The sequence below is a fragment of the Paroedura picta genome, chromosome 6 (genome assembly GCF_049243985.1).
Source record: "Paroedura picta isolate Pp20150507F chromosome 6, Ppicta_v3.0, whole genome shotgun sequence".
Taxonomy (NCBI): Eukaryota; Metazoa; Chordata; class Lepidosauria; order Squamata; family Gekkonidae; genus Paroedura; species Paroedura picta.
The window spans coordinates 55,666,725-55,810,903 of NC_135374.1; the positions used below are offsets into that span (position 1 = coordinate 55,666,725).

At 42.8% G+C, this 144,179-nt stretch overlaps 1 protein-coding gene and 1 long non-coding RNA gene across 2 annotated transcripts; one reads left to right on the forward strand and one right to left on the reverse strand.

The window, feature by feature from the left end:
• Positions 1-19,587: 19,587 nt before the first annotated feature.
• Positions 19,588-93,225, reverse strand: ADAMTS5 (ADAM metallopeptidase with thrombospondin type 1 motif 5). Its single transcript, XM_077342477.1, has 8 exons — positions 91,556-93,225; positions 71,326-71,458; positions 50,707-50,874; positions 40,772-41,055; positions 37,604-37,787; positions 36,291-36,466; positions 33,466-33,641; positions 19,588-28,847 (listed from the first exon to the last, which is right to left on the reverse strand). Exons 1-8 carry the CDS (start codon positions 92,630-92,632, stop codon positions 28,277-28,279), a joined length of 2,769 nt encoding a protein of 922 aa, XP_077198592.1. The 5' UTR covers positions 92,633-93,225; the 3' UTR covers positions 19,588-28,276.
• On the forward strand, positions 31,548-55,448 carry LOC143839859 (uncharacterized). Its single transcript, XR_013231914.1, has 4 exons — positions 31,548-31,608; positions 38,957-39,087; positions 41,815-41,919; positions 54,982-55,448. It is a non-coding gene; the product is annotated as an uncharacterized LOC143839859 (long non-coding RNA).
• Positions 93,226-144,179: the final 50,954 nt, after the last annotated feature.

Below are 144,179 nucleotides of genomic sequence, written 5' to 3' on the forward strand. Positions count from 1 at the left end.
ATTCTGAGTATATTTTGATCTAGATATATTTATTTTCCCTTACTATTTGGTTAAAGACAAACAGAAGGTCTTGTGGAACACTAGAACCAACAGGATGATTAAAAGGTCTCTAGTTACAGGAAGGGCGCCTTCTGGACGTCTTTAAGAATGTGGTTTTGTTTTAAGAACAAGCTTCTGTATAGCCTGCACCCTCTTTCACAATTCACATTTGTACTACAATCTGTTGTGCATATGTATTTCTGGGAAGTTATATTCCTTTTAAATCACTTAAACAGGCACATTTGTGTAGGTGGTGCCAATCAGACCCTTTTAAAACCCCAAGTAAACTTCAGCAGTACAGCTAATCCACTTAATTCTTTCTATGCAGCACTTTTGAGATGTGCATTATTTCAACTGTCTGTTCCACACATTTCCTGTCTTTCCCACCCCATTTAATATAGGCCTCTTATAGAGAGACCCAGGGCAAAGAACAAATATGCACGTGCCCTGGATAAACAGCTACTGTGCTTATTGGTGGGTCTCCAATAATGTTACTGAATCCAAAATCTATTGCGTCATGTACACATAAGGTTAAACTTCAGAAGGCCAAATGAAAGCAACAGTAAGACAAGTTCTTTCTTGGTATTTGGCTTTTTCTCAATGACAATATTTCAGCCCTGTCATCTGGTGCCTTGTGCCTTAGATTCAAGGGTCACACTAGCCTACAGCATTTTTTTAAAATTCATGCATCTACATGTGGGCACGTGCTACATATACAGGAAGTGTTTCATATGTCTGCCACACATACTGTCAGTTTTGTCCAATATTGTGTATAGTCATAAGATGTGATGAGTTCTTTTCCACCTGTTACATTTTTGCACAGGTATCTTACCACTTCAGTATCTTAGAATGGCCCTGTGTAACACTTTTCAGCATGGGCAAGATAAGTTTCCCTCCATTGAAGTAAGCAACACTACTATGGGCTAAGAAGAAATAGAGTTATTTCACAGTCTTGATGGATGTATGTCAGAGCAGATTCTTAGAAGCTTTTCCAAAACAAAAGCTATAATGAACACTATTGCAGTGCAGTTAGCAAATATAGTTTTTTATTCCCTGGAAATCAAATTTTATTACATCAATTGCTATCCATAACAAAAACCTATAAAAGAGTAAACTTAGAATAAAAATTAATGGTTAATAAAACTGATTAACCAAGAGATAAAATCACTAATATAGTAAATTCACAACAGACACGAAAACTATGTCTAGGGAAAATGAAAGGGCAAGCTTATTTCAAACAGGTATGGCTTTTGTTTCTGTTGAAACCATCAATAAAACTGTTTTGGTTTGGCATGTATGCACTTCATTAATTAATCTGTTTTCCTTATAGTAGCGTGACCAAATATTTTGACTGCACCTCACTTCTGTGTAAGCTTACTTTTATATCTGCACATTGTATTGGTTTATGTTGCTAAACAATATTGTTTTAATACTATGTACCTTCATACTATCTCTGATGTTTAGTTTTGAAAGATACAGACCACCTTAATTTTTTTTCCAACATGAAAAGCCTAATCATTGCTCCGCTAGATGGCACTCTCTTATTAAAAATAAAGATTCCCTCCCTCCAACTGCAGGACCTGTGCAATACATGAATCTTCAGAACTTTTCTATTGGCAGCATTAACATTTTAGTATACTCAGTATTTTATTTCCAGAACAACTTGCTTGTCATAGTAATGTTGTTTTGATTGGTATCTGACAAATTGTTTTCACAAACTAGATATAATTCAGTAGTATTTTTCTTCTGGATACAATCTTTGCTCTTATAAATGGGGCAAAAATAGAGCACAGTCAGATTTTATAATCACTTGGCATACATTACACTTTGATTACATTACTTGTATCAGAGTAACATGACAAGATTATTTTTCTACATATATGGTGAAGGGAAAAGTCACAGTGTGGCAACTTTTCCACTGCAAAAACAGTCTATAAATTGCCTATCCATGGTAAACTAATTGTTGCTATTGTTTGGAATCCATTCCATTGGCTTAGAGATGGAACTGTGGTTCAGTGGCAGAATATCTGCTTTGTTATGCAGAAGGTCCCATGTTGAGTCCACAGCATCTTCAATCAAAAGGTGACGCAAAAGACAAAAAAATCCATTCAAGCCCTAGAGACCTGCTGCCAGTCAGAATAAACACATCTCATGACCTTGATAGGTTAATGGTCTGACTCACTGTAGTGACATATGGCTTAGTGCTACATGAACAAGCCTTGAGGTTGTACACTGAAATAACAAACACTGGTTTGCACATGCTCTGCCATCCAAGAATAAACCAATCTGCAGTCCACATAAACACAAATCCTAACCAGGTCTGTGAATGAGTCTGACCTCCCATATAGCATCAAACCGCAGAAATAAATGTTGAAATGATTATTCAAGTGTAATCGAATGTCTCTCACTGATTTGTCTATTTGCTAATTTGTTGTATTGAGGATCTTAAAATTGCAAATGATATTTTAGAATGTGTAGGGAAAGAAAGAAAATCTGAAATGAGTGAGAATGAAAAGTGTTGTACCAACCAGCAGATGGCCCACTTATATCAAGCAAATGCTAGTCTTGGTGAAGACCTACTTAAAAATGGTTATCTGGATTTGCAACTTACTCAAATGTGAGCTTCTTTGTATCAGCATGGAGAATTATTTGCTGAATGCTACATAATTAATTGAATAATGAAGCAGAGTGAAATGTTATCACTGAACCATAAGGCAGCATTGATAATACAACTAAGTAAATAACCTTCAGTGCTAGCCATAATACTTAGAGCAGCCTGAATGTGTGCAGCTATGTTTAAAGGCAAATACATAAACCAGTAAACACATAGGCCCATTATGCACGGCCGCCGAAACGGCGATTTCGGGTCACATGGAAAACGCGGAGGGGGAAGACGCGACGCATACCAGTTATACACGGGGCGGGGCGCGACGGCAGCAAAACCCAGAGTAACCGATTATGCACGCGCCGATCCGGGCGCCGCTTCTGGTTGCGCCCCGCTCACCCGGAAGCTGCGCTTTCTTCCGCGTTTCACTGACGCAGCTTTTTCGGCGGCATGCACCGAAGCTGCAGCCGGTTGCAGCCGGCTCCGTGCGTTATCCGTGATTTTAGTCGCCGCCATTCCACCCCGAATGTGCGCTAAAACCCCCGTGCATAATGGGTCATAGTCAATGCTATCTAAGCAATCACCATCCAGGGAACTGGAGGTGCCTACATTCCCTCTCTCTTCCCCGATAATGGGTATCAGTCTTGGGGACGGGGCTTGTTTTATTTATCAAAACCAAGAAAGGAACACAACCCAACCTTAACAGGTAGGAACTCAGAAGTTGAGCTGTACAATAAAATAATATAAAAATGTTGATTATTTATTATAGTGCACAATTTAAAACAGAATAAAATCTACATAAAACTATACAGAACTAACAACACATAAGACCAAACGCATTTCGACCCTACTGGGTCTTCCTCAGTGGTCAGAACTGTGACAATCCACTCTATAAAATATTTATTCTAAACTCATAAAGTGTAGCTGAATGGTTGAATGGGATCCTGGAAAATAATGAAAAATATCAGAATGAGCATGATTAAAAAGGAGAGTCTAATATGTAATTCATTCAAACATGAGTGGTGACTTACTGTAAATTATGGCTCCAACCAATATATGTAAATTTTAGACTTTTGGGAGACCACCTCCTATGACATATGCCTAGGGTCACCACTCTGTAAAAATAATAAAAATAAAAGACTATTTTTGAAAAATTAAAGAGTAAAATTGCCCGTATTACCAACAGGATATCCCCATACATAACTTCGCTATTATATAATTCTGTGCTGAGAGTGTATCTCATGTGCGCTATATCATTGTATTGGGGAGGAAACTATTTATGCCCATCTGTAAAGCTGATGTAATTCTGCTACTGATGCATCAGCAAGTGCCTGTGGACTGGCCTTGAAGTCCAGCAAAAAGATGTTTGTGTGTAGGGGAGGAAAAGGGGGGGGGGATCGAAACACGTTTTGTTTTATGTGCTGTTAGTCCTGTATAGTTTTTATGTAGTTTTTATTCTGTTTTTAATTGAGTAGTATAATAAATAATCAACATTTTTACAGTGTTTTATTTATTGCCTGTTGCTGTGTATTTTATATTATATCAGTATGTCCTTTTAATGGTGGTTTTAATGGGATTTTTAATGAGGACCTTGTGACCCACCACGAGCCATTGTATGGGAGTGGCAGGATATCAATCTAATAATAATAATATTAATAATGATGATGATGATTATAATAAAATTCAGCCTCCAATGCTAAACATAATATTAGAAGAACTGTTTTTATACTACACTTTTTACTACCTGATGAGTCCTGAAGCAGCTTACAAACACCTTTCCCTTCTTCTTTCCACAACAGATACCCTGTGAGATAAATGGGGCTGAGAGAGCTCTAAGAGAACAGTTCTATCATGAGTATGGTTAAGCCCAATGTCACCCAGCTGGCTGCATGTGTAGGAGTGGGAACTCAAACATGGTTTTCCAAATAAAGGCTGCCACTCTTAACCACTACACCAAGAGAACTGAGACTCGCCCAAAGTCTCCCAGGTTTCTTATTTAGAGAGTAAGCCCTATTGAACAAGCCTGGCTAGTCTTCTGAGTAGACCTTGTTATGATAGTACTATAACAATGATATCTTATGCCCTTCTAAGCCTATTGACTTCGAAAGCTACAGCTGTGGTTATGATGGCACTGCTCATTTCTAAGGTGACATGTCAGAGTGTTCATATGTTTGGAAGCATTTTATAGTCCCATGCTCATACAAGTCATATCTTGGGTATAGCATCCTGTTCAGAAAGATGATTGTATGTGGAAATCTACATACAGAAACAGATTACTGTTGTTCAGTTGGATCAATATCTTTTTTTTTACAGCGTTAGTCGTTGGAAATTATCAAAGTACGTCAGGAATTAAAATGTAGTCACTTCATTGTCCAAGCAGTCATCACTACTACTGTCCATAACTAAATAATTTCTGAGGGATAATATAGAATTAATTTACAGTATTACTTTAATAAGCATTACTGTATCACAACAATAATAATAAAAATAATATGACAAAATCCCGTAAAGAGAAAAATTATCCTGAAGATTTTTTTTAAAAAAATAAAAACATATACTCAGCATCCCAGCAATACAACTATGGGAATCATCATCAAAAGATCTTATTTCTGCACTAAAATACTAAAAGTTTGTGGCCCTGGGCTGGTAGTATATATCTTTGCAAGCTATTACAACAGTGAATTCCTTTATTAGACTTAATTTTTCATGTGTGCTTCACAAGATACAGAGGAAACACCAACAATGGCCAACATCAGCAAAATCAATTTCTTTTTTGCTGAAGAAACAGTTTCAGTGTGTCGATAGTCGATAATTGATAGCCCTTCACATACATACATACATTCATTCATTCATTCATTCATTCATTCATTCATTCATTCATTCATTCATTCATTCATTCATTCACACCCTCCCCGAAGGCTTAGGGCAGTTTACATAGAACTGAGAACTGTACAAAGAACTATACATATAAATAACTGTAACATTAATAATACTAACTGATAACAGGGTAATAAAACAACATTAACAGTAGTAATACAACAGGTCCAGCGGCAGAATGCCTTGATGGATTTCTGGGGGTGGGGAGAGGGAGGGGGCCAGGGGCAGAATTAGGCCTGAACTAGTATCTAGGGACATAAAAATGTATCCTAACATGCTGAAGTCTGTCTTGTGAACCAAATTTAGCAGAGAGCACTGATATGGGAAAGCAGACAAAAAACTTGTTGCACAATATCACATATAAGAAGTCCATTAAAGGCCACTTTTGAACCTTACTGGTGTGAGAGATTGTGTGAAGCTCATATGAAAGCAGGAAAATATTGTTGGATTTAGTTTCAATTTTCTTGCCTAGCATTCCAGCATGATATGTAAAACAGCTCTTCTGAGAGTCAATGACACTTTCCTCATATGGAAACTGGCTACTTTCCTGAGAAAGATTTGATCAACTAGTGTTATATTTTCAACTAGTAGTGAAACCTATTGCATTCTCTAATGCAACAGGGGCTAGCTCATAGTTTAGTGTGGGTGCCTCACTTTGAAGCTGGCAGCTCTAAGAGGAGGTCTCTCTGTGCGCAACAGTCTTGACCCTAGTCAGCTTCAAGCACACCTAAGAAGTGTGGAATTCCAGAACGTAAACCTACACCTATCTGGCAACCTTCCCTCCTCTTTGCAATGTTTTCTTGACCTGAGGTACGCCAGGGGTGCTGTGTGGCTAGCTAGGTGCCTGTGGAGGCATTATACCCTTTTGAGGCCCTACTTTCAAACCTCAAGTAATATTTCCAACCTGAGGTAGCCAACCTCTAGGTAGGGCCTGGATACCTCCTGCAATTACTGCTAATTCCTGTTGTTGCCCGCAAAGCCAAATCATGTAACCATTAGTGCCTCTTATGCTGAACATGAGTCAGCAGTGGCTAAAAAGGCAAATGGGATTTTGGGCTGTATCAAATGGAGTATCATATCCAGATCACAGGAGGTGATGGTACCGCTTTACTCTACTCTGGGTCGGCCTCACTTGGAGTACTGTGTTCAGTTTTGGGCACCCCAATTGAAGAGGGATGTTGACAAACTGGAACGTGTCAGGAGGAGGGCAACAAAGATGGTGAGGGATTTGGAGACCAAGACATATGAGGAAAGGTTGGGGGACCTTGGTCTGTTTAGTCTGGAGAGGGGATGACTGAGAGGTGATCTGATAACCCTCTTCAAGTATTTAAAAGGGTGCCATATGGAGGATGGAGCAGAATTGTTCTCTCTTGTCCCACCAGCCCAGATGCCTGCCAGCAACCTTGCCTACACCGACTCCATGCCATGCAGGTAGGGTGATGCCGTGGCCAGTGTGTCCTCCCCCTATTAGCAGCCGTTGCATCCCTGGGTGCAGTGGGCTTTAAGGCTAGTTGCCTAATAAAACTGGAAAATCTAGTTTCCCCCAAAGTCTTACTTTCCTGTAAACCCTTTGTATGGTAACTCTGATTTTGATGCTAATACTGATTTTTATTTATCAGGCCAGGCTTGAGAAAAGTCACTTCAGCCCCTATGTCTCTCCAGCCAGCTGCTTTTTCACCATTTACAGTTACAGGGTGTAAATATTCCTTATTTAGATCTTCCTGCACATTACAGACTTGCAAGGACCCTTGCTGATCTGTCTGTCTGCACCCTAAATTTCAAAGTGTTGCTGGCCAGAGCCCACAGCCCAGGTGGGACACACCTGCGCCACTCTACCCCAACAGCCTGCAAGCCTCTACCATCTTCTCTACTTTCCAGTTGGTCTATTTGTGCCCAAAAATACAAGCTGTTGTTGGTAAGGGACACCTCTACCATTGTCTCTTCTATCACTGCTCGTCTCTAGACTATAAAGATCAACTATGCAGGCAAAAATTGCTGCTTTGGGGGATGGACTCTGAGATATTGTACCATTTTGAGGCTCCACCTCCAAATCTCAAGGGATATTTCCAACCCAGGGGTTGTCAACCTCCAGGTTGGGCCTGGAGATCTTCTGGGATTACAGCTTGCCTCCAGACTGTAAAGATCAGCTCGCCAGGCAGAAATGGCTGCTTTGGAGGGTAGACAGGGCTGTTGTATATAAGAAACACTTGAGCCTCCCAGACAGGTTGTTGTGGAGATGAAACAGCCTACTGTACAGGGCTGTTGTGCAGATGAAACAGGAGGCAAAAGAACTCCTGCATCCAGTTTCATCTGCACAATGACCCTGCATGATAGGCCTCAAAGGTTCAGAGAGTGGAGAAGAGACATGCAAACTCTCAAGTTATGTGATCAGTGATGCTGGTTTTGTAACATTCAAAGACACAGATAACTCATCCAGCCACGTCCTCTGTACCGTTGCCTCTGCAGAAGAAGAGTTGCTTTTTATACTGCACTTCTCTCTACCTGAAGGAATCTCAAGGCAGCTTACAATCACTTTCCCTTCCCTGTGGAGTAGAGTGGGGCTGAGAGAGTTCTCAGAACTGTGACAAGCCCAAGCTCACCCAGCTGGCTGCATGTGGAGGAGTGGGTAATCAAACCCAGTACTCCAGATTCGAAGCTGCTGTTCTTAATCACTGCACCACACTGGCTTTCTACTGGTGACCAGGCAAATGCACAAAGGCAGGAGTCAGTGCCAATAAACTCCTGCTCACCCTCATTGCATATATAATGAACGTGTCATGGCTTCTGCAATGTTACTTTGGTTGGTCAGCTAGAAGGTGGGATATAAATAAATTAGAAAGATTAATAAAGGGCATTACATACATGGCTTTCGTTCTGGGTTTCTTGATATGTAGGACTGCCATGTATGTATTTGGAGCTAATTAATAAAGCAATTGAAAATTATAAGCTACAATCATGCTTAGTGTAAACATATCTCATTTCAAATAGGCCATAAAACATGAAGACTAATGAAAGTGAGGTCTATAAATGAAATTCTATGATAAAAATCCAAGCCCTAATCCACAGATAAATGGTATAGCTAAGTATACAGTATAAGTTGCTATAATGAAAGCTCCGTGAGGGAGAAACTCATCTATTTCTTCCTATCTGTAAAAAGAATCTCTCATCACAGATTTGAGCCCATATATAAATAGATAATGAACAGCTGATTGGGACCCAACTGTTAATGCAAATTTTACAGTAAGGCTTTCTGAATATCAGGAATCTGATAAAAGAAGAAAGAATGGTAGAGGGTTGTAGAAATACATACAAATAAATAATATTCATACAACAAACTAAAAAAAGCTTTTGCAGTAGAATACAAAAATTATTTTAAATTTTCAACCAATGCATTAAGATTACAATGCAGTGTATCCTGAATAGCTATTATCTTTAACCGCTCCTGCAGAGCGGATTAAATAATTGATTAAGGGCACCCAAGGCGGGCCCTGTCCATGATGAGGAAGGACGCCGATAGGCCCCTTCCCCCAGACTGACAATCGGAGGGCCCAATCGGCAGGCACTTTGCGGAGCTTTGCCCTCCAATTGTCAGTCCGGCGGCAAGGGACCAATTGCGAGCCATGCACAGCGTGGCTCACGATTCATCTCTTGCCGCCAGACTGACGAATCGAGAGGCACAAAGCACCTCCTGATCCGCCTCCCCAACTCGGAACCATGCGGCCGCCCGCCATTACTTCCTGAGCCCCCGAGACCGACGGTCTACCACTGCCCCCGTGCCCAGGAGCGCCCGCCGCCAGCCCCAGCTGCAAACATGCCTCCGCCCGACCACCCAAACGGCTCCCGCGACCCCGCAGCTGCCCCACCAACAACGCCCGAGCCGCTCCGGCCTTCCTCCGCCAAGAACGCCGCCACCAAGAACACCTGCCGACGCCCTGCCTTCCAGAATGCGACCTCCCTGCCGGCCCGCCCACCACAGAGCACCTGACGCCTGCTTCCCCCCCAGTAACGGCACCGGGACACCCTCCAGCGGCGCCCGCAGCCACCCCGGCCACAGAGAATGCTCGCAGCAGATGCGGCCCCAGCAGCGCCGCCGCCACCTGGAACAATGATCTCCTCTCCTTGCCGACATTTACAGCCTGCTGATGCCCTGTTATGCCTCCGGTACATCCCACACCTCTCCCTCACATGCAGGAGCCAGCACACACCGCGGGAGCTACACAAGCTGCCCCATCCCCAGCTTCCGGTGCACGCCCTTACCACCCCCAGTTCGCACAGCCACCCCACCCAACTTGATAGGCTCCCTAACGCCCACTGCATTTAAACAGCAGCGGGCTTAGTTTTTAGTCAGTATATATAATTGTCATTATGGCCTCATCTATGTATATTTAATTCTGGAGAATTACGCCATGTATAGATAATACAGAACTTTCTACAAATTTGATAATTTGAAATCTGCAGACAAATCTGAATACCCATAATTAGATACTTATGACATAGCCACTCCCCCAACCTGAACCATATGCTAGCTAACCCTAAGCCTAATGTTAACCCTAATGTGTATAAAATAAATGAAGAAAAAAAATATGGATTCTTAAATGTAACCTAATGGGGAGGAATCTTTGTACATCCCTTAGCCTTTCATAACCATGACTCACACTCTTCTTTAACCTGAATAGACACTCATAGCATCACCACTCCTCAACCTGAATTATAACTTAGCTAACCCTAATGTATTTAAAATAAATGAGGAAAAATACGTATTTTACATGTAATCTACTGTGGAGAAATATTTGTATATCCTGTGGTCTTTTGTCACTATATTTTTCACTCTTCCTTACCTGTAATAGACATTCTTAACGTAGCCACTCCCCAACCAGAACCATACCTTAGCTAACCCTAACTCCGTTAACAGGAATGAGTGTAAGATGAATGCAGAAAAAATATGTATTTTCATATGCTGCCTAAAGGAAAGGAAACTTTGTACATCCCATAGCCTTTCCTGACCATGATTCTCATTATTGCTTGCCCCTAAAATAGATACTCTTAACGTAAAAGCTTCCCAATCCAAACTGTACAATAGCTTACCCTAACATATCTGTACACCGCCCGTGGCGCCGCGGGCGCCATGGACTAAATAAAACTGTAAGCCCTCCTGGGGCGGGATGTGTCCGGGATGAGGAAGGGTCCGGATTGGACCCTTCCTCATGACAGACAATCGGAGGGACCAATCGGCAGGCGCGAAGCGCCTGCCGATTGGTCCCTCTGATTCCCAGCAACTGTGAGCCGCACGCAGCGCGGCTCGCAGTTGCTCCCGTCCTTCGAAGCAACTGCGAGCCGCGTGCAGCGCGGCTCGCAGTTGCTCCCGGCCTGACGCCCGAGGGAGCCCCCGGCAGTCGCGTGGAGCGCGGCTGCCGGGGGCTCCCTGCCCGGCGGCCTGATGCGGCGAGAGGCGCGAAGCGCCTCTCGCCGCGTCAGGCCGCCGCCCGAGGGAACTCCCGGCAGTCGCGCAGAGCGCGGCTGCCGGGGGCTCCCTGCTTCCTCCATTGATGTCGCCGCTGCCGCCGCCGCCGTCGATGTGGGACCTTCCGGGAGCTCCCTGCTTCCTCCGTTGATGGCGGCTCTTCTGGCGGAAACAGTCATGGCGCCATTGTCGATCGCGTCGTCGTCGCCGCCGCCCGCATCTGATGTGGGACCTCGCGTCAGGCCGCCGGGCAGGGAGTCCCCGGCAGTCGCGCGGAGCGCGGCTGCCAGGGGCCTGCCGGGGGCTCCCTGCCCCGCGGCCTGACGTGGCGAGAGGCGCTTTGTGCCTCTCGCCACGTCAGACCACTGCCCGAGGGAGCCCCCGGCAGTCGCGCGGAGCACGGCTGCCGGGGGCTCCCTGCCTGGCGGCCTGACGCGGCGAGAGGCGCTTTGTGCCTCTCACCGCGTCAGGCTGCTGCCACACAAAGACCCCGGTAGTCGCGCGGAGCGCGGCTGCCGGGCCCTCCCTGCCTCTCCCGCCGCCGCTCACAGGAGGGAGCCGCCACGGAGAGCCGTCGCCGTGGGACACAACAAACTGTAAGTGCCTAGAGCCCGCTGTATCCCTTCTACAGCGGGCTATATTTCTAGTATGTAACATAAAGGGGGGGGGGAGAATCTTTGTACATCCCATAGCCTTTCCTAACCATGACTCTCACTCTTCTTTACCTCAGATAGACACTCATATTGTAACTGCTCCCCAACCATACCTTGGCTAACCCAAATCCTAAAGTTAACCTTAAAGTGTATAAAATAAATGCAAACAAAAACATATTTTTACATTTAACCTAATCTTTGCATATCCCATAGCCTTTCCTAACCACTCTTTTTTACTTTTATTTTATTTATTTTTTATTTTATTTATTTAGATTTATATACCGCCCTCCCCAAAGGCTCATCTTTACTCCTAAAACACACTCTAAACCTAACTACTCCCCAATCTGAACCATAGCTAATCTTAAACCTAACTTTAATAACAATGTGTGTAAAATAAATGCAGAAAAAATAAGTATTTGTAAATGGAACTTAAATGGAAGGAATCTTTGTAATCCCATAGCCTTTCCTAACCATGACTCTCACTCTTCCTTGCCACTAATAAACACTCATATTGTAACCACTCCCCAACCTGAACTATAACTTAGCTAACCCTAACCCTAGTATTAACCCTAATGTGTCTAAACAAAATGCACAAAACTATACAAATTTCTACACGTAATCTAATGGGAAGAAATCTTTGTACATGTAAAAATATGGGGGGGGGGGTTGCATTTATTTTATAGACATTAGGGTTAAAATTAGGGTTAACTTTAGCTAAGGTATGGTTTGGATTGGAATGTACAAAGATCCTTATCCCTAACTTTAATCCTAATGGATAGGCTGAACTTGAACCAAGAATATAGAACCGGGAGTATAGCAACTGAAACCACTAACTGTAGAGGAAAGGACCTTGAGGGCTCTTTTACAAGATGTGCTACATTTGGTGGATACTTCCCTACATGTGGTGAATGAAATGGATTATCTATCATCGTTACCTACCATCATAGAGTAATGTTCTTACAGAAACACCAGCTTCCTCAAGGTTGTACTATGACATATTTTCATCCATGTTCAGCAAATAGGCTGGATAGAATATGGACAGGATGTACTTTGACTCCCTCCACATGTCAGATTATACTTTAATCCATGGTCAGACCATGTATTGATGGAGATGAAGTTGAAAACAGAAAAGTATCCAGAAACTCAACTGAGACCGAGATGGATCTTAAGAGATGTAGATATAGAACTTACCAAATCAAAAGAGAGGTGATCATGATGATAGAGACTTTTAAATGATGTAAAGTTAAAATGGATAAACTTGAATGGTGGGAAAAACTAAAAAAGGTCATAAAGCATTCCTGTATTACAGCTAAATGAACTAATGGGTTTAGAGAACTCTCAGAATACCACTGTAAAATTCAAAATGTCTTAGCCACCCATTGGAAGATGGCACAGAATTGCTAATTGTTGCTGTGGGATGGTAGATGAATTTCCTCCAGGCCAGGCTGGATTCTTGAGATTTTTGTTGGAGGGATCACTTGAACATGAAACTGGGGTCACTGTACGTGGGCAGGTAGTTGTGAGTTTCTGCATTGTGCAGTGGGTTGACTAGATGACCCTGGAGGCATTTTCCAACTCTATGATTCTATGGTTTTAAGTGACATTACCACCTGTGTTTACGTGGGGGAAAGAGACAGCAGATGGTTTAAGGCAGCATGCAGGCTGTACTCCCTCCCAAGCACAGAAACCACACTTAGGAGGGGGGAGTGGAGAAATAGAAGCTCCAGACCTTTGGTTGTGGCCAAATAAATTAAGGCAAAGGGGAAAGCCTGAAAACCCCTTCTGGAACTCCCATTGACTCCTGGAGGTCCATGGACCCGTGGTTTGGAATCCCTTATTTATACTTTGCTCCCAATTTGTGTTGAGGCCCAATTTAAGGTGCTTTTATTGATCTTTTTCAGGGCAGGGACTGGGGGGGGGGAGAGGGAGGGCCGGCTGCTGGCGTAATGGCGCCTGCTCCTGCGCCTCCCTCCCCCCCCCGCAGCCCAGTACCAAGGGTCCACAGACCGGTACCAGGCCGCAGCCCGGGAGTTGGGGAACACTGCCTTAAGGAATTCATTGTTTTTTGAGGCCCTGCTTCAGATGCCCCTTCTACATGGGAGTAGGCAGGGTAGAGTCCAAGAAAGGGCCTACTCAGCTATGGGGCCAAAATTTTGCAATTCCCTCCCCAACGTGATTTGTCTGTCTCCATTTATAATTGTCTTCTGCCCATTGGTGCTCTTAGCTTCTTCCTAGTAACTGCTCTTGGCCAACCTTACTGTTTTGGGTGTTATGTGTGTTTATATGTTGTTACTGGATTATTTTATATTTACTTTGTTTATAATGTTGCTTTAATATTCACCACCTTAGAGTGGAAAGGCAGCATAGAAATGTTTAAAATACATAAATTATCTTCATCCTATGTGTTTCCAGCTGGATTCCCCCCTCCCCCCCACACACAGACATTGTGTTTCCACTACAGGCGTCCAAATGTGTACTGAGCATCACAAACACATTTGGAACCCTGGGATGGGGGAAAACACAGTTTTCATGTATGTGCTATGTGGTATGAAGAAGAAGCACATATTTTTCCTCCACTCTAACTTTTTCCCTCCCAAACAATTTTTTTATGTTAGAAGAAAAAATGCTGCTGAATTTTCTTACATGCATTTGTGTGTAATGTTTAGCTATGTGTTAGAGCAATATTGACATACAAGAGATTAACTAATGACCAAAATATTTTGTTGAGGTTTTAAAACACACACACACACACACATTGATGTTTAACCCATGATTTCTTGCATGCATGAAGAGATTGAGGTTTGCAAAGAAAACACCCACAATTTCACCTCCTTTTTTATTTTTTAAGAAGAGGCTAAATCTACATCTCTATGTTTTGGAATGTGACTGTTCGTCCTGTTGGTATTTCCTTTCAAAATCTTTTCATAGTTTAGATTCCTATCAAAGGAATCTGTATTCAGTGGTATAGACAATATATGGAGATTGAAACAAGACTCTCAACAGCTGTTCTTGTCTACATTTTCTTCACAGTAAGTATGGCATGAAAAAGGCTGAAACTAAAAAGGCTAATATACACTGCAAATGAAATGTTGGCTGGGAAGCAACTGGATGGGTGGTAGACCTTATTTTGCCACATAAATAGAACTGGGAATTGGGAAAGCATTCCATTCAGCCCACATTGCAAAGGTGTAGTCCTATTATTTCTGGACAAAATATGAAAGTGCTTTGAACTGTGCACACCAGGGAAATAAGAGAACAGTCTTCCAAAGTTTTTAGTGCTATATGCAACAAAATAATTGTGTGGTAGACCCTAGTCTCTGTTACCATGCATAGCTGAAAGTAGTTAAGCATGACATATTGTACTATTCAAATAACCCCTCAGTAGGTATGTCAGAAAATCTGTGATTTTGTTCTCTCCCCTTTCTAACACAAAATAAATTGTGGGGAATAGAGAATGGGGGTAAGCAACAGGTAAGATATGGTGCAGTTGTAGTAATTCACCTTTAGATCTTCCTGCCCAGACTAATGTGTGAATCTCCTGGTGGAAAGTGCTATCATGTTGCAGCTGACTTATGGCAATAGAGCAAGGTTTTCAAGGCAAGAAATAGAGATGGTTGCCATTGTCTGATTCTGCATAGCAACCCCAGACTTCCTTTATGGCTTCCTACCAATTACTAATGGGGGTTAACCTTGCTTAGTTCCAAGATCTATCGAGGTCAGTGCAAGTCTCCCCTTAGCTGATTGAAATGCAAGTATTCCTAAACAGTTAGTTATTATTTACATCTCACACTTCTTACATTACATACCTCAAAGTGGCATGTACAGGATTTCTGGATCACACATTCAGTGGCCAGATTCAGATTCCAGACACTTTTCCAAGTCCCCCAACCTATCTTCATAGGGCTTGGTCCCTTGGCCCCAGATCATCCTCATCACTCTCCTCTGTACCTTTTCAATTTTATCTAAGTCCTTCTTGAAGTGAGGCCTCCAGAACTGCACACAGTACTCCAGGTATGGTCTGACCAATGCCGTATACAATGGGACTATGACATCTTGTGATTTTGATGTGATTCCTCTGTTGATACAGCCCAAAATGGCATTTGCCTTTTTTACCGCTGCATCACACTGCCTGCTCATGTTTAGTTTACAATCCACAAGTACCCCAAGGTCTCGTTCACACACAATGTTACCTAGAAGTGTATCCCCCATCCAGTAGGCATGCTTTTCATTTTTCTGACCCAGATGCAGAACTTTACGCTTATCTTTATTAAATTGGATCTTGTTCTCATTTGCCCATTTTTCCATTGTGTTCAGATCTCGTTGAACTCTGTCTCTATCTTCTAGAGTATTTGCCAGTCCTCCCAATTTGGTGTCATCTGCAAACTTGATGAGTAGTCCTTCCACTCCCTCATCTAGATCATTAATAAATATGTTAAAAAGTACTGGACCGAGTACCGAGCCCTGAGGTACCCCACTACTCACTTCCCTCCAGTCTAATGAAACACCATTGACAACAACTCTTTGAGTGCGGTTCTCTAAACAATTCCCTATTCACCTAACTATCTGAAAATCCAGATTGCAGTCCTTCAATTTATCAATCAGAACATCATGGGGAACCTTATCAAAAGCTTTACTAAACTCCATGCTGACTTCCTTGGATCACCAAATTATCCTCCAGATGTTTGCAGATCGCTCCCTTTAATATCTGCTCAATTATCTTACCTATAACAGAGGTCAGACTCACTGGTCTGTAGTTTCCTGGGTCATCCTTCCTCCCTTTTTTTGAAGATCGGAATAACGTTTGCTCTCTTCCAGTCCTCCGGGACATCTCCAATCCTTAAAGAGGTCCCAAAGATGATGGACAAGGGTTGTGCAAGTTCTCTGGAAAGTTCTTTGAGCACTCTCGGGTGTGTTTAATCTGGACCAGGGGATTTGAACTCATCCAGTGCAGCTAAATGCCTCTCAACAACCTCTCTGTCCATGTCAACCTGCCACCCAGACACTATCTCTTGGCTACTGCCATCTCTAGATGTACCTAAACCATTTGACCTGTGGGAAAAAAACAGATGTAAAATAGGCGCTGAGCCTTTCTGCTTTCTCTGCATCCTCCGTTAGAGTTTGTCCATCCGCACCCAACAGTGGGCCTATTGCCTCCTTTACTTTTTGTTTGCTCCTCACATAACTGAAAAATCTTTTCTTGTTACAGTGGGCTTTCCTGGCCACTCTTAGCTCACTCTCAGCTTTGGCCTTTCTGATGATTGATCTACAGTGCCTAGTAACCTGTAGGTACTCTTCTTTAGAGCTCTGTCCTTCCCTCCATTTCCTGAACATCTCCCTTTTCTTTCTTAGTTCCTCTTGATGTTCTCTGTTCATCCAAATAGGCTTCTTAGAGCTCCTGCAGTGTTTGATTGAGCATGCAATAGCTCTTGTTTGAGTAGCGCCCACCCTTCACATGCTCCCTTTCCTTCCAGCATTCTCGTCCATGGTATGACACTCATTATGTCTCTGAGTTTATTAAAGTTTACCCTACAAAAATCCAACATCCGCATCTGGCTACAAGCTTCCTTTCCTCTCCATCTCAAAAGGAATTCTATGAGGACATGGTCACTTCCCCCTAGGGTTCCCACCTCCTTCACCTCATCCACCAACTCTTGCCTATTGGTCAGTATTAAGTCCAGTATGGCTGAACCTCTTGTGGGTTCATCTACCATTTGATAAATGAAATTGTCAGCCAGGCAGGTCAGAAAGTTGCATGACTGAGGACGCTTTGCAGAGTTTGTTTCCCAGCACACATCTGGGAAATTGAAGTCACCCATGATGACAAGGTCCTGATGCTTGGATATTTTCTCAAGCTAATCACAAAGTGCAGCATCCACATCCTCTCATTGGTCAGGCAGTCGGTAGCAGACACCAACCACCACACTGTTTGTTTTCCCTTCGCTTATTTTCACCCAGATGCTTTCCACTGTAGATATACTCTCCCTCACTAGAATTTCCTGACAGGTAAGCCCTTTCCTCACATACAGTGCCACTCCTCCACCTCTTCGATCTATTAGAATACATAATGATAAAATGTATTCTTATAATCCATCCTTCCCATGAGACTGGGCAGGTAACATCAGAATGATAAAATACAAACATAGCATAAATAACATTAAAATGACATATTAACCAAAAAACCTATTACAATTGTGGTCCCGCAGGGCCCTAATATTATCTGGCAGAGCATCCCAACAGGCTGGGACCGTCAAGGATCATCTCACCTCTATGGGGCTAGGGACTCTGAGCAGATTTTGGTCTGCTGACCATAATGCTCTTGGGGGACATAGCATGAGAGGAGCTACTGCAGAAATGCTGGTCTCAAACCACTTAGGGCTTTGAAGATCAACGGCATAACCTTGAATCTAATCTGGTCTCCCATCTGGAGCCAATGCAGTTGGGCAAGTACCTGTGTCATATTATATTGAATTGATAAAGGATGGATCTTTATAAATGTTGTTGCTTTAGTTTATTTAGTTTATTTAGTTTATTTCTGTTTTGCCTCAAAATATTTACATTTTAAAACTGAATATATAAGTACTCTTGTAAATGGTTTAAAACAGTGGTCCCCAACCTTTTTATCACCGGGGATCGGGCAACGGTTGACAATTTTATTGAGGCTTGGGGGGGGGGGTAGTATTTTGCCGAAGGCCTTCACTGCCGCCTGAGCCCCTGCTCCACTTGCTTTCCCGCCAGTGCCCTGTCTTCTCACTGCCTGCTGGGGGCGCTGCCAGCAGCAGCTGCACAGTATCATGCCAAGGGGAGCCCCAGCCATGGCGGCCACTGGAGAGCAACAAAGGTGAGCCGGCGGCAGAGTGGCAGGGGAGGAGGACGAGGAGGAGCCGTGGCCCGGTAGTGACTGATCAACGGACTGGTACTGGCCTCCGGACCAGGGGTTGGGGACCACTGGTTTAAAACATTAAGCCATATCTATAAAAGTAGGATGTATATTCCAAAGTGTTGGCAAATCCAAGTTTTCTTCCATTTTAATATTTACTAAATCATTACATCTACCCTTCTGAAACCATATTCTGAAACTTCAGGTGGCTGAGTGGAGAAGTAAGCAGTCTGGGATTTCATTTAGTCCAGTGCTTCTATGGCAGAAATTTCAGGAGTTAAAATTACATGGATCTTCTTTGAGCTGTCAGTCTCCTAAGGACTCCTAGAATGGTGTGGCATAACTTCTGGGGGGGGGGGAGGGCTCCCAGATGTAATGTCACACTATCACTGACCACCACCACCCAAGACCCTGCTTCCCATCTTCCACTGGATGCTAGAGCAGGGCTGAATCTGCATGGAGCTTTTATTCCAATCCGGGTCAATTAAATCCCTGCCATCTACACTGAATGCTATTTCCATTTTGATTTTGGGTTACTTAAATTTTCCATCTGTAACCAATCTGATTGAGCTGTGGTGACCCTACCTTTCCCCCGTGATATCCAGGAGTGGAGAAAACTCAGTATAATTGATCAAGCTGCTTTGCGGGCTCCCAGTATTAAAGTTTAGATCTGTGTTTTGCTGGAAGACCTCAGTCTTCCCCACTGAGGTCAAGAAGCAGTGTGTCCCTGATTGGCTGTGCGCCACTTCAAAGACTTCCTAGTTCCTGGTTGCATGATTTTCCTCCCAAGTTTTATTTTTAAAAGGTTTAAGGTGACTGTGCTCCAGAATCCCAGACTTCTCTCATCAGAAATTTGCCTCATTCTATAAGAGGCTGCTACTGGCTCAGCTTGTCTCTCCCCCTCCCCCACCTGCTCGCTTGCTGGCTCGCCTGCTTGCTCTTTTAGGAAGAGCTCTTTTAGGAAGAGTTTTTGTTTCAAGTTGGGGGGGGGACAAAGCACAAAGACTTGGGTTCAAATTGATCTGAATTCATCAGGATTGACAGCAGAAAAAAAGTACATACACAGAGGTCATAATAATTTTACAGAGCAAGGCATTGGTCTTTTGTGTATTGTGGTACAGTACAAATCTCATACAATGAATTTCAAATACAATTTTTGTAAACTGGCTGACACAGTAGCATTCTCCAGTACTAATTCTGTATGATAAGTCATTTTCCTAAATAAAAATAAAAGTTAGTAATACACACTTCAGTTTTCCAAGATAACATATAACACTATAGTGCAAAGTATTACAGAGTACAATGGCTGCACAAATATTTGATAAATGCTTCATATAAGAGCAGGTAATGCAAAAATCTATCTTAGGTGGTATCAACAGCAACTTTGCATGGAAGACACTGGGGGACATAGCACCATAATATTTAGCATAGTTGTGTTTCATAGCTGGAGTACAGTTCATCTTTGCTAACTGCATTGACAGAATAATGAAGGACCTCACAGGAGGACCTTGAGTTATGTCCAGGTCAAACAAAGGGCTTATGCATTCAAAAATTTCCCTCTGGAAATTAAATGTTCAAATCCATTGGGACTCCAGTACATATTAAAACTTCAGCACACAGAGAGAGAGGGCTTATGCTTTTCCCCTGTATGGTTTTCTCAACTTGAAACTACTCCATTTGTCTCCTGGGGAATTGGGGATATACATGCACTGACAGTTTATACAAAGGTTTTCCCATTGGGAACTGCCAGCCCATCAGGAAAATAGCTTGGCCAAGCATAAGCCTTCTCTCTTCATGTGTTTCATAGTCCTGATTTGAATCAGATCCCCACATGACTAAAAACTTAAGTTTCCAGTGGAGAACCTGCAAAAGTCCTTATCGTAGACCTGGACTCAGAATAAAGAAACAAAGAAAGTGAAGATATATGACCTGACTGAAATAATTCCCCGTGTTCACTCTATGGGCACTATTGTGCATGTGCATATGAATGTGTGTGTATAGTTTGGGGAAAGTAAATCAGCTATGATTTAGATTCCAGTTGGTATCAGAAGTTCTACTATGGAATGGTTGACCAGTAGAAAACATTGCTGAGAGCATTAAGGGAATTTCCTTTGCCAGAGATAGTAAAGAAAGAGTCATGAAGCTGCTGCACAGAACTGGCTGGTCCTGTGGTGCATGTGTCAGACCTCAAGTGCAAAGTATGAGCCAGTACCACTCCAGTGTACCAACAGCAGAGCAAACCTGATTTCATGTCACAGCATGTGAGCACATTTACCCTTCTGCTTCTGTCTAGAACAGCCACAAACTACTGCAGCTCATAGAGTGTATGGGGCACGTAATACAGGCCAGCCATTCATGTTTTAATTCAACAACTCCTACCAGGGTAGCAGAATTGAACCTACTGGCTTTAAAGATGCTTCCCAAAGTTATATATATATATATATATATATATATATATATATATATATATATATATATATATATATATATATATATATATATATATATTTGAATCTACAGACATCTAGAAAATGTGTCTTTCTGTCTTTTGTCATTCATCATCCTTGGTATCAGGGTTAAAATATTTCTCATACATTAAATTTAGCTGAACACTGACATTTGATATAATATTTAATAAGACAATTGCTCTGTCTTTAAAAAATGAGTTTTGTTGTTTGGTGCTGTTTTGTTTACAGTACAAAATATAACATTGTATATGATGAACTGTATAACACATTTTGCATTATAGTGTATACTTCACATGCAATTATAAGGATACACTTGCTCACCCATATATAAAGCATGTGTTTTTAGAAATACAAAGTAAATAATTATATACATTTATGCATATATCTAATTATTCAGTTGTGGATAAATCTCTTCAGCTGCTGGTAGGTGGAAACTGCCCTCAAGTCACAGCTGACTTATGGTGACCCCATAAGGTTTTCAAGGATAATACAGGCTCATAGGTGGAATGCCATTGCCTGCATCAGGGTAACAATCCTAGACTTCCCTGGTGGTCTCCCATCCAAGTACTAATCAGGGTTGACCTTGCTTCACTTCTGAGATCTGACAAGCCCAGACTAGCCTGGGCCATCCCCATCTGGTTATTTCACACAAATATTCAGTGTTCCAATAGTATAAACACATAAAATAGATTTTAAGATTAATACATTTTCTTTTCACTGTCTCAGCTGCAATTCAGAGTTATAAATTGGGAAAATGAAGGTTAAGTGATTCTACAAAATTAGCAAAAGTTTGGTTTTATATTTCAGGGTTTCCATATACAAAACTGCAGCTTTAGTTTCAATAGTGCAGGGGGTTGGACTAGATGACCCAGGAAGTCCCTTCCAACTCTATGATTCTAATGGTCAACATCAAAATTACTCTACTTTATATTTGGTTCCCCTGACTCCAGTGTAATAGACATGAGGATTTATTTTTAATTACAGATAATGGACTTAATAGAACTGATGTACTCCATTTCAGTACCTATCATTGCATGTTTTTTACATTCTGGAAGAATGAAGTATACAGATCTATATATAAAGCACTTAGGAAAGGTAAAGGTAAAGGTATCCCCTGTGCAAGCACTGAGTCATGTCTGACCCTTGGGGTGACGCCCTCTAGCGTTTTCATGGCAGACTCAATACGGGGTGGTTTGCCAGTGCCTTCCCCAGTCATTACTGTTTACCCCCCAGCAAGCTGGGTACTTATTTTACCAACCTCGGAAGGATGGAAGGCTGAGTCAACCTTGAGCCAGTTGCTGGGATTGAACTCCCAGCCTCATGGGCAGAGCTTCAGACAGCATGTCAGCTGCCTTACCACCCTGCGCCACAAGAGGCTCTACTTAGGAAAACCAAAATTATCTGTGAATGCTAGAACTCTGATCATTTGCAATAGCAAATAGACAAAACAAACTGAAATTTGAACCTGAAAGGCTCATCAAACCTTTTTTTTTTGACAATGCAATGTACTGGGGGGGGGGACATTTAAATAATTGCAGTCCTTGGCCTTTACATTTCTCAATTTTTGAATGCATCTTGATCCTCAATAATGGAGGGCTTTTTGTACTTTTTCTTGGTATTATTAATATAGGGAAAATGAGATGCTTGTTTTGTGGAAAGCTGTAGATTTCAATGCAGAAATCTTCACGGCATTAAATCAGTGACTGAGCTTTCCTGATATGCTCACTGCTATTTAATGCCCAATCTTGCTGCCAGTGAAGCCACGTTCATCCACTTTTTCACAATCTATATGTACAATAGCTTTGGTGCAGAGGTGGCTGTTTTCATGTCTCATGGCCATTTCTAAAAAAACGTTGAACATTTCAAATGTCTGAAGCCATTAGCGGTTAGTTGGAACAAACAGAATGGTACAACAGGATATGGTTCTCAGATTGATTTTGTCAGATTTGAACCATTGACACAGTATTTAAATCAGTGTTCCCAGATTACTGCAGAGGAAATGGAACAGACAGTGGAGAATTTGCAAACTGACACATGGGAGCTCACTTCCTAAGTGTCTTGCAAATGTTTTATGTTGTTCCACTACTTGGAGTTCAGTGGCAGTTGCCTGGCAGGATGGCAGTATAGGCAGCAAGGAAGATGTGACACCATTTTCTTTTGGAATGAATAAAAGGCCACAGCTTTTATTAACACAACTCCAGCAGGAGCGTTGGCCTGGCATGAGGAGGAAACCTCAAAACACGGTCAGTAGACTGTGCTTTGTTAACGATCCCAGATGGCGCCCTGGAGTCCCTGCCATGGCATCAGCCCGAAGCAGAGATACCCCTTGCCAACTGGGAACACCATGGGAAGATGGTTTTAGTGGGACCCACTGGGCGTAAGCCTCTGTCTGAGTCCCCAAACCATCCGGGAATGTGAACGTGCCATCCCAGCTGGGTGGCACGCCCGCTCACATACGCGCCATCTCTTATGGAGATCCCAATGACAGGAGAGAACTGGTACACAGACCTGTCTCCCCCAAAAGGAATCCTCCCATGCCAACCGCCAGCTGTGACAATAACAATAAAACACATATCAAAGATTAAACAGCATAAACTAGGGAGGGAGGGAAGCTTCACGCGGCACCGCCAGGAAGGAAAGAGGCAGAACGTGCCTGCTCTGCCCCTTAAGAAGGTGTTGGACATGCCCTCCTCCTCCCCTGCCCACCCGAACGCGATGCGCTCAGGCGAGCCTCATCAAAAGGCTCGCTGAGCGGCGCCCGGGGAAGTGCTTGGAGCAGCTCAGAGCCGCGGCGCATCTTCCCGTTGCTGCCCATCCTCCGCGGCGGCAACCAGGAGCCGGGGTAAGTCGCCCCACTCCAACATTTGATACAGAATTCCATGTTTTTCTACATTTATATGTCTATAATTACTTTCAAAATAATTGTGCAAGAGTTTTCTCTGGGGGAATTAGCAGAACGTTTTCCTAATTTCAATGTCACCTTAAGTTCTACTGAGGCAAGTAGAACATATTGGATGTAATGAATACATGAATTTATGAAGGAAATCTGGTAGTTCTCATCTTGGAACTGCAGAGTAATCCAGAAATCACAGCAATGAAGATGTATAGTTATATCCTTGCCAACTGAAGATAATAAAATTAATCACCTAGTTGTGGTGCCATACCCAATGGTAGCTTTTCTGCCCATGGAAATGGTTTGTCTTAACACCACGACAAATGGCTTCAGCGTGAGCAGGCTGTATTAGAGAATGCTACTTTTGCTGATGCAAATAAACCAAAAGTTGACTTAGATATGATTTTAGTTTTTTCATTTTAAAAACAGCTGGTAAATTGCCAGCAGTTAACATCTGCGTGGAACATAATGGAAATACATCACCCAGAGAGCAATCCTAATCAGCTCCACTCAGAATCCTACTCACTACTATACAATAGAGCTTACTACTGGGACAGTGTTTCTAGGATGGGATTGACAGTGTCCTATGGTATCCATTCCAGCAATAACTATGCTGGCTAAATGAGCATCCAAAGATAGCATGGGCAGAGTAATGAAGTTACTTTTATAAGAGTACTCCTAGAATTGCTTAAAATATTATCTGATTGCTCCCTCTAAATACAGGTAGAAGTTTTGTGTTGCAAAGTAGGCTTGTTTTATAGAAAGGGGGGGGATATGTGTAACTATGCAGATACGTATGCATGTGCTTCCTATATTTTTATAGATGTGACACAGCCACACTTCCATACAACCAAATATCTTTATTCATTCTACATTTCATACTCACACGTGCATGCACCACATTCACATACACACACATTCCATAACAAAAATCAAATGAAAAACAATATAAAAGCAACCAGTGCTGTGCGTTGGTAAGTTCACATAGTACTTTTCATTCATATATATATAAGGCATAAATTAAGAGAGACAGAGACAAGGAGAAGAAGAAAGAGAAAGAAATTATAGCAAAACATTTTAAATATAGAAGAATTTCCACAATTGGCATTCCACGTTAAATAAGAATAAATTAATTACATCCATTAACATACCAATTTGTAAAAACAATAAATTATTTATTTTTCAGTGCTAAGTTGCTCTTTTAACTTTTTATGTTTTAAAAATTTATTATATATTTTGTTACATCTATGATCATTCCCTCCCCCCCCCCCCCCCGGGATAAACAGTTTCCACAGGAAGATAATTATATCAGACCATATTGAATAGATCTTGGTCATAATTGTCAAACCACTTATTCTCAGTGTGCCTTCTTGATTACAAGGACAGTAAGCAGTTTTGAGATTACAGATTAGTTTTCCTATTAAAAACTATGTCATAAAGCTAGTTTTCATTACTAAGGCTAATGGGAATGGCTCCACCCCAAATCCAGAGATCCTCAGAACCATACTTCCATTTGCTGACTTGCACATTCAATTCAGTTAGTAGAATATTTTGAGAATTTATATGTAACCCAGCAGAGAATTATATGACCAGGAAGTAAATCCGTAGGACTAGCCTGTCTCAAAAATAGACAGAAATTATAAAGTGCCATATTTGGCACTAATGTCACTTTAGGTGAGTGTACAAACCCATATGGCCAGAACTAGAAAAGTAACATAAAAGATAAGTACTAGATGGAGGCTACAGAAACAGCCAGAACACAGAGGCCACCTTCTTTTTTACTCGTGTTTGGGTCTTACCAAAATTACTGTTGACTAGTACATGTGTCATACCAGTTCTACAATTATGCTACAATTATGAAACCACAATTTTTTTTTCATGCTTGTATCTGAGTTTTGGCTAATATACACCTGAAATGTTATTTAGACTTTTACGTTTGCAATCCCAGTATCTAGCCTTGGATTCAGCTGCTTCTCCTTTTTGAGTTCTACTTCTCTTTTATCATGTTCTGTCTATATATCCTTCCCCCCTTCCTAGTCATGTCTTGTCAAAAACTTTTCAAACTGCTGTGGGAGGGAAACTGATTCACTGCTAACCCCATTTATTTTAAGCACCTTATCATCCTGTTCACAGGGAACTCGCAGAGACAAATTTAAATGAGGAAATTAAGCATAAAGATTGTGCCAAAAAAGGATCATTCTGGTAAAGTGTAAAAATAGTAAAATGGCGATCATTTTGGAATCAAGTCCCACCTATTGTTTAAACCTCAATGCTCTCCTTCCCCTTTTTGTTGAGAGGTAAAGAAAGGCCTTCACCATTTTTCCACAGGTACATAAAATCTCTTTTTTATGCACGTAAAATGATGTTTGTTTGTTTTGGAATTGCTGCAGAGATACAAGACAGCTGCTACTTAGTCTGCAAGCAAGAAATATTTCTAAGCAATATATTAATTTTAAAAGGTGTCCTGGTAAGCATAGCTTCTTCCTGAAGTTATGCATAACTTCACTCCCAAACGTTTTGAAGTTGGCTCCTATGGCAGCCATTTTATGGTTGGCACTGCCTTCTGTGACAGCCATTTTGTGGTTGTTTCTGCCTCCTGCATCAGTCATTTTTGTGGTTGTGCACACTACCTGCAAGCTAAAAAAGTTTGGTGATCCTTGATAGACGCCACCAAAATATGTAACTAAAATAAAATGGAAATTCAAGAAGGTATATAATGCAGCTTCATTATTTCTGTAAGGCACTAAGAAGAGGTACAACTTATTTTCATTTATATTATATACCCATTTATAATATTTTACCAGTATTACAAAAAACATGATCCATAAGTTAATTTCACTAGACTTCCTGTGAGGTATTTATCAGAAATTTTGCCAAAATGGAAAGTTCCTTTGCCTGTCATCTAAGGGAAAATCCTTTTGGTCTATGGCAGTACTAGCTATAAATCTCAGTGTAGTTTAATTTTTTTTGTGCCTATATGTGTGTGTGCGCGCTCAAAATCTCCAAATTTGTTTTATTTTGCTTTAAAGAATTAGTCAACAACGAGAACATTAAATTGTGCATGGATGCCTCCCTCCATTCAGTCATGGAACTTTTGATATATATTCCATTCATTTCAATGTAAGGTTCCAATCCACTTGTAATGCATATTCAAATTGTTTCCTGCTACTGAAATAATGGACAGCTTGTAAACACAAGCAACGGTGTATAAATCTGAGCATCTGCAGATCTCTGGATTAGGGTGTTCTGCTTCGTGAATAGCATACCAGAATTATAAGTATCACCAAATACATTAACAATGCAATACTAAGCAGAATTCAATTCAATGAACACGAAAAGGGTGCAACTCTACTTAAAATTATGGAGTAAATTACTTAACTGTTTTTCACTTTTAGCTTCTCTGTTAAATAATGGATACATTATCTGCAGAGAAAGCCACAGTGAAAGAATAGAGAAGATCTGAGCAGGTTTCAAACTATGTGTATTATTGACCAGTTAGGGCATGAGCCACTCACATCTTCCTCATATCACCCCTCTCCTGTGAATAGTGGGATTTCCAAGTGTGACTTTTTTTTTCATCAATCCTTTTTTCATTGGCCTCCATACCATACAGAAAAGCTGCACATGTCCCAAAATTCATGAGGGTCATTCTTGTCCTCTACATTGCTAACAGAGAATATAGTATGCCCTTTTTATTTGTTTTTTTTTAAAGAAGCCTACTAACAGCTATTTTTCTTGCTGCAGAAGTGCCCACTAATGAAAAATTATTGTAAGAAAGGCATTATTATATAAATTTATTAACTGTCAGGAAATTGCTTGAATTGAAATGTATCTCCTGTTGTCAAAAATGTGTTTTTTTTAAGCAGCAAACTTAATTTTCCAGTAAAAGACAAAAGCGTCCCCCATGGCTGCAGACAAACTTTGGTCAATCACTTGTGTCATTAAAAAGGCTGTTGGTCTTTTGAAAGGTCAAGAGATATAAAGTGACATACCAAAGGATAAGTATTTACAAATAGTATAAAATAAGCTGTTATGTTATCATGGGCAAGTATGACAAATTGTCTGAAGACATACTGTGTTAGAGGTAGGTGAGAAAAGGGAGATGATTCTGTAACTTTTAGATTATCCATGATCACCATTCACTGGTTTATCCTCTTCTTAATTGCAGATACAGAGGGCTTTTGACAATGAACGCTTAGTTTCTTCAACATATTAATACCACCTTGCAATCACTCAGAGCAGTACATATTTTCATTTGGTCCAAACAGGCAGATTCTGCCCATAACTTCACATGATATGAAATTATACTGGTGTTGGGCTTTCTCTTTGCCTGGGCAGACCTTGTGTCAGTCTACTGACTACAACTTCATGTGATTCCTTCTTAAGAAGCACACAACCACAGGTTAACATTTTGTAAGCAAGCACTGCTTGAATGCCGAAGGTCTCTGAGACAGAGGACATCCTTTTGCTAATTTTCCATTTCCATCCTTGCACTGGACAATTCTTGTGTGCCAGCCGGTGTCACATGTTCGAGAACAAGAAAGCCATGGTCCAGTCACCCACTGGGGCTGGATGAGTGATGGCATCAGTTTGTTACTGCTGCTGTTGCTTGGGACAGAGTTTGTGATTTGATCTTGTTTCTTTGGTACATAGAAACTGTAGCGAACATCCACTAATTTAGCTGGGTCAGTAGCAAGAATCTGTACTATAAGGGTCTCCTTTGTGCCTGTATGTCCCATTGCGTGCAAGAAATCATCTTTGTGACTCCAGCCACTGTAGTTCATGACTGTTCCATTGAGGTCGATGATCGTTTCCGAAGTTGAGATCATGTACTTTCCATTGACAAGGTACTCACCATTTTTCTTTTTAAGGGCCAAATAGGCTGTGAATCTGCTCTGGTCTTTTACTTTGAACTGTCGAACTTTGATGTGTGTTGCTCCTTCAGGTATATTCACAATATCTGTGTAGCCTTTACTACAAAAGGAGAAATAACATGTTAATGTGAAACAACTGACTATCATTTTGAAATACACTGAAGTAAATGGAAGAATAGCATAAACTAGAGGCATGGGCTTTAAAAACATTTCATTTTAATTTCACTTTATAAGTTCAGAAAGGCGAGATTATTGTTTTCACAAAATTTGGAGATTCTGTATTGAGGAATTAATTTTAGGAATATTGTTCCAATACTTTTGATATTAGGACAAGGCCTGGCTTGGGATACCACTGAATCAATATGGGGAGACCTGACCTTTGAAATGATGTCTGTCACCCACTAATATTAATGGGAGTAAAAAAAAAAAAATGTGTCCCTGGAGGCCAGGTCTACTGCCCACTAAAAATAGTGAAATCCCAAACTATCCTGTTATTCTCAGTATTTCGGGGGGGGGGGTGAATTTCAGAAATATTGAAATACAAGTGGGGACTTGTAGTTGTGTAGTTGTGGGAGTTGTTATCTCTTTCCTCCCAACTTTGCTTCTTCCACAGTAATGGGTTTAAACTATAAGTACAACGATATAGGCTAGATATCAGGAAAAATATTTTCAGTCAGAGTAGTTCAGCAATGGAATAGGCTGCCTAAGGAGGTGGTGAACTCCCCCTCACTGGCAGTCTTCAAGCAAAGGTTGGATACACACTTTTCTTGGATGCTTTAGGATGCTTTGGGCTGATCCTGCGTTGAGCAAGGGGTTGGACTAGATGTCCTGTATGGCCACTTCCAACTCTATGATTCTATGATTCCTAGTTTGTCTCTCACTCATTCTCCTGCCACCTATTCTCTTTCCTTCATGTCTACCAGTTCCTCTCTAACCTCACCCCATCACTCTTTCTCTTTTTCTTTCCCCAACTCACCCCATCTCTCTCTTTCTTTGCCTCCTTCACTCTCCCACTCACCCACCTGCTTCCGCCTTCCACAGCAGCAGTGGTATCACTCCAGGAATCAAAACATACCTCTCAACTGCAGAGATCAGTTCCCCTTAGGGTTGTAGCTCCAGGTTGGGAAATTCCTGGAGATTTGGGGGTGGAGCCTTGGAAGTGTAAGATTTTGGGGAGGGAATCAACCTCAGCAGGATATAATGCCATGGACTCCATCCTCCAAAGTAGTCATTTTAACCAGGGGAACTGATCTCTGTCATTCTAGATACCTTGATAGGAGCATAATAGAACTTGAGAGTGAGTATAGGATGGTGAATAATGGTGATAGGAGCATAATAGAACTTGAGAGTGAGTATAGGATGGTGAATAATGGTCATGTGTTGTGACTAAAGGAACAAAGGATATGAGGGTTGCTAGAGATGTCTCCAGGTGAGGGCTGAAGATGACCTGGAATTCCAACTGATCTTCAGGTGACAGAGACCAGCTCCTCTGGAGAAAATGGCCACTTTGGAAGATGGATTCTATGGCATTATATTCCAGCTGCAATTTCTGGATCAAGGCCAAGGGCAAGCCTGCATAGAGCGAGTTATAGAAACTTATCCTGGAAGTGATTGTTGCATGGGTCACTGTGGCCGGGTGCTCAGAGGACAGGTAGGGCGCTAGTAGCCATGCCTGGCAAAGATGGAAAAATACCTGACAAGCTACTCTCTTGACCTGTACCTCCAAAGTTAGTGAGACATCAGTGGTCACTCCCAAATTCCTGGCTTGGGGCACAGTCATAAGTTGCGTCCCTGCCAGGGTGGATAAGCATGCTTCCTGTCCCATCCCTCCTACTCCCCAGCCACAGGACCTCCATCTTGGAGGGGCTGAGTTTCAGGTGACTCTGCTTAAACCATTCAGCCACGGCTTCCAAACATCTGGCAAATGGCTCTGGGGGAGAGTCTGTGCAGCCGTCCATGAAGAGATAGAGCTGGATGTCATCAGCATAATGATGACAGCCCAGCCTAAAGATCTGTATCAGCTGGGCCAGAGGGCACATAAAGATGATGAAAAGCATGGGGGGGCAGAACCACAACCTGAGGGACCCCACAAGGGAGTCGATAAGGGCATGACAACTCATCCCCTACAGCAACCTCCTGGGTCTGGTTATGGAGAAAGGAGCATAACTAGCTAAGAGCTCTGCCCTGTATCCCCATCCCCACAAAGTGGTGGGCCAGCAGTTCATGGTCGACCACATCAAAGGTGGATGACTGATCTAACAGAACAAGCAAGGCCAACCCGTCCCAATCCAACTGGTGGCAAAGATCATCCATCGAGGCAACTAACACCTTCTCCATCCGGTGGCCAGGACGGAAGCCAGACTGATATGGATCGAGAGCTGAACTTTCATCCAAGAAAGCCAGGAGCTGGTCCACTGTCGCCCTTTCAACTACCTTACCCAGAAATGCCAAGTGCAAAACTGGGCGGTAGCTGGATGGGTCTCACAGGTCCAGCGATGGTTTCTTAAGGACAGGGTGTACCACTGCCCCCTTTAGAAGCTCAGATAACTACCCAATAGACAAGGAGAGATTGATGATGTCCTTGACTTTCTATGCACTGGACACCTCCACTGGCTCCATTGAGGAGGTAAGATGGGCAGGGATCCATTGGGCAAGTGGTAGCCTTGACTGAAGCCAACAACTTGTCTTCTTCAGGTAAAGAGAGCCATTTGAATCCATCAAACAACACCTTCAAAGGTGGCCAACAGGCCTCAATTTACTGTATGAACAGTGACAGGAAAGTCGCGGTGGAGCGACAAGACTTTATCAGCAAAATAGCGAGCTATTTTAGCCTGGCTAAAATGGGGAATGATACTTAAAAGGTGAGACAATTGTCCTATGTCTTAACTGGGGAATATTTCTATATGCACATAGAAGAACCTTTATCACTGAACAAAAATGACCAGTTATGTTGAACTCTGTAAAACCAATGTTTCCAAAGTCTATGTTCTTCATTAGAGAGGGAGAAAAATTGTTTTTTATACCTCACTTTTTATTACCCAAAGCAGTCCCCAAAAGGCTTACAAGTACCCTTCCTCTCACAACAGACACCCTGAAAAGTAGGTGGGATGGAGAGTGCTCTAAGAGAACTGTGACTAGCCCAAGGTACCTCAGATCACTGCATGTAAAGGTGGAGATCTTGCTCTCCAGATTAGAGTCTGCCACTCTTAACCACTACACCACTCTGGTTGTAAGATGTTTAGGATCCTTTAACAATGTAAAGTTTTCTACTACAGATAAGCACGTTAAAATCAATTTGAATTGAGTATATGTTATACCTTTACAAAGATTAATGCCTTGCAGGGGGATATTGACAGCCTAATGAGGATACTGACAACCATAATTTGGTTTAAAATATTTCGCCATAGCCTTTTTATTCAACATTGAGCATGGCAAGCATGGGAAGAGAAACTTGCCCTCTTGTGATCAGCCGACCACAAGGCAGTCCATCGCAGCCTGCCCCTCAACTGGTTACATTGGCTATCCAGCCCAGAATCCTGGACATAATGGCAGGCTGAAAAAGGGGGGAGGCAACATGGAGTGACTCCTCCAGGTATCAGCCTCTGTTGGGTTCTCCTGCCTCCTGGAAATGCAAGCCTTCAACCAAGGCTCCACATTCACACAGTCCCTTAAGGGGCCCCCCAAATCTAGGGGAGGCCAGTGCGCAAGCTTGGCCACCCCAAAATTGATCCTTCCCATGCTACACTTCCACCGGCTGTGACAATTAAACAATAATACAATTCAACATCTAACAATTGGACCAACAATGCATAATCAGGGAGGAAAGGTGGGTTTTGCGTCTTTGGGGGAAAAGAGGTTGAGCAATGTCAGGCCATCCATTTAACTGACGCCTGGCTCACCCACACACCCTGTTGCCATGCCAACACACACCCTGCCCAGAGAATGCCAGGGCTGGGAGTTCTCTCCCATCAGCTAGGTCCCTGTCGGCGTTCCTCCCCCACAGCGGCACTGGCCCCCTTTAGATGAGTCTTGGGGGCTTTTTATTAGTACTGATTATACTGATTACTACTGTTTATTATTTGAACTTTATATTTCTTAATTTGATAAAGATTCACAAATTATAGTTCATGATAATCTACAACAATTCAATGGGGCCTAAACCTAAATTTTGGTGGTTGAGCAAACCTGAGAAGAATTAGAGCAGTATGATGGACAAATAGCTCAATCTGCTGTCTTTCACTATGCCACTGGGAACCAGGCCATCCTTGTGATCATCCAACTGGGTAGAGGGCTAGTTGAGCAATTTTGTTCCTCCCCAAAGGTAGAGTACTAAAGGGAATGTATGAACTGGGCTACACAATCCTGTATAAACTATGAATAAGGTTTGATTGTAGTTCAGTTTTGCGGAACTGTTATCGCTACTGTTGTTAGAGGGGTGTTTCTCATCTAGTGAATGCTTACCATTATAAAGAGTTCTCATAGTGAAGTGATAAATACCATCTCAAGGGATTACATGGGCTGGTTTTTAGAACATTTAAGATCAAGACAGACATTCTACATTGTGACTGAGCACATTAGCCGTATGCCAAAGCACTCAGAATGTCTGTCATCTCCTTTAATTTTTTTTTTAATATACACATTTTAAACAGAAAACTTAAGTGCAGTGACTATTGCTACAAACAATTCTACTTATAAAATCATGGCTATCAGATTCTTACCTCTTTTTATTAAAAGTTCCCATAATTTTTGTGCAACTGGAGTTGTCTCCACCACAAATCCCACATTTATCAAACTGAAGCTTTGAGCCAATAATGCCATCACATCCCGTTCGCACACATTTTCCACGGACACAGACTGAATTACTATATGGACGACATTCTGTTCCATCAGTCACCTGTGTAATGAAGTCACTGTGGGTTAAAACTGGAGCTTTTAAGATTTACTGTTGTATGACTGGTTAGTGAACATATTTTAATATCACTGGGAGGCAACTAAGTACTTTTCCATGTGGATCATTTATCCAGTTATCACGGTTGAAATAATTATTTTCTCATTTGAAAATGAGCAACTCAAATACAGGTAATCTTCAAAAGCAGAGTCATGGGATCAGATGTAGGCTGCTGAATCTCTCTGCAGTTTTCAATACCTTCAATCATGGTATCCTTCTGGACTACATTTCCAGACTGGGACTGGGAACTTTTCCACATGGAGGGTTCAAAGCTACCTCACTGCCTGTTTTTTGATGGTCTGATGTTTCCCACATACTAATTGGAGCCTTTGACACACTTAATACCCTTGTCTTGCCCCGATTTGTGCTCCTGCAGGAGTCAACCGCTGGAAGTCAGGACTTTGTGCTATTTTTTTCTCTGTTTTAGCTTGTCAATCAATGTCACATGGCAGAAACTTCTAATCACCTTCCAGCATTATTCTGTTGTATTTGAGCCCCTTCTCCTACCCCTCCCTTTCCAAGGCTAAAATACATCTAGTTTAATTTTTTTTTAAAGAAAAGGCTGGCATTCCATTGTAACACAATTCCAGTATAATGAAATTCCACCCAGTCCACTTTCCCCCATTTCCTATATATATATATATAGCAAGAAGAAGTAGCATGCGTGGGGGGGGGGGGAGGTTGATGTGTGAGTGAGAAATAAGTTACTGTTTGCTTAACCCCTTCTGGCCCAGCCAAAGCAAGCAGATGAGACTGCTTACCACATGCTTACTCATGAGTAAACACATTCCCCCGCATAGCTCCGCAGTTCCCATACCAGATTCTAATCCGGAATGTGTTAAGCAAACAGTAACTCAGCCTTCTCCCCTCCCCCACCATGCCACCCCGGCTTCGCACCTCCTGACTCGTCAGTCCGAGGGCAAGGCGCCAATAGCTAGCCGCACTGTGCGCAGCTGCCGATTGGCACCTTGCCCCCTGACTGACAAGCAGAGGTGCCAATCGCCAGGTGCGAATGGCACCTCTGCTTGTCAGTCAGGGGACAAGGGGCCAATCTGCCTCTTTGCCCATCACGGACAGAGCCCATCTCTACCCCCCTTAGCATTTTATTTATACCGCTCCAGCAGAGTGATTACAGATATGTGTATTTAAACTTGGTTCTAATTGTTTAACTGATGTGTTTTTCTTTAGTTTTAATGTTTTTAAGACATATTGCTATTATGTTTGTTTTTAATCTGTTGTCTTCCTCGGTGTTCTTGATGAAGGCAGAAAAGTGAGGTATAAATTATGTAAATTCACTAAATAAACTGGTAAGCATGCTTATTAATTTACATGATAGTAGGCTGTTGTAATTCTTCCCCATTTGATAATATGTTGTACTAAACTGTCAACATTTGTTCAGAAATGGACAGGACTCCACCAATAGCAAAGACTTCCTCAGTCTCATACTGCAAATTCTATTCATGAAGTTATAGTTCTTCTTTTCACAAAGTGGTTGTGAGTGTGTGTTTTTAAGGGAGCAAGTATTCACTCTTTGTTAAATTTGGATGCAAATATTGTTCTAAAAGTACAGCCAACATTTTGCATGTGGCTCTTGATGAAACGCGAGAGGGAAATCTTTTTCAGTGGAACAAAATGTACGGTAGTGGTGGTCAGACAATAGCTCTTGGGAAGTTCAAGAAGATAAGCAACCTCTAATTAAGGTACAAACTATTAGTAGGTTAAAGGTTCCCATTTTCCCATGGAGAACAACAAGTACACCTTGTCTTCATCCTTCCCCCTCTTAGTGACAAGCTAGCATCAAGAATGCTCAAATGAAGGTGGCAAAAGGTGGTACAATGCTTAATGATGGCGCTGGAAAGGGGTTATCAGCCCTGCAGGGAAAGGGAACAGTCTGGCCAGAGATAGTTAGGAGAAAGTAGAGAAAACAGTTTCTGTGGCTCACAGACACATGGACATTATTATTATTATTATTATTATTATTATTATTATTATTATTATTATTATTATTATTATTATTATTATTATTATTATTTAATTTATATCCTGCCTCCCCCTGGAGGCTCGAGGCAGGTCACATAAAAACCAATTCCCTAAAACAATAAAAGCACAATGAAACATAATATAATTAAAACAAAAGTTAAGACAAGAATGGCGGCAAAATTCAATATAACTAACCCAATTTCACACCCACTAAGAAGGGAAAGGGAGGGGGCAGATGACAGATGCAACCATCACATTTGTGAGGGGGGCTAAATCTTCTTGCTGCCCTGCCTCAACCGAAAGCCTGGCGGAAGAGCTCCATCTTGCAGGCCCTGTGGAATGATGACAATTCCTGCAGGGCCCGCAGCTCTTCTGGGAGCTCATTCCACCAGGTTGGGGCCAGGACCGAAAAGCTCCTGGCTCTGGTCGAGGCCAGACGAGCTTCCTTGGGACCGGGAATGACCAATAGGTTAGCCCCCACAGAGCGTAAGGCCCTGCGGGGAGCATAGGGCGGTAGGCGATCTAAATATTATTAGATTTGAATTGTCTTTAGCCACCTTAATAGATGTATTTCAACATATAAAATACTTATATATCTGAAAAATAAGTAGTTACCTTTTGAGAGAATACAACATAATAGCCAGTTCCTTTGGCTCGACAGGTGAGCTTGCAAACATCTCCTGGAAGCACTCCAGCATACTTTGGAATCCATTCAACAAAGGTTTTGACACCTTTCGCATCTGACTGGTAGCCATTTCTTGCTTCACATTGTTCCTGACGAAAAGCTTTAGCTGGAAAATAATTATTCTTTCATTACTTTTCACTGAAGAATGTTCTCTCAGTGTTATGCACAGAATGAGAAGAGATGATATGCCCCCATCATTATGCCAGCCTGCCAAGAAGAAGGAGAGTTGGTTCTTATAAGCCAATTTTCTCTGCCAGAAGGAATCTCAAAGCAGCTTACAATTGCCTTCCCTTTCCTCTCCCCACAACAGACACCTGTGAGGTAGGTGAGGCTGAGAGAGCCCTGACTGCTTGGTCAGAACAGCTTTTTCAGTGCTGTGATGAGCCCAGAGCTCAGCTGCCTGAATGTAGAGGAGCGTGGAATCAAACCTAGCTCACCAGATTAGAAGTCCGCACTCCAAATCACTACACCAAGCTGGCTTCATCAACTAGATATTAGAATTTCAACTCAGGTCCAGAGCTTCCCAAAGATTCCTGTTCTTCCCCAAATATCCCTCTTTCTTCATGTTGATCTTCGCCATCTCAGAGACATAAAATTTCTTTGTCATACTGATCAGAGGGCAATCACACCTTTCATCCAAAGTCCACCTAAGCCTATTTGAGTTTTCACCACATACCTGGCTAAGAAAAGGGTATAAAATTACTTCACCTGGGCTCCCCAATTTGCCTCTCTGGTAACCTTGGTTTGGGTCAGAAGCCCAACTTGAATGTTGTTGAAGCAGCTAGGCATAGCTGAGTCATACAATTCCAATGGTTTCAAGTCACACAGTGGTTGTTGTGAGGCCTAAGGTGCCAACCTCCAAGTGGAGTCTGAAGTTCTAGAATAACAACTGATTACCTAAATCCATCCTCCTGGTGAAAATGATTGTTTTGTTGGGAGACTCTCTAGTGCTATATAAAGGCAAGCTCCCTCCTGTCCTCAAACTCTCCAATTTGCTTTACAAAACTAATAAAAATGGAACATTCCTCACAAAAACAGCCTTCCATTTCTAGGGCATCAGCTCAGATGTCTATCTGTAACTAGATAGGCAAGTTATTAATGGGATATTACAAGTTATTCAGAGCTATACCCTCCATAGCACTTCTGTAGTAGAGTGCATAGCACTGTATGAAATACAGTGTATGAAACATAACAATGGTGCAGTGCCTGTTGAAGATACTGGCTTGATTAATGGAAAACATACCATTGGCAGGACAGGGTATGATGTTACATGAGCGATAGATGGCTCGCTTTCCTGTGCAATATCTTCCATTGTTTCGAGGTGCTGGGTTATTGCAGTGACGATAGGCAAACTGAACACCTCCACCACATGTCCGAGAGCATTGTCCCCATGGCCCCCAGGACCCCCAATTCCCATGGTTTGAAGCCTAAAATATAAAGGATAATGGTATATATCATCAGACAAAGCTAGAAATAATCTCATATTCACAGGCATTTATGTTCCCATTTTATGATTCCATCCAGCTCCTTTCCTCTTGGTGTCTTTCCTTACCAAAATATCAGCTACATACCGTATTTGCCGGCGTATAAGACAACTGGGCATATAAGACGACCCCTCCAACATTTCCACTCAAAATATAGAGTTTGTTACATTACATTACAGTACTATGGACCACTATGGGCAGCTATGTCTATCCCAACTGAAGTGCACCTGGCGTATAGGATGACCCCCCCCCCCACTTGGAGGCATGTTTTTCAGAGGGGGAAAGTAGTCTTATATGCCAGCAAATACTGTAGTTTGATGCAACATTAGCTAAATGTTTACTTCTCTTATGTACAATCTGCAGAACTAAAGAGGTAGAAATTACCTGAGGTTCCGCCATCTTAATACTTTTTGATGAGGGAGACCTACATTTAGCATTTCTAATAAATGAGCAAATATAACGCTGCAAGGAAAACATAAGACTGCAGAAGAAAGCAATAAGCATTATAGCATGCAATTTTAATTAAGCACATCCAGATGTCTCAAGAAATTGTCCTGTGTCACATTCCACTCCCACCCAAGCAAAGCAAAAATAGAATCCTCATATTTATTGACTGTAAAAATGTCTTACTGACCTTACTTCAAAAATCGATTAGATCTTGCATTGGTATTTATATTTTTGTCTATATACAATCTATGTAAATATATGTTCTGAGGTATGCATACAGCAATCTGGGCTGAGTAATTGTATTGTATAGTGGATTTACATTTAGGATTTTTTTAAGTCTATAGTAAGCTTAACATTAGTTCTAACAAGAGGCCTATCCAGCTAGCAAAGCTGAATTCCTTATCCCATGCACCTTTAATCTTCAAACAAATAAAGATACAACTGTGAGTATGTAACAAAAAATTCCTGTTCCTCAGAAATAAGTTCTATTTTATTCACTTGGGTTTACTCCAAGATAAGTGTTATTGGGAGTGCGGCTTAAGTATACTAAAAATAAAAACAGAATATAAATACTTCTGTATAACTTACTAATATTTCTTTTTAGAAATCAAAGACCCTGTATATGGATTTATATTATTGATCTATGTGTTTATTTTGTAAACTAGCATATGCCTTATCAGTTACAAGAAGGGCTCGTCCAGAGATGTTCAATTTGTGAATGAACAATTACAGAAATAAATTGAATTTCTTAGCTGCTTTGAAAACAAGAGAAAGCATGAGAAAATACTTTTCTGAGGTAAGTAGGTCTGAAATATCTCAATATTCCTCAGATTTTAACCTGCTATTATTTGTAGCAGGAAACATAGGGATTTATAGACTGCTTCACATGTTACAAAATCTCCACGCAGAAAGCGCTTGAAAGTCGGAATGAGCATATTACACAAGAGTATACTGCAAAGTGTGACAATGCTTTATGTGAGCAAACCAATGTAAAGACATGTATCTATGACTACAACATATCGTAAAGAAATGATTCTTTTCTTTGGTGGTTTTAAATGAGCAGAACCTTCACTCTGAGTTGAGAAGATCTCATCCCCAGCAGAGAACAGGCAGGGAGGAGGAAGTCAGTCAATGGTTCTCCAGGCTCACATAAGCCACCTCTTAAGAAATGCTACTATGTCTAGCTACTGGTAATACGAGGATCTAGTCTCCTTCCCAGGGATTTGAACGTGTTCAGGGAGGAACTTCTGGCTATCTCCAGGAAAAGTTTCTTTGTCCTGGTCTGATCTGGTTATTGGGTGGGGAACAGAGAAAAAAGAAAATCCTGGAAGCAAGCAGAAATCTCTTTTGTGCCAAATCCATTAGAGCAGACAAAACTCTTAACAGAGGTATGGAGGAGGCTGCCATTGCCATGTATTGCTCTGGGCAGGTGAAGGAAGCTGCAGGGTAATGGACATTCTATAGAGATTCTAAGCTAAGGTACCTGTCCTATATTTTAACATCTGATGGAGGAGAGGGAGGGAGAGATAGACAGACAGACAGACTACATTATTTATTTATTTATTTATTTTTAAAATATATAATCTACCACCCATGGCAAAGCCATCTTGTGGTTAAAGACCCCACATAAAAACTTTAAAATCCCATGCATTACAACAAACAGGTAAAAATTCACATCCATCTTCCCAAACCAAACGACTGCACCTTGGTGTGCTAGTGAGTTCAATATGCCAAAGTAACCACTATGGTGATCTATAAATAAGATTGCAGTATCTTCCATGCCCTGGCCTCAACCATACACCTGGCACAAGAGCTCCATCTGACAGGCCCTGTGGACTGATGGTAAATCCTGCAGGGCCCGCAGCTCTTCAAAATGTGACATCCTGTATGTTATCTCAAGATGACATGCCACTTTCTGTAAATGGCTAACAAGTCTAGGGACCCAGACTTTGGCCAAACAGTAGGCAGTTCCACTTATTTGGGGGAGAGTGGTGGTAGTCCAAGGTTTCTCTCTTGCATTCGCATTTACAATGCTGATCCAGAGTAGTCCCTTCACCCTTAGCAATGGCTTGAAGTTTATTGCAATATGGAACATTACCATCATCAATACAGATTTGGTGATAACAAAATGACTTGGCATAGCTGTAGCTCAGTCACTCAGCTAAACCATTTGTTTACTTATGATCCTCAGATAGCATTCCACTAAAAGGATGGACCTGTTAATTTAAAAGGACTTCCTAAATGTTCTTAAAATGCCTCACCCCTCAACCAGAAAAAAAACAAAACATTTAATGGCTATGTCTAGAAAGTTTTTTTCATCTTAGTGAGCAGATGAGGGTTTTGCTATCAACTATAAATAGAAGTGGGAAACCTTAATCCCACATTCTTCTGTCAAGTTAAAACTGCATATTAAAACAGGCCTCAGCAGGAATAGACCAAGTGCAATTTTACATCATTTGATCCTTAAAGGGGCAACATACCGAATAGTATTTTTTCTTTGTTTTATCAACACATTTTCCCTGAAGGCAGATCCTTCCTTTTCCACATGGCGTTCCCTCCACAGCAGGGAGCTTTTTCGTCAAACACACCATTTGACCTTGGCGAACAACCGCACACCACAAACGAGAGCACACATCCATTCCAGGACACACTGTGTATTCAGGCCCAAATGCCAGCTTGCATTGACGAATGGCATCATATGTTTGTCCTGGAAGTTCCTCAGGCCCCAAGATCTGTTTTCGTGGTTGATCCAGTAAACAGTTACCTGAAAGGACAACTCAGTTTATAATTTACTTCCTCTATTTGATGCTTGCCATACTTCCAATCTTCCAAACTAGATAACATGTTCACAATTTTGTTTAAAGTCTAATTACCTTCTACTTACTTCCTAGCATCTGTAAACTATAACATACTTGCAGCTCTATATACCACCTCCAACCTACCTGTTATTATGTATAATTTCTGCTTTTGCAATATCTCTCCATTATCTCAAAAGCTACAAGAGGATAAAATGTTCTTTTTATTTTTAAATGCAAAAATTGCAAAACACATAGAAAATGTTTATAGATAATGAATGCAACAGAGGAAAGAAACAATAAAATCATAACATCTGTAATAGAATCCCATATATTATCTCATTTGTCTAAAGAGACCACAACATATTCTTGAGTCTATCAGACATCAATTCAATGTGCCCAGGGTGATATACATTGGTTTCCCCTTCCCTATTTTATAGTCATAACAGCCTTATAAGGCAGGTTAGGCTGAAAAAGCATGGCTGGCCCCTAAGTCACCCAACAGACTCCACAGCTGAATGAGGACTTAGACTTGGGTCACCCCAGTCAAAGACTGGCACTCTAACCACTACTCCACATTGGTTCTGAATATAAGTGGTTTGTATGGCTTGAGTAAACTGAATTTTTCAACTTTCTTAACTGCAATTATTCTAATGGGCAATTTGGTTTAGAAATCGCAGTATCACCATCAGAGCAGGATATGGAGTTTTCCTTTTTTGTTTCCATAGATCCAGGGAGTGCCATCTTCCATATTTATCAGTGGGACCTACATACATTTCAAAATAAACAGAGGCTGCCACTGGAACCATCTGAGGCACACCACTGTTGAAAAGGTAAAACTTCTAAAGGAGAGCCAGAAAAAGCATGAATGCAGAGCTGTAGCCAACAGAACTATTTAAGAACAAGGGGAAAAATTAAATCAAAACAAAACAAAATCAGCACATTGAAAGGAAATATTGATGGAAAGCATTCATTGGGAACACCTGAAAAGCATGCAGAGCCACAAGCACAAACAGTTCACATTTTTTTACCAATGGAAAAGAACATAATATTAGGCAGAATGTTGCTATCTGTCAAGTCACGCACTTTCTCTCTTCTGTGTACCACCAAAGCAGCATAGAGTTATTTTGAAAATGATCTTACTGTGGATTTTTTTTTACACATGTAACTTGACCTTATGCAAAGGATTATAAGCAACCCAAAATCATTTTTTTTCTTGCTTGGACATCTGAGGTCCAGGAAAAAGCTTTGTTTCTCTTTGGTCAAAACAAATTACCACAACCTGTCTTCCTCTGCTAACACATTTCATCATGGAGGAAAGCATGCAAAATATAACTATCCCCTAATGTCAGTGCCTCAAAATATATAATGGGAATTAATAAATTATTTCAAAAGTAAAACTGACCTATGGTAATTGCTTATTTTTAAGATTTAAATTTAGCTCAAACTCCTTTCATCAACATTACATATTTATTACAGGAAGTTCCTCGCTTTCAGTTCTCCCTTTATCTATGCTTCGATGGCCTTGAGCAAGCAAGCAGTATGACTTTTACCAAGGTTATAGTTTGCTATGGGGGAAAATACAGCATGGTACAGCCTGGTTTCATCAGATCTCAGAAGCTAAGCAGGGTTAACCTTGCTTGATACTTGGATGGGAGACCTCCAAGAAAGAATAGAAGAAAGCACCAGCAAAACATCACTGCTTCTCACTTGAAAGCCCCTTGTTGAGGTCACCATAAGTTGGCTATAACTTGACAGCACTTTACATATACTTTGTAACCTTTTAAAAATAGAAGGCAACTATATAAAATATCCAGAAACCTAGCATTCTTCACCAGGGAAGGTCTCTTTCTCTGAAAACATCCTGTCCCACCTTCTACGTAAACATATTTAGAAGCTACCATCAAGCTTCGTATTGCTTTTAAGTGTCTATTATTGGGTTAAAATAGTATTTTGGTAGCTCAGCATGCTGTTCTCAATATTTACTCACCACATTGTTTATTCTAACAATAAACAGAAAAATAAATCAACTATTTGCAAGCTGGCATTTGCTAAGTGTTGCTCTGTAACATACTGAAACAAATTTGGATCAAGAAGTGCTAATAGGGGCCTAACACATGATGAGGACAGCTCAGAAACAAATGGGAGACTGGGAATAATTATTAACCTCTGCACTTAAGCAAAATGATAGTAATGTTAACTCCACATAGTTTACATTTCATACAAAACCAATTCCCCAGTTCTTTTACAAAAAATTGTAATAAGCTAAAGGGTGTATCTTATATAGTTTTTCATTGAAACAAATGAATAATATCCAATATTTAATAAATAACTGAATTTCAATAGTGTTAGTCCTAATGGCCAGTTTGGTGTAGTGGTTAGGAGTGCGGTCTTCTAATCTAGTGAGCCGGGTTTGATTCTGCACTCCCCCACATGCAGCCAGCTGGGTCACCTTGGGCTTGCCATGGAACTGATAAAACTGTTCTGAACCAGGGTTCTCCCATCCTCACCCACCTCACAGGGTGTCTGTTGTGGGGAAAGGATATGGAAGGAGATTGTAAGCTGCTTTGAGACTCCTTTAGGGTAGAGAAAAGAGGCATATAAGAACCAACTCTTCTTCTTCTAGATAACAGTGTAATAAAGAAATCTTGTTGAATCACCCACTGATCATTTGTGATTCTGGCTTTTCCAGGTTATTGCAATAGCCATTCTTACTGATATAAATAAACTTAGTACTATTTAAAAATCTGAATCATATGCATAACCTCTAAAAACACACACACACACACACAAAAACCCAGAGGAAAAATTTTGGTTCAAAGGTATTTCTATTTCCACCATTTCCTTAATATAATTTACCACAGTCTTCCAAAATGTTAGAATCTTACAGCAAGAACAGAAAATATGGAACACATCTGCAGAGAAACTATTACATCTCTAGCACTTATTCTCTGTTGTACTATATATACGGGCTAATGTATGAGGAAGTAGATACTATTAGAGACTTAGTCTAGTCCAGGAATAGTCTAGGAATAGCTCTTTCTCTTCTTTGTAATTTGCAAATCCTTTCCACATTTTCTAGGTTAGCTCAATGGCTACTGTCCATATTAATTAGCCAAGAATGCAACAATGAAATAGCACCTTTGTCATCCCCAGAGAACAATAATTCAAAAGATGTTTTAGATTCTAAAACCACATATTTCCTTAATGGTGAATGTTTTGAAGGAATGGTGCAAATCTGTTTTGAAGGAAAAAACCCTGAAACAATCACTATTCTTCATATGATAACTTATACTGACATAGTTAATTTCTCTAAGTATCCATGTTATTATTCTTCCAGGTTTGGAGATTACCCAAATTAGATAGATCTTGTAGCTATGTGTTTATTAGAAATACTTATGTCATCAGTAACAAACCCAGACTAAAATTACTCTTTAACTTATACCAAACTTCCAATACTGAATGAATAATAGATTTGTCCCATGTCATTTTTATTATCATACAAAATCAGATCTTTCAATTTTAAACCAACTTTAAGAAAAATGTCCAAATATTGATTTTCTTGATTACATCTGTACCATTCTATCATTTCAGGTAGCCTAGCTGCCTTATAATAAGTAGTGATGTGAGGCCACCCCAGTCCTTCTTTAACTCCTGATTTTAGTAAAGTTTTCATAGCCACCCTTAGATATGTTCCTAATCAAGTGAATTATTTAAATATTTGTTTCCAGGACTTAAAGATATATATATTTTATTGCTAATATTAAATGAATAAATAAGAACAGGATTCTGGGTAAAATATTCATTTTTTGCATTGCCAGTCTATCAAACTATGAAAGAAGTAAAGTATGCCAAAATACTACAGCTTTTTTGATTATCACAAATAATTTTAGTTATTATTTTATGTATTTATTTATTATATTCCACAATAGGATCCAGCTCTTGTTTTAACCAAATTCCTAGATATATAATTGGATGCACTGTCTTTTGAACACATAATTATTTTGCATTAAAGACACATTTAAGCTCAAACATTCTGACTTCCCTAACTTAACCATGTAACTTGGAACAGCTTCAGGTAAATGTATCAAATTCATAACCACCACAGTGAAATGTCTTGGTCTAAACAATGTAAGTGCTACACCATCCACATATAAACACATTGTAGATAACAGATTCCCTATCCTAATACCAAAATATTTCTGTTGCCCATGATTGCAGTTGCTAGTGGTTCCATAGGCAAAACAAACAAAAAGAGTGACGGTTCCGGCATGTAACTCTACAAGGGGGCATTTTGTCTGATATATTACCATCATTGGTAATATATCAGGACTCTTAACCATGAAGACTGATATATAATTGATATCCAATTTCCAAATTTTTGTCCTAGACCAAATCTTTTTATAACTTGAACAAGACAATCATGCTCTAACCTATCAAAAGCCTTTTTGACACTGAGAGAAGCATGATTTTATGCTGAGGTATTATTTACTCTTCACATATACGTATAACATATGTATATCTCCTGATATTTTCAGCCATGCAAAAAATTCTTTAAATTTTGCCAAACTGCAGACCAACACATTACCTTCAGTCACAACCAGCACATGGACTGTATCTCATGTGCTGCACTCCAGTGTAGCTGTACCGAATGCATAGGATGGAAGGATATGAGTCAAACTGGTAGGTTTGTGTGTACTCTGAAGAACTCTGCAGACATTCTATTCTGTTCATAACACCTGGGAGCCCGCTAGCCACAGACACCAGGATTGAGATATGTGCTGTTACAGTTTTATGTGAATTAGGCAATATGTGGATCTTCCATGTGGGTTCTAGTTTAAAAAATCCACTTGCAGTCTAGTTCACACATGATGGCAATGACACATATTGTGCTCCTGTTCATGTGAATGAAGCAGCATGTGCCGGGAGCTTGATACACATGGTTGCCATCACATGTGAAATGGGCAAGGCCCATTGGGTATAATAGTAATTTTATGCGTTGCCTAATTCATATGAGATGCTGATCACATGTATTGTGCTACTAATAACATGTCAAGTGGACTCCTTGTTGATGTGAATGTAACAGAACATCTACAAATGGCTGTTGTCACTCACTCTTTCTCCATACACTGTTGTTCTCTCTTTGCTATCTCTTGTTCACTGGGCACATCTCCACAGCTCTTTTTCATCTCATAAAGTCTCTCCAGTAATTTTGGGAGGGGCCTGGAGATCTCCTGGAATTATAACTGATTTCCACACTGCAGAGATCAGTTCCCCTAGAGGAAATGTCTCCTTTGGAATGTGGTCTCCTTGGAACTATAATATGTTGAGCTGCCTGCCCTCCCCAAGCTCCACCTTCTACAGACTCTATCCCAACATCTCCAGGAATTTTCTAAGCCAGATTTGGCAACCCTAAGTGCAGCCAAATGAGGTGAATCAAGCAATCCTGTGCAGCTTTCCCTGCTCATTCGCCTGCAAATTGAGATAAAAAGGACTGCTGGGATTCCCATTATGGTAGTAGACCTCCTGCTAGAAACCTCTGCTGCTCACCTCCACTACAGTATTGGCATGAGGATGTTACATTTTATAGGAGGGGGATATCAATGCAATGACATGCCACTCTAGTGGCTGTCAGAAACCCTATGGTTTAATCTACGCAACCTTGACATCACTTCTGGATTTCCTTCAGAAGTAATATAATGGCACTGTGCTGATGGCACCCCCAGCCCCACTGACTCCCATCAATGTCTGCTTTGCTTTTGAAATCAGCATAATACCAAGACAAAGAGACCACATTATGTTTTTCATGAGTTTCAAATTAGGACTAGTAGCCATATTGCAGCTATGATTTTCTAGTAGTAAAAAGGTAAAGGTATCCCCTGTGCATGCACCGAGTGAGGTCTGACCCTTGGGGTGATGCCCTCTAGCGTTTTCATGGCAGACTCAATACGGGGTGGTTTGCCAGTGCCTTCCCCAGTCATTACCGTTTACCCCCCAGCAAGCTGGGTACTAATTTTACCGACCTCGGAAGGATGGAAGGCTGAGTCAACCTTGAGCTGGTTGCTGGGATTGAACTCCCAGCCTCATGGGCAAAGCTTTCAGACGGCTGCCTTGCCACTCTGCGCCACAAGAGGCTCTCTTTCTAGTAGTAACTCCATGTAAAAGTACTATATAGGCTCAATTCTGATTAGGACGATGGTTCAGGTGGAGAAGGTACTCCTACCTTATCTCTATCATACCATTTTCTAGACTTAAAATGACCTGAGGGTGTTATTTACCCTTCTAAGCAGCTATGCATGTATTGAATGTTTGTATGTCTATCCTTCTAATGGAGCAAACCACTTGGGTGCCATTTTGTGACAGGAAAATGGCATAAGGTGGGGTTTCCTCCCTCTAGAATCAAGCCTTTGAGGTACTGCTAAACAGAATTGCCACGGGGAACTTGCAATTGGAATATGGCTGCAAGTCCCCACAGTGACCATGTGAAAAAATTATGTTCAGGCCTTTAGAGATGCAAAAAAATTAACAGTATTAATTTAACTACACCATACCAGTGTAACTGGAAGTGACATTTTAAGAAATCCAGTAATAATCCTTTCTTCCTCCAGTTTGTGTAAGTCAAGGGTTTGGGTCCTAAGGCATTAGGATCCATTAGGATTGTACCCTTTTCCATTGTGGAAGCAGCCCCCATTACACAGTGTATTCCTTTGGCTCCCAGGAGCTTGTGCTTATGCATGGCCAGTATCTTTTAATAAGTTGAAAAGGCACAAAGTATGCTGAGAGAAGAAGCAAAGTTTGGAATCCAAACCAAGGATAGGACTAAAAATAATAAAGATTAGTTATAATTACCTAACAAAAGCAGAACATTTGTTATCAATGCACAAGAATAGGTTGGGGGAGGACATCTGACAGCAGACACTGCTGAAACCATCCAACACAACTGTGCTTTTTGGAAGTTCTGCGTGCATAAAGTATGTTTTTCATCCATAAGTATTTCAGTTGCCATAACAACTGGATCCATTTGTTCAGTTAGGTCACTTTTATCTAAGCATTCTGGAATTTGAACTGATTGCTTAAGAGCTGCAATTGCTTTCAGAACACCATGAAGAATTTTAAGAGCATTTTGTTGTTCTTCAAGAGAAGTTGGTAAAGAATACTGGAATACTAATGTTAGCTAAATAAATTAAGCTAACTGTTCTTTGAATCAGAGGCCATCTGTCTGAGATCTGAAGAATCTGTCAGTGTAATGTGTACTTAACCCTTAGATAGCCATGAACAAGTCATGTTACTCAACTACAAAGCATATCTAATTATAAACTATAGAAGACAGCAGTATACTTCACATGGCTTCTATATGAAAGAGGATTATAAACAGCAATGCTGTGCTGTGTATGGCCATATTACTTCATAATCTTCATAATCTATTGCCTCTACTATTACTACTGTTTATTACCTACATTTGCTATCTACTACTCATTGCTAATTACCATTACTATTATAAATTTTCATCTATTGCTACTACTGTTAATCAGCTGATAGTGTCAACTCAATGCTAAATCAATGCTAATGCTAAGAAAGGCCAAAGCTGAGAGTGAGCTAAGATTGGCCAGGGAAGCCCATTGTAACAAGAAAAGATTTTTCAGTTATGTGAGGAGCAAACGTAAAGTAAAGAAGGCAATAGGCCCACTGTTGGGTGCGGATGGACAAACTCTAACGGAAGATGCAGAGAAAGCAGAAAGGCTTAGCGCCTATTTTACATCTGTTTTTCCCATAGGTCAAAGGGTTTAGGCACATCTAGAGATGGCAGTAGCCAAAGGATAATGTCTGGGTGGGCAGGTTAACATGGATAGAGAGGTTGTCGAGAGGCATTTAGCTGCACTGGATGAGTTCAAATCCCCTGGGCCGGATGAAATGCACCCGAGAGTGCTCAAAGAACTTTCCAGAGAACTTGCACAGCCCTTGTCCAACATCTTCGGGACCTCTTTAAGGACTGGAGATGTCCCGGAGGACTGGAAGAGAGCAAACGTTATTCCGATCTTCAAAAAAGGGAGGAAGGATGACCCGGGAAACTACAGACCAGTGAGTCTGACCTCTGTTGTGGGGAAGATAATGGAGCAGATATTAAAGGGAGTGATCTGAAAACATCTGGAGGACAATTTGGTGATCCAAGGAAGTCAGCATGGATTTGTCTCCAACAGGTCCTGTCAGACCAACCTGGTTTCCTTTTTTGACCAAGTGACAGGTTTGCTGGATCGGGGAAATTTGGTTGATGTCATTTACTTGGATTTTAGTAAAGCTTTTGATAAGTTTCCCCATGATGTTCTGATGGATAAGTTGAAGGACTGCAATCTGGATTTTCAGATAGTCAGGTGGATAGGGGATTGGTTAGAGAACCGCACTCAAAGAGTTGTTGTCAATGGTGTTTCATCAAACTGGATAGAGGTGAGTAGCAGGGTGCCTCAGGGCTCGGTGCTCGGCCCAGTACTTTTTAACGTATTTATTAATGATCTAGATGAGGGGGTGGAAGTACTACTCATCAAGTTTGCAGATGACACCAAATTGGGAGGACTGGCAAATACTCCGGAAGATATAGACAGAGTTCAACGAGATCTGAACACAATGGAAAAATGGGCAAATGAGAACAAGATGCAATTTAATAAAGATAAATGTAAAGTTCTGCATCTGGGTCAGAAAAAGGAAAAGCATGCCTACAGGATGGGGGATACGCTTCTAGGTAACACTGTGTGTGAACGAGACCTTGGGGTACTTGTGGATTGTAAACTAAACATGAGCAGGCAGTGTGATGCAGCGGTAAAAAAGGCAAATGCCATTTTGGGCTGTATCAACAGGGGCATCACATCAAAATCACAAGATGTCATAGTCCCATTGTATACGGCACTGGTCAGACCACACCTGGAGTACTGTGTGCAGTTCTGGAGGCCTCACTTCAAGAAGGTCGTAGATAAAATTGAAAGGGTACAAAGGAGAGCGACAAAGATGATCTGGGGCCAAGGGACCAAGCCCTATGAAGATAGGTTGAGGGACTTGGGAATGTTCAGCCTGGAGAAAAGGAGGTTGAGAGGGGACATGATAGTCCTCCTTAAGTATTTGAAAGGTTGTCACTTGGAGGAGGGCAGGATGTTGTTCCCATTGGCTGCAGAGGAAAGGACACGCAGTAATAGGTTTAAAGTACAACGATATAGGCTAGATATCAGGAAAAAAATTTTCACATTCAGAGTAGTTCAGCAGTGGAATAGGCTGCCTAAGGAGGTGGTGAGCTCCCCCTCACTGGCAGTCTTCAAGCAAAGGTTGGATGCACACTTTTCTTGGATGCTTTAGGATGCTTTGGGCTGATCCTGCGTTGAGCAGGGGGTTGGACTAGATGGCCTGTATGGCCTCTTCCAACTCTATGATTCTATGATTCTATGTTACAGTACATTATTTAGTACAGTGGGAGCCTAACAAGGCAGGTTTTGAAGTCATCAAGCAGAACTCCCCCCCCAAAAAACGTGGATGAAGTGTGAAAGTAATTACAATTAACACAGTAAACAGATTTAACACAATAAACAATTTTAAATCTAAATTTCAGCATGCTATCCTGTGCTAAGATTTATACATACCATGGCCATCATCCAGAAATTCTGTTATTGTTGCAGATGTGCATTTAGACCATGGTTTGGAAGCATCAATGCTTGTTAAGATAGAAGACATAAGTCGCTTATCTTCCATGGAGCCAAAATTTTCCTCACAGAATTTGGAATCGTCATGGGAAAGTCCGAGAAGGTGTCCTGTAATGAGGAATACATACATTTAAAGAAGAATAAATAAAATGTTTTGGATATAAAAAGTCATGTTAGAATTTTTTTTAGATATTTGCAGTAAGCACTGACATGCATATTTTAGTACAGTAGTCTGTGCTGGAAGAATCCTGAACACCTTCAGTCTCCTCTCTATTACACACTGTGTAACAGGACCTATAAATCAATGTTCCCATAGATATATGAGCCTGAATATGAGCTTAACAAAGGCTTATGTTGCAAGGAAAGCAGTGCCCTCTTCCCAAAGCAATAGCCAGCCAGAGCTGGGAACAAGTTCTGATCCCATTGCCTTCACAGATTAATAAATTAGGATATGAAAGCTTATAAAATACATTTTAAAATACAGGCAACCCCCTATTTGCTCAATGGTTCCTCACCGATGGGATGCACAATTGAGGGTGGCAAATTGAGTTTTGGTTATTTCCCTCATTATGAGTTAAATCTGGCCAAAACTCAAGGCAGATCCTGGTCAGCCTCGGGAGGCAGGCAATGTCATGTGGATGAGGTTATAAAAGCTGCCAACATCCAGAGGCTGACCAGTGGCAGATGCCTCGTGAAGAATTGATCTGTGTATAAATAGTATTTTATTTATTATTTCTTTATTTGTAGTGATCATAGATTAACCAATATTATTTATTATTTATTTTATTAGCCACCTTTCTACCTTAAACCTAAAGGAGGCTTATCCTTATCCATGGTTCCTCCATATATTTGTGAAACAGCCTGGGGGGTGGAACGTGTCAGGCTGTCCAAATTGGAATAGGGCCAATCAGCAAAGCTGGCTGCACCCTGATTGGCCCTGCCCCTACAGCTCTTGCCCTCTGTCCCTGGACTCTAGCCTTTTTGTTCTCAGACGCGCCTCAGTACCTGGAGCCAGCAGCAGGTAAGGGGAGAGGGCCCTGCGCAAAGGGTCATGGTGGAGGGCCTGCTAACAAGGGCCTCTTGGCCTCCTAGGCTGGGCCTACTCACGAGGGCCTCTTGGCCTGCTAGGCTGGGCCTGTTAACAAGGGTCTCCCAGCCTACTGACTGCCTGCTAAGGAGCTCTGTCTCAGGCCTGCTAACAAGCTGGCCAGCCCCCACCTGCCCGACTTGATCCGACTGTGGCCCAAAGCCAACTTAAACTGCCTGGCCAGGGGAGGGGACCCTTTCAAGGCCCATTCTTAGGAATGGGCTTTGAAGCTAGTAAAAGAAATAAAACAGTGATAATTAAAACCACAATATGGTCATCTTTAAAAGGCATCCTGCTATGCAGTTTCTTCTTGAAATGCTGATATTACTGTTAAAGTTATTCATAATCTCCCAAATATTCTGTGGCTAGCTCCATCTCCTGAGACACTCATTTTTGGTTGGTTGGCTCTTCTTACTGTGGCAGTCAATTTTAGTTGTGACCATGACCCTGTGTCAATATGCCAAAGGTGCCTGCAGGCCCACAAAGGCTAGTGACTTCTGACTTAGGCATATAAAACTGGTAGAGATTCATACTCCAACAGAGTGAATGACAGCAGTACAAACACAGGGGGGATCTCTGTAATCTTCTGCGTCTGTCGTTGCCAAAAAACTTTAAAAGGCCATCCTGAAACAAAAGATGCCTTCAGGAAATAGAAAGATAATGATGACTTTGCCTGTCTTGAGTCTGACATTATCACAGGGTGTATATCAAACTCATGGCACCAGGATGTACTTGGGAGATTTATAGCAGGTCTGGGCAGATAGTACTCAACACCTCACTAAATTTTAGTGTAACTGAGCTCATATTATGTCCATTTGCAAATTCATTCTGACAAGACTGATGATATCTTATAGAAGTGTTAATAAATAACATTCACACAATACATTTCACTGTATTTCAAACCAGGGAGTATGGATAGCTAGAAATACAGATTGCAGAGTTTCTTCTTATATGTTTGCCAGTTTCCAGGTGGAGCCTGAAGATCATGACTGATCTCCAGACTACACAGATAAGTTTCCCTGGGCAAAAAATGGCTGCTTTGGAAGTTGGACTCTATGGAATTATACCCCGCTGAGAACTGCTGTAATTAGCAGACTTGGTGGCTGAGCAGCTATGGCTTTCATGTAACTGAAGAACTTTTAAAAAATCGGCCTACAACACGATCCAGTTCTAGAGATGCATCTGCCTCGTATGTAAAAAATCTAAGGTCCAATCCTTGGCATCTCCATTTAAAAGAATCAAGTAGAAGGTGATGTGAAAGACTGCCACCTATTACCCTGGAGAGCTGCTGCCAGTCTGAGCAGGCAATGCTGAACTTGATGGACCAGTAGTCTGATTAGTAAATCAGCTTCATATGTTCCAGCATGAATATTAGCCATGCCCACTAAGCAGGATGGGTTTGCTATTTTAAAAGTATAAAGAAACTCACCAAGTTGAGATGTGCTTTGGCTCTTCCAAAAAGCTAACATGTACATTGTATATTTCAGGGGCTGTAGACAGGGGTCTATGATGTCATCATGGTGTTCCTAACATTGTCAGGGCTTGATTGATGGTCAATATGGAACTGTCCAGAACTGTGAAAGTGATTATGATTGTTGCTATGCTGGCTCATGTTTATATTTTTTCTGCATGTCAGGTCCCCCTCCCCCCACCCATGAATGCACAAATGTTAATTATGGTAGGCTGGTAAAAGTACTAGTGTGACTGGACTGATGCATAGCAAGAGCTATGCATCATATTTCTCTAGTTAAATCCAAATATAGTAGCTCAAGATCAGGGATACTTCCCTTCTTGTAATGATATAATACTTTTTTTTTGTTTTGTTATGTGCCCATGGTAAAAGAAGACACAATAACCCATACTTACAAAATAAAAAACCTGAATATGCATTATACCATATACACATGTATTATACGTAAAGTCTTACATTGGAAGTGTTTTTTTTCCCATAGGTTGGCATTGGTTTAGTGTAGCAGTTAGGAGTATGGACTTCTAATTTGGCGAGCTGGGTTTGATTCTGCACTCCCCCACATGCAGCCAGCTGGGTGACCTTGGGCTCGCTACGGCACTGATAAAACCGTTCTGACAGAGTAGTGATATCAGGGCTCTCTCAGCCTCACCCACCTCACAGGGTGTCAGTTGTGGGGAGAGGAAAGGGAAGGTGAATGTAAGCCGCTTTGAGCCTCCTTCAGGTAGAGAAAAGCGGCTTATAAGAACCAACTTTTCTTCTTATGTATTATATAAGCTCTGAAAAATTATAATTCAGCAGATGTCACTGAAGTTTAAAATTGAATAAATAATGAATATCTACTTGCATGCTATAACTTCTATTTCTAAATGATTTAGCTAAATATTTCTACTAAGATAACTAGAAATGCACAGGAATATTGTGACAAGCAGGACTGTACCATTATACAGCTGATACTTTACAGAATAGTGATTATGTGAACATCTTTTAGGTATGTATGTTTAACAGAAACTGGAAGCTTCACGTTGACTTTCCATTAGCTAAAAGCTGAACATTAAGGCTTTATTCTAGTACTAGAATTGAAGCCTGCTGTAGACAAAATACAGCGGGCACTAGCGGGCAGTGGGAGGCCCCCCCATCCCCTGGCCTGGGCATCCCCCTCCCCCCAAGGCCCATGCTGAAGACTTCCCCCGGCCGCCCTCCTTCCCTGCTGATTCCCCGGATTCAGTGTGGGGCTCAGAGCAGGCCCGCTGCGTCTGGGACATGGCGGGCCTCCTCTGCGCCCTGCGCTGAAGCCTCCCCCAGCTGCCCCCCTCTCGGCCAAGTGCCTGGCTTTGGGGCGGGCAAAGAAGCAGGCTCGCTATGTCTCTAACTCGGCGGGCCTGCTCCTTTGGCTGCACTGAAACCCCTGGCATCTGCCCCCTCCCCCCGAGCAGGGCCGGTGCATCTGGGACAGGCCAAGGGGCCAATTGGGAGTCACGCAGTGTGCAGCTCCCAATTGGCCCCTTCAAGTTTTTATCCTGGTCTCGCCCCGCCCCGCCCCTTTCTCCTCCCACATAGGCCTTACTCTTTTATTTTTACCGCTCCCATGGAATGGTTTACAGATATTTCGCATCATTAATTGTTCTCTCTCTCTCTCTCTCTCTCTCTCTCTCTGCAGCTGAACGAGATTACAGTTCTTCAAACTGCAGTGTTTGTAAAAGATACACATATCAATGACTAAATATTGGTCCAGACACAACATGGAAGCATGGTTTATTTTAACTACACTCCATTAATGGACCCCAAATTTTACTCAGATGCTCACTCAAATCCTCGTTTGCTAGGACAATTGATGGTGTCATCACTTACATGCACCTTTGCATCTCTGGAGGCCAGAGCTGAGGAATAAGCCAGGTGTGAACCAAACCTGCTTTTAAATCTTATTTCAAGAACCCTAGTGACCCCTAGTTAGTGGCCCATATTCAGTTGGCATAACAGTGGCTAGTTCAATTAAACAGTGTTTTTACTTTATGTTTAAGTAATTATCTATTCTTATGGCATTCATTATATGATTGCAGCAATTGCATATTTCCATTTTATTAGTTTAAACTCTTGGCAATATATGATGGTGTGACTCTAAAGTTAGATTATCAACCCTGGGTCCAGAAATTACTGGAAATTTGGGAGCAGAGCCAACTAGGGTAGAATTTGGAGAGTAGGAGTGTGCTAAGCAGGGATGTCATACCACAGAGTCCACAGAGTCCACCATTCAAAGCTGCCATTTTGTCATGGGAAACTTACCTCAACTCAAAATGTCATTTATTTATGGTCATATATAGCCTTCAAAATGGGGAAGGGGCCACAACATCTCCATGTGGTGCCAGACTATGGTTGTTACCTAAAAAGGTCCAAAAGGGGAGCTGCCACAAATCTTTATTCAAAGATTACATTGAACTTTAGAGAAGCACAGTGTACCAGCAACATAAGGCCATGAGGTCTGAACATAACGTGCTTGCACGCATAATCTAGCCCTTTTCTGATACTATGTTTTACCATGTGTATAGAAAGAACATGCTCCACATGATATTCCAGATATGTGCTAATTTTGTTTAGTTGAACAATATACATATTCTTACCTTGTTACATGCATACCATACCTCTAATTTTCCAGGGATCTGATTCATGTACACTAAATATGAAAATACATACAATGTCCCTTCAAACCAAAAAATGTGATTGTGCATTGGGAGGATCATGTCTGTTTTCCTCACATGTGTGATAAAACCTAATGAATGAAAAGAGCTTCTGTATACAGTATACACTTGAATTTATTTGTATGTATAATGAGTAATTCTTATATTCAATATGTGTATAACTGAATGTACAATTTTTTTGATCCCCACATTTACCCAAATAATGGTCCCCCACCAAAAACTGGGTTGGTGTATTAGTTAAGGGTGGTGGTTTCTAACCTGGTGAGCCTAGTTTGATTCCCTGTTCCTCCACATATAGCCAGCTGCCCCGCTTTCCTTAGGTTCATCACAGCCTTGAGAGAGCTGTTCTGACTAAGCAGTCCTGTCAGAACTCTCTCTGCCCACCTAACCTCACAGGATGTCTGTTGTGGGGAGATTCAAGTGGGTAGCTGTGTTGGTCTGAAATAGCACAACAAAATTTGAGTCCAATAGCACCTTTAAGACCAACCAAGATTTATTCAAAGTGTGACTCAACTGAGGAAGAGCGCATGTACTCGAAAGCTCATGCCTTGAATAAATCTTCTTTGGTCTTAAAGGTGCTACTGAAATCAAATTTTGTTGTGGGGAGAGGAAGGGAGGACAATTGTAAGCTGCTTTGAGACTCCTAATGAAAACCAACTCTTCTATTTTTAAAATGTATCAGCAAAGCAAATGTTCATATGTACATGCAGGATGTATGAACATTCACTGTTACATGTGAACACAATGACAGTGTTGTTTCTGCCAGTTACCTAAGAACAAACTGCATGAGGTACAGAAGTGGCTATGCAGCCTCTATAGCAGTAGTTGATTTGTGTTAGCATGGAATTGCTACTTTCGCTAGCTTTCTATACTTTCAGTTAGGACATAGCCCTTGTATTAAGACATACTTCTAAAATTGTTATGGGGAGATGATTTTTTCTCCCCAAATTCACTTTTTCAGATCTAGCAATAGATTCCTCTCTTTTTAAAAAGAGGGATTTCTCTTTGAAGAAGGATGGTGCTGTAGCAAGGAAATAGGAAGGGTTAGAAATACATGGCATGCCTTTGAGCATCTACAAAGTGAAAACTCCCTTTCCTGCCGCTCTTCCCTTTGGGTTTCTCTTTGTAATTTATTATAAACAGACTCCAAATTCTTGAAAAGTGGTGTGTGTGTGGGGGGAGGATGCTTGATTTCAGGGAGAAAATAAGTAACAGAATTAATATAATTTCTGTTAACCATGTTACATTTCACACAACTGTTGAATTCATGATACTGTTTGAAAACCTAGTACATACTGGCTGGCTGATTCTGGTCATGTCATGGTGATGTGCACCTATTAAGCTTCTTGAATGTTATTACCAATGTTAGTTTTCAAGTATTTGTGCGGATTTAACCTTGAACAAGCAGTTATGCATAAAACTGATCCCCGTCCCCCCCACCCCCAGCACATATTCACTAAGCACAACATTTTCAAATCTTTTTACAGCCTTTATCACATGCCCTAACTCAGGACTAGCCTTCTCAACAGGCTCCTGGAAGCTACTAAGGTTGCATCAGATCGAATTAATTAATACAGATAGCATAAACTGATGCCTTGTGTTTCTCTCTTAGGTGGCCAGGCTTGTGAACAAAAGAAAAATGCCAACTGTGTGGCCACTAAAGTGGGCATTGCATTCAATGCTGATCCTTTTAAAAGACTTCCTGTATAAGGGTACAGTCCTGCTTGGCACAAAGACAGGGGAAACTGAATGACCTATACACTCTGATGACCTGGCCCAACTTTGATTTTGGGGAAAGATATGACCGTATATACTCGCATATAAGCAGACCCGAATATAAGCTGAGGCACCAAATTTTACTGCGAAATCTGACCAAACTTATTGATTCGCATATAAGCTGAGGGTGAAAATGCTCCATCATCACAGAAAGTCAAGAGCTCTGACAGAACTACTTTGCTGCCCCTCAGATAAAAGAAGAAACACTAGGAGAAAGAAACAGTAAATCCCAAAGCACCCCCAAAACCCACCCCACTCACAGAAACCAAAAGAATAGTTTGGAAGAAGTGAAGGAAAAAAGAAAAAAAGACCACAGTTCCTCAGTCAAACTGTTGATGTCCTACTAGCTGCCAGAGCAATCTCAACTTGCAGTACACATTTGTAAAAGGCAATGCAATGTATGGCTGGAGCAGGTTTTTCTTTCAATTACCGTATATGCCCATGTATAAATTGAGGAGGGGTTTTTCAATGTGAAAAAGGTGCTGAAAAACTAGGCTTATACACGAGTATATAGGGTACTTTTTCTACTTTGCAGCTAGCTACACACCAAATAATTACACAAGCACAGTTGTAGTAAAACAGAACATCTATCAGAGTTACCTTCGTATTTGCGTCAGTTGAACAGGACACAATTTGAGACTCATCTTGTGTGTAGGATACAGAGGTCAAAGATGGCACATTTGCCTAGCAAGAATAATTGTCAGAGTTTTCAGCATGCCTTCTTCTCCTTATGTAAATAATGTCCTTAAGTTACCACTGGGCCCCTTTATGTACCCTACTCAGTTACAGTTGCTTAAGTATATATACTGGGAGTGCTACTGAGGTGGCTACCAAAGATTGTCTAAGTGTACTTCTGGAAACTTTACTAAGTATCTGAATACACAGAATGTATGGTAACATTTTTAATTTAAAAAGAAAACATATTTACATGTAAAGCCCAGGATTAGTTTAATTCAGTATCAAGAAAGGAAATCCAAATTGGGTAGAAATGTTTGGAGAAAATATTAGTACTTGTAAATTATATTTTATTTAGTATTCATAAGAATGCAGCAGTCACTATGTAAACTGGATCAGTGGACAGAAGCAGTGACATAACACGCTAAGACTGCTCTCTTGTTTACTCAAAAAGCATGACTCACATGAAGCATCTGTTTTTCAGAGCAGTCATGCTTTTCTCTGGTTTTCCAGCTGGAAAAACCAAGGTAGAAGGAGGTCAGATTTCTTGTCCATGGTTACATGATGAGTCAGCAGCTTGCATGTGAACAGAGTTCAGGGTCTGATCATCTTGACTTTTATGTATTACTTGCAAGATCATGTATGCCATAATTCATTTATTTGATCAGAGTGCTTAATGTGCTTCTTGCAGGCTGCATGAAATAATTCCTCTTTGTTAAGAAATGTACTCTTCTAATTCTTTACACAAGCCAAGACACTGGCAGTATATGGCCTTCAGGGTAATGAAATGCACAGTATGGCACCAATCTGCTTTCTCTTAAGTTTCAAAAATTCTAAACCTTTCCTGAAAAATTCAAAATAAATTGCAGTGAAAATGAATGATCAGATGGTTTAGAACTTTTCCTCCTTCCTCCTTCCTCAGGCTGATCCTCATCTGCTTCCTGGTGTTTTATTATCTATTGATTTCATCGATTTCTATACCACCCCTAACAGTCACCCACCTTAGGGTGGCGAACAACAAGCATTCATTGTATACAATAAATCAATTTGGCAATAAACTTTATAACCACAGAAGTATTAAGAATTAACTGAATTATCCACATCAGTGGGTTTCAGGGGTGAAATCAATTGACAAAGGTGTCAGAAGACAGGAGGACTAGGAAAGAAGGGACAGGAGGGAGGCCTGGTAGTTTCTCAAGATGTAATTTCCTGGCTGGCTTCAACCAAAAGCATAATGGAAGAGCTCTGTCTTGCAGGCCCTACAGAACTTCGGTCAGGGCCCTGGGGAGCTCATTCCACCAGGTGGGAGACAGGTCTGAGAAGGCCCTGGTTCTGGTTGAGGCCAGGTGTATTTCTTTAGGGCCAGGGATCCTTAGTTGATTGGTATTACTGGATCATAGTTCTGTCCAGGGCTTGTATTCAGAGAGGTGCTCCTGCAGATACGCAGGGCCCAGACCATGTAAAGATTTAAAGGTTAAACCCAAAACCTTGAATCAGACCTGGAACATGACCGGGAACCAATGCAGCTGCTGCAACACTAGTCTTAAATGTTCCACTGAGAAACTGCTCTGTCACGAACTTCTTCCGGATGTTTAGATGGAATTTCTTTTGAATTAATTTCACCCCATTCATTCTGGTCTGTCCCACTGGGGCAAGAGAGAACAATTTTGCTCCATCCTCCATATGGCATCCTTTTTAACACTTGAAGATGGTTAGCAGATCCTCTCTCAGTCGTCTCCTCTCTAGGCTAAACAGATCAAGCTACCCCAACCTTTCTTCATATATTTTGGTCTCCAAACCTCTCGCCATCTTTGTTGCCCTCTTCTGGACATGTTCCAGTTTGTCTACATCCCTCTTCAACTGGGGTTCCCAAAACTGAACACAGTACTCCAAGTGAGGCCAAACCAGAGCAGAGTAAAACGGTACTATCACCTCCCATGATCTGGACACAATACTCTCTACCCCACCTCCCTCGTGGGGATCCAACAATAGTTTCTTCAGTGGAGGGAGAACTACTGGCTCCTTCAGACGGTCTGGGAAGGTCCCCATGGACAGGGACAGGTTTATAATCTCCCAAAGTAGTCCTCCTATCATAAGGTTGTGGTCTCTCAGCCTTTGCATGTTTCCCACCACATAACAGAGAGTTCCTATCCCTGTTTGCAAGTTACAGTGAACATGTGCACAAACTGTGCACAGTGTACACTTCTGATTTTTCTGTATATGTGCATTAATTAATTCTCAGGTTGCATTCAACATATGTGAAGCTGAACATGTGATACCCCTCATTAATCCAGATTCTGGTCCCCAGTTTCATTTGTAAAGTGAACACCTCTTGGCCTTTTCTTACAAGCAGACATATGCACTTATATGTATGTTGAGTGAAATATGTTAGTCCAAGCCACCAAACGGAAGGCACATAGAGAAACCAGAAAGATGAGTCTAATTCCCTATGCATGCTATGCAGATACCATTGTCCCCAAAGTGTCAGCTCTCCTTGAAATTCATCATGGGGTAATGAGCATGGCAGAGTTTGTTATTAATCTTCAAAGTAGTTCAGCTGCTAGGGCTGTGTCACAAAAAAGAAGTATGCCACCAAGAAAAATGAAGGATTTTTATTCTACTTAGCTACGAAGATGCTTGCACAGTTAGCAAATTTCCCCAGAGTCTAACAGCAACCTATTTCAGCCCTACTTACATTCGGATAACAAATAAAATCAAAGTCTAACTTCCATATGAAGTTACTTTATAAGGGTCAGACTAGTCATCCATCTATTCCTACTGGCAGTGGCTTTTGGAGGGGGAGGAGGTTGAGTAGAGAGAAGTCTTTCACAATAACAGTTACTTTAACTGAGGATGGTTGGGATTGAGCCTAGGGCTTTTTACATACAAACCACATCCTGCTATTAAACTATGGCCCCACCCTGGTCCATTCTCTATGTTCCTACTTTTAAAGCAATGATGCCAAGGGTTTCATTCCTGCTGCTTTCCTTAGGGCAGGGATACTGGTATTTGGCATTCATTATTTGGCTAACGTTCATGGTATTTCAAACTCTGCTTTGGAAAACATGTTCTCCTAATCTACAGGGATATATACGTACAAAGGGCAGCACAACTGCAGATAACCTCAGCAAAATTCAAGTGGAGATGCTGTTGTGTCTGAGGAACTTCCCTGATTGTCAACAGAACCTTCAGTTTGGATTTTCACATGCCCCAATTCCCACTAAGAAAATCACTTCACACACTCCAGCAAAATTCTGGATTTAGAGCACTTTAGAAAAACACTTTAAGAAATAAAGCATTCAGAGAAGAGTTCCATTACTCTTAATCAAGTAAGTTTACTGCTGTTCCTACAAGCCAACTGTGGAACAGCCCAGCATTTGTTTAAAAAGGGACTATTTCAAGACATCGTCTGTACAAGCAGGCTGGACAATTATCGCCCTTCCCAGGTAATGAAAGCATTTCTAGACAAGCCAGGGAATTTCTAGTCAAAATTTAAACCAGCATCAACCTTTTGTACCGCTCATGTTCCTGCTTCCAAGCAACAGTTGAAGTCGTTGCCCTGTTGCTCACCCCTCACCAAGGATTAATGCTGAGTGCTCATCTTTTCACTTTACCACAGGCAGCATGTTTACGAGGGCTTAGCACAAATGCTTTGCTAGCACCAGGAGTTTACACTGGGGGAGGGTGGGAGCTTTACAGAGAAGTAACAATGTGAATGCATTAAATATTTTCTTCCCACAGATGTCAGCAGAGCAGCTGTGAGTTAATTGTAGACTCCAGGTTTTTAGAAAAGCTGCAAAGTCTGATTCAGACACCTGGATATTTGCCCAAACTTTATCTCTCCCAGGGGAAGGCTAAGATGAAAGCTAGACGTCCTTCACTATTGTTTCTTTTGCCCACAGAGACTCCAAAAGATTTGCTCCTGTCTAGCCTAGGGCTTGCTCTTATCTAAGCTATCCTGACAAGCCTTCAGCTCAAAAGGCTCCCTATTCAAAAGCTGCACAAAAAATGTGGATTTTGTAACATTTTCAGAATGTAAAAAGGATCCCCTACTACACCCACATGATGGGTACACTGCTTTCTTCATATAAGTGTCTACTGTACAAAAAGTTGTTTTTGTGCACTCAGAGCAATTCATTTCAATATCAGGTTAAACATTGCATACAAGTGACTCACTTGCAAAATGGGGCATGCCAAATTTTAATGCACCTGTTACCAAGAGAGCAGACTATAGTCTGCCTACAATGAGAAAGATCAAAATCTGTACCAACAGAAACAAAAAAGAAGAACTTAGAGCCTTTGGTTGCTGCTCTCAGTCTTCTTACTCTAAACCAACTGCATACATTCTTTGGAAACCACACTATGCCCAGAGTTCTGTATTTAATGGGCCTTACTGTTGTTCCTAAGCTTCATAAGAAATTCAGCAAAGATTCACAGAATATCTCCAGGTTGACCAAAAACTGCTCATGAAAGATGAATCATAGGGCACAATTTCCATGTCTTCCTCCTTACTTAGCAGCCACAAGTGCCCTGTGAATTCCTGTCTCTATAGGAGAGGGGTCCCCAGGAATCGGATTTCATGGAGGATTAGGGGTTGCCAGAAGAGGGGAAGGGGTCATCGTGCTCAGTGAGTAGGAATCCTTTAGCTCCGTGTTCCCCAACCCCCGGTTCACGGCCTGGTACCAGGCTGCAGCGGGGGGGGGGGGGGTTGGGAGGGAGGGAGGTGTGGGTGATCCTCCCTCCCCCCTGTGGTGTGGCGCTCAAGCCTAGCTGCACTGCGGGGGGAGGCGGAGGCGCAGACACAAACGCGCAGGTACGGCAGCTCCATGCCTATGCGTTTGTGCCCACCAGCGAGCGCTGCACTGCGGGGGGAGGCAAGCTTAGGGCTGATCCTGTGTTGAGCAGGGGGTTGGACTAGATGGCCTGTATGGCCCCTTCCAATTCTATGATTCTATGTGCACAAATGGCAGCTTTGCCCTTGCGCGTTTGTGCCTGCATCTCTCCCCGCTGTGCCTCCCCCCTGCAGCGTGGCTAGGCTTGAGCGCCTTGCAGTGGGGAGAGGGAGCAACATGCCGCGGGGGGAGGCGCACCCACCAGTGCACCGGCACCCACTCCTCCCTCTCCCCCCTGGCCTGAAAAAGGTTGGGGACCACTGCTCACTGAAACTGGATTCAAGCCATAGTATCAATTACCAGTTCATTTTTAGGGTATCAGCTTGGCAAAGTATGCTGAAATGAGTAGGAGGTCCCCTATTGAGCCTAACTGGACAGTGGAGAAGATCATTTGAAAATCAGTAATAAGTTCCTATCCTAACTATGCTAAATATATATCTCCTCCAGTGCCCCCTGTAGGATACCCTTTATATTTTGCTCACTCTTGCACACTGCAGATCTTGCATATTCCAACAAGAATGCAAAAACTAAAGTGGAAAACATCATTGCTTACATACCCAGATGACTAAGGGTTATCTTTCTGATGCAAGATTGCTCATGTGATCTGTTTCAATCTGTAAAAGTTAGTACCCTCTGTTTCCATAGACACAGCCATAAAAATAGACAAGAATTTTGGTTCAGAATCCAGGCTAGTGGAACACTCTCCCAAATGAGATCAGGACCCTGTGGGATCTAAAACAATTATGCAGGGCCAGTAAGACAGAGTTGTTCTAACCCTACAGTTGAGGCCTCCCTACATGGACAAGAACACATAATGACCGATAACAAAATCATATCTATTTGCTATGAAACATCCTTTTTAGTACTCCAGTCATTTCCCTTCCCACTAGAGAAGGGTGTCAAGCTCCTAAATTAAAACGAACAGTGCCTGAATCTGTAAGCAAAGATTTAAAATCTGTAATTTTAACAATTTTAATATTTTAATAATAGTTTACAAATTGCTTTAGGTTATACTAGCAGTAAAGTCTATCGTACAAAGAATACAACGGGCTCTATGCTGGTTATGCTCCCTTTCAATACTCCCCCCAGCCTACCAAGGTGTGTGTGTGGGGGGGGGAGTACTGAAAGGGGCCACATATTGCCTATGAGTTGATAATAACACCCGCAGGACTGTCCGGATCAGCTGTAATGGGGCACTACAATCCCTGTAAATATCCCCCCACCTTTGCAGGCAAAGCATTTTCTGCAAAGGTTGGGGGTTGTGGCTTCAGGATTCCAAAACCTCCAGGTATGGGCAGGGCTTTTTCTGGAGGCTTTAGAACATTCAAAATACATTGTCAGAAGGACCAGATGCTTTTTATATGGTATGACAATGTTTATATCATATGTTTATGACTTTGGATTTTATAGTATGTGTTGTAAACTGCCCTGAGCCCATGGAAACGGGCAGCATAAACATGTAATAAAAATAAATAAATATCAATTTCCCCATAATTTTATACTGATGATATTACTTATTCAGTTGTGTCCAACTCTTGGTGATTCTGTGGCTCAGCTGCTTCTATGTCTTTCAATCTTGCACTGCTTCTTTTAGTTGTATAATGCTATGGCCAGTAACCATTGTGTTGTCTGTCAACCTGGTTTCATTTTACCACTGACTACTCCTAGCATAATTGCTTTCTCAAATGAATTGGATTGCATGATATGGCCAAAGTAAGTGAGCTGGAGTTTCATGTTGTTTCCTTCCAGTGATATATCAAGCTTTATATGTTCTAGTGTTTCTTTGGTACTTTTGTTGTCCATGGAATCCGCAGAGGCCTTTTCCAGCACCAGAGTTCAAATGAATCAATTCTTCTCTTGTCCGATTATTTCATCATATATATAATCTTATACTAAAATATCTTTGAAAGTCCATCCTTTTACTATCCCACTTGTAACTAAATAAGCAAGAGTGGTTAAAGGATGCTAACACATAATTTTCTATATGCATTCTTAACATGCCAACCATTTTAAAAGTTCATGAATCACTCAGTGACATTTTTACATTTTCTTTAATGTTGCACCTGTCCATAATTCTAAAATATTCCCACAGAATTTAATGGGGATTGGTTTATACTAAATGCTCTGATGTAAAGTTTCCAAAATTCTTTTTATAAAAATCTTCTGATTTTTCCAAATATAATTAAAACAAAACAATATAAAAGTAAACCCCTATATTAAAGCCTTCTCAATGAAATGAGTCCTACAATGGGGAAAGAGAACTAAATCATTTTATTTTTAGCTTTAGGTATCAGGGAAACAAAGCCTCCTGCTTCACTGGAAAACTTCCACCCTTCACTTGCTCTGGATGCTAAGAGAAAAAAGTCTTGAGAATTTATTGGGGGGGGCATTCATTATTGGCAAGAGTCCCCCTGGTTAAGTCTCCTGCTGGTTGCCATTCTCGAGCAACCCAAGTGGTATGCAAGTCCCTCCCCCACACACTAATTAATGTGCATAAGTTGGAGCTGTAACAAATCTATTCTTCCATGGAACATATACAATTTCAAGTGCAGTCACACCTCTATCAACCTTTAAATACTTATGTTGCTTTTCCTCTAAAGGACTTGGAGTACTTTATTCTTTCTCCATTTCACCCTCACTACTACCTAATGGATAAATTAAGTTGAAGGAGATTGACTGGCCCACAACTGCTCCCTTCATGGCTTTGTGGGTGTTTGTACCAAAGTCTTTCCAGTCTTGCCATGACACTGCTATAACCACATCATCTCAAGAGGACAGGCAGGTATATTCTTCCATATACTTACGGACATGCAACTGTGGCTCTCCTGCAATTACTCTGCTCAACTTAATGCCTGGCTCATACAGGTGTCAGAGAAGGTGCCAGAATGCCTCCACTTTTACTGTCTAGGGCACACAGGAGATACCTAACAGAATTCTGAACAAATTTCACAATTCTCCTTCCATTGAGATCAATGGAAGGTTTAGCTTTGCTTAGGATGGCACTGAGAAAAGCTGTTGACCGTGACTCTTCCCTCCCACTACTTCATGTTTCTTCTGTGTCCTAAAGGAGATCTGGTTTCATTTACAAGAACACAACAGCAGTGGGTGACCTTAAACATCAAGAAAGAGAATGTGTGTGGAAGCGTTTGTTGCCATCTGGTCTCTGATGACGCTAAGCTCTCTCTATGCCACTGCAGCTCTAGAGCATTTCATTTGTTTCTTCAATGGCATCTTCTCTACTTCTGCTTTGTGTGTATAGTGAAAACATGGTTTATGGACAGTGCCTGGAAGAGAACAGACTGTTTCCAAAGAATGGCTAAGAAAAATGCATGAATACTACATGAAAGAAATTCAGGCAAAGCAAAAAATGCATTCTGTATTCAAAACAGATTTTGTGAATTTGCTTACATTTGCATCATTTACATAATATTTCAGTATTCTGGAGATTTCTTTGTTGAATGTTTTTGTATGGGCTGGGACAGATGGACATAGTTTATGAGTCTCAGAATATGGGCTTTTGTGTACATGTACTCTTCTTTGGATACAGTTAAACAAGATGTCCTTAATAATTACCAATCTTGTTTCACTGTATTTGAGGAAGTGTGCATATATGCAGAAGCTCACATCTTGAATAAAACTTTTTGATCTTAAAGGTGCCACTGGACTCAAACATTGTTCTGCTGAAGAAGATATGTCACTCTCCTTTTTAAAAGGGGGCCAACGTATAACTGATTTTATGCCAAGGAATGAGTTGCTACATGAAATTCTCACAAAAGACAGGTGTGTGTGCGTGTGCACTCATTAAGGGTTTTTTGTAACTGAATTATATACAGTGAGTAAACATGTATAGATAACATGGCATTTTATAGCACACCTGTTTCAAGAATCTGGAAGCAAACAGACTTGCAGAAAGAGTGAATTCAGACAGGCAGTTAAGAACCCATTTACATAGGAGACAATCTCATCAGGAAGGAACGTTAACCTCATGAACTGCTTGGAATCAGTCTAATATTAACACTTCAAGCAAATACAAGTTTGCTTTCATTTCATTCCAAGGAGAAGTACAGAAGAAACTGTGGTGACACCTTGATAGCTGGAATTCATGTATAGATCCCCTGAGAGCAGAGGCTTGCATCTAAATTCAAACTCCTCAGCCTTCATTTACCATTCCATCCATTGGAACATGCTATATCTTCATTTGTTATCTTCATCACAGCAAGTGATGAGACAACCGTGAGCATATCTCAATACTATGGCACATGTCACACAGTACATGAAATTGAATTAAGGTCACTATCCCAATTCACAAGAGACTTCAAATCATGGTGTGATGTGGGACATTACCTCCCAGCCCCATTTTCTAATTTGCCTGGTCCCTGTGGATCTGGTAGTACTTGAGGGGCCACAGGTATCACAACTTCTTTCCTACCGTGGGAGTCTTCTACATGGGTTATCTGTCCCAAGTGCAATGCTTCTGATGATGCATTCATACACTGTGATGCATTGTGGTAGATTTGTGCATCTCTAGAGGTTTCCCTGGCTTCCCCCAGTCCTTCTTAGACTTACTATGCTCCAAGGTGTGTGGAAAGATTGTAGTAAAGCCTGAAGGGCTGGTGTGTAGGAGACTAAATTTGGATTTTCTGACCTACATGGCAGCCTTTTCTCTGCCCCTATTCCAGCAGCAACATCCCCCCCTCCCCCACATCAGTGGACTTATTATTTTTTATATCAACACTAGAATATTGGTATATCAAGGTACCATTGTAACAACAGGTGTAGCAAGTTCTCTGAATTCTCAGGTTTTTTTTTTTTAAGTCTCTTTTACCTTCCCTTGTGGAGATATAAGGGGAAAAGAAATATTTTTGCGAGGGGAGGGAGTAGAGACTTAAGGAAAAAAGCCTAGGAGACTCTTATTACAATGATATCTTGATATAATGATATTCTAATTACACTTTTTACAATGAAAAGCCTTAGTGGCCCAGGTAGAGGAGGTGGCCACTTCCAGGGGATTGGCCCAGGGAAACGGCAGGGAAACCTGCCACGTAGAGGTCCTAATGCTACTGTGCTTTGTTTTCAGGCACGCCAGCAATGGTGAAGCCACAAAACCTGCTGTTCCTACATAGAAGGCACCTGTTCTCTTACCGATTTGGCATTCTCAGCAATGTTGGAAAACTAGACACGGACAGCAAATTTAGGCCAAATGCATCCATGGACATGGAAATTCTTTTCCTGATGCCAAATCTGCTTAGCAAATCTACCAGAACTCAGATTTGGAATACGGAAATGTAAGTGATCATATGCTGAGTGCTAAGTCATACACCAGGCACTGGGGCAGATTTTCCAAGTAAGACTTTTATTACACTGTTCATTCTAGAACTTTAGCGGTTGGTACTGTAGTGACACTGAGGTCCTTGTACCTAAATCATTGTTGTAACACTGCCAGCTCACAGGACTGGAGAATTAGCTATACTTGGTCAGTTTCAAATTGCTTGCTTCATGAATCTGGGAGTCCCAGAAATATATTATTGTTATCATATTTACAAATAATTCTTGCCAAGAATGTTCAATTTGCTTATGGGCTTCTTATGCTGCTAGCACAGTACTGCTAATAGGAAAACCATACTTTCAAATTTTGTGAGTTTCTTTACGTTCCCTTGAAGGATATTAAGCACAACACTCTTGCACCCTACCTGCTAGCTGTTTGAAAATTGAACTGGTTCGATGATACTCCCAAAGCAAACTTTACTTTGGTTTGGCATGAGGTACAAGGCGAATCAGAAGTTGGCACTCTCTGAAAGTTCCTTTAGCTGTGTTATTTCCTTCCAAGAATGTAAAGGGGGGGGCACTCACCCTATTTTCCATTTTTAAAATTACTGTACACTCTGAATAGCTAATGGCCCTCATGGAAAAGAAATCTTTAGTGACTATAACTATGTTGACTATGGTAGCCAAATTAAGATAGAAAATGCGAAGCCCGCTTTGTTGGTCAACCAGGAGCCTCGCTATGGCTACTACCATACACAAGAAACTCTAGATTCTTTCTTAAGACTATGTGTCTGAGTGACTCATGGGACGTCCCTCTTCCCACTTCCTCCTGTGCTGAACATCTTAGCATGAAGTTGGGTCTGTCATTTAAATGTATAGCCAGCTATAAAGAGAATGAAGTTTGAGGCTCTGAAATTTAGAAACAAAACAAGAAAGATGACTGAAGGATTCTTAATAGATTGTTATATAATTGTAAATTCTTGTAAGAGTCTGAATTAAATAAATCTCTGAAAATACAGAATAATCTTAAATTTCATAAAATACGCTCCACCCCCCAAAAAAGAAGCTGAAATGTGAGGCAGCAAACTGAGAATTTCCAATGCCAGATTCACTTCCATGTATCTTACCACACCACTAAGCAAAGTTTAAAGCTTTCCTCCAGCCAGTGGACGAGCCACTTCATCTGGAGGAAGGATTCTTAGGCAGAAGGAATTCCTTCCACATTACCACAGAACTAGCATAAACTGTTTTTTTTTAAAAAACAACTACTCAAATACAAGGAAGATCAGTCCAGCAGTGCTGTTGTGCTGTTCCAAGAAGATGCCAAGAAACAGAGAGAATAGAAATGGTGAAAATCTAGGTAAGAGGAGAGAAATCCTGAATAATGTTCTCAGTGATTCTACTCTTGCAGTGATAGAAGAACTGAGAGGAAACGTGTGCATGCCATGAAAGAAAAGGGAGAGGATATGAACCATATTTATCCACTTTAGCTCAACAGGATCCTAACCAATGCTCTATGAAGGTTCAGAATGGATGTGTGTATATAGAGACCAGTAAGATTTTTAACTGTTTTCTTATTTAGTGTGACACAGCTATAGCACGGGGAGCATGAAAACTGCTCAGACATACTTATGGAAGCTTTCTGCCACATATATATCACACATGTATTCTAATATCAAAACAGTTACACCTAATTCAGGAAATTAGAAGTGTTCAGCATTACCTAAGCATGTTTTAAAATTCCTGATATGGATAGTAACCATAATAACCATTAAACAAACCAAATCAATCTAAGTGACTGTATCCAAAAAGACATCCACACAAAAAGCTGTATTTTCAAACAGTGCTCACTATTTATTTGCATGGGAATAACATTGCTAATAGGGTTGTGCGTGGCAGCGTCCAAATTGGCCATTCCAAGCTGATGCAGTCAGCAGCACATCGCAGGGGGGGAGGGGAAGTGTGGGCGCCAGTGCGTAACTTGGCGCACACACGCAGGTGATTTGGATGCTGCTGCACACAACTCTAAAATTTGCTAATGTCGTGTCATTATCATCTTATGGAAGAGCATAACTTAGGTAATTTTTTAACACTGTAAAAGAAACTCAAATTATTTCTTGGCGTGAAAATCTTTTCTCCTATGTCAAAATGGATACTCACTGTAATTAAAATAATCTGCATTTGCTTGCGGAACCTGATACATGGCCTTTTGTGACAAATAAAGAAGTAAAACAAAACAGTAACATATTGCTGATGACTGCTCCTATTAGGTTTTTTCCTTTCACCAGAATTTTCGATTACCCAGTTGTTTTGGATATGTTCTTTCCCATTCAGAGGAATGAGAAGGTACAATATAAATGCAGTAGAGAGATACATAGTTCTGTACAGTAAGACCTTCATAGATAGCAAGGACCAACATGATCTGAAAAGGGCCATGTATGGACAACAGCAGCCCTTGGATTTCTATTCCAACTATGGCTTACAATTGACGCTGTCAGAAAAGAAACGCCTACTGTGCACTTCCACTTGCCTTGTGATCCCTATTAGTTAACCCTAAAGTGAATATGTACACAGCTTTAATCCCCAAGTGTATATCTAAACCAGGGAGAAAATCTGGAATTACTTGTAAAGTATTTTGGTTACTAATGCAGCTGTTACAAGTGTTGTATTTGGCAAGGGAACAAAAAAGGCACTGCATACCAATTTCGTGAGCCACTGTAAAAGCTGCATGGAGGCCGTCATCTTCAATCACTGCACAGCTGCGCTCCGGGGAGCATACGGTTCCGACGTCAGCCATTCCCAGAGTATCACATGAATGATGCCCACATAAATCCTGCCATGGAAGGAAAGGAAAGCATTCAAGTACAACTTTACACCCACAGGCAATGACAGCCTCCAGTCACACGTTCTTTGCAAACAGCAAGACGCAGATGATGATGATGATAATAATCTCCATGAGGAGGGTGAAGACAAAAGCAACAACAGTTATGAACATGAAGCCTTCATCCGAGGAGCAAAAAGCTCAAACTGACAACTGCTAAAATCCATAGGATGCTAGTTAAGTTTATGATTGTAGAGTTGGATCAGCTTTGAAATTAACTGCCATCTTTCATTTATTATTTTAATGTTTAGGAACCCTGACTTCAAAGTGTGAGGCAAACTTTCCTAATGAGGTGTTGATGCACACTGTCAAGGAAGATTGGGGAAAGGGTTTGGTTCTATGCATGCCCTTTTGGGCCAGGAGGTGGCATACCAATCTTCCTCCAAATCAGATCAGCATGGAGATCTGTGAAGAGGATACTTCCAGTGATGAGGGACAGTCATGTCTAAGTGCTTGTACAAACGTCCCAAGATCTCTCTTCAAGCATGTTGGTAGCATGTTCCCTGTATTTTCTTTATTGCTGCCTGATCTGGGAGACTCCACAACAGATTTCCCCCCCCCCTTTTTTGGGGGGTATTATTATAATTTGAACCTCAAGGCTTACTATTTGGCCACCTTACATGATCAGTGCTCTGAATCTAAGCTCCTGATTTCACCACAGAACAATAATTGTTCATATAAGCAGAAAACATGCAAAGACTAGTAGAGAAGCTTCTTTCCCCCCTCCTCTCTCCCTTCCCTGAAAGCCCCAATAGAGTCTTCCCTGCTCCTACTCTCCCAATAAATAGTCTGTCTTTATATGCTCCCCCATATTTTATTTTGCCTCCCGGGGAAAAGTCTTGACAAGCTATGGGGCTAGGGTTGTCAACTTCCAGGTATGACCTAGGTATTTTCCACTATTACAATTGCTCTCTGGGACCATCTCCACACCGAGCTACAGGCTGGAGTTTGAGCCAGGGCAGGTTGGCCCACCTCTTCCTGCTCCCACATGGGGGAGTATTTGGCCCAGTGTACCTCATCCGCCCCGGATTTGTGCTACCACATGGGAGCCGGAACAGCGAAGTTCCCAGTGCAGAAAAGGTCTGGATATCCTAGATCTGTTTCCATGGAGAAAATGGCTACTTTTGAGGGTAGACATAACGGCATTATACCTTTTTGCTGTCCCTCCCCTCCCTATACCCTGCTGTCCACAGGCTCCACCACCTTAAAATCTTCTGGAATTCCTAATCCAGAGTTGGCAACCGTATGTGCAATGCCAAAACTGGGCTCAGGCTTGAAAGGAGAACTTGCAAGGATTTGTGAGGGGCACTCACTGTCTCCAGTATCCACTTGCACAATATGAAGGGCTGCCAACTCCCTGTGGTGATTGGCTGAAGATGGAGGAGGATAGGTGGGGACTGTGCTGCCTTCTTAGGTTCTTATGCTTATTTAAGGGCATTGGATGGATGGGTTTTACTGGGGATTTTGTTTTATTTAACCTGCCACAAGTCTAAGGAAAGTGGCAGGACAGAAATTGAAAGAATGAAAATGGATGGATGGACTGGGAAATTCCTGGCAATTTGTGGGTGGACTCTGTAAGAAAGAAAGCTCACCATGGTATAATACCGGAGAGTCCAAAGTTGCTATTTTTTTCAGGTGGAAATGACCTCTAGTTTGGAGATGTAATTCAGCCCATCCTAGATTTAATTTTTCCCTCTACTTGACAGGTCCCATATTCTTATCTTCCCCCTTTCCTTCCCAGCCAACAACCAACCTATAGTTTCTCCCTACCCATCTTCAGCAATATTTATCAATTATGTACTACTTAGTCATGTGCAGGAACAAATCTTTCTTGGGAATGAATGCTTCTGACCTCACAAAGAGTTCTCCTCTGTGTGTAAATAAAACTAGTTTACTTTTATAGATCAGTAACCCTTTAAAAATCCAAGAGATGAAGCACAAAAATAAATGAAGTGAAGTATGCAGTGGGATCCCCAACTCCAATCTGGGAAATTCCTGGAGATTGGGAATGAAACCTGGAGAGGGCAGGATATAATTCCACAGAGTACACCCAACAAAGCAACCATTTTCTCATGGAGAACTGATCACAGTAGTCTGCAGATAGACTGTAATTTCTAGAAACTTCCAAACCCAATCTGGAGGTTGGCAGCCCTACCAAGAGGTTTGTATTGGGTCCAGAATTAATACATTTGTAAATTATTTGAATATCAAGGATAATCAGTGAAAAAACAAAGTGTATGACAGAAACAGGTAAAATTATACATGGAAAAAGTAGGTCTTTTTTCACACTCCCATAACACATGAACAGGATGATACCCCATGTATTTTTTCACTCAGTGAATATTACCTTATAGAATTTGCTACCATAAGCTATATTAGATGGCTTCAAAGTGAATTTGACAATATCAAGAATACTTCTCTCTGTGTGTATTAGTAATAATATGTAATCAAATCAGATATTCCAATATACAAAGGCAGTGTTGGCACAAATACCAATTACTTAGTTGAAGGAAGGTCTTTAGCTTTTATGCCCAACTTGTAGGCTTCCTGGAAGCACTTAACTCCAGGTAGTAGGATTCTGAAGTAGCTGAATGTTAATTTTTGTCTCACAGCTAGTTTCTGGAAATTTTCAGACATTTTTTAGTATCCAGGATCCCAATAGTCATTGGTTATGATCTAGACCGGGCCACAAGGGCACCAACTGCTTCCCCTATGGCTAATAACTTAATTTGTGTTCAACTAATTAATCACTTGAGTACCTAAAGAACCACCTAATCCTATGTTATTTGACCTACCAAATAACATTCTCAAGCCCTGCTCTCTGTGCTTCTGCCTACAAGATACGGCTTAAAATATAAAATATAAGGCAAGGTAGAGCCTCTTGTGGTGCAGAGTGGTAAGGCAGCCATCTGAAAGCTTTGCCCATGAGGCTGGGAGTTCAATCCCAGCAGCCGGCTCAAGGTCGACTCAGCCTTCCATCCTTCCGAGGTCGGTAAAATGAGTACCCAGCTTGCTGGGGGGTAAACAGTAATGACTGGGGAAGGCACTGGCAAACCACCCCGTATTGAGTCTGCCATGAAAGCACTAGAGGGCGTCACCCCAAGGGTCAGACATGACCTGGTGCTTGCACAGGGGATACCTTTACTTTTATAAAATATAAGGTAGTGTGTTGAAGACTTTGTTAGTATCCCTTTAAAAACAGTTAAGCAATAAGTTCACTGACAAAGTAAAATAACGAAAACAAGGTTTTATACCTGGGAACTGGTTCTATTTTTTTAATAAAGTTATTGCTATCGCCAGCTTGGAAATGTCTTTCTTGTCTACAAGAAGATAAAGCAGGGCAGAGTCTGCACTTATTTGTTTATTTCATTGTCAATCCTAGAATCATAGAATTGGAAGGGGCCATACAAGCCATCTAGTCCAACTCCCTGCTCAACGCAGGATCAGCCCAAAGCATCCTAAAGCATCCAAGAAAAGTGGGTATCCAACCTTTGCTTGAAGACTGCCAGTGAGGGGGAGCTCACCACCTCCTTAGGCAGCCTATTCCACTGCTGAACTACTCTGAATGTGAAAATGTTTTCCTGATATCTAGCCTATATCGTTGTACTTGTAGTTTAAAGTTGTGTCCTTTCCTCTGCAGCCAATGGGAACAGCATCCTGCCCTCCTCCAAATGACAACCTTTCAAATACTTAAAGAGGGCTATCATGTCCCCTCTCTACCTCCTTTTCTCCAGGCTGAACATTCCCAAGTCCCTCAACCTATCTTCATAGGGCTTGGTCCCTTGGCCCCAGATCATCCTCATCGCTCTCCTCTGTACCCGTTCAATTTTATCTACGTCCATCTTGAAGTGAGGCCTCCAGAACTGCACACAGTACTCCAGGTGTGGTCTGACCAGTGCCGTATACAATGGGACTATGACATCTTGTGATTTTGATGTGATGCCCCTGTTGATACAGCCCAAAATGGCATTCGCCTTTTTTACCGCTGCATCACACTGCCTGCTCATGTTTAGTTTACAATCCACAAGTACCCCAAGGTCTCGTTCACACACAGTGTTACCTAGAAGTGTATCCCCCATCCAGCAGGCATGCTTTTCATTTTTCTGACCCAGATGTAGAACTTTACACTTATCTTTATTAAATTGCATCATGTTCTCATTTGCCCATTTTTCCATTGTGTTCAGATCTCATTGAACTCTGTCTCTATCTTCCGGAGTATTTGCCAGTCCTCCCAATTTGGTGTCATCTGCAAACTTGATGAGTAGTCCGTCCACCCCCTCATCTAGATCATTAATAAATATTAAGGAGGTGGTGAGCGCCCCCTCACTGGAAATCTTCAAGCAAAGGTTGGATACACACTTTTCTTGGATGCTTTAGGATGCTTAGGGCTAATCCTGCGTTGAGCAGGTGGTTGGACTAGATGGCCTGTATGGCCCCTTCCAACTCTATGATTCTATGATTCTATGTTAAAAAGTACCGGACCGAGCACAGAGCCCTGAGGTACCCCGCTACTCACCTCCCTCCTGTCTGATGAAACACCATTGACAACAACTCTTTGAGTGCAGTTCTCTAACCAATTCCCTATCCACCTATCTGAAAATCCAGATTGCAGTCCTTCAATTTATCCATCAGAACATCATAGGGAACCTTATCAAAAGCTTTACTAAAATCCAAGTAAACAACATCAACCAAATTTCCACGATCCAGCAAACCTGTCACTTGGTCAAAAAAGGAAACCAGGTTGGTCTGACAAGACCTGTTGGAGACAAATCCATGCTGACTTCCTTGGAACACCAAATTGTCCTCCAGATGTTTGCAGATCACTCCCTTTAACATCTACTCCATTATCTTACCCACAATCCTGTTGAATTCAGATCGATTTGAACTCGGGTCTTCCTCTCCCCCCCCCCCATTGAAACAGAAAAGTGTTCTGCACATGGTTAGTGTAGTTCAGAAGGCGGGGGGAGTCAAGCCTCTTTCTTTCTTTTCTTGAAGGGGGGGGGAGGAGCCAAGCAGGGAGCCTCTTTGTTTTCTTGGAAGGGGGGGAAGAGGATCGAAGAAGGCAGATGAGGGAGAAAAAAATCTAAGACTGACAGAACTTGATAGAAAATAGGGGCTTCTCCTTTAAGGCATGCTTGTCACATGATCAGCTTTGGCCAATCAGAGGTTCTCTACCATAGAGCAAAGCCCAGGTTCAAAACAGCCTACTTTCTCAATTCGATTCTAAAAATATTGAGCATTAAAAGCACTCTAAGATATCGCACAATAAAAGTAGGGTTACTCCAGATACATCCTTCTTGCTGCAGAAGGAAAATTTAAATCGCCCAAAATCAAAACGGAAATTGCATTCTGTGTAGACGGCAGGGACTGAATTGACCTGGGATTGGAATATAAGCTCCCTGCAGTTTATACCCAAGTGAGAATCAGAATAGGGCTTTTTCAGTACACTGTCTTTGCCCTCCCCCTTGAGGCTTACCTAGTACTTACCTTACATATGTTTAAATGTCAAGGCAAAACAATTCTTTTTACATAGTAGTCCTTCTTTTCAAATGTTTGGTGGTCTGCTCCTAGCCTGAAGTCTATTTTAATTGGTGGGATTTGTTCTTATTGATTTGTTTTATTGCTTGGCTGTGTTTTTAAATTGTTTTTCACCTGTCTCATGCTAGGTGAAAACAATAAACAACACAAAAAGGAAGGAGAAATTTGGGTTTTATATGCTGCTTTACTAGGAATCTCAAAGCAGCTTACAATTGTCTTCCCTTCCTCTTCCCATAACAGACACCTGTGAGTTAGGTGAGGCTGAGAGACCTCTCACAGGATTACTCAGAACAGCTCTATAGGGTCTATGATGAGCCCAAGGTTACCCAACTGTCTGCATGTGGAGGAGCGGGGAATCAAACCCAGCTCGCCAGATTAGAAGCTGCCACTCCTAATCTCTACAACAAGATGTTGTTTCAAATGGGTAGCCGGGTTGGTCTGAAGTACCAAGCTGTTGTATTTATTGAATTGATGTACAGCCTCTTGCCCTAAGAAGGACAGTGTAACTTAAAACCAGCATCACTTGAAACAGCTCTGAATGCAGGCTTGACCAGTGCTCACAATCATTTTGTTTCATTTTTTAAACATTCAGACTGAGGAAAAGTTCTAGTGAGTTCAAAAGCTCAAATGCTGTTATGTGTCATTTGTTTGATCCTTATAAAAGGTACCATTGTGCACAATGTTCTGTTAAAATATGCATTGGGTTCTGGTTTTTAGGATCTTACTTCTGGACCAGCATGGTTTCTTCTGTGGCCATGCATATTTTTGGTATGACATCTTACCAATAAGCAGTATTATCATCACACCATGCACAGGTAGAGTCTTAGTGTGGGGTAGTGGTTTGACCATCTGACTAGGTTCTGGGAGAACCTGGTTAAATCCCCATGCTGCCATGGAAGCTTGCTGGGTGACTTCAGTCACACACTAGCAGCCTAATGGACCTCAGAGTTGTGAGGATAAAATGGAGGAGAGGAGAGTGATGTAAGCCAATTTCAGTCCCCAATTCAGAAGAAAGGCAGGATATAGATGAAATGAAATAAAAGTTCTCTAATTTTTGATGGAAAGAAAGCATGAACCCACAGAATAGCATTACAGCCACTGTTGAGATACATTTGAAATCTGCAGACTATTTCAAGTAAAAATTATTCTACACTATCATTCTCCAGGGACGTTTCGTTAATCAGGTAGTATTTTATATGAATATTAGTAAAACAGGCCCTGAACTGAAAATGGTAGCAAAATTCAATTTCTTCAGCATAACAAGTGTCAGTTACACAAAACACAAAGAACCCACATAGCTAAATAGTCACCAATATGTCTAATTGCAGAGTTCTAACAAGGAATGGTATTTCGGATGGGATGTGTGTGCTGTAGTTTTTAAAAAGAAATAGCCAGTGCCAAAGAAAGCATATGAAATTATTATTCATAAGAGGAAAAAATCCAAAGCTTGCTGTTAAGTTTCAGTATCACTTACCATGTGATGGTTAACTGAACACTGTACACTGCGTTCATCTAACAGTGTGGAAAGGGCAAGGCAATGACCTTTGACTTAAAACTGTGCTTTTTAAAGAGCCAAGCATGTGAACATTATCACTGAATATACCAGCCAGCTGTCAAGATTTGCCTGCCTGTATCCTTTGTGAGAAATGTCTCCTTCAGTTTTCACATGACTTTGGGAAGGGTGAAAGGAAAGGACAGAACTGGACTTTGTCCAAAATATTTTCTGTCTCTTAGAGCTTCTGTTCCAATTGAACTCAGGTGATGACTGAAAAAAGGGATTGGAGGATTTCACTGGGAACTCATTGAACAGGCATAAGCCAAGAATTGCTTTGGTTTAGACAGCTGGAACCTACTTCCATCATGTGTTTGTGTTGTGACAGACAGTCTGGAGAAGATTGTTTGAGTAAAAAAAGGATTGTTAAACACTTCAAATAACCAGTTTCCAGAATCACCAAATCAGTCATGAAGACAGTAGACTGATGCTGAACAAATTGGTTAATGTCAGTGGACTTAACACCAAGGATGCCTTTGCTATGAACAACTTTAAAATCCTGTCATGGGCTTTTGTCAAAAACCACAAGCATTGAAATTGCATCTTGCTTTGAACCAACTTTGTTTTCTTTCTGAAGACAATCATGAATCTTCAAAATAATTTTACTAGGACCAATGTTATTAAAATTATGGAGCTGGCATGATCAGTTGCTTGCTTGTAAAGGCTGTAGTGAGAAGACAAGAACCAAAATGGTGGGAACCAATGTTCCCTCTATTCACCTCTGACTGAGCAGAGCAGTTTACATCCTGAGCAGAGCATAACCTCTGTAATCCTAAAATGGGAAATGGGCCATGTAAACACCTGCACACCTCCAGATTGCTGCTGAGCAGGGCTTCCTGTTTTAATGAGTGGCTTTTCACATACAGCTTAGAGGTAACATTGGTGGGGACCCCGTTTTCCTATGTTTACATTATGCCCTTGGAATTTTTCCAGTCATAGACCTGTCTGAAATACTGACCTGGTCTGCAAGTATAAATCTAAAGCCCTGGCCTGGATAGCCCAATCTCAAGTCATCTCAGAAGCTAAGCAGGTTTAGTCCTGGCTAGTATTTGGAACAGGAAGTTTTAATGCAGACCAGAATTCTGGTATATGGGAAACCAAGCCAGAATGTTGTTGCCATGGAAGTTGCATTTTCCTCAGCCAGTGGGATTTGCTGTAGAAGCCAAGGAATTAGGCCTGTTTCAAGGTATATAGGAAAGGAAAGTGAATCGAACAATATGTATAATTAAAATAAAGGTAAAGTGAAATATATAACATCAAGTGGTCATAGAGTAAGCTGAATGAAGTCCAATGTGTAGTTAGCACAGAAAGCTAAAGAAGCAAAACCTTGACCATGCTTGAATTAATCTCATTATTGAAAGATACTGAAAGTTACTGCCCAGCAGTTGCCATGTGACTCCTCACCTTCTGAATTCCCTTCTGAACTCATCAATATCATTTTTTAATCACAATTTCTATCCCCAACCCCTTCTCTGCATCATTGGTATGGAAGTTTGTGCTGGGCTGTCATCAGTATGCAGATGACACCCAGCTCTTCGTCCTGATGGATGGCCGCCCTGACTCTCCCCCAGAAACATTACCCAGCTGCCTGGAAGCAGTGACGAGATGGCTCAAGCAGAGTCGCCTGAAGCTCAAAGATGGAGGTCTTGTGGCTGGGTAAGATGGGCCCATGTGAGGAAATATGCCTGCCCACCCTGGATGGTGTAGAGCTTACTACGGATCACTCCACCAGGAACCTGGGTGTGATCCTTGATGCTTCCCTCACAATGGAAGGTAGCACAGCTGGCATTCTTCCATCTTCGCCAAGCCAAGCTACTAGCACACTACTTGGCCCAGGAACACCTAGCCACAGTGATCCACACTATAGTCACCTCCAGGCTGGATTTCTGTAACTCGCTCTACGCAGGTCTGCCCTTAGCCCTGACCCAGAAACTACAGGTGGTCCAAAATGCAGCGGCCAGGATCCTCACAGCAACACCATGGAGTTCCCACATCCAGCCCATCCTACATCAATTGCAATGGTTGCCAGTTGAATTCTGGATCAGGTTAAAGGTTCTGGTAATTACCTTCAAGGCCATATGTGGTCAGGGCCCAGTGTACCTGAGGGACCGCCTCCCTGCCTATGCCCCCAAAAGAGCTTTACGTTCCACCGCCACCAACCGGCTAATGGTCCCTGGCCCAAAAGAAGTTTGCCTGGCCTCGACCAGGACCAGAGCATTCTCTGTCCTGGCCCCCACCTGGTGGAATGAGCTCCCAGAGGAGATCAAGGCCCTGACGGAACTAAAACAGTTCTGCAGGGCCTGCAAAAGGGAGCTCTTCCACCAGGCATTTGGCTGAGGCCAGGCCAGCCAACCAACCAACATCTGCAAGGCCCCTGCCCCCCCTTGCCCCTCAAAACCCACTAAGACTCCTGGACCTGTTTGAGTTACTACTGTTTATGTTATAATGTTATATTGTTGTTATACTGTCACCTGGTTTATCAGTTAATTAATAATATGAATGTTATTATATGTATGGTTTCATGTATAGTTTCAGTTATATGTAAACTGCCCTGAGCCTTCGGGGAGGACGCTAAATAAATAAATAAACAAATAAATAAAGCACTCCCAGGTTAACTGTACCATTCACCTCCTGGGCCTGAACTATCACTGGACTGGGTCCAAGCCAAGGCTTTAATTCAGGTCATGTGGGCACTGGAAGATCACTGACATCTCCTGTGTGCTATGATGGTTGAAGCTTCCCCATGGAGCTTCAGCACCGTCTTCACTGTGCTCTCCCACCCGCACCAAATAGCCATTTGAATGTGGCCTCCTGAACTCTCCATCTAAATCAGCATACTATCTCTTCTCATCAAGACACGGTATTCTTTCTTTTACTCTCTCCTTATTTGATTTGTTTTTGCCGCCACTCATCCAAGGAGTCTTACGGTGACTTAAGTTAATGGCATATAACATAAAAGCAGATAATATAAAACATTAATGCTAAAGTGTCAAACTATTAAAATATATGACTAGTACCATGCCACTAACAAAAACAACCCAAGCATGTGGATTACACTCCAAATACTAACCCAAATAGTCTGGCCTGGCATGCCCTGAGGAGACTAAACTGAAGAAGTCTGGAAGGCACAGGTGTCATTGGGGATTGCATTCCAAAAAGTAGGGGTCACAACTGAGAAGGTTCTTCCCCTGGTGACAGCTAAGTGTGCCATCCTGAAGCTGGGCACCTGTTAAAGGCCCCTAGAGCAGTGGTTCTCAACCTTCATAGAATTGGAAGGGGCCATACAGGCCATCTAGTCCAACCCCCTGCTCAACGCAGGATTAGCCCTAATCCTAATGCCGCAACCCTTTAATACAGTTCCTTATGTTGTGGTGACCCCCAACCATAAAATTTTGCAAGTGTTCTTTCACAGAAATTAAACCGAAACTGATCGATGGCATGAAGATCTATTATTTATGATTGTATATAAATTGTATATAAAATGGCAGATGCCTTCAGGAGGAGTGGCAACAGTGGTGCCCCCTCCGACAAGCTGCTTGCCCCGCCACAACCCTTGTGAAAGGGTTATTCGATCCCCAGGTTGAGAATCACTGCCCTAGAGGATTAAAGAAGGGAGCAAGGGGGAGGGGTTGTAACAGGAAAGGCAGTCTTGTAAATATAAGGGTCTGAGACACCTTGAATTGGATCCAGAGTCTAACTGGTGGCCAGTACAGTTGCCACAAAATTTGAGTAATTTGAGCTGACTATGATGTTCCAGTCAACAAACTGACAGCTGCATTCTGAACAACCTACAGTCTCCAAAATAAATTACAGTAGTCCAGTCTGGAGATGACCACTGCAAGAATCAATGTGACAAGGTTTGAGCCACACAAGGAGTGAATTGACAGGCCTGGTGTAGGTGAAAAAATGCTAGCCATGCTACCATGGACACTTGTTTATCCAATGATAGCACAGAATCTAACCACACCCAAGACTCTTTTAGTGTGGTGTAGTGGTTGAGTGCCACCCTCTAATCTGGAGAACTAGGTTTGATTACCTTGGACTAGTCACAATTCTCTGAGGGCTGTTCTCACAGAGCAGTTATGTTAGAGCTCTCCAACCCCACCTACCTCATAGGACGTCTGTTGTGGGGAGAGGATGAGAAAGTTATTTGTAAGCCGCTTTGGGACTTCTTCAGATAGTGAAAAGTGCCGTATAAAAAGCCAACTCTTCCCTTTAGAGTCTGCAGTTGTCAGCTGGGCACCATCAAATCTCCGGGGAGGGCGGTATATAAATATAATAAATAAATAAGTGACCCTCCAGCTAGCATGTCAGTCTTTGTCAGCCGCATGACCTCCATCTTGGATGGATTCAACTTCAGTCAACTACTCCATCCAGGAACTAGATCAGTGATGAGAGCTCTGCTACCAGCTGCTTATCTAGAAGGAAGAAGAACTGAGTGTCATCAGCATATTGATGGCACCCAGCCCAAACCTCCCGATGATCTCAGTAAAACAGTGTAAGTATCTGTACCACATAGTATATATCTGATAAGGCCTTGGAGGAGGAGAATGTCTCATGGCTTAAGTGCCACTCAGAGCTTAACACCCACTCAGGGCAACTGTCCCTGGACTGAAGGTTGTTTTAGATCCAGAAAGATTAACTTTGCTGGCATGCCTTTATCCAGATGTAAGTGGACCCAAGCAACCAGTATTGCCCTGGCCCCAAAGCCAAGCCTGAAGCCTAATTTAAAAGGGTTTAGGGCAGATGTCTCATCCAATAAGGCCTGGAGCCACTCACTCAGTTAACTTCCCCAGGAAAGATACGATTCAAGACTGGGGGACAATTGGCTAGGTTCTTTTTATCTAAGGAAGGTTTCTTCAGCAAAATTCTAACTATCACCTCATGGGAGCTGAAGAAACAGCCCTGTAAGAGAGACAAATTAACAATCTGTCTCAAAGTGCCACTTACCAAATGATGGCATTATTTTATCAACCACGAAGGACATGGATCCAAGGAGCTTTACAGCTGTCAGGATCCTGTCAACAAGGATGAACAAGCCAAAAGAATACAGAAAGGAACCAGACAGTGCAAGCAGAGGCTCATCCCACTATGCTTAGCAAGTTCTGTGGCTAACTCTAGCCAGAGCTTGGAGACTTTATCTGCATGAAAGGTTGCAAATGAATCACAGCTGAGGGCCAAATGATTATCAGTTTTAGGGCACCCCAAAGGGTATGAATTGCTTATGAGCTAGCAGATAACGGAGACAGCAAAATAATCTCTTTCTCCTGCTTTTACTATGACCTCATAGGCTTTCAGTTGCATCTCAAGTGTGCTCTCATAGCTTTGTCCCATGTTTGTCCCCTTGAAGAGTCCTACCTAGGGTTGCCGATTGCTATGAGAAAAAAAGTTCATCCCTTTAACATATATATTAAATGACATGCTATTTACAAATTGTTACTATGGTTATTAAACAGTTGATAGTGATGGCCACTTCAGCTCATTAGCCCACTGTGGTCCTTCCTGGGAGTGAAAGGTCTTCCCATTGTGGTGCATGACTTGATACTGCAAACCACTCTACATGGGACTACCCTTGAAGATTTTTTCAAAGCTACAGCTATTACTGAATGATAGAGCTAGAACAGGTCACAGGGAATATACCAGACCAGTCTTGTTCCATCTACACTGGCTCTTAAATTGCTTCCGGGTTATTTGCAATTTGCCAGTGGATCAAGAATTTCTTGTTTTCTTAGACATACCTCACCCCCATTATTTTTATTGGCCTTTCTCCCTGGTATGTCCATATATTTTCATTGAATTGTTCAAATATTTTACATATACCTTATTTTAAATGCTGACTTTATGTTTTAAATGTTTTAGTGTTTTGATGTTCACTGCCTTGGGGACCCTACATGAATGGAAAGGAAGCACTGAAACGTTTTAAATAAATACAGTTCTACTTCATGCTATGAAATCTTCAACTGTCCATTGCCTATGTTAAAGAGACAGGACAAGCATACTGGCAACTCTAATATTGCCAGCACTTTCACCCGCCCCATACACTACATACATTATGTAGGTGGTAACATCTTAACACAGCCCGTGGCACCGTGGGCGCCGCAGACTAAATATAGCCATAAGGGCTTAGGGGGAGGGACTTAGGGTGGGCTCTGTCCGGGATGAGGAAGGGTGCCGATTGGCCCCTTCCTCCGGACAGACCATTGGCCCGGCCGATTCCCGCCCTGCTGACAAGGGAGCAACTGCGAGCCGCACATAGGCGAAGCGCCTCTTGCCGTGTCAGGCCGCCGGCCAGGGAGCCCCCGCCAGCCCCGCTGCATGCGGCTGCCAGGGGCTCCCTGCGGGGAAAGGAGGACCCAGCGGCCATGGATCTGGCGCCAGAGCCGCTGCCACCGCACCAGCTGCACCAGCCGCCAACACCTTCATGTCGGTCAGCCTCCCCCGCCCAGAGAAGCAACCCCATGGACCCCAGGGGCATGCTAGCACCCATTGTATTTCTTCATACAATGGGCTTTGCCCCTAGTTTCTACATAAAGTGTAACATATAGATGCCAAGTAATAGTCGAACAGAACTTTCTTAGTTTATTTTCAGTTGGGTTATATGAAACTTCTAGTAATTACACTAGGACTAGAAGAAGAAGTGTTGGTTTTTATATGCCACTTTTTTCTACCTGAAGGAGGCTCAAAGCGGCTTACAGTTGCCTTTCCTTTCCTCTCCCCACCCTGTGAGGTGGGTGAGGCTGAGAGAGCCCTGATATCACTGCTTGGTCAGAACAGTTTTATCAGTGCCGTGGCGAGCCCAAGGTCACCCAGCTGGCTGCATGTGGGGGAGTGCAGAATCGAACCTGGCATGCCAGATTAGAAGTCCGCACTCCTAACCACTACACCAAACTGGCTCGCCTTAATGACTACCTTATTGAGGCTTCCATGAAAGATCTGTACATTTCCTAAACAGTGGAAGGCTAAGCATGTTTTTGGATGCAAGACCCAATGAACACAGTGGGGCTTACTTTCTACTAAACTTGCTTAGGATTTAATCCTAAGGACACTTAGTAGAGAATAAGTATTCAGTAGGTCTTACTTCTGGGTAAAAATGGCATAGGCTGCTTTGGCTCCTTAAATGAATGTACTTTAGAGACAGACCACAACGAAAAACTCACAACTTTGAAAACATGTCATGGTCCAAAAGGCTCTGCTTTTTTAAAGCATTCTGCTGGTGGTCACTGAATGTGATATGACTTTCGACACATGTATAATTCTGCACCAGTGGCAAACTGATTAAGTGAAACCTACACATAAAGAAATACTTGCATATTCTGATGTGTTAATGTGATAGATGATCCTCTAGACTACTGAAATTCAAGGTAGCCTCAAGTAATAAACAGGATGGAAAATGTACCTCACATGTTTGATTTGTGACCGAAAAACAAGCAGGTTGGACAGCATCTGCATGTACAAAAATTTAACAGAGCAGCATTTGGAGCCCATCAAAACATGGAGCTATGGCTTAGCGTCTCATTGCTAAGCAACATACTTCATACACTCAAAACAGAGTTGTAAAAGTTGAGCACTCATGCCAATTGCTGCTACTTCTCAGCTTGCTGAAAAAACAAAAAGGGAAAGGGAAAATGGTAGGCTTAAAAAAGACCTGTGCCCTGTGAGATGTTTCTCCCCTGACATTTTTACCTTTTAACTCCTTTTCATGTTTGCAGACTGTGTCTGTGAGCAGCAATTCATCCAGCTTGGAACACCATCAGAGCCACTTTTAAATTATTCCCAAGAGTCTACCTTTCAGTATATGGATCTTTCCTCCCTAATTAAGGCATATGTGCATCAACAAATTTAAAATGTGAGATAAGATCCTCAACTTATAAAGTACAGATCAACTATAATGGTTCACTTTTTCAATTATTTATTGTTACGAAAGAATGGAATGAGATTATTATCTGAAATGATTTCACTTGGCTGCAGAATCTTATTAGTATCCTCATGTCCCATCTGACATGCAAGTAAGGCTCAGTTCAAACACTGTGCAAAACCGTGGTTAATTATAACTACAGTTAGTTGTGAAATCAGGACTCCTAATGTGAAAACCACAGGCTCCACAGCAAGTGCTAGAGCCTTCCCTGGTGCCCAAGTGATTTTTATAGTAAGTGGTGCTGCTCTGACAGGGCTTCTGATTGACTGAGCAGATTAAAATAACATTAGTTCAGTAGCGGCTACCTCTACAGCATTTATTTTTTTCCTCTCACGCTCCTATTTCCTAGTGGATTCATTTAATGTACACCTCTTGCTCCCTGCATATGTACAATTGGCTCTACCTCCCATGGGGGCCATTTGGTGGCCTGCCTCCAAGTATAGCCGTTTAACGGTTGCCCCAGAACCCTGTGTCAGAATTCCATAGGCTCTAAAAGGTTGGTGACTCCTGCAACACGATCACTCAAATCTAGCCCACAGCTAGTTTCCCTGTTTTTCCTCTGCTGTATAGGAAGAAATACATTTGGTGATCCTGCAAAGAGTTTTCAAGGTAAAAGACCAGCAGAGTCGGTTTGCCTTTGTCTTCCTTAGCGGTCTCCTTCCCAACCCCTACTTAGCTCCCAGGCTCTAATGAGGACCAGGCCATTCAAGCTCCTGAAGGTGTACATTCAGCATACATAATTAGATTCTGTAGTTAATAAACCAAATTCACTTCTTGGGTTAATGATCCTAATTAACCATAGTTACTGGTGTAGCCTATCATTTTAACACTCTGCTTATCTTATATCTGAGAAACAGCCTCCTGGACGGAGACGGTCTGGGGCCTGTCCAGACTTTACTTCCTGTCCCCGGAGGCCAGTCAGAGGGTATGCAGCAAGCTGTGCACCTTCTGATTGGCCAGCCCCACTCAGGCCTGCCCCTCACAAACCCAGTGACACCACTTACCTTACCAGTGACACATTACACTGTTGGATGTCATGGGGGATGGAGGTGGGCTTCTGGGAGCTTCCCAGGGACAGTAGGCAGAGGCACCATCCCAGCCAAGCCTCAGAGCCTTGGAGGGGGGAGTGGAGCAAAGGAACTGCCTGTACTGGTATGGCTCCATATGGCAGCACCCCCCCCCCCACTGCCTGCCTTGGGGCTCCTGCGCCTTCCCTGCCTGCCTGAATTTAAAAGTGGATATAGTTGTGTTTTATGTATGTACTAGTTTCAAAGCCCCTTTATAAAAAAGGGTTTTGAAAGGGGAGAAGGCGCGTGAGTCCAGCAGGGAGGGAACCCCCAGCAGCCGCGCTTCGCGCGACTGCTGGGGGTTCCCTCGGGCGGCGGTCTGACACTGAGAGAGGCGCTTCGCGCCTCTCGCCGCGTCAGACCGGCAGGGAGGGAACCCCCAGCAGCCGCGCTTCGCGCGACTGCTGGGGGTTCCCTCGGGCGGCGGTCTGATGCGGCGAGAGGCGCTTCGCACCTCTCACCGCGTCAGTCTGGGAGCAACTGCGAGCCGCGCTGCACGCGGCTCGCAGTTGCTCAGGCTGGGAATCGGAGAGACCAATCGGCAGGCTTCTCGCCTGCCGATTGGTCCCTCCGATTGTCTGTCGTGAGGAAGGGTCCAACCCGGACCCTTCCTCATCACGGACGAAGCCCACCTCTAGGGGGCTTAACGAATTATTTAGTCCGTGGCGCCCGTGGCGCCACGGGCTGTTTAAAGATGAGAGAGGGAGAGAGAGAAGGTAGTTTACTCCACTCCCTTTCAGGCCTGCTGTGGAGGAGCCCCTGACTGAGGGGATGGAGGTATTCCTGAGAGCAATGCAGGGGAATCTGTGGGGGTACTTGTGATTTCTTTTGAGGGGGGGGGGAGAACCTTTCCCTTTCTGCCAAACAGTTGGCTGACAGGGAGGGCACAGAAAAGCCCCTTCTCACTTAAAATACTGTTCTGGCCAGCCTCGCTACTGGAGAAAAGAAACAGCCAAGCCACGTGGATTTCTTCTTCACAACTCTGCAGATTTGAGGCCTACTGCACAGGGTTGTTGTGCAGACAAAACTGGATGCTGTTGCAGAGGTTCTTCTGTCTCCTGTTTCATCTGCACAACAACCCTGTGCAGTAGGCCTCAAGGGTTTCAACTCAACAACAACCTGTGTGGGGGGGCCTTACATGTTTCTTCTCCACAACAACCCTGTCAAAACTCCAAAGCTTTCATCCTGGGGAGCTGACCTTTATACTTTGCAGATGAACTGTAATTCTGGAGCAGGGTGACATTTCTATGTCTGTGGCCTAATTCACACAAGAAGGGAAATGACGCAGAACTGGGGGGAATTGGCTGCCCTGTAATCTTCCCCTAAGAAGAGTCTCCAGTTTGATTTTCCCTTCACATATCTGAGGACATGGCTCTGGAAAGCTCATCTGTAACCACTATGCCACAATTCCCAAAGGTTAGTCCTCTCCCACACTCAATGAACATTCCACACCACAGGTTCTTGACACCCATCTCTCCACACCCATGCCCCTGTTTGTCTCCCACGGCACTGGGCCGCAGCAAGGGTGGGGAGAGCCTCCCTTCCCTGGGTTGTGGCAAGTGTGGGGAGGTGGGAACCTCCCTTCCCTGGGCCAAGGCAAGCGCTCTTGGGCGAGAGCGCTTGCCGTGGCCCAGGGAGCCACCCGCAGGACTGCTGTCCTATGGTCACCTGGGGGAGGGTCTTGGAAAGCCCGTTCTTATTAACGGTCTTTGCACCTAGTACTACAATAAAATGTACCTCTGGAGCCAAAGAACTGAGGGGCCATACTGTTAAATTCATTCTCATCAGTGTGATGGAGAACATGCAGTTTGGTGTCTCTCTGTGTGTGTCTGGCTGCCTTGAAAAGATGGACACCTGAACAAACTGTTTTAAAAGGTGCAAAACCTCATTTTGGAGAGATGTTCTCAAAGGAGCCTAGATAAACACATTCAGTTTTGTTTTGGTTGAGAAAAATCTGAGTAGGACTTCAAGATCCCGGAGGCTTCTTCCTGTCCTCCGAAGAGTTTATGATTGAAAATGAATGATTTTAGACAGCTACAGAAAAAGAACACACACACACAGTGCACAAGTGCAGCCTGACAGGAACAGCATAACAGTTCAAGTATTTAGAGCTATAAAAACAGACCACATCCCCTTCCATTCTTTCACAGAAGTAACTCATCCCCAAAACCATCTAAAATCCCCCCTCCACTTCCCCTTTGCAGGCAGTCTCCTGTCATGTTGAAGAGGAAGGAAAATTGAATGGAAAGTTATTTGCTTTTTGGAATTTAAGTAGGAGATCATACTAAGAAAGGCATTTGTGATGAAAATTCTTATTTACATCAGTGATGCCCCGTATCTGCCAATGCCACAGCATTGTAACTGATTAGCCAGTGATGTTACATTCCATTCAGAACTGATCCAAAGACCTCTATGGAGACCACTTCTTAGTTTAGCTTTTGCTGCTAAACACATTCCAAACTCTAGCAGATTAAGAGACCAATTTCCATTCTGAGAACATTGAGGCACTGCAACCCCACCCGCCACCTAACCCAGCGCACCACTTTTCTGCGGCACTGCTTGCATGTGGTTTGCATTTACATTCCCCTCCCTTGAGCCACACATGTTGTGCCTCTCCACTTTTACTTCTGCTTTCTTTTCATTCCATGTTAAATTATCAGCTATCAAGGAGGTAAACCATGAGTTCTGTATGGTCTACGTCACCCACCCGCTTTGACTAACCTCACCAGGCCAAATCTCGGTTTTCATTTCCTTGTGTCTAACTGATGGAAAACACCAAAATCACTGGAAGACCTCTGACAAGTGGCTATACTGAGTATTCTACCTATCATTCCTCATTAAATTACCAAAGAAATGTGGATTCACATGAAAGCTTACACCCAGGATTAAACTTAATTGGTCTTCAAGGTGCCATTGGACTCAGATTTTGTTCTATTTCTTCAGACTAACATGGCTACTGACCTGAATTTCTTAATTAATGACATATCATCTAAGTGAGAAAAGAATTTAAAAACTTTCCAAGAGATAGTTTCCCAAGGAAATTACAAGAAGGAATTCTCTTTCAGTACGAATTCTGTAATGGTAGTTCGATACAAAAACCATTGCCACATGAAAGATTTAGGATAAAGTTATTAAGATGAAGATAGCATGAGGACATGAATGCTGATGGAGGTCTCTGAAAGACATGTACTACAAATGTGTAGCAGACTTACCTTTTTTAACCAGGTGCCAACAAGAACACTAACAAAAGAAGAGAAATAGAGTAGCTTTCAGTTCACTTGTGTGACTTTTTGGTGGGGAAAATTAATTTGATATTTAGAAACTTAAGGGCAGTTGCCAGAGAAAACAGTGCTGCTATTGGCTATGTTCATAAACACCTGTTTCACTTCCTGATGCTATTCCAACATTAACTATTTGACTTCTGCACCATAGGCATGCATAGCTACCTATGTGAAGAACTACTCAGTTTTGGGCTGCATTTGCCTTAAATACACACCTCAATATATGAAATGCCCATGAATGCAGTTAAGTTGCACCTGCCGTGAAGTACAGCAAGAGGATGCTGTACTTTAAAAAGTCACTCTACCAACCGATTTGTGTTTGGAAGAGCTTATTCTAAATGCCAGAACAGTCCCTTTCATGCCAGTTCAATGTTGGATCTTCAAGTAGTGACTAAATCTTATGAACGCACCATCATGACATTTATCATGGTATAAGTATTTTCAAAAGTATGTCCAATCATTAAGGCCATAAAATACTAGTGCAGGCTCAAGAGAGGTTGTAAACCAGGAACAAAAGACAACAACCGGACGATCACAGATCCCTGGAATCAGGAGGGACCCAATGAATGACTGAGTCCACACTCCTGCTGTGAACCAGAAGGATGAAACTGAAGGAGAAGGACAGAGCATCAGTGTAATTCCACTAGGCTGGGGCATGAATGGGATCCCTTAGTCATGGCTTCCTCCCAAACCTACCTCACGGGTGAAGAGGATGGCAGCATCATAGTGTTCCTCATGATCATCATCCAGTTGGTTGTGTTGGTGCTGCCACTTACAGAAGTTCTTGAGTGTAGTGGCCGCATTCTTATTTACCTCCAGCCCTTTCTCTTTGTCACCCAGCACCACCACCTTCACCACCACCAGACGGATATGGTTCTCAATGCTGGCGTGTCCATAGAGGCGGGAGGCAATGGTGGCTAAAGTCAGCAGGTAATGATGGAGCCCTTTGCCGTACTTCTTGGCCATGGAGTCATCGGCCACCAGGAGCAGCTCCACCTGCCGGGCCCTGGAAATGGAGCGCTTGTTCCTGCTCCTAGAAGCCACTTTCTGGGAGAAGATGGAGGCAAGCGCTGCCCTGGTGGTAAAATCCGTCTCCATCACCTCTTGGCCCTTGATCAGTCTTTTTAGATTTAGAAGCAGGGACCTAGAAGAACCTCGAGTTTCACAGCTGGGCCGAGAGGGCAGTGTTTGGAAGCTGAAATGATCCCTGAAGAAGAGGTGTAACACCTGGGTGGACTCATCCCCATAGACCTTCTCCCTAGCCGTCATCTCCTCCTCCTCCTCACCTTGGAGCAATGGCTTCACTGTGTAGCGAGTGTGCTTGATAGCAAAGTAGCCATCCAGCCCACCGCAAAGGTTGAAGAGAGCCAAGGACTGCGGGCTCCCATTCACTGTGCCCCGGTAGAAGCAGTGGCCCTTGCCTTGGAGCAGCTGCTCAGCAGAACCGAGGAGCGCGTCCTTCTCCAGATCCAGGAGGAAGCGCTTCCCCTCTGCATACAGGATGTAGCCCACCTTGCCCCCCGCGAAGTAGGTCCTGTCGACGCTTTCCAGGAGGCCTCCAGCTCGCTGCTCGCGATCCCACCGCTGGCGGATGAAGGGGCGCGCGAGTCCTGCGCTGGCTGCCGCTCTGGAGAGCTGCAAAGCTTTATCATAGGCAGGTGCTGAAGTTGCTGGGGGAACTCCGGAGGCGGCAACGGTGGCGGCGGCGGCGGCAGCAGAGAGCAAGCTCAAAGCTAGCAGCAACAGCAGCGAGCAAACAAACTTCAACAGCATGGTGGGCGCTGCAGCCAGATCACCGATCGCCGGGGAGCGGATCGGCTCGGGAGAAGAGTGGGATGCACCGCCACCTGAATGCTAACAAACACGGCTGCTTCTGCCGCCGCCTTTGCAGGAGGAGTCAGGCGTGCAGAAGCGGAAGGGAAGCGCCGCGTCGCCGGGAGGCATCCGAGAAGTTGGGAGTACTTTGCACTTCTGTCTTGCAGCAGCAGAGTCATCCGACGGCGAGAGGTCTGCACCCCCGGCACCTCAGCCCAGACGATCTCCTCACCTTCCTTAGCCCCCGTTTGATTTGTATCGCTTTGTTTGGAGAGAGAAGGTAAAGGAGAGTAGAGGAGGAGGAACAGGAACAAGCGTAAGCCCTCACTTGGAGGTAACGCTTTCTTAATCAAAACAAAACAAAAACACGTCCCTGCTTGAATCTCACGGTTCCCTCTGTGAGTTTAAGGATGCTTGAGGGTGCTGCTGCTGCTGCTGCTGGTGTTATCCCCAGTCTGCCGATGTGAACAGGAGCAGAAGAGAGAGCGCAGTGAAGATGAGAGGAGGTGGAACAATGAATTTATACCGGAATGCCATCCTGCAATGGCAATTTCAACAATTCGTCATTGCAGGCTGCCTCTTAAAGGGAGAGCTTCAAAACCTCCACTCCCACACTTCCTTCGCGTTTAATCAGGCGGAGAAGGAGGGGAATTAAACTAGAAACAGGAGGGGGAGGGAGAGATGGTGGGGGCTTGAGGGAGGTGAGAATGAGAGCAAAAGGCAAAGGAACTGGGAGGGAACGTTTCTGTGAGGAGGGGGAAAGCCCACAAGATTTACTTGGAATCATTTAAAGCCGCAGCCGCCAGAATAAAACAGCCGCCCGCCATTGCTCGGGCGGGAAGACTATTCGACTTCCAGCGCTGGACCTGGCGGGAAAGGGCTGCCGTGCTACCTACTCAGGTGCACGATTTGGGGGGGGGGGGTGTGCACGCCTCCCCCCCCCCCCGGCAAGCTTTAAAAGGCAGCCAACGCAGAGGGGAGCCCTCTTTGTTCCTGTGCCGTCGAAAGACTTTAGACCAGTCCTGACGCTCTCTTCCCTCGGCGCTGCTCCGTTTAGCTTCAGTGAGCCACCTGGATCGTCTATGACCGGGGAAGAAGCGTTTGCTGGGAGTATGCAAGGCGTTCTCCGGCTGGTTCTGGATCAGCATCGGCTGATCCGCAGGTTGTTTGAGGGCGCGGGGGCCTCAGGGAGAAGGGTGGGGAGTATGTCCTTCAAAGGCCCAGTTGCTCTGGGCTTTCACCCGGCAGTTGTCCTCCACCACCCAATTGAGAGCAGCGGCTGCGCTGCTTCTCGCACAGATCCTTCAGCTGTTGGCCAGGTGGCCCCTCCTGGAGCACCACGGTCGGTGGCTTCTCCACCCAGCGGTCCCGGCAGCCCACTTGACCTTCCCCTGGCCTCCTCAGGCGGCATAAGGGATCCTGATGAGGGTATCCCTTGTCAGGTGCAGGCCTTCTTGCCCCTCGCGGCAGTGCAGCTTCTTTGCATCAAACGGGGTACTGGCATGCATTGTTGCCACTTGCCACTTTCCTTAGTGGAGTGGGAGGGGCGAGGAGGAGCCTTTCCTGCCTCCCCTCCCGGCACAGTTTCTCAATGCTTGTAGAGAGAGTTGGGAGCATGCTTCCTCACTTTGCCAGCTGTGTGGCTTCTCCGTGAATGGGCTTGGGAGGTGTGGTGGGTTCCAAGCTAGGAGTGACCCAGGCGTACCCCCTCTCACTTTGGGTGGAATCTGACAAACACCTTCCAGGGATGCAGTGTGACTTGGCCTTAAATAACAAGCTTACTCCCCATCTCCTCAGGGCCATTACAGTTGTTTCAGGAATCACCTGTTTTCTTGCAATGGCAGAGAAGCTTCTCTGCACACTGAAGGGCCCAGCATGCGCCACCCTCCCCTCCAGATTACATTGAATGACAGGTCCCAGAATGGAATGACAGCCCCTAGGAATGCCCTGGGGGGCTGGGCTGGGCTGGGCTTGGAATGACAACCCCAGAGTCAGGGCCGGATTTACATGAAAAGAGGCCCTAGGCTATTCCACTTATGTGGCCCTTTCACCTCCCATTTTTAAGTTTGTAAATTACATGAGAGATAATAAAATACATCATTACTGTGACATAGATCAATATGTTAAATGAAACGTTGTGATTGGTACTAACCTTTATAAAAATGTGGAATATAGGCCCCTCTTAATCTTGAGGCCCTAGGCTGAAGCCTAGCTAGCCTATAGTAAAATCCGGCCCTGTCCAGAGTGGAATAACAGCCTCTGGGAGTACCACAAGAGTTCTGGCTCTGGGATGACAGGTCCCAGAGTGGAATGACATCCCCTGGGAGTACCACAGGGGATCTGGACCTGGAATTACAAGCCCCAGAAGGGAATGATGCCCTTTGACTGTACCCTCTCCAAAGTCAGGCTTAGAAAAGGCTGAGGGTTACAAGAAAAGTCAAATTTCTCTGGCTTGACTTTGTATAGATTCTGGGGGAGTTGTCCTCTGTGAGCAAAATGCTACCTTTATGGTAAGAGAAGTTAGGAGCTGCAAAGTGCAGGCAGTGAAACTCCCTCCAGATTCTGCTTTTTGTTCCTGTGCCAGTACTGGTCAGCATTACCATATTACTGCAGCTAAAATGTCAACAGGCTATGTGTAGAAAGATGATAGACAAACTTATTCTCCTCCAGCATGAGGGCCTGCTGATGGGTTTTCATCCCTGGTTTACCCACAGTTGGACACCGCAGGATGGGTGAGCATGTGGTGCATCCACCCACCTGGAGGGCTATGCATTACAATAAATCTGTGACCTTTTGAGCCAAAAAATAAAAGCCATGTGCCTGTCTCTTATGCATGCCAAATACTGCCATGCCCTGTCCAGCAATGTCCTTTGGAAGGTACTGAAATTTCCTAACCAGGCTGGTTTGCTCATCTCAACCGAGTTTTCTTCCCAACGTGTCCTGGCCAGGTTTGCCTACATTTCCTATTATGACATGAAGGGCTTTCTGAATAGTTTTTAAGGGAGGTGAGTGACTCAACTTTATGAAGACATGAAAAATGTTGGTGTTTTGTGAATTTTTTTGTCAGCAAATGTACCTTAAAAAGACACATGCAAGACACTTGGGTTACACAAGCAACAGCTTGCGAAGGGCTATCAAGGGAGTATCATAGAAGCTAAAGCCAACACAGGTTTGCTGTGTCCTGGAGTGTGTGGAGTCCTCTATTTCCTGGCTAACAGTTGCCACATCTCTGAAAGAAGGCTTGCCCCCCCCCCTCTTTCCTTCCTTTATCTGTATTGCATGGATTAGCACTGTACTGTAAGATCTCTCCTGTCATTATCCCAAGCCAACTGTCTCTTAGACTGGAAAGTCCATAATTTCCTCCTACACTCAAAGTGAGAGCCAAAAGTCTGGGAAAGTTAACTCTTACCATTGCCTTGTGAACAACTTCAGATAAATCCCTTACACTCTTTTATCAACCTAACCCCTGTTCTAGTCTTTATGGTCCAGCAGGACACTGTATAGGTAGACAGTCACATGAAAATCTCTTTGACTCGGCTAACTGCCAGTTTCATGAGCTAACCTGTCTCTGAATAGAACCATAGCCTTCAAAAAGAAAAGGAAGCCTAATAAATCATGTATATGGTCCTAAGGGACAAGGTCAGATAAGTACAGCAGAGGGCAAATTCTGCTGGAAGAAGTGAGTTCTTGTAGCTGTGACTCTTCATTCTCTAGAAAAGTGATTCAGGTAACAGGATCCTGGCTTCTGATGAGATAAGAGTGCTGTTGGAGGAATGTTAGGAAATAATATCACTTAGAGGTCCTCCAAGAATGTGCATATACACACTGAACTTGAAGCATTTTTTTCTGCATATCAGTATTTAACGGGATTTTGGTGCTTTTAAAATAACTAGGGGCAAAGCCCATTGTATCCAAGAATACAACGGGTGCTAGAGCTTGGCAGTGGGAAGAGGAAGGGGAGGAGTTGTCCAGTCTGTAAGGGCATGGGGTTGAATGTGTGTGTTGTGTGGGAGGTTGTGGTGGCATGGTGGCAAATGAGGGCATGGGTGTGGAGATATGAGTGTCAAGAACCTGTGGTTTGGAATGTTCATTTGAGTGTGGGAGAGGACTGACCTTTGGGAATTGTGTCATAATAGGAATTGTGGCATTCCAGAGACATGGCTCTGGAATAAGCTTTCCAGAGCCATGTCTTCAGATATGTGAAGGGAAAATCAGACTGGAGACTCTTCTTAGGTCAAGATTACATGGCACTCAATTCCTCCCAGTTCTGCGTCATTCCCCTTCTTGTGTGAACTAGGCCACAGGCACCAAAATGCCCCTCTGCCCTAATACACATGGGGTAGTCACAGCACACAGGTGTCCACCCTGTTCCTCCTTCTCCATTTTTTCACTGTTGATAAAATGTTATGTGCCCACATGCTTCTTTCATGGTTGCTCCTTAGAAGAAGAACAGATTTTTGTACCCTGTTGTTTACTACCCAAAGGAGTCTCAAAGCAGTTTACAAATACCTTTTCCATTAGTCTCCCCACAATAGTCAACCTGTGAGGTATGTGGGCCTGTGAGAGGTCTGAGAGAACTGGGAATAGGCTGCAGTGACCCAGCAGGCCTTAGGTGTCTCAAAACATTTTTCAATCGTCTTCCATTCCTCTCCTTATAGCAGACTCCCCATGAGGGAGGTGGGGTAGAGAGCCTCACAGGAAAGTTGGCAACCCTAAGAGGGAGACTCTCTGTGCACAGCAGTCTTGACTTTAGTAAGGTTTTTTATACTGGTTTTTTATTTGTCAGGCCAAGGTTGAAAAAGTCATTTTAGTTCTCATGTTTCTCCAGCCATTTACTTGTTCACTATTTACAGTTTCAGGCTGTAAATGTTAACTTAGATCTCCCTGCACTTTCCAGACTCACAGGACTGATGCTGGTCTGCCTGTCTGTGCCCCAGAATACAAACAGTTGCTGGTAAGGGCTGGCCATAGCCCATAGCCCAGGAGGGACACACCTGCACCACTCCCTCCCAACTGCAGGCAAAAATGGCTCCTTTGAAGGCTGTACTCTGAGGCATTGTACGATTTTGAAGTCCTCCAAACCTCCAGGAATATTTCCTGCCCAGGGGTAGCCAACCTCCAGGTGGGGCCTGGAGAGCTCCTGAAATTACACTTCACCTGCAGAGTATAAAGATCAGCTCCCCAGGCAGAAAGGGCTACTTCGGACAGAGTTGTGGTAGAGAAGAAACATTTAAGGCCTACCGCACAGTTTGTTGTTGAATTGAAAGACTTGAGGCCTACTGCACAGGGTTGTTGTGCAGATGAAACAGGAGACAAAAGAACCAGTTTCGTCTGCATAATAACACTGTGCAGTGGCCCCAAATCTGCAGAGAGTTGCAAAGAAGAAAGACACATGGCTTGGCTGTGTCCAACCCCCGCTCAGAGCAGCATTTTAAGAGAGAAGGGGCTTTTCTGTGGCCTCCCTGTCAGCCAACTGTTTGGCAGAAGGGGAAAGTTCCCCACCCTCAAAAGGAAGGCCCTGAGACTCCCCTGTGTTGCTCTTGGAAAGGCCTCCCTCCCCTCAGTCAGGGCCTGTCAGAGGCTCCTTCGCAGCAGGCCTGAAGGGGGGAGGAGGGGGAGCACTCTGCAGCCTCCTGCCAGCTCTGTCAGGGTTCTGAGGCAATTTGCAGTTGGACATGGCAGTTAGGACAGCCTTGGGGCGAAAAGGCTGGCACAGCCTGTCCAAGCCTCCGTTCTCATCCCTCTAGGCAGCCCTACTGACCTCTCCCTGTGGTGATCAGGGGCAGACAGGCAGTGATATGTCCAGATTGTCCCTGGCCGGGCTGACTGGATGGAAATCTGGTCTGTCCTGGTCTGTGCCCAATCGGAAGGTGCTTTGCGCCTTCTGATTGGCCCCTCCGCTTGTCAGTCCGGGGCCAAAGAGCCAATCCAGGAATTTGATCCCAGACTCAGCCCACCGCAACACCCCTTACTGTTTCTTTAAGAGGGACAGATGAACTGTGAAATTGTGTTGGTAAACCTGATAAAATGCATCTGTTGGCTGTTTTTAAAGCTCATTTTTTTTTCTTTTCAGGGTAACTAGTGATGCCGTCTCCTTTGTACCACAGTAAAGACGTTTCTTCACATTAACCTTTTGCATACTTGCTTCTCTTCCTAATTAGTATGTTAAACAGAGGAGTAGAACTCTGAATCAACAATTTCATCTTCACCACATTACATGTACTGACATATAGAATACCCAGATATTGCTATCAGTATTGAGTTCCATTTGAACTCATGAAGCTACATGAAGTCCTGGATTTCAGCAATGCCATGTTTTTCACAAACAAATGGTTAGTTAGCCTTGTCAGGTAAGTGCAATTCCATTCACTTAGAAACCTACTCTGGTTTATTGAGCAGGGCTTACTCCCAGGTAGGTGCATGGTGAAAAGTAGGTATCTGCTGCTGAAAATATACAATTCTCAAGGAAAGGAAATTTCTTTAGGATTATTACCTCAGTGCTCAGGTACCTCAGGGCTCGGTCCAGTACTTTTTAACATATTTATTAATGATCTAGATGAGGGGGTGGAGGGACTATTCATCAAGCTTGCAGATGACACCAAATTGGGAGGACTGGCAAATACTCCAGAAGATAGAGACAGAGTTCAACGAGATCTGAACACAATGGAAAAATGGGCAAATGAGAACAAGATGCAATTTAATAAAGATAAATGTAAAGTTCTGCATCTGGGTCAGAAAAACGAAAAGCATGCCTACTGGATGGGGGATACGCTTCTAGGTAACACTGTGTGTGAATGAGACCTTGGGGTACTTGTGGATTGTAAATTAAACATGAGCAGGCAGTGTGATGCAGCGGTAAAAAAGGCAAATGCCATTTTGGGCTGTATCAACAGGGGCATCACATCAAAATCACAAGATGTCATAGTCCCATTGTATATGGCACTGGTCAGACCATACCTGGAGTACTGTGTGCAGTTCTGGAGGCCTCACTTCAAGAAGGACATAGATAAAATTGTATCTTTTTCTGTAAACCATCCATTTGATCACATTGAATTGATGTCCTGATATTTAGGCTGATTATATTCTTAAGCATTTTAGAAGCAAACAACAACAATAAGAATCTGCCCTAACTTAAGATTTTCTTCTGAGAACATACTTTTCAAAGGATTCCCATGAGAATATATCTCTGGAAAATCTTAGGTCATATTTGCAGATTTAAATAAGGTTTTCATTTCAGACTGAAGAAGTAGTAGTGTTGGTTCTTATAAGCCGCTCTTCTCTACCCGAAGGGCGCTCAAAGCAGCTTACAGTCCCCTTCCCTTTTCTCTCCCCACAACAGACACCCTGTGAGGTGGGTGAGGCTGAGAGAGCCCTGATATCACTGCTTGGTCAGAACAGTTTTATCAGTGCTGTGGCGAGCCCAAGGTCACCCAGCTGGCTGCATGTGGGGGAGTGCAGAATCAAATCCAGCATGCCAGATTAGAAGTCGGTGCTCCTAACCACTACACCAAACTGGCTCTCTGAGGGTTTCCTATGAGTTATTATTTCACACCAATAATGTTTAGTTATTTATATATAACATTTATAAATGTCTAAAATATATAAATTTTAAAAATAATTTTTATTTATTTATTTTATTTTGTTTGCATCCTGCCAACTCCACAAAGTGGCTTGTGGCAGATACCAATCAGTCAACAGTAAAATCCCCTAAAAACAATAAAACCAGTAATCCCAGTAAGGGGAAATGTTTGCAAAAAACTTAACTTCAAGGCTGTATTTTAAAACCAAAGAGTAGACTAGAACTGAGATTTGGTTGTCTATTTGTAAAAGATTGTTGAAAAGGTTTGGCTGTTTGCCCCCCTGTAAATTCTAAACTTTCCTGAATAATTCCTTGTAAAACTTGTTTTAGCAGAAAAGCTAAAGTTTTGAACTACATTTTGCTTTGCCCAAACAACTGAGGTTTAGCTGAATGTGAAGACGAGCTGATGCCTTTTATGCTTTGTTTTGATATGTCAGTGGGTATACTACTTATATTGTATTAGAGGTAACTAATTCCCTAATTAACTAATTACTTTTCAAACAAGCATGGGAGAAGGGAACAGAATTAGGCTGGTAAGCCTCCCCGAATCTATACATTTGTTGAAATGTAGGCATATAAAATATACGCATGTACAAGTATACATCTGGCACTCAATAGGGATGGGCCATGCCCTTGTGTAGACTGTGCATCTCACTACCCTTCTATGGCTGCCAAGGGTACACATTTAGAATATCTGAAAAGAGTTTACTATTTAGAAAACCTTGTTGAAGGAACACAGTCAGAACAAAAGAAAAATATAGAAAGGCAAATGGTTCTATTATATAGAACAGCCTTAGAGCTGGCAGAGTTCAAATGCTGCAACTGAACTTAGTTCTGATAACAGTAAGAGCAAGTTATAATTAAGTAATGGATAACTTTTGCTTCATTTGAAATGGGGTTTGCTTTCTTTCTGTACAAAGCACTGCAGCTTTAAGAAAAACAATGTCTTTCATTTCTTTATGATCAGTGATATCTTCCTCAAGGAGAACAGTGCAGGAAGTAAGGGAAACGCCTTTGGCTCAGGGCTTGTGTTTTTGTAAAGTAGTATTTGTATGTGAGAGAGGGGGAGAGAGAGAAAGAAACATATAATCTGTCAAAGGCTTCAACAGCTTGAACATCTGTGTCAGCTACACACAGCCCCTAAGGACTCCACCAACTAGCCATATGGGATTCAGTGTTAATGCTGAGATGGGCACAAGGGATTTGATTTTAGTGTTGTATTAGCCAGGAAGACGTATTTTATCAAATGGTGCCTGCTAAAAAAAAAAAAACCACTTGAAAATTCAGGCAATTGTGTCTCTGGTTTGTTTCAGAGGTCTGTAACCAAAGAATATAGTCTTCTGACATGGATAAAATCTGGTTGGATTGACCTCGACAAAGATAGTAAATATCCACAAGCCCCAATATATGTGGTTTTTATTTGAATTAAATTGCTATACTTTATAGAAGCCTTGTGTCTCACACTTCTCTAGCTTGAATGTAATTGCTGAACTCACATAAATCACTGAACAAAATGTATGGGTAATTTTTGACCACTGAACTTAATATGAAATGTGTTTAAAACACATGTTGGGTGGAGACAGCTGTCTACAGGAAGTATCAGATGCTTATAGACCCTTACTCTTTCTTCTGTAAACCACAGCAAGAATATCAAGGGAAGGGTAAAATAGTTCTTTATTTCTGAAAAGCCCCTTGTTGTAAAATATATATATTTGAACTAAAGCTATATGTATGATGTATTTCCCAGCTGTTGCTTAAGAAATGGCAGAGGCTGAAATCTCTAGAGTATTTTTTTTTTGTTGCTTTGGGAAGAGCATTTAATTAATCTCACTTTTCCCACTGAACAACAGCCCCTTCAATGGTTAACAGAACATCTGTAGCAAGAAAAGACAGATGGAACTAGATTCAAGCGCATGTCAGATGTACCCCTTTGGGCTACAGTTCCTTTAAAGGGGCTTTCAAGGCTCAGAATGGGTAGTTTCTTTCTATATTGCTCTTGGGCCATTGATTCATCTTTATAAATTCGAATGCAAAATGCTGAATGCCAAATATGCTAAGGTAAAGGTATCCCCTGTGCAAGCACCGAGTCATGTCTGACCCTTGGGGTAACGCCCTCTAGCATTTTCTTGGCAGACTCAATACGGGGTGGTTTGTCATTCCCTTCATTTGGAAGATTGGGATGTCTATCACAATGGAACAGCTGAGAATATGTGGATACTGGTCAGTCTATTATTGTAAAAGGCTGTTAGGAACTAGTCTGGAACATTTCTGTCTTCCTAACTTAAGGGAATCCATCTTGGTCAGCTGTGTCTAGTATGACCCAAGGCTGAGGACTGTTTTATCAATATCATTTCAGAGTCCTTGCCTGGGGGAAGGGCAATTATCCCTTTCGTCTGCCCCCCACTGTCCCGGGAGCCCCCTTGCTGGAGCCACTACTGAGACAGCCTGCTCCCACAGTGGCTAGGATGGGAACTGGGTGGACCCAACAGGTGGCGGCTGCCTGAATAGCAGCTTGCCTAGTCTTGGCTTGGGCTTGTGCCCCCCCCCCATTTTCTCTCAGCCTTCAGGATGGACTCAGGCAGATGGGGCGTTGCTATGCATGACTTGCTGGGCACCATCAGGCATTTTCCACTGAGGGGGGGGTTCCTCCTGCCCCATGTGGGCAGCTCAAGGAGGGGGGAGAGCTTTGCAATGGCCTGTACAATATTGCTTGGAATATCAAGGCGCTGGGACCCATCTCTCCATCGGTGGGCAGAGCATATGGCTTCCAGAGATGAAGGCCACATTGATGGGTCTTTGGCGGCTTTCTGAGTGTTAGCAGGAATGAGATGGAGTGGTGGTGTTTTGGCATGGGATGGAGCCTGTTTGGGGAGGAATTTGTTTGGGGGCATCAAACTCCACATGGTTTGGGGCTTCCTTATGAGGCAGCTGGCTGTGAGTGTGGTTGACCCAACAAGGGAAGGAAAGGAGTTCGCAGGGCCAGATGGCTTGGGGTGGGTCTAGAAAAGGTCAGGGCCTCTTTGGTACCTCAGGTGGGTATACTCCATTGGATGAGACCCAGTGGCATGGGGGGTCTGTGTTTCCAGGGGTGGAACCAGGTGGCTGCCTGGGCACCACAGCTGATCACATACGCAGGCTCCCTCTATTAGGCCGGGCCAACACTTTGATATGTTAAGAAAGCTGTGGCCTTATTTAAGCCATCCAAATATGTATGTGTCATACTTTGCCCAACATGCTCTCCGGCAAGTCAATGCTTAAATGTTTTGTTATGAGTTTCCTTGAAGAGATTTTATATAGGCAGCATACAAGTTTTCTGAATCCATAAATGTTTATCTAATGGAAACTGAGATGCTGATATATTCATTTCAGCAGCTGGTAATATGTATTGGTGAAACAAATAGACAATTTACATATTGTATCATGGACATTGAGATGTCAACTAGTATTTTTTCTAATATCTGTAAAATATATATGCCAGTGTGATGCAATTGATATGAACTTAAAATGTGAAGTCAACAAACTTTATTACTGTTAAACTAACTTGTATTTTAAGGCCTGGAAAAATGTTCTATAAAAGATTAATATATTTTGAGAAAATGGTACACTTATGCTAAGCCTTAGAAATGGCCTCATGAAATATATTTTTTGAATGATACTGGGTAATATCTAATGCTTTCAACTGTGTATAATGGGGCAACTATTTGACTGCACTGATTGGATACCAGTTACATTCATAATTTGTCGCAAAACATAGGATTCAATAAATGGTTTCCTGTTACATAAAAAGCAATGTCATGATAATGAATGATTTCTATTTTTTTTGCTCCAGCCTTTTCATGCAAATGGAATGGCAGGAAAGAAAAACAGTCGCCCAGGGGACTTTGCGTGTGCTCAGTTTTTTAGTTAAACTGGCTTCTACCATGCAAAGCAGCAATGTATACTGTTACCATGATAGTGATTGCTAACCTTTTTTGCACATTTCACCAAAAAAATGTTTTCTAGACTCCACCCTTATCCCTCTATCACCTACAGTCAGCCAGGAATCCTGACTATGATCTACTAAAACTATCCCCCTAATCACTATTTTCAGAAATCCTTGACTTTTATATTTTCTTGACTATGTGCTGGGATACTTTGATGTTTATTTTAGAATATGCAGAAGAAACATCAAGCTAGTGGAATATAACATAGGAAGCTGCTGTTTTTTTAGACTATAGGTGGCTATCCAAAATCTTAATCAAAAGTTTTAACAGCGCACTGCCAACCAAGATTCTTTAATATCAAAAACCAAATGGATCTCCTGAAAGCATGTCTTTAAACAATGAATCATGTCTACTCCCCAAGAAGCCATATCTGCCATTGGCTTACATTTCTAGCAATTCATTCTAGAAGATCAAGGCATACAATAACCTCAGCAAAAATATAAAGTATTGACTTCCCTCTACTTAGTCCACCTGGTAATTGTTGGAATATGCAAGATCTGCAGTGTGCATGATTCAAAAGCATATGAAGAATATCCAGCAAAGGAGCATGGAGGAGATGCACACATATCATAGTCCTATTAGGAACTTCCTGATATTTAGGAATTCCTGATTTTAGGCTGATCCTGCATTGAAGAGGGGTTTGGACTAGATGGCCACTATGGCCCCTTCCAACTCTATGATTCTGTATTTTTCAAATAGTCTCTGCCTAAGTCCTGATTGGCTCACTGGAGACTTCTTGCTCCTATGAGTACACTTCCTCCCTGTGTGCCTCCAGAATGGACAGAATGAGACAACAGAACAGTTAGACAGTTAGGACTCTCTCTCTAGTCTTTTTCTATACAAAGTTGTTCCTATTCTTAATAAAACTATTTTATTCTTCTAAAATTCTATGCTGTGCTCCATTGCATGTTTAAACTCTGCCTACAGTGATAATATAATCTAAAGGAAGTGGCATACTACTGCAGAAGACCTTTTGCTTGCTACATGCAAATTCTTAAAGTTTGTGAAATGTAGAGTCTGCATCCATGTCTCATCACAGATGTAAAATTCATTTTCACTCTGTCCAAGACATGCAACCTAATCATGCAACCTAATCATTTACACAGTATCACTTTAGCTGGCCAGTTTTTACTGAAAAATACTCTTTATCCTTAATATTTGCCTAGATTACTGTGATGAGAAGATACATTCAATGTATTTTATTATTTCAGCATGTCAAGCAATTTTAACCAAAAGTTTGCAGTATAATACAGCCACAAAAAAAATGGAACACATTATGCAGTGATAGTCTGAATGTATCTCTTCTGTGAATCCCCAGACTGGCAAATTTGAAATTCTCTCTGACTTTTTGTTAGCATCAGGTGTTGTATTGTGCACAATGTTTCATCCACAACGATATAGGCTAGATATCAGGAAAAAATATCAGGAAAATTTTTTCAGAGTAGTTCAGCAGTGGAATAGGCTGCCTAAGGAGATGGTGAGCTCCCCCTCACTGGCAGTCTTCAAGCAAAGGTTAGATACACACTTTTCTTGGATGCGTTAGGATCATTTGGGCTGATCCTGTGTTGAGCAGGGTGTTGGACTAGATGGCCTGTATGGCCCCTTCCAACTGTATGACTCTATGATTCTATCCACTGTAATGACCAGAACAGAGGAAATCTTGTGTAATTGTGCAATTCTTGCAGTTCACTTCCTCCTGTACATCTCATTTTCTCATCTAAACTGAAAGCTCCATCATAAAGAGAGACAGAAATGGTATTCTTCTATCCCCCAAAAATTATTATTGAAAAGTAACATATGATAAGCACAGTGGAAGTGCTTATTTTCAAAGTGCATTACTGTGTAAGACATTTATGAAAAACCATAAATGGTTTTGCAGTTTCCTGCAAGACATAACACTACCAGTTATAGGAAACATATTTGTTTCAGATACTTTCTGGCATCTTTTTAAAATGGCCTAACTTCTAGTAGCCTAGAAATGTTAAAATGTTGAAACCCCAATAATGTAAATAACTAGAGCAAACGTTATTCCGATCTTCAAAAAAGGGAGGAAGGATGACCCGGGAAACTACAGACCAGTGAGTCTGACCTCTGTTGTGGGGAAGATAATGGAGCAGATATTAAAGGGAACGATCTGCAAACATCTGGAGGACAATTTGGTGATCCAAGGAAGTCAGCATGGATTTGTCTCCAACAGGTCCTGCCAGACCAACCTAGTTTCCTTTTTTGACCAAGTAACAGGTTTGCTGGATCGGGGAAATTTGGTTGATGTCATTTACTTGGATTTTAGTAAAGCTTTTGACAAGGTTCCCCATGATGTTCTGATGGATAAGTTGAAGGACTGCAATCTGGATTTTCAGATCGTTAGGTGGATAGGGAATTGGTTAGAGAACCGCACTCAAAGAGTTGTTGTCAATGGTGTTTCATCAGACTGGAGAGAGGTGAGTAGCGGGGTACCTCAGGGTTCGGTGCTCGGCCCGGTACTTTTTAACATATTTATTAATGATCTAGATGAGGGGGTGGAGGGACTACTCATCAAGTTTGCAGATGACACCAAATTGGGAGGACTGGCAAATACTCCGGAAGATAGAGACAGAGTTCAACGAGATCTGAACACAATGGAAAAATGGGCAAATGAGAACAAGATGCAATTTAATAAAGATAAGTGTAAAGTTCTGCATCTGGGTCAGAAAAATGAAAAGCATGCCTACTGGATGGGGGATACGCTTCTAGGTAGCACTGTGTGTGAACGAGACCTTGGGGTACTTGTGGATTGTAAACTAAACATGAGCAGGCAGTGTGATGCAGCGGTAAAAAAGGCAAATGCCATTTTGGGCTGTATCAACAGAGGCATCACATCAAAATCACAAGATGTCATAGTCCCATTGTATACGGCACTGGTCAGACCACACCTGGAGTACTGTGTGCAGTTCTGGAGGCCTCACTTCAAGAAGGACATCGATAAAATTGAAAGGGTACAGAGGAGAGCGACGAAGATGATCTGGGGCCAAGGGACCAAGCCCTATGAAGATAGGTTGAGGGACTTGGGAATGTTCAGCCTGGAGAAAAGGAGGTTGAGAGGGGACATGATAGCCCTCTTTAAGTATTTGAAAGGTTGTCACTTGGAGGAGGGCAGGATGCTGTTTCTGCTGGCTGCAGAGGAAAGGACACGCAGTAATGGGTTTAAACTTCAAGTACAACGATATAGGCTAGATATCAGGAAAAAGTTTTTCTCAGTCAGAGTCGTTCAGCAGTGGAATAGGCTGCCTAAGGAGGTGGTGAGCGCCCCCTCACTGGCAGTCTTCAAGCAAAGGTTGGATACACACTTTTCTTGGATGCTTTAGGATGCTTAGGGCTAATCCTGCGTTGAGCAGGGGGTTGGACTAGATGGCCTGTATGGCCCCTTCCAACTCTATGATTCTATGATTCTATGATTCTATATTGCATTTCCAACATAAGAGATCAACTGATGGTTCATAAGGCCAAGATTGCTAAGGATTGCATGCAAAACATCATCTTTCTATATAATAAAACCTGTATTATACCCCAACATTTAACTCTCTGCTTAAAACTGGAGGTGACTGGGCCTGAGTGGAGGATAGGCAACAAATAGGAAAAAGGCAGTCTGACGAATCTGCCCAGCAAGAAGAACAGCTGGTTTTTATACCTTGCTTTTCACTATTCAAAGGAGTCTCAAAGTAGCTTACAGTCTCCTTCTCTCCCTCTCCCCACAACATACACCCTGTGAGGTAGATGGGCTTGAGAGAGCTCTGGCAGGACTGTTCTGTGAGCAACTGCTGATTAAACTGGACTGCCTTTTCCTGTTGGTGGATTATCCTTCATGCTGAGAGAGGGCTATATGGCTGTACCACTCTCCCCGGGCAACCTGTCTTTGGAGGACTGCTCAAATTTAAAATGATTTAAACTTAAAATGATTGTCTTTTGGACATTTCGCCTACAAGTGGATATGCATACATGTTACTGTGCATATGGCACCATTTAAAAAAAATCCAAGGCCAGGAACACAGGATAGGGAGGCGAATGTGAAGGTGGGACAAAGCTAGCCAGACTATCGCACATTTCCCCCTCCATACAGTCTTATCTCGGGTTGCTCACTGGTTACTCACTGATAGGATGTGCGATTTATGGTGGTAAATCCCAAGTTAAAAATGGCCAAATCATGACCTGCCTGCTGGACAGAGCCTTGGGATGCAGGCAACATCATGTGGAGGGGGCTCTAAAAGCCATCAACATTTGAAGGCTGTCCAGGAACATTTTCTTGTGCAGAAATGGTCCACATAACCAAATCCTTGATAAGTTGTTCACAGGATTCCCCTAAAACCATAATAGTTCCTTTCTTTTTTTACTCTTTAGAATAGCTGTTTTTTTTACTATTCACACTATTAAAGTTGCTTGTATATTTTGAAACATCCATATAAATAATCACTAATCTGTAGACAAAATAGTAAATTTTTGTGTTCATGGGTTCTTTCTGACTCTTCAGAAAGAAGCAACAATAATCCCTGCAAATTAATACCTTGTTCTTTGTCACACCAACAAACACATTAAAAGCAATATAATATCATTCCCCTGCACCCCCCACTCAGGTAAGTAACCTAGCTATTGTGGAAGAAAGAGCAAATTGAAAATGGGGTTGCTTTATTAGTTGGCAGAACACATCATCATCATCATCATCATCATACATAAAATCACAACCGTACAACATTATGACATGCTGGCCCTCTGACTGGCCCTTGGAGGGGGAGAGAGGGCAATCCTCCCTAGGGCCACTCAGAGAAGCTGGTGTGCCATCAGTCACCACTGTTAGGTCTCTGATGGGCTCTCACTAGGACCCCCACTGAGGACCAATCTGAAGCTTTTTCAGCCTCTGCAGGAGCCACAAGTCTTCACTGCCTCTGCCATAGCCCGCTGCCTGCCTGCCTGTCCACGGTTACCACAGGTTGACCTTCCCTGAAGCCCACTTTACAGGCGTCCTGCAAATCACCAGTAGGCCCCCTCCCCACCAGCTCTCACAGTGAGAAGATAGAAGTAGCAGCAAGAGTTGGGCAAAAGACACGGTGCTTCCTCCCACCGGTGGTGAAGAGATGGTAAACAGCCCCTTCACGGCCTTCTTGTCCTGCATTGGCCCAGGCCTACCAGAAGCTTCCATGTCAGATGCCCACCTACCTCCACACAGGGTAAGGAGCAGTGCTGACATGGCAATGAGCATGCTGCTGCCTCTCAGACCCGCACAGTCAGAGCTGCTGTGTTGGGCAAAAGGCTTCTGCATAGGCTCCTGAGCCTGCACTCATCTATGCCAGCTGCCTGCTTGCCTCCCTGAGGGGCAAGGAGTGACACTGATGCAGTCCAAAGGGATGCTGCCACCTCCAAATCCCACACAGTCACAACTGCTGCATGGGGGCAGGGAGGCTCCAGTACAGGCACCTTAGGGCTTCTGTACAGACCCACTTAGGGCTAGGGCTGCAAGAAGTCCCTGCATTGGCTGCTTGCCTGCTTCCCAAGGGCAAGGAGCAGTGCTGGGGGTCAGGGGAGATGCTGCTGCCTTCCAGCCTCACATGGTCACAGCTGCTACCTGGGGGGGGGGGGTCATCATTGACTCCCAGCTAGCATTCAGCCTTTTGAGTCAAGAGCTAGTGCCAGGAAGCCTGCTGCCATTGCCTCCCAGGCTCCTGCACTCAGAATTGGCATCAGCAGGGGAGGGATTCCTGCCACCTCCCAACCAACTAGCATAGACAGCAGTGTGGCGGGTGGCTTGTGATGCCCGCTTTAAAAGCAGACTAGGAGCTGCCAGTTGCTCCCCACAAGCACTTGCCATCAAACTATGGTGTGAGGGGTCGAAGGCACCACAATTGCTGGTGGGAGGGCTAATGCCAGCTCCCACCTTCCTTCAGCAAGAGCTAGCTGGGGGGGCCCTGTCGCCTCCATTCTGCCCACTTTTAAAGCGGGTTTAACAACTAGTAGTTGAATATAATGTGTAGGTCTGTGTCAGAGTTCAATTAGAAAGTTTTTGTACTACATCTTTGCCACAACCAGACTTACAGTATTCCATGACATTTCCTGCGTAAAAATAATTGCTTGCTCTTTGACAATGCACAAAAACAACCAGAAAAACCCTATTTTCCCATATTTCTATTTTCCTAAATTTAACTTTCCCAATTTCCCCCTTTTATGGGAAAATAATGTTTTTATAGCTTTTGTAATTTTTTTAAGCACTGAAATGTTACCTGGGCTTTGTTGCCAGTGTTTCAAACCTGTGTAGAGAGAACTCATAGAGGGGAAATTTTCTATGGCTCATAAAATTTCAAATATGTCTTGTGTGAAAGTACCATTCCACTTTGTACACAAATGAGGAAAACAGATGTTTGTTCATTTTAAGAAGGCTTTTTATATGAACATTGAAAAACTAATCAACTGAGGCACCTGGTTTATCACCACCATCTGGGTTCATAATTTAAATTGATCACTTTTTGATTGTGGTTTTCATAATAAGAATAAATGTAAAAGAAAGTATATGGTATATATGCAGGCAATGACACTAACTAAAGTGACATGCAAATTAAGGATTGTAAAGCAGCCAATTACTGACAGTTTAGAGACTCTGGAAATGGACCAATTGTTGGACTCTGTTAAGGACCAATCAGGTTACTTGGCAGGCAGCCCAAATTGTATATAAGTTCAAGGGTGGAGGGTGACCTGCTCCTGGGCAGTGCCCCTCACCACTGATCAGCAAACTATTGGGGTAACTTCTTGGCAGCAAGGGACAAATAACCCTGAGACTCACCTATGTCAGTGGCAGCAAAGAGCTCTAGCCCCAGCATTGCTGGCAGTATGGCAGCATCATTTCTGTTGTGCACTGGAAGTGAAATAATCATTTAGGCAAAAATGGTTTATAACACAGAGTTTTTGTCCAAATAATAGTCACAAGCTCTAATTGAAGCCCTAAGAAATCTGAAACCAGGATGCACAAAAACATAATGGAACAGACAGTCTTTCAGATACATGGGCCTTGTATCATGAAGGGCTTTAAAGCATAACCTTAAATTGACATCAGAAGCTAATTGAACATGTGTAGCTGTTTTAAGATAGGCAAGATATTGACCCATTGCCTAACCCATGACAATCATTGGCCCACCACAAGCTGAACAATCTGCAATTTTCCCATTGTCTTCAAGACAGGCCAGCATCTTGTGCAAAAGTATGGAATTGCATGGCTAGATGTGCTAAGCCTAAGAAAGCAGAGAATTTGTATATCAAATGCAAATGATGCAGGGCATTCTGGGTGACTATACCAACCCGCTTTTCAAAAAGCAAGGCAGAGGCCAAAAGCATTTTAAGCTCTTAACAATAAAAAAGAGAAGAATTAGGTCCCCTGCCTTCCTTGTTCCAACAGCTGTAGACGTTTTATGCAGTATGAACTTATAGGAAGAATAAAGTAAATGCCTCACTTAAGATATTCCTGCTTTCTCCTCCCCCCCCTCCCCACCCCTTCTCTCTCTATTTTCTGAAGCGTAACTGAGACACAGGCAAGATTCCAAAACAAAGAAAATAGATTGGGGGGGGGGGGGGACGGGGCCATAGAAAGCTGACAGTCTAATGATCCATGCTACATATAAAAACACTGTGAAAACCTACCGTGTCCTTGTTCTGGTAAAACCCAGTGAGGCCTGACATTGTTTTTGAAATGTGTTTCTGCTCCAGCAGGTAAAATGGCATTGTGTGCATGTGTTTGGTGGGAATGTGAGAGTTTTGTTTGGTTTAAGTGTCTAAAATATCTTTAATTTGCTAGTTTGGGATATTTCGACTTCACTGGATTGCAAAGCAATCAGGAGAAAGATATATACACCACAGAGTTTATACAGTAGTTAGAACTATAAACATTTACCAAAAATGTGTTTCCAAAAGAAACTCAAGCTCTTGGCACTCAGTCAAGTGGAGTTCTTTAGGATCCATCCCCACTAACTTGGGGGATTCTAAAATGGTGGTTTTGAAAAGAAATTTCCAGAACTACCCACATCTGAGGCAATTCACAGAACACTGCATAGAAGCATGGAATTAACACATTTCCCACAGTCATCAACCCAAACAAAACTATTTCAGCATGCTATTTTTTCCTTTCCTAACATTAAAAAAAATTAATTCAGGACTCTTTTTCAAATGTTCCACTGAGCTACAAGCAGTGATACACAGATGTCATACAAAAGAACATCTGTCTAATTATTTTTTACTTCTAATTTCATCATCACAGCAAACATTTCAGGTAGGTGAGGCTGAGAGAAATTGATTGGCTCAAGGTCATCCAGTGAGCTTCAAGTATTTATGTATGGGTTCCCCCATCCTAGTCTGTTACTTTTTACAACTATACCACACTGACTGTTGTCAAGAATCAATAACTCTCATCAACATCAACAACAAGCCAATATGCCAACTTTGCTCTCATATAGCAACATCAGTCATACCAACTCAGGCTCATCCTCTAATGTGATTTATGCCATGTGTTAGCAATGCCCTTTCACCATCTGCATTGGACAAGTAGACTAAGTCTCTACAGCAAAGAATAAATAGGCAGAAATTTGACATTAGAAACCACAACATTCAAAACCCAGGGGCAGAGCATTTTAGCCTTCCAGGGCATTAAGTTGCTGAACTAAGAGTAGCCTGCTCCGAGGCCCTCAGGAAAGCCTTACGAGCGGGCTTTGCAGCCTAGTTCTTTCATAAATTAAGCTATAAATGTAAGGTTATGAATCTGGGAATTCATACAACCTGAGTTTCTGAGAAGTGTGGCTGCCACTTACCAAGGCCACATATCCTGGCTGCAGGGGACTCTGAGGTGGAAGAGAGCTTGGGGTGGTTGGAAGTGGCTTGTGCTAGCAGCTATCCTGACCTACCTTGTACACTGTTGTCATGATTGGTGCATGGTGCTGGGGGGGGGGGTGGCACTGGACTGGCGTCCCCTTTAAATTTGGCCACATACAAGCATCTGCCCTGTTGGAAAACAGCTGTCTGTGTGATGTCTCCTGACTTGTTGGGGCTGTAAACAGGAACTCTCTTACCATAGAGTTAGTGAGATAGACAGGGACACACTGACCTCTCACCTTCGATCTCACTGACCTGTCTCTAGAGGGTAATTTCCTGTTTCCTCAATCTCCATCCTTTCCATCCTTTTTCTTCTCCATCTCTCCAGCTTGCAACATGATGGCAGAAAGATGCCTCAAACATCTCTATCCAGCTATTTATAATAGAACTAGATTAAAAGCCCATTTTATCAAGAAATAAAATGGGCGCAAGAAGGGCCTCCCCCCCTCTGAAGCGCGAAGGCTTCAGCGTGGTCGGGGGTGGAATTAAAGATCCTACCTGCGTTGTCGGGCGGTGGCTACAGAGTGACGGTGGATGGCGGGGGCCTCAGAGGCGGGCAGCCACGTGCAGCGGTGCGGCGGCTGTGGCCCAGGCGCAGCGCTGGTGTGGCGCACTGTCGGCAATGTTCTCTTCGGCCTTGACTCGGGAGGTAGCCATTGGTCGGTGCGGTGGCGCGGCGGCGGGCTGGAAGGGTGGCACGGCAAGTCCTCGGCTGGGAAGAGTCGGGTGGCGGTGCTGGGCGGACGGTCGGCGGCGGGGCGGGAAGGGTGCGCAATGGCTGAGGTGGGGCAGAGGGTGGTGGCGAGATTGGCAGGCAGCGGCATTCGGGGAGGGGTGGGGGTTGGCAGGGAGTGTGGCAGTGGTCGGAGGGCAGTTGTAGGGCGGCGGGAACATCGTTCCCGTGGAGCCCAGAGGCGTGGAGCCAGGGTCCACTCCGGCGGCCATCCGGCAAGGATGGCAGCTCAGGAGGACTGAAGAGTTGGGTGGGCGCAGTCCAGGAGACGGGCCAAGTAGCCAATAGGGAGGCGCACTTTGCCTCCCAATTGGCTACTTGGCTCTGGAGTGCCACTTCGCAGCTCCTGATTCGCTCCTCAGAGTTTTTATCCCGGACAGGGCCCGCCCTAACTCCTCCCCAACAGCCCTTACTGCTTTATTTAATCTGCTCCGCAGGAGCGGATTAAAAATAGGAACCTTATCTTTACCTCCAGGTATATAGTATTAAGTCCTTTATTAAATAGTTGCTATATTAATTAAGTACATTTGTGAACGTGTCCTTTCTTTGTTGTTGTCACTCTACGTGAACTTTGCCTCCCACTGCGTTAATTGCCAAACTAAGGCACTTTGCTAAATTTCAGGATATTAATTACCAATAATATTAATTACCAGTAATATTAATTGCCAATCCTTTATATCCTTCATCTTTTGCTTCTCTGGCCTTGCAACAACTCACCCATCCTACCCTCTTGTTTGTTTTGTGTAGATGTGTTTTTCCATGTTACCTGCATTGTCATGGACAATTTGTGGTTTTCTTATTTCTCACAACTCATGATTGTGCATGGAGTGGATCCATGTTGGATCCCCAGAGGGGGGGAGGGCCACCTAGCTGTAGCCGGGGAGACCTAGTAGAGACTGATGCCTGCAAACTCTCCTACCTGCCTTGCCACCTCCCATGTACCCAGCAAGCCGTAGGCAAACTGGGTCACACATGCATGTGGACAGGTGCTTGCTGGTCTGGCTGCTGGTGTGGGGGCTTACTTGCAATCTGTTGGCCATAAGATGGCTGTATCTGCCCATGCTGTGACTATGCGGACATTAGAAACCACAACATTTAAAACCCAGAGGCAAAGCATTAAGTTGCTGAACTAAGTGTAGTGGTTCTTTCAAAAAATGTTTGAAGTGAGTTTAGAATAATAGACAAGAAAGCTGTGTCCAAAAATCTTGCCAAAAGATTATATTTGTATGTAGTACTTATTCTGTCTTGGAAATGTCCCCTTGCTATGCAAGTATCACCTGGCTTAATAGGCACAGGGACTGGGGGAGGAGGAGAATAATAAAAAGGATCGAATTACATACACTATAAGTTGGGAGGAGTCTGCTGTGTACTGCCTCTTTTCAGGGCTAAGCTAAAATACCTAAGTGCAAGCAGGAGAATAGGGTTGCCAGGCCATGCCTGGAGCTGGTGGGAGGTTCAGGAGGAGGGCTATGTGGAAAAAATTATTATTTGTGTCACTTCCAGGCAAAACCTAGTAGTGATATGGATTTACCATCAAATTCTTAGCATTCCTACAGTTACTCAATGTCATGTCTGAGGCCCATTCCGCACAAGGACCAATGTTGCCAATTGGCTCCTGAAAGCGGAAACGCTATTTTTAATAGTGCAATCTCGGCGTTACGCATACCTGCCTTTGTAGTGGAATCCAGTAGCGTTTCAATCATTTCCCACAGGTTTCCGGTCTCGCAAAAATTGCTATCCAGGAAGCGATTTTTTCTGTGCTTTGTCTCACCCCTAGCCATCAATCAAATGAACAGCCAATGGGTGGCTGTTATCATGCTCCTGAAAAGTCCCTTTCCCTTTAAGAACAGAGTTAAAAAAAAACACATTGCAACGAATATGCCTTGATTCTTCCTAACAGAGACTCATCTAGCTGGCAGCTGGCGTGTGAGCTGGCAAGTCATCGTTACCACGCTCCCCCGAGTGAAAAGAAAAATCCCCCCCCCTGCACGGGCGAAAATAAAGGGAACTTGCAAACGGGGTGTATTGTGCTTGGGGACTTAGGAGAGCTTTAAAGCACTTCTGTGGAGGGACTGTAGCTGGAGAAGCCTCGCTGGTTCGTTGCTTTCTGCTCGCTTCGAGAAAAAAAAATGGCGATCACTTCGCCGGAAGTTCAGAGGAGAGAGCCAGGGGGAGGGACTTGGCTGGAACCGCAAGAATGGGAACGCACAGGTCTTTTTCGCTACTGTTGCAGATTGTTTGCAGGAGTGTAGCGCTTTTCGGAGGGTGAATCCACTTTTCTGGATTTCCCTTTAAGCGCTACAACGAATCGCTTTTTGCGGGACTGTTTCAGGAGTGTGGCAGATTGTGTGCAACATCATGCGTAATTGCAAATTAGTAGCGTTTGCAATTTGCAAGCCTTTGGCAACATTGAAGACGTGCGAAATGGACCTGAGTTTTCCTGAGAAGTGATGTAGCAGCATAGAACACCAACTTTATTTTACCACCTCTAGGCAGTCCTGAGGGGTGAAGCTTGGCTACTTATACTCCGCACTGCAACTGGCTCAACCTCAGTTTTCTTTGATGACTTGCCAGCTTCCCTCCCCCATTTTTCTTCGTGTTAGTCTTGTTACAGCTTGGGCATTTTTGGGCATTGGGATTAATCCTTTGTGGGGAGAGGCCATACCTACATGCCTAACTCCCCAGGTTTGGGGACTCCCTTAAGGGGTCTTGAGGGGGGAGCCACTCAGCTACATGGCCAGTGAAGAGCTAGCTTCCACCAATTGGCAAGGGGATCATGCAGTGACTGGGACCCACATAGATTCTGGATCTTGCCACTCCACAGTTGTATTACCCAACACAGTTGTATTACCCGACACGCAGGTTGATGGTGTGATGTTTGGGCAGCAGGCAGGTTGCTGCATGTTGGATCCATCCTCATGCTGCGCCAATTCTCCTTCAAATGTATTCAATAAAATGTGGCCATGTTTCACCAAAGACTTAGTCTCTATGAGCTTCCTTCCTCTGTGTAGTCCCTTATCCTCCCTGAGCCCACTGATTATCGATTGCTGGTCTATTCACTATTAGACCTGAAAGCTATAAAAACTGGTAAGCTGCTCTATACAGTAGATTGTTTCAGTTAAAGAAATTATTCTTAAAATTGTTTTGCAAGTTCTTTTCCTGATTTAGCTCCACAGAATCCATACAGGCACATCTATTCCACACAGGACAATTTAAGTAGATAATAAGAGGGATGAGAACATCATATTATATGTAGGACAAGATAACATAATTGCTTGTCCCTAGGAAAATATTTGTCTTTTGACTGTCCAAGCTGATACTTTCAGATACTTAATCCCTGCAGCAGCCTTACTGAGGTGCACCAAGTTCTTCTAGTCCCTTTGAAAAGAAAATAGTTTCTTAATCTGATGCAAGGCCTCACTTCCAAGATCCTTCATAGTTAAAGTTCCCAAGTTTTCATTTGTGAATTTTCTCAATGTTTTCACTGAATTATATCCCAATCCTTAAGCATCAGAGCCAGTGTGAACCTTTTTGCAATAGAAAGGCCTGGCACAGATGAGAACTCCGAGGCTAGATGTTTTACAATTAACATATTCTTGGTAGGGTGAGACATTTATAATACTCCTTGTAGAAAACGTTACTACTGAAACATTGCTAGTTAATTTTTCTAGAGCCCCCAAAGGGTAGAATATGCTGCTTAGATGAGGCAGGGCCCTTATGGCTCAGAATTCAAAAGCCTGCTGGGTACTAACATTCTTGGAAATGTCTGCTTTTAATTATGCACGTATTTGCTGAGCCAGATAGCAGGTGGAATGACTCTCAGTTTGTGAAGGCATATCTTATATAACATCTGCTCAGCTAGCCTCTTTTAAGGATTATCTCTTAAGGCTATTTACAGGGGGGATACAATAATTCTCAATAAACTCCAATAAACTAGGAATGTTACTTAATTTATCATCTCTGCAGGTCGCGACTTGAAAATACCGGTTTCAGTTTTGCTTCTTAATGCTGTTTTTCTTTGCCTTGGTATTTTTTCCCTGTAAGTGGGTTTAGAAGGGTACAACTTGAATATTTAAAATGTATTTATAGTATGTCTTTTATCACTGAGACCCAAGACAGATTACACAATGTAAACAAATGCAAACAACAGGATGAACTATCCAATGAGCAACGTAACAGGATTAGAATTGCAGAACTCTGAAACAATCCCATTATTAAAGTGTCTTTATGTACTATTCTGTTACAATATAGCTTTATCAACTTTATAAATAGCCATCTTGAATCATTCAGTTTTGTAGAATTTGCAGAATTCTGGGAGAGGGGGAATCTCCTGGCCTCATCAGGAAGTGTTCTTTAGCACAGCGGTCTCAAACCCCCAGTCTGGGGACTGGGACCAGTCCATAGATCAGTCGGTACCGGGGCGCTGCTCGACCTCTTCCCTGGCTGCTTTCTCGGGGGCTGCCCTGCCACTCTGCTGCCGACTCACCTTTTGTGCTTTCCAGCAGCTGCAATGGCTGGGGCTCCCCCTCAGTATGGCTGCTGCTGGCTGCTGGCTGCACCCCCTTAGCAAGTGGCAGGAAGTCAGGGGCGCTGGCGGGAGAGCAAATGGAGCAGGGGCTCAGGCGGTGGCAGCGACGTCCCTCAGCAAAAGACTACCCTCACTAAAATTGTCAAGCGTTGACCAGTCCCCAGTGATAAAAAGGTTGGGGACCATTGCTTTAGCATTTAGGAGTACACTGCAAATATATGAATTGTACAAAAGAAAACAATACAGTAATTAAAAAATAACAAAGGGAACCTATAAAAGCAAAAAGAAATAAAGGTTACAGCTTGGGCATTTTTGGGCATTGGGATTAATCCTTTGTGGGGAGAGGCCATACCTACATGCCTAACTCCCTGGGTTTGGGGACTCCCTTAAGGGGTCTTGAGGGGGGGAGCCACTCAGTTACATGGCCAGTGAAGAGCTAGCTTCCACCAGTTGGCAAGGGGATCATGCAGTGGCTGGGACCCTCATAGATTCTGGATTTTGCCACTCCACAGTTGTATTACCCAACACAGTTGTGTTACCCGACACGCAGGTTGATGGTGTGATGTTTGGGCAGCAGGCAGGTTGCTGCATGTTGGATCCATCCCCATGCTGCGCCAATTCTCCTTCTCTTCTCAAACTCGTCATTGTCGTCTTCTTCTTTCTATGGAAAATTTTCAATAAGAAAGTGCTGAACTCATCAGCAAATTAAACACTTCTTGTTTCTCCACTTTAAACTAAAATTTGTGCACCCTCTGTGCACCTTTTCCCTCTGGAATTAGTATTGGGAGGTTTTGGGGTCCGGGAGGAGTTTTTTGTGCCACAGTATCTTTGATTTTGGGGTTGTTTATTCTATTGTGGATTTTATATTGGTTTTAAGGGGTTGTATGGGTTTTTTTTATGAATGTTGTAACCCGCCTTGAGCCTTCGTGGGGAGGCAGGTAAGAAATTAAATTATTATTTCTAGTAACTGCAATAGATTGTTATTAACACGTTTTATCATATCATAACCCTTTGCTGACATGGGTCATCTTTTCCATGCTTCAAACTGCCTCTTCCTTAATTAGTTTGTAATTTACCCTACTCCATTGCAGTTTTGATTATGTTCATTGCATTTATTATTACCTAAGAAATGTTTTCTTGCTCTCTGTACTCAGCCATTCTTCTCAAGGCTTCTCCATGTAATAGAAGTGTCTTATGTGGAAGCTCTTATGAAAAACCCTTCCACTCACAGAAGGGGAGACCTGGGATTTAACTATTCGTCTATTAATATAGATTCTATATTCTAGTTTCTGTCAATAACATTTGTACATAGTACAGCCATACTACACTGTGTCCATCTGATTTATGATGTCCTCCATTTTTGTTCTTTCTTGTTCTGTCATTTTTAAAAGCATAAAATAATCAGGTCACAGTTTTCTCCACTTGATAACTGATTATAAGTTCTAAGATATATAAGTAATATAAAAATGGACAACAGGTAAAGCGCAGGATGGATTAGAAAAGGGTTAACTCATTCAGAATATTTCACAAAATAAAACAGGAGTCTAGGGGAAACTTTTTATTTTGCCTGCCAGTACAAACTAACAGACTACCCATCTGAAACAGCATTTCTAGTCTTTATTCCAGATGTCAGAGTCTCATATGTTTTCCCCTTTGGTTAATTGAACTGCTTACTACTTGAACTTCTTCAAAATTTGAACATACCATGGATAAACCTAAGCATTCTGGATCACAATGGAAAGAATGTGCTTCAATGTTCACCTGTCCTTCCTGAAATGTGCTGCTAGAAATGCAAGACATTTGACACAGTTTCAAAGGAACGCTTTTCATCTCACAGAACCAATGACGGTATTTGAAGACTCTTCAGTTCCATATAAAAAAAGAGATATTTACTTACGAGTCTGAGAAGTCAGGATTTCAAATGGTCAAGTTAGCAGATGTTATCTCTATTATTACCATATATTTTTCTTTATGTTAGGACCCCGAGGACACTATCCTAAGGGAAATGTTATGACAGAAACTATGCTTCAGCATATTATAACTTGAAGATATGTCAGTGTAACTACAAAATACACTGGACTACCTGGAGATATGCCAAGGGAGTGTCCCACTGTTGCTATATAGTGCAGTCATCAATCCCAGTAAGCTGATCAAAGATAGCATTACTGGCATGTTAATGGACAAAAGCTACTGAGGAAGAATCAGTATGGATTCAGTAAGGAAATATTTTATCTCATTAACCTTTTAGAATCATTTGAGAGGGTGAACAAACATGTGGACAAGAGTGATCCAGTAGATATTGTTGACCAAGACTTCCAGAAAGCTCTCAATAAAGAACCCCATCAAGGGCTCCTAAATAAATTCAGCAGTCATGGAATAAGATGACAAGTCCTCTTGCAGATGAAAAACTGGCTAATTAACTGGGAAAAGATTGTGAGAATAAATGGGCAATTTTCACAGTGGAATTGTGGTAAGTAGTGGGGCTCAGAACTAGGTCTGATGCTTTTAAAATTAATTAATGAATAAGACATGAAATGGCTAAATTGTTTAAGCCAGTAAGCACCAGCCAGAGACTGAGTCACTCCTGGGTGATTGGGTGTCAACATCGCAAATGAGGTTCAACAAGGACAAGTGCAAAGTAATTCACAGAGCTAAAACTTCTAACTATAAATATATACTGTTGGGTTCTGAACTGGTGATAACTCACCAGAAGAATGATCTTGGAGTCATCAGATGACTCACTGAAGATGTTGACTCAGTGTGTGACAGCAGAAAAAAATGGCCATTGCTATGCTGGGGATCATTAGGACAAGGATTGAAAACAAATTAGTCAATATCATAATCTATGGGGCAGCCTTATTTGGAATACTGGTCACCACATCTTAAAAAAATGACACTGTAAGCATTGGAAAAAGTGCAAAAAAGGGCAACTGAAAAGATTAAGGGGATGGAACACCTTCCCTTTGAAGAAAGATTAATGGAGTTAAGACTCTTTAACTTGGAAAAACTATGATTGAGGAGTGATAGAGATTTTCAAAATTATTCATGGGATAGAGAAGGCAGAGAAAGTACTTATCTCCTTTTCTCACAATACAAGAACTCGTGGGCACACAATCAAATTAATGAGCAGTAGGCTTAGAACAGATAAAATATTTTTTAAAGTATTTTTGTACCCAAAGTGTAATTCATTGTCACAGCTTCAAGAGGGGACTGAATAATCATATAGAGCAGATACACTGATGAAGGGGGGAGAATGGTGGAAAGTGTACAGTGGGGTGAACAACCACAATGTGGGTAGTAAAGTGGCCTCTGAAGGGTAGGTAAACAGCAAAGGGGGAATCTGAGGGTTCTATATGATTTTACATTATATTTGCCTTGGAAGTGAAACCAGAGGAAAAACTACTATGAAACAACTCTCAGAAAACATGGGTAAACAGCAACCAGAAAGTAAACTGAGGGGCTTTCCGCACCGGGATCCATGTAGCAAATTGTTTGCTGAACGAAAAATCGCCATTTAAAATAGTGGAATTCGTCGTTATGCATACCTGCCTTTGTAGTGGAATCCAGTTGCGTTTCTATCGTTTCCCACAGGCTTCCGGTCTCGGCAAAAATCGCTAGCCAGGAAGCGCTATTGCCAAGCTCGTCCCGCCCCTGGCCATCAAGCAGCCAATGGGCGGCCGTTAGCATGCTCCCAAACAGCCCCTTTCCCTTTAAGAAAGGTTTTTTTTTTAAACACACCCGTTGCAACAAATATTGCAATGGAGAGGCCCATCGTTGCCACGCTCCCCCCGAGTGAAAAAAAATCCCCCCCCCTCACGGGCGCGATTTTCGGCCAAAAACAGTGTGAAAAATAAAGGGAAAATAAATCAGCAAACGGGCTTCTGTGTTGCTTGTGCTTAGTGACTGCAAACAGAGGGACTGCAGACGGGGAAGCCTCACTGGCTAAACGGAGGCTCGCCGGTGCATTGATCTCTGCTCGCTCAGAGAAAAAAAAATGGCGATCGCTTCGCCGGAAGATCAGAGGAGAGAGCCAGGGGGAGGGACTTTGTAGAAACCACAACAATGGTAACGCACAGAACTTTCCCGCTAGTGTTGCAGATTGGTTGCAGGACTGTAGCGCTTTCTGGAGGGTGAATCCACTTTTTGGGATTTCCCTGAAAGTGCTACAACGAAGCGCTTTTTGCAGATCGGTTTCAGGAGTGTTGCAGATTGTCAACGACGTTGTGCATAACGGCAAAACTGTAGCGTTTTCAATTAGTAACCATTGTGCAATTTTGGAGGAGTGCGGGAAGCCCCTGAGCGCAGAAGGGAGGAAAATCAATGAAGAATCTAAAAGAAACCCCAACCAACATATATGGTGAAAGTGATGTAAAATGCAGAACAACCCCCTCCCCCTGCTGGGCATGCATAGTGTAAGTGAGGGAAAACACCTGTGCATAATATGCCATTATCAGGAGGGGAGGGAACCTGGAATGTTTTTACCAGAAATAAAAATGTATTTCAATATGCTAGGTGGGAATTTTGCTGAAACATCTCTCATTGCTTGTGCAGAAATGATTGGTGGTCATACTCTTCTGGTGTATGGCAGCAATGTTTTAATTGTGGAGAGCTCTAGGCCATTTTCCAATAATTAAATTTTCATTACATTTTGAATCTGAACAACAGAACACCTACAGATGTGTTGCATATTTGTTTTTTTGAGCTCAAATACTTGCTATTACTGAAAGGGTAGATATTATGTTCCACATATGTTTTTAAAACTAGTTAATTCCCCTGATATTTTGAAAACTCTAATATCTTTATAATCAATAATAGACATCCTGCTTATTGTCTATGAAATGAAAGAGTTTGTAATGTCTTGCCCTTATCTTACTTTTTTTCTTTCTCATTTTGCTGCTCTAAGATGGTCTCTTGGGTGTTTCTTCTATTTCTTGTGCACCCCAGCACAATGAAGATTGGAAGAACTTTAATGTTATGCAGCCATCTAAAGCCATCTAAACCTAATGAAAAATACCTATTTCCCCAACTTCATGAAATAAGGCCAAAGAGGCTTTCTAACATTTCCCTTCACCCTGAAGCTATTGCTCCCCAAAAGCTTATTGTGCCTGAAGAATTAAACATCTGGAACTTTTGTGCATGCTGCCACTTTAATTTATAGACCAATAGATTATTCCATATTTTTGTGGGGTGTATGTATTTTGTAGCAGTTCCTCAGCCCATTTTGTTCTATGTGTCATTCCATGCTCCTGCCATTTTTGGAGAAGGAGGTTTCAGAATGACAGCAACAACGACACCCAAACCAAAATGTTATTAGATGTATTCATGCTTTTGGCCTGGAGTCTTTCTTTTTGGCCAGATCCGCTTAGAATTGCCAACCTCCAGGTAGTGGTTAGAGATATCCAGGGATTACAATGAATCTTCATGTGACAGAGATCATTTGGAGAATATCGCTGCCTTGGAGGTAGACTCTATGTATGGCTTTATACCCCAGTGAAGTCCCTCCCCTCGTTAATCTCCACCACCCAAATCTCCAGGCATTTCCTGTCTTAGACCCTAGATCTCAATCCAATTTGACCAGAACCCAAAATAAACTGATTTTTTTTATTTGCACATCTTTAGTGATATACTTACATATCCTAGTATAATGAGAAGGCAACACTAACACATTTGATTTAACATTTCCTTTGTCAGTGACTGTTGTTTAATGCTACTTCCTCTTGCAATTCAAGTGTTCCTAAAAGTTCTCTACTGGGGACACATAACATACTTCAGATTCAAGATATATATGAGTATTTTTTGACAGTAATCATCACTGGAAATAAAGAATCTAGAAATGTAGCTCACAGCTAATTTCTAACTCTAAAACTGCAGAAGGAACAAAGGAATTTACACTTCTTAAAAGGTCAACACTTATAGCCTAGGCATGAAAATCACCATGAGTGGAGTGGGCGGGGGGCAATCCACCTCAGGCACATCTTGAGGAAGGGAGCCCTTGAAGCCAGCATCATGCTGGGTCCAGCCAAACTTCTTTCATTTGTAAAATGCAGTTCTAGCTGCAGCCACTAGGAGTGCAGGGAAGCCTGTGCATAGTCAAAAGTATTCTAGGTAGGATCAGCTAGACCAGGGGTAGTCAAAACTGCGGCCCTCCAGATGTCCATGGACTACAATTCCCAGGAGCCCCCTGCCAGCAAACGCTGGCAGGGGGCTCCTGGGAATTGTAGTCCATGGACATCTGGAGGGCCGCAGTTTGACTACCCCTGAGCTAGACTTTCCTTTCTTCAACAATGAAGCAAATTTGCTTAATAGAGACCCATTATGCAAGGGGCTGGAATGCCCGCGGTGGCAGGGCTTCGGGGAAAATCCCCAATAATGCATGCCACCGCCTGCGTGGGTGTGTCCCAGCCCAGGCCTTCGGAGAGGCTGATTCTGTGAAGGTTCAAGGGGGTGGCAGGTTACAGTAGATGAGCGATTGGGATTTGAGTGTCCTGCATAGTGCAGGAGGTTGGACTAGATGATCCAGGAGGTCCCTTCCAACTTTATTATTCTATGATTCGAAGACCTGAGTTAATGAAACATGGGTTCTTCCGGAGTCCCAGGACTCCCGAGAGCACACACGAGAACCCAGCTGCCCGAGTCCCATGCATAATCAGAAGAGCTAGGCTTTTGGCCTGGCTCTTCCCCCGACATATGGCATCCCTGCAGGGACACCTCTCGCCTCTGCTGGCTACGGGGCTCCACAGTGCCAACAGGGGTGACCCCCCGCCATGGTTGGAGAGCAGCATGCTGCTCCCCACCATCCTGCAGTGGGAACCCACTGCTCCCAATTCACCCCCTCTCCACTGCCGCCGCTGACCTGCGCAGGGCCTTTGCACCAGGACAGCTGGCGGAGCTCCGCCCCCATGCATACATGGAGAATGGCGTGGCAAAAAGCACAACAGCATGGCAGCAGCGCGGAGTAGCTGCCGCCATGCATAATGGGTCAGAGAGTACAATCAAGCTAGAATGCTAATAGCTGCTATAGTCATTTTCTCCAAAAGTCTCTCTCTCTCTCTTCCTTTCCTGGCACCCAGCTCACATAGATTTTGCAAAGCAATAGCTAGGGTGTTGCAGCATGATAAAACCTTCCCCCTCTTTTAATTTCTTTCCCTCGTTTCTACACATTTAGCATTCATTTCATGTCTGTCTCACTTCACCTAATATTTCTGTGTCCCCCCACCCCACCCACTCATTTATATACCACTGCTCCCAAAGACTCATTGCAGTTTACAATAAAATGGTAAAAACACAGAATTCTTAAAATCCCCCGCACATTAAAACACTTTAAAGATGGCTATTAGTTGGAGTTAGCCCCTCAATTCCTCCCCCCACCCCTGTCCAGCTAGCAGTCCAGAGCTCTTTCCTTAGGAGCAGGAACCTAATGCCACCAGCTCTAGGGGAACCCCTGATGGTAATTCCGGGACCTCAACCTGGCCTCAACCATACGCTTGGCGAAAGAGCTCCATCTTATAGGCCTTGCGGAAAACTGATAACTACGGCAGGGTCCTTAGCCCTTCCGGGAACTCATTCCACAAGGCTGGGGGCAGGGCTGAAAAAGCCCTGGCCCTTTTTGAGGCCAGGCAAATATCCCGGGGGCTCAGGACCTACCAGTAGATTCAAACCCGCAGAGCAGAGTGCCCTATGGGGGGCATAGGCAGAAAAGCGGTCCCACAGCTTTGTGGGACCCAAGCCACATATGGCCTTGAAGATTAAAACCAAAAGCTTACACTTGATCCAAAAATAGACTGGTAACCAGTGCAGATGGCATAGCACCAGCTGGATATGGGCCATCCAAGATATACTAGTGAGGACCCTTACAGACGCATCCTGTAACAGATGTAATTTCCAGGTCAAAGCTAAGAGTAGTCCCATGTATAGCGAGTTACAGTAGTCTTACCTGGAACTGACCATTGCATGGATCATTGTGGCCAAGTGTTCAGAGGACAGGTAGGGTGCTAGTAGCCGTGCTTGGTGCAGATGAAAAAATGCCATTTGGACTACCTTTGTGACCTGTGCCTCCATGGAAAGGGAGGCATCAAAGACTAATCCCAAATTCCTGGCAGTTGGTGCAAGTGTCAGTTGCACCCCATCCAAGCATGAGAGGTGCGTTTCCTGATCCTGCTCTCGTTTCCCCAGCCACAGGACCTCTATTTTGGGGGGTTTGATTTTCAGACAGTTCTGCCTGAGCCATCCAGCCATTGCTTCCAAACATCCGGAAATGCTTCTGGGGAGAGTCTGTCTGTCCATCCATTAGGAGGTAGAACTGGGTGTTATCTGTCATTGATGACAGCCCACAGCCCATAACTCAGGACCAGCTGGGCTAGAGTGCACAAATAAATGTCAAACAACATGGGAGAGATTACCGCCCCCTGCGGAACTCCACAAGGGAGCCCTACAGGGTCTGACAACTCATCCCCCACAGCAAACCTCTGTGACCTGTTCTGCAAACCACTCCAGTATCTTTGCCATGAAAACTCTATGGACAGTTCCAATAGGCATAACGATATGACGCCGGAAGATGAGCCCCTCAGGTCGGAAGGTGTCCAATATGCTACTGGGGATGAGCAGACGGCTAGTACGAGTAGCGCCAGAATGAATGAAGCAGCTGGGCTAAAGCCGAAAGGACGCTCAGTTGTGGAAGTAACTGGTGACAAAAAGACAGTCCGATGCTGTAAAGATTTTTATTCCATAGGAACCTGGAACGTCAGATCCATGAATCAAGGCAAGCTGGACGTGGTTAAACAAGAGATGACAAGACTGAACATCGACATTTTAGGAATCAGTGAACTAAAATGGACAGTAATGGGTGAATTTAATTCAGACGACCATCAGGTATACTACTATGGACAAGAATCTCGCAGAAGAAATGGAGTAGCCTTCATAATCAATAAGAGAGTAGGAAAAGCAGTCTTGGGATACAGTCTCCAAAATGACAGAATTATCTCAGTTCGAATCCATGGCAAACCATTCAACATCATAGTAATCCAGGTCTATGCCCCAACCACTGCTGCTGAAGAGGAGGAAGTTGACCAGTTCTATGAAGCCCTACAACACCTTCTAGAAGCAACGCCAAAAAATGATGTGCTTATCATGGGGAATTGGAATGCTAAAGTAGGAAGCCAAAAGATAACCGGGATAACAGGCAAATTTGGCCTTGGAGTACAAAATGAAGCAAGGCACAGGCTGGTAGAATTTTGTCAAGAGAATACAATAGTCATAGCAAACACTCTTTTCCAACAACCCAAGAGACGACTCTACACATGGACATCACCAGACGGTCAACACAGAAATCAGATTGACTATGTGTTCTGCAGCCAAGATGGAGAAGTTCTATACAGTCAGTAAAAACAAGACCAGGAGCTGATTGTGGTTCAGATCATCAGCTTCTTGTTGCAAAATTTAAGCTTAAATTGAAGAAAGTAGGGAAAAGCACTAGGCCACTCAGATATGAACTAAATCATATCCCTGACGAATATACAGTAGAGGTGACAAATAGATTTAAGGAATTAGATCTGATAGTCAGAGTGCCTGAAGAGCTATGGACGGAGGTTCGCAACATTGTACAAGAGGAAGCAACTAAAACCATCCCAAAGAAAAAGAAATGCAAGAAATCAAAATGGCTGTCTGAGGAAACTTTACAAATAGCTAAGGAGAGAAGGGAAGTGAAAGGCAAGGGAGAAAGAGATACACCCTATTGAATGCAGAATTCCAGAGAAAAGCTAGAAGAGATAAGAATGCCTTCTTAAATGAACAGTGCAAACAAATAGAAGAAAACAATAGAATGGGGAGGACCAGAGTTCTTTTCAAGAAAATTGGAGATATGAAGAGAACATTTCATGCAAAGATGGGTATGATAAGGGACCAAGATGGTAGGGACCTCACAGAAGCAGAAAAGATTTTTAAAAGGTGGCAAAATTATACAGAAGAACTATACAAGAGTGAGCTTAACATCCCTGATAACCACAATGGGGTAGTTACTGACCTGGAGCCAGACATCCTGGAATGTGAAGTCAAATGGGCCTTAGGAAGTCTGAGCAACAATAAAGTTAGTGGTGGTGACAGCATTCCAGTTGAACTATTCAAAATCTTAAAAGACGATGTAGTAAAAGTGCTGCACTCAATATGCCAGCAAATTTGGAAAACTTAGCAATGGCCACAGGATTGGAAAAGGTCAGTTTACATTCCAATCCCAAAGAAGGGCAATGCCAAAGAATGTTCAAACTACCACACCATTGCACTCATTTCTCATGCTAGCAAAGTTATGCTCAAAATTTTACAAGCTAGGCTCCAGCAATATGTGGACCGAGAAATTCCAGAAGTACAGGCAGGATTTCGAAGAGGCAGAGGAACTAGAGATCAAATTGCTAACATACGCTGGATCATGGAGAAAGCTAGGGAGTACCAGAAGAACGTGTACTTCTGCTTCATTGACTATGCTAAAGCCTTTGATTGTGTGGAGCACAACAAATTGTGGCAAGTTCTTAAAGAGATGGGAATACCAGAGCATCTTATTTGTCTCTTGAGAAACTTATATGCAGGTCAAGAAGCAACAGTGAGAACCAGACATGGAATCACTGATTGGTTCAAAATTGAGAAAGGAGTTCGGCAAAGCTGTATACTGGCGCTTGCCTATTTAACCTGGATGTGGAGCACATCATGAGAAAGGCGGGATTAGAGGAGTCACAAATTGGGATCAAGATTGCAGGGAGAAATATCAACAACCTCAGATATGCAGATGATACTACTCTAATGGCAGAAAGTGAAGAGGAACTAAAGAGCCTGTTGATGCGGGTGAAGGAGAAGAGTGCAAAAGTTGGCTTGAAACTCAACATCAAGAAAACGAAAATCATGGCATCTGGCCCTCTCAATTTCTGGCAAAATGGACTCCGGGGAATGGTAGAGGACAGGAAGGCCTGCAGGATCATTGTCCATAGGGTCACGATGAGTCAGACACAACTTCGCACCAACAACAACATCCCTTAATGGTCCTCACCATGAAACCTCTGCTTTTTAATAGTACCAGACTTTGCTGGAGATTCTTCACTGCAAAGGCCAGGTCTGAGTCATACCTACATCGTTCCAAAACATGAAAAACTCCTGACACTGCTTAGCATAAATTGTATTTGCACATGGAGCTAAATCTATCATCACTGCCCACCATGCCTCAAGCTCCCAAAAACCCATAGCTCACTTGTTGAGGGTAGCATCCACTCCTGGTACCAATTCTGAAAATTCTTCTTCCTGAAACCAATAGTCAGCAATCCAGACTATTACATTCTTAACAGTACAAAATGAAAAAGTATATCATCCTAATGTCCCAAGATCCATCAAAGATGGATAACCTGAACTTCTGTTGTATTATCTCTCCAAAACAAAACTATGGAATTACTTAAGGCATTCTCAAATATATGCTATTAGCTCTATGTGAAGAAGTTCCAAATTTTCAGTCCATGGGCCAAAGCTGACAGACCAGCTGAGTCTTCTGAGCTTAATCCAACACTGTCACTACTACCCACACTGATTTCCAGTGGTAGAATTTGTCCGGGTGGGCCTGCTAGAAGAGAGAAAGAGAAGGACTTATCAGAGGGAGCAGGAGACGTCGAGCCACGGCTCGACATGCGGCTTGGCATGACGGAGTTGAGGACAAGCAGCGGCATCAGCAGCGACAGGGGTCGGGACGGCAGAGAGACGATGGCCAGACCTGGGCAAAGGAAAGAAGAGTGCGCGATCACAGTTAGGCCTGCAAAGTCCAGCGCCGAGAGATTCGACGTTGGCAAACAAGCCCCGCCTAGACTGCTAGGAATGAAGGAGAAGAGCCGGGGAACGGGAGACGCTAGAAACCGAACCAGGGAGCAAGGAATGTGGGAAACTTACCTGGGGGCGCGGGTCCATGTGGTGGGGGCTGGGTAGTCACAGGAGGCAGACAAGACAATGGGAGGAAGTCTAGGACCCTAACTGGGGATTCCTGCAATGGGAAAGGCTAGGCCAAGAGTAAGACAACCTAAGAATCAGCAGGGAGAAAGAGCTTTGAAAACGCAGGACAGAGGCAACACCCAAGAACCGGAAGTGGGGGAAAGTGAAGGGTTTTTATAGTATGGGGATGGAGCTAGCCCAGGAGATAAAAGGAGAGCAGGTGCAGGGTGTTGGGGGTGGTTGAGCACAGAGGTGAAGGAAGGAGCGGGAAGAATGCATGCTGTGGAAGGAAGCAAAGAATAAAGGATTTGACTTACCTGTTTTGCGGTTCCAAGTGTGGTGTGTGCCAGGACAACGCGATGGTGAGCCTGTGGAGAGAAAAGAAGGTCTGTTGGCTAGAGCCATGGGGCCTTCACAGAATTCAGGATAAAATAAGTTTTGTGATTCACCTTTGTAATAATGAGTATCAGATTGTAGCATATCATTGAGACCCAACTGTTCTGCTCCTAAAGCTCTGTTGATTTCTGTCAGAGACAGACCATCCAATGAATGAATATAGATTTTGAGGGGGCAATGTGGAGTAGCATCAGTACTAAATTATACAGCTGAGGACCACACTAGATTCATCTTTATTATTTGTTTTAAAGGAGTTTTATCCTACCTCTGTGTCAATCCAAAGTGGCTTACAGTCACAATAAAACACATAGAGTCCTGCTCTTACACACTCACACAATATGTGCAAAATACAATAAAAGCAAACAAGACACTAAGCCACACACATTTTTCCTTTAATGAAAGAATGGTGAGTTTTGTAGATCAACTTGTTAAAAATCACTCACTGTTTTCAGTTTGGAACTCCAGATTTCAGCATTAAATGCAGAACAGAACATCCTTGTTACATTCAACAAAGACCCCCATAGCCATTTTCACAGCTTATGTCAAGGCAAGGCAGGGCTCATTATAAATTAAAGAGCAGGCATCCACTCTTTTCTGCAAGCACTCAATTAAAGACAGGTGTCTGGCCCTTCATCAGCACTAGGTGGTCTTAGTTGTTTTTCCTTCTCTTGGTAGTGACTTAATTTCTTTCGACACTTTGGAAATCTGTAAAATAACCCCTCCATCATTTCTTAATCATTTCTCTCCTACCACATGTGTAAAAGTTTCCAAGTTATAATCAGGTTTTCTCAAGTCAGGTTTCAAATAGCTGCCTCTTCATTGCTTGAGTCAACGTAAAGCCATTGCAACAGAAGCTGGACAGCAGCAAAAAAAGTATGAGGGGCAAAACAGCCTTTTTGATCTAAAGGCATCAGAGATTTTTGTGAGCCTGTTGGAGAGAATCACATTTTAGTTTACTGGCCCATTTAATTCACACACAGATTTTAAAAACAGGCATGTAACCATCACTCAGTCCTACATGGCAAATTTTACGAATAGCTATGCTGTTTAATTCTTTCTGAGCCTAACTTCCCAGTTCTCTTGGTGCTCCAGATTTCTGTTCTTCCTAAGAATACATGCTAGAGGAATGGAAATGACATCTAGCACTGACTCAGGCGTCAGATTTTTCTCTTACCTCACTTCTTTGGATCACATGGGATATGGCTCTGTCTGTCTGAGGACAGCTAATACTATAGGGAAAAGGTTTAGTGTTGCCTGCAACAAAACCATGCCAGAAAGAGAAACCATTTTTTAAAAATCTCACCTGGATGAGGTAGAAGAGAATTTATGGCCTGACCACGATTTTTTTAACCACTGCTTCCTGTGACTGAAATTTTAGCACACAAGAAATAGCTAGTAACTTATGCTTATCCCATGATATAAAGGAACTATTTTTCAAAAGGTGTCTTTGCTATGCTATGGAAATATGTTATCTCAAGATTAAAAACAAAACAAAAACAACCAGCCCCTCTGTACATAAGTTGTTGTGAGGGAGCAGGGCATAACTATACCAATATAATGGACTGTGATCATTATTTAATTATTATTTTTTATTTTTATGTGGTGATGGAAAGTTCTGTCAAGTCACAGGTGACTTATGGTGAGCCTGTGGAGTTCTCAGTACAGGAGACGAGAGGTGGCTTGCCATTGCCTGCCTCTGCATCATGACCTCAGCATTCCTTGGAAGTCTCCCTTGCTTAGCTTCTGAGGACTGATGAGGTTGGGCTACCCTAGGCTATTCAGGTCAGAGGTATTTTTATGCCATCATTTTAAAGGCTCAATGCTTCATCTACAATTTAATTGTACTAATTGTTGTAATTGTACTAATTGTTGTTGGAGGAGACTCTTGTGAGTCCCTTGGACTGCAAGGCGAACAAACCGGTCAGCCCTAACTGCTCCTTAGAAGGCCAGATCCTGAAGATGAAACTCAAATACTCTGGCCACCTCATGAGAAGGAAGGACTCCCTGGAGAAGAGCCTAATGCTGGAAGCGATTGAGGGCAAAAGAAGAAGGGGACAACAGAGAATGAGGTAGCTGGACCCCATTGTCCATGGGGTCGTGATGGGTCGGACACGACTTCCCACCTAACAACAACAAATTGTTGTAGAGAGCTAATTTGGTGTAGGAGAGCCAGCTTAGATGAATAGTTAAAGACTCGAATTTGCAGTACTGGGTTTGATTCCCCACTTTCCCTCATGATGACTTTGGGCCAGTCACATTTCTTTCAGAGCTCTCTCAGCCTCACCTACCTCACAGGGTGTCTTTTGTGGGGAGAGAAAGGGAAGGCAATTGTAAGCAACTTTGAGACTCCTTCAGGAAGTGAAAAGTGGGATACAAAAAACAGCTATTCTAATCTCAGTGTAAGAGGTCGGCTATTAGCACTGACAATATGCTTAGATCAGTAACTTTTCTTCAGTTTGGAACCTAATAAAATGTTTATATTTTCAAAAGTCAATGCTGGCTTTTTGTCAAGGTTCTTCTGTATGCCCTTTGAGCTTAGGGATCTTGTAACTCGCAGTGCATGCTTTTGTCTTCCAGTTTAGATTTGCATCTTGTTTGATAACCTGGTGCCTCCTTACCCATAAGGTTGTATCAATATGAAATGATGACCTTGCAGCAGCACATTTTAATGAAAGATGAGGACACAAATATTGCAGCTTAATTACTTTTGTGGGTGCGCATTCTGAAGAAGAAACTCAGTACTGATGTCACTCCGATCATGGAATAGGTTCCTTATGTTTTTGGCAAACAGTTCCAAAGAGGGACTAACTTCATGAATAATTGCAGGTTATCTATAATATTTCAACAAACTACAGAGAGTAAATAAGATGTTTCTATCCATCAGACCAAATAATCTTTCAAACATTGAAAGCCACCTTTCATCAAATTATACAGAGTTCTTTAACTCGATTCAGTTCCAGCATTTTTTTAAAGATGCTGAATAGGCAGTCTAATACATCATTAGATGTATAGCAGTTTTTAGGATAAAGAGACAGGATTTCAGAAGAAACACTTGATTAAGTAGACCACAAATATTGCAATATGCTGAGAAAATTGCAGTTATCAGCAAACCAAGCTCCCCCCCTCACAATTAATAACCTAGCAACCTTAAATTTTCTAAATTCATATTATTATCCACTTTTAACTGTGTGTAATGCTTTTATAAAATGTATCTCATTTATTTTCAAATGAATCTGGGACAAGTTAGGCTGAGCAACTTATATGTAGCCACCAAGCAAAGTTCGTGGTTCTACTGGACTTAAAAATGGGTGGCTCAGATATATATTCACCTTGCCACAATGCACCTGGCTTCTCTCTGTACTCCAACTTTCTATTATATTTCAATTCTTTTATATAGGTTCATATATGGAAAATTTATTGGCTTATCCATAATAAGCTAGTGGTCACTCACTGTGATACCAGTTGAAAACAGGAAATACAGTGGGAAACAGTTCTCAGTGGAACTCTTAAAGGCCTACTGGGTGGCCTTAAAGCTATGTAATTTCCACTGTGGTCTAAGTAAGCCCTTCCCAACTGCTTTCCAGGTAATAATCCTTTTGCTGATTATATGAAATAAGAGAAGGAAGTATTTCCCCCCCTTTCAATAAAAGCTTCTCATGCTAAAATTGTGAAAAACCTGATGCAATCTGGAAGGACTGCAAATCCAGAAGATGTCTGACTCCCTTCCTGTTGTGTTTGGAGGCACAGCATGAGTATGTAGCATGGGGGAAAATCACAAGTACTTGTTTATTAAGATGATCAATGCAGCTGCATTGGCAACTAAACAGAAAATTCTGGTTAATTCCCAGAACTCATCATGCATCCAAAAATTCCCTGGAGGGTACATGGCCAGCCAGAGAAATTCTGCACAGAATTTGCTCAAGAATAGCATCTAGTGATATATCAACAAACTGGTCAGTATTGCCGTCATTGAGTAACAGAAAAATCAGCAGTCCCAAATACCTCAGTAATTAAAGTATAGGAAAAAAAGCTACAGAGTGTGAATTTTGGTTTCTACACAGGGCCACTGGGTATTGTCACATCCTTGCATGCACATTCCTTGTGTAGGTGCCTACATTTGGGACTGGTTTTCCTGAGGTATTAGGAAGATTCCCATGCTTTTATCATTTCACAAAATGAGCAAAACATAATGGTTCAGGAAGGCTTCTTTGTAGTGGAATAGTGCTGGGAGCTGTAATGACCAAGAGGCAACCTCTGTTAGAGAAACTAAAAATGCGAGTTCATCAAACCCAGCCACATTGTTATACATATGTAAAGCATTATTAATCCTTGTCACCATCTTCCCTCCTTCCATTCAACAAAATATGCCTTTTTTAAAGGGGGCGATTGCGTTACAATGCTACTTCTATTTAAAAAAAAAAAAAACAGCAGCTTTGAAGTGTTGAACAACAGTGCAGCCGCGAGGGAGAGCCTGGGCCCGGCAGAAGCCGGAGAGGAAAGGGGCCGGGCGGCGGCCACTGCTGGGCCCGGCAGAAGCCGGAGAGGAAAGGGGCCGGGCGGCGGCCACTGTTGGGCCCGGGCTCTCCCTTGCAGCCGCGAGGGAGAGCCCGGGCCCGGCAGAAGCCGGAGAGGAAAGGGACCGGGCGACGGAGGCTTCTGCCGGGCCCAGGCATTTCCTCGTGGCTGCGAGGGAGCGGCTGGAGCTGGCAGAAGGCTCATGAGGAAGGGACCCAGGGCAGGAAAGGAGCAGGGAGACGCGGCATCTTTGATGCCGCGTCCCTGCTCCTTTCCTTAGTGGGAGGAGAAGGCGGCACGGCCCCCCAGAGGACTCACTGCATCGGCTGGTAGTCCAGTCTATGCGGTGATTCCCTGGCCGGGCGCGGCTCCCCATTGGCTGCTTGGGCCAGGATGGACACTCGGAGGGGCCAATCAGGAGCCGCTTCACGGCTCCTGATTGGCCCCTCCAAGTTTTTATCCCGGATAGGGCCCGCCCTAACTCCTCCCACACAGCCCTTACTCTATTATTCAGTCCGCGGCGCGCCACACCGCGGGGCTGTTTAAAGATCCTTGGGGTGAAAAGATATGACAAAGTGAATTTTTCTCTTGCTCCCAAAATACTAGAACTCAAGAGCATTCAATAAAGCTGATGGACAATAGACTGAGAAAGAACAAAAGGAAATACTTCTGTCTACAGAGAGTGATTAAAATGTGGAATTTGCTACATAGTTTATCTCGATTTCAGTAAAGCTTTTGATAAGGTTCCACATGATATTCTTGTTGACAAGTTAGTAAAATGTGGTATGGATCATATTATTGTTGCATGGATCGATGAATGGTTGACAGATTGCACCCAAAGGGTGCTTGTTAATGGTTCATCATTCTCTAGGAGAAGAATGACAAGAGGAGTGTCTCAGGGATCTGTCCTGGCCCCTGTGTTATTCAACATATTTATACATTATTTGGATGAAGGAATAGAGGGTGTGCTTATTAAATTTGCAGATTATACTAAACTGAGAGGGGTAGCAAACACACCAGAAGGCAGAATCAAGATACAGGATGATCTTGACAGGCTGGAAAACTGGGCTTAAATTAATAAAAAGAATGCCAATAGTGAAAAATGTAAAGTTCTGCATTTATGTAGGAAAAATCAAATGCATCATTATAGGATGGAGAAAACCTGTCTTGGTAGTAGTATGTGCAAAAGGGATCTAGGGGTCTTAGTAGACCATGCACTGATCATGAGTTAGCAGTGTGACTCGGTATCTAAAAAAGCAAATGGGATTTTGGGCTATATCAAAAGAAGTATAGTATCCCGATCGTGTGAATTGATGTTACCTCTTTACTCTGCTCTGGTTAGACCTCACTTAGAATACTTTGTTCAGTTTTGGGCACCACAATTGAAAGATGTATACAAACTGGAGCACATCCAGAGGAGGGCAATGAAAATGGTGAGGGGTTTGGAGGCCAAGAAGTATGAGGAAAGGTTGAGAGAGTTTGGTCTGTTTAGCCTGGAGTGAAGACTACTAAGAGGTGATATGAAAGCCATCTTCAATGTCTTGAAGGGCTGTCACATAGAAGATAGAACAGAGTTGTTTTCTGTTGCCCCAGGGGGCAGGCCCTGAACCAATGAGATGAAATTAATTTGAATTTTTGGCTAAACATCTGGAAGAAGTTTCTGACTGTTAGAGCGGTTCCTCAGTGGAAGAGGTTTCCTTGAGAGATGGTGGGTTCTCCTTCCTTGGAAGTTTTTAAGCAGAGGCTAGATAGTCACTTCACAGAAATGCTGATTTTGTAAATTTAGATGGATTGTAAGTGGCTGGGCAGAAGGAATTGTGTCCATGCTTGGCTTTTGTGGCCCTTTCTTGCATGCCCAGTGCTGATCACCACTTTGGGGTTGGGGTGAATTTCCTTCAGGCCAGACTGGCCATGGAGTATGGGTTTTTATGGGGGGGGGCATCATCTGGGCATGGAATTGGGGTCTGTGGATGGGCAGGTAATTGTAAATTTCCTGCATTCTGCAGGGGGTTGGACTAGATGACCCTGGAGGTACTTTCCAAGTCTATGATTCTATGGTGGTCACAGACCATTTCTACAGTACAGTCTTATTTCTTTTTACTTGTGAGTTGAATTCCCATTAGATGCTTCCAGTTTGTGTCAGCTTTAAATGGGTGTTAGATAGATTCATGGAAGAGAGGTCTGTCAGAGCCATGGTGACTAAAGGGAATCTTTATGTTCAGAGGCAGTTCTCTGAATCCTGGTGCCAGGGAACAACATCAGGAGAAGAAGGTCTTGGCCTCTATTCCCTGTTGTTGGCCTCCAGATGAACTGTGTGAGACAGGATGCTGTACTAGATGGGCCACTGGTCTGATCCTGCAAGATTCTCTTCTCTTTTTTTGGTTCTTATATTATGGTTTCATTAGAAATAGTTACTGTTACTCAGCAGAAATCCCCTTGCTTTTACTGAAAACTATTGTTTTACAAGATGTATTTTTTCTTAGATTCAAATATTGTTATCTTTCAAAAGCTGTCATATTTTGCAATTAGTTTATCGGTTGACTGAATAGTTCTGTTGTACTTGGAATGGCAGAGGATAATAAAAAATAAAATATCAATACATAATATTTATACCAGATAAGTAAAGTTTTCATTTAACCCAAACCTCTTGTCATATAACTGGAACCAGAATTTGTCCTCCAATTGAGTGCTCCAAGCCTTGTGAGTTTGTGCAGCTGTTACGATCTCATCTGCCATGTCATTTTGCTCTTGTCTTTGGATTATCTTTGATTTATTCACTATATTGGGAAGTGCAGCCAAACACACATACACAAATAAATAGCTACAGCTTTCCCCTTCTTTTGCCTCTTGTCTCTGGAGTTTTATGGATGGCATATGCGGTGCTTTAAGTCTGAATAAGGACTTTCAGTATTAGGTGTCCTTGCCAAACACTTGATATAATTTTGATTATGTATACTCAACAGGAACAAAGTAACTCTCCAAAGTTAAGGGTTTAAGAGCTGACCTGAGTGTCCTCACAATAATGGGGAGATAAGTAACATGACCTGTGATTGGTGGGGAATTAATGAATTAGGTCAATTTAAAGTACTTTGTAATTTTTAATTATTGCTTGGAAAGAATAGAGTGGAAAATTAAATTATAAATTGGTTTTCTGTGGTTGTTGGTGTTAGGGGAGAGGGAGAGACTATGACTGTTTCCACACTAGGAGACATACCATCTTTTAGCCTCAGTTTGGATTTCCTTTGGTTACTACGAGTCAACTCTAGCATTTCTGCATTTGGGCTTTCCTCCCCCTCATTTCCTAGGCTAATATCCATAGCATGCTTTCCATACTGAGTCCCACGGAGGCAGCTTCCCATCATGCTTTGCCCCCTTCCCCTTTTCAAAATGTTTTGAAAAATGGTTCCTGCTTGCACCTTTGTTTTTGTTGCACCCCTTAAGCCCACCCTTCAATGCCTTTGATCACCTCCCCCTTCTCCCCAAAGTGTCCTGAGTGTTAAAAAAAAAACAGGGTTGAAACACTGTTGTTCAACACTTCAAAGCTGCTGTTTTTTTTTTTTAAATAGAAGTAGCATTGTAACACAATCGCCCCCTTTAAAAAAGGCAGATTTTGTTGAATGGAAGGAGGGAAGATGGTGACAAGGAAAGGGGCATTCCCAAATGACTCAAAATGGCAGACGTAGGGAAAAAAAAACATTTCTGCATTGGGCAGCCATGAATTAGACCCTGTTAGACCCCGCTTGAAAAAAATGAAATCCAGTTTTCTGGGGATTCCTTTGCTGCGTGGCAAATGATGTAGCAATTTGGGACTGTGCCTGAAGAAACAAATTTTATTGCAGAAACGGATGAAAAGGTTAACCCTTTAAAAATGCAAATCTAAACAATATTGCTAGTGTGGAGACAGTCTGGTAGAAGGCGAAGAAAGGAGGAAGAGGAAAGTGAAAGAGCAAAGTGAGAAGAAGAGAGACTGAACCGAAGGAGAGGGATAGGAGAGAGAAAGTGTGTGTGTTTGAGAGAGAGAGAGAGAGAGAGAGAGGCCAGCAAGGGGATGGGGATCCCAATTATTGGTTTGGTGGGAGGTATGGTGATGGGAGAAGATATTTTAAATGTTAATGCTCACACACTTTCTAATCTTCATCCCATCCTGAGAGACTAAGGTAAAGGGGTTAGGAGAAAAAGCCTTTTAAATCATTTGTATCATGTGTTCAGTATTTTTGTTGAAACCATCTAACAGCCCTATTAGTACACCTAAATTGTGGCCTCTGTTCTGTATTGTTAGAGTTCTGACTTTACTCCTGCCACTAAGGCATAATTTAATCAGTAATTTCAGCTGGTAGCTGAAGAGCTGCAGTTTGAAAAAAAAATCTTTTCAATTCATAATTGGTAGTTAATTACATTTCTTTAGCAAGGAAAACAGTGTTTCATTAACCATATATTTCTTCACACTAGTATATTCAGGCATTTACTGAATTTTATTTAAATAATTGCTTTATAGTCTCCTTCCCAAATATTAAACTTTTCTATCATATTTGACTACATTAAATATTAGTAATACTGCTTGCCTCCCATTTTGGCAGTCACAACAGTGCATGAAGTATTTCAGGCAGCCTGACATCTGAATTACATAAGCAGAAAGAAACCCAACTGTTCAGAGTGCATAAAAACAGCTTTGACCTTACATTGAAGGCAAACTTGAAGGGCCAATTATTCATGTAGCAGAACTGCTTGAAGCTATGCTCTGGAAATCATCAGTGAAAGAAAATAAATGGCTACATTTGGAAACAACATTGTAATTAGGAATTGACAAATTTAACTGCTGCGTTTTGAAAGTTTTATAAATTTTATGACAGCTAATATGTCCCCTAATTTGCCTGGTGTCAATATTTTGCTGTGTTTCTCCAAAGCTTCTCACTCATTTTACAGAGGGTGGTTTTAGTTGTAAATATGGCTTTTTGAAAACAATTGACAGAATTGACTTTGGTGATGGCTGGCTCAGTTGCAACTTGTAACATTGATGTCCAATACATACCACTCATCTCTTATAAAATTCCGTGATATATGCTATTCTAGTGGCAAAGCACTTTGCAGCCAGGGAAACAACAGGCTCTAGGATGCACACCCGCACTGTGGCCTTCCTGGGGGCTGGCTATATGACAAAAGCTCCTGCCCACCCCTGGAAACACGAGGCCCTACCTCCAAACCTCAGGGAACATTCCTGACCCAGGGGTCACCAACCTTGCGGTCTGGCCAAGAAATTTCCTGGAATTGGAGATTATCTGTAAACTATAGAAATCAGCTCCTCAGGGAAAAATGGCTGTTTTGAATGGGGGACTCTGCAATGACAACTCATCTCAAGGCTCCTGGAGATGAAAGGGCTTGCTTGGAGAGAGGGAACTCTGTGGCATTGTGCCCCAGAGAGGTTGCAGGACACCAGTCTCCAGTTGGGACCTCGGGATTTGGTGGACTGGCAGGTCATTTCCAGGCAACAGAGATCACTCCTCCTGGAGAGGAGTGCTACTTGGGAGGAGGCCTTCCACCCCCACCCCGGCCTTCCATGTCATTTTTAAATGGCGCTGCGGTCTGGAGCCTGCTCCTAGCCACAGTGCCATTTTTGGACCTGGGGGAGGCTGGGGGGGGGAGGGAGGCTGTCTGCCTGCCTTTTTCTCTATTTCTGTCTTCTCCCCCCCACACACACACTACCCCACTAGCACTCACTGTATTCCTAAGTGCAGCAGGCTTTTTTTTACTAGTTTAACTACATAATCACCACTTCATGTAAGTAAAAAATGAGTGTCTCCCCCCCCCATGGATTTCTCTGAGAAGCCATTGGCAAGAAGGTTTGAATTTAAAGGGAAAGAGTCAATGAGCAAGTAAAAAAAGACTTACACCATCCTCCTGCAACAGATTCTCCTGCCTGTACTCTAGCTACATCTGTTTAAGGCAATAACAGAATTGACAGAGGCCAGGGCAACTTACTGGCAGCTGGGTATGCTCTGAGGCTGCCTCCTCTTCCACCCAGAAAACCTCTGAAACCAGCAAGAAGTTGGAGGTGGAGAACTTAGCCTTTCTTAGCCAAGGTTTCCCTCCTAGTTGGTGCTAAACTACCAGACCATTCATGTCTGAGGACCATCTCTTATCTCTTATAAGGGGAATATTTCTGAGGGGGCCAATCAGGTAGGAAGGAAATTGTCTGCATGCTGATTGGCCCTCATTGGCAGAGTGCAATTTGAGCTGATTGGCCCTCTTTGGAAGAATGCAATTTGAACTGATTGGTGTTCATTGGCAGAGTGCAATTTGAGTTGATTGGCTTTCATTGGCAAAGTGCTCTCTCCCTATTAGCAGCACACCCCTAGGGAAGTCCAATTAGTCAGGGAGTGAGTTGTGTGCATGCAATTTGACCTGATTGGCCTTCATTGGCAGTGCAATTTGAAATTTGTGTTATCTCTCTCTCTCTATTGGCGGCACACTACCATGGAGAACCAATCAGGTAGGGGATAAGTTGTCAACTTGATGTTTATTATGTTTAATGATGATATTGATTATCTATGACTGTTATATTTCTTGTTTCAAATGGTTGCAAACGTTTGATGTATTTTCTCATTTCTTTTTTTATGAACACTGCCCTGAGACATCACAGTGAGGAGTGATATATAAGCTAAATTAACAAATGAATGAATAAGAAAACAGTTGTTTTAAAGTGACAGATTCAGTGAATCTTACAAGTAAATCTAGTACCTAGTTAATTGCTTTGATGATAAGTAATGGAGTTCATAGAAGCAATCAACAAATCACTGTCTTCAGTCTTTAGATTTAACACAATTCTGTCATTATTCAGAAGTCACAGTTGTGAGCTGTGATTTGTGATCTCATGTAAGAGAATCAGCCTCCCTGTCATGAGTAAATAATTTAAAATAAGGTACTTTAATTTTAACACAAAACTGAATTGTTCCATCTGCTATGTACAGATACTTGTTATTTCTGATATTGCTGTACTTTCTTTGTACTCCCAGTACATTTACAGATATTCCAGTTCAATAAAATACAATAAATGACAGTACAGGTATTTAAGAAAAGCTACACATACATTTTCTCATGTAAAGGCAAGTAGGTAATATGTTTATGGCAGCTGAATATGATCTATACTAAGCTCCTATCCCTCTTCTCTTTGCACGTATTTACACCTGGATGTGGCCAGGACACAAACCTTTGATCTGAAGGGCACAAAAACAAATTAGAGGGGGATACTTATTAAATTTGCAGATGATACTAAACTGGGAAGGGTAGCAAACACAACTGAAGACAGAATCAGAATACAGGATGATCTTGATAGGCTCGAGAAGTGGGCTAAACTGAATAAAATGAAGTACAATAGGGACAAATGTAAAGTTCTGCATTTAGGTAGGAAAAACCAAATACACCAATATAAAATGGGGGAGACTTGTCTTGACAGTAGCATGTGCAAAAAGGATCTAGGAGTCTTAGTAGACCATACATTGAACATGAGTCAGCAGTGTGACTCAGTAGCTAAAAAGGCAAATGGGATTTTGGGCTGTATCACACGGAATATCATGTCCAGATCACAGGAGGTGATAGTACTGTTTTACTCTGCTTTGGTTCAACCTCACTTGGAGTACTGTGTTCAGTTTTGGTCACCCCAATTGAAGAGGGATGTTGACAAACTGGAACATGTCCAGAGGAGGGCAATAAAGATGGTGAGGGGTTTGGAGACCAAGACATATGAAGAAAGGTTGGGGGAGCTTCTAGGAAACGACTGAGAGGGGATCTGATAACCATCTTCAAGTATTTAAAAGGGTGCCATATGGAGGATGGAGCAGAATTGTTCTCTCTTGCCCCTGAGGGACAGACCAAAATGAATGGGATGAAATTAATTCAAAAGAAATTCCATCTAAACATCCGGAAGAAGTTCCCGACAGTTAGAGCGGTTTCTCAGTGGAACAGGCTTCCTCAGGATCTGGTGGGTTCTCCATCTTTGGAAATTTTTAAACAGAGGCTAGATAGCCACCCGACGGAGATGCTGATTCTGTGAAGGCAAAGGGATGGCAGGTACAGTAGATTAGCGATTGGGATGTGAGTGTCCTGCATAGTGCAGGGGGTTGGACTAGATGACCCACGAGGCCCCTTCCAATTCTATTATTCTATGATTCTATTCTAAATGAATCTTTCCCGTGGCTTGCATCCTGGAGTCCTGAAGTGAGCAAGCCCTTACCCTCCACTGTTTATTAGTCTTTTTCCACATGACAATAATTCTCTGCACAGCTCTCATTGTTTCTGCATGTTCCTCTGTCTTCCCTGCACTTTTATTAACTTAATCTCACCATGGCTGCCATTCTCATTGTATTAACAGCAGTGGGATACCTACCCTATTTGGCATCTGGAACAAGCAGATGGGGGGAGGGAGCTTGGTGATGTGGATTTGAGTCTTCACAGAGAAATGCCCACGAACTGTCTCCCCGCTGGCCAGCATCCTGCCACCCCCACTAAACCTCATTCCCACCATGAGGGAAAGTGGGATGGGGGACTGGTGGCCATTGGGGGATTGACCAGACCAATGACCCTGCCAGAGGGAAGGCCATGGGGTTCATACTGAGCAGCTGTCAGGCATTATGCCCAGCCTTATGTCCACAATGTCTTCTTTGTCTTGCCTTGGTGTGGCCCCCTTTTTTAATCACTGCAGTGATCTAGAAAGTAGCAACTGCGTATTTAACAAAAGCCCTTCTGTGGTGAAGAGAAATGGTAACAGAGGGAAGGGCTGAGGCAAGGAACATGGCACATATAGGTGGGACTCTCAAAAATGGGAACCTTTGCATGCAAGGGTGCTTTGACCATGATCTTTCCACAAAGACCATACCAAGTCAGGTATAGAAAAGACTGCAGTAAAAGCAAGTGAAAACCGGTAAAGTGGATATTTAGAGGATAATGTTATATGG

Coding starts and splice junctions, on each gene's coding strand:
- ADAMTS5 (XM_077342477.1), bottom strand. CDS start 92,632: ATGCTGTTGAAGTTTGTTTGCTCGCTGCTGTTGCTGCTAGCTTTGAGC. Junction 41,056..50,706: donor ATTTCTGGATGATGGCCATG/GTATGTATAAAT, acceptor TTGTCCTTTCAG/GTAACTGTTTACTGGATCAA. Junction 33,642..36,290: donor ATGTTGTATTCTCTCAAAAG/GTAACTACTTAT, acceptor TTCATTACACAG/GTGACTGATGGAACAGAATG.